The sequence below is a fragment of the Lacerta agilis genome, chromosome 3 (assembly GCF_009819535.1).
Source record: "Lacerta agilis isolate rLacAgi1 chromosome 3, rLacAgi1.pri, whole genome shotgun sequence".
In the NCBI taxonomy this organism is placed as follows: Eukaryota; Metazoa; Chordata; class Lepidosauria; order Squamata; family Lacertidae; genus Lacerta; species Lacerta agilis.
The window spans coordinates 37,692,626-37,836,804 of NC_046314.1; the positions used below are offsets into that span (position 1 = coordinate 37,692,626).

General features: G+C 41.1%; 2 protein-coding genes across 4 annotated transcripts; both read left to right on the forward strand.

Moving 5' to 3' along the window:
- The first annotated feature begins 15,907 nt into the window (after positions 1–15,907).
- Positions 15,908–18,315, forward strand: LOC117044696 (nuclear receptor subfamily 0 group B member 2-like). The gene is made up of 2 exons (XM_033145507.1): positions 15,908–16,741; positions 17,878–18,315. Exons 1-2 carry the CDS (start codon positions 16,165–16,167, stop codon positions 18,129–18,131), a joined length of 831 nt encoding a protein of 276 aa, XP_033001398.1. The 5' UTR covers positions 15,908–16,164; the 3' UTR covers positions 18,132–18,315.
- A 5,792-nt stretch (positions 18,316–24,107) lies between these two features.
- Positions 24,108–66,830, forward strand: BCKDHB (branched chain keto acid dehydrogenase E1 subunit beta). 3 transcript variants are annotated; one of them, XM_033143293.1, is made up of 10 exons: positions 24,108–24,231; positions 27,355–27,432; positions 28,696–28,764; positions 32,977–33,110; positions 34,080–34,235; positions 36,411–36,519; positions 41,517–41,614; positions 42,476–42,586; positions 46,482–46,568; positions 51,364–51,580. In XM_033143293.1, exons 2-10 carry the CDS (start codon positions 27,369–27,371, stop codon positions 51,376–51,378), a joined length of 843 nt encoding a protein of 280 aa, XP_032999184.1. In that variant the 5' UTR covers positions 24,108–24,231; positions 27,355–27,368; the 3' UTR covers positions 51,379–51,580. The 3 variants fall into 3 exon arrangements, with proteins under 3 accessions (XP_032999184.1, XP_032999182.1, XP_032999183.1); XM_033143291.1 differs by lacking the exon at positions 51,364–51,580 and adding an exon at positions 66,682–66,830 and having other exon boundaries at positions 24,109–24,231; XM_033143292.1 differs by lacking the exons at positions 24,108–24,231; positions 51,364–51,580 and adding exons at positions 24,591–24,609; positions 66,682–66,830.
- Positions 66,831–144,179: the final 77,349 nt, after the last annotated feature.

Here is a 144,179-nt window from a genome sequence, read left to right on the forward strand (position 1 = left end):
AACTCATATCCCCTTCCTAACACTCATGACGTACAAACAAAGAGTAAAATTAGCACCCTCAATGAATACAGGGTTTATGATTGTAAAATGCAGGCTGAGCCTGATCATGTTCATACACACTTCCAAGATAGTTTTTTATGTGCTTGTTAACCTGTCTTCACAAGTTGTATGGAAATTAAATTAGAATGGGAAACTTACTACAGCCTGAATGTCACCGAGGGGGCAAGTGAAGTGGGGATTCTCCCCCTACCCCCAAGCGAAGGAAATGCTCCCAGCGAAAACAAAAACCACTAAGGAGTGATTAGCAAGAGAGCTGCAGTAGGAGTTCTCTGCGCTCTCCTGGGAATTGTTGAAATCTTAAGATAACATCTGACTCTTCACCTCAATTCCTCAGCACTTGACTGGCAAAACTCCCAGTGCTGAAATCATGAGACGCCAACTCTAATCAGATGAGCCGTTAAAATATGGGTGGCTCTCATGTTGGAAGAGATGACTAAGGAAGAGGTGGCTAGGCAGCAATCCATGTACCTGTAGGTCTTCCTTTGGAGTAGGTGTGCATAGGATTGCACAAATTTAATGCTCATGCACTGAATGTTATCAGCTCTTTCACAAAAGAGCTTCACAGCTTATTGAAGATAGCTTCAATAAGTTAACCTTGGGTGCAACATTGGCATACGCTAAAGGAATTGCCTGGACACACCTGTTCAACAGATGTGTGCTGCTTTTAAAGATGCAAATCGCTAGCTCAGTTAAAAGAAAGGTTGGTTCGGGATGACTCACCCTAACAGGTGGTATGGGGGATGTTAACAGGAGTGGCTGAAGTTTCTTTCCCTGTTGCTCTGCTCTTCACCCATAGCAGCTTTTAACTAGGGCCAGTCGGCAGATGTACCTAGCACTGTCTGAAAATGTACAAGGGAAAGACATGGGATACACAGTAGCTTAACAGTAGATCTTTTTATGCAGAAGATCCCAGGTTCATTCCCTGGCATGTCTGGTTCAAAGGCTTAGGTTACCGGTGACGGGAAAGACCTCTGCTTGAGATCTTACAAATCTCGACTGCAATCAGCATGGACTAAATTGGGTTAGAAGCATGCACAGGCCATGGTCACATTTATTAATTCCAGGGTCAAAAGAAGCTGGAGACTGCAAGGTAGCTTCCTGTTATATCTGCATTGGGAAGCTGCTTAATGGTTTCCAAGAATATGAAACCATGTTTTAAAGTTGCCTTCTAGAGCCTGGCTTCTTTGCAAGCTATTTACCATAGTTCCACTATGGATTTAATGGAAAGCTATGAGTAACATTGGCTTCCTGGCTTGTTTACTTGCTTGTGTGAAGGGAGGAGAAATGAAATATACTCGGAGTCAAGTGTGAATTTCATGCTCTTTATTCAGCTCATAGTAGTGAGGAATACAGCTTCCCCAAAATGTTTGTTTTATATACACTATTTACACAATGGGCCCCACGTGATTGGCTAATTCCGGGATACTCCTGTATGCCAATCGGGTTGCGGATTCACTTCCACCTGGAGCTGGATTGGGTGGCTCCTGCGGACCAATCAGACTGCTGCAATCTCAATCCTATTGTTCTAGGACCAATCAGGCTGCTGCATTTTGGATCCTATTCAACTCAGTACATAACAAGAAAACAGCCATAGATGAGATGGCAGGATCATTCCTGGCTGTTTAATCTTCTTTACCAGGTTGCAATGTGACAGCATCCTCTAGAGGACAAGAATGATAATACAATAGGGTTGTGTGTGTATTAAACACCCAAAGTGCTGTATTTTACCTTTTCAACGGATAGGGAAGGTGGTCTGGCTGAGTATTCTCATTCCAATATTAATTATTGCAGTTCATCTAGGTACTCTGTCAACATGTGACTTAGGACTGTTTACAGACTGATGTTACTGCTGGATGCAGACATGTTTGAAGTCATGTAGCAGGGTCGGGGAACTTGTGACCTTCCAGATGCTATTGAACTTCTCATCGCAAGAGCTCTGATAGGCATGGCTGATGGGCAGGGATCATGGGCGTACCCAAGGGGGGCAGCAGGGGGCAGCTGCCCCCCCAGAAGCCAGCTGCCCCCCCAGAAGCAAAAATGATTGGCATCATGCTGAGGAAGAAGCGGGGTGGGAGGAGAGGAGCGGAGAAGAAGGGGAGTGCTTTGCATACAAAACTATGCTGTCATCAAATTGCAGCACCTGAATCGAGACTCACTTACCTTAATCGTTTATTAAGCATGCTTATTTGAATTAATGAAAAATGCAAATGTTTCCCATATGTTGCCAAGGTGAGTTGATGGAAGCCCTGATATATCTTTAGAACACCAAATATGGCACCGCCATGAGAGGGACACCTGCAGAACATTCCAGGGATGATGGCAGCTGTAGTCCAATAACATGGGGTTGGACTGGATGACTCTTGTGGTCCCTTCCAACTCTACAATTCTACGATTCTAACAACCCTGGATGGCTTTATGTCCTTTCAATACAAATGACAACGGCAAGTCTTTGACTTGCATTTATTTATGCAGCGCAATGGCCACAAACTAGTATGTCATGCACTGAAGAGAGGCAAAAGCAGATCTTGGTGTCTTTTGCTGACCTCAGATGTTCATGTGAAAATGGCCACTGGATCTAAAAGCCACATACTTTGAGAGAAGAAGGTGTGTCTTCAGCCTAGCCCTGCAGCTGCCTGCTTTCCTAGGAATCTCAAGGGTTGAAGAAGAAGCACTTGTAGCCAGATCCCACCCTGGCAATATGGTTCAGGGCATGGGAGGAGGAGGAGGAACAGACATACTTTGGGGATAGGCATAGGCAGTAGATGTATGTTGCAGCATGCAGCAAAGCAAGAGGTTGAAATCGGAGCAGGGAGGTGACAGCAGAGAGGGAAGGAACACTGCACACAATTCACTTTGACTTTAGGTTGGGGTGCGGAGAAGTTTCAAATGCCTGCTGATTAATTGAATTTAACAACAAAGGCTGTGACGTCCGTGCAACTTAATTGTCTAAGTAACACTGCTTGCCAATATACTGTTGCTTCACTCATATTCTTGCTTGTATTTTGTTCAAGTGTTGCAGCCTCAGAGGTGTTTTCCCCTTCTTTTTTAAAGATCTGTGATAAACATGAAACCTCATCAACCCACATGCATTTGTGCAATGAGAGTTCAGGGAGAGGATCTCAACAAGATTCCACAGCAAATCAAACAGACACGATTTGGGCACATCCAAATACCAGCTAACATTGGAGACACTGGAGAAATCTGAGTGATTCCACTCAGTGGCGGAGCAAGCCAATCAGGCGCCTGGAGCGGCACGCGTGCCCTGCGCTCATGGGCAGGGCCAGCCGCCCATAGGGCGACGCGAGCCGGGGCAGGACTGCCTGCCTCCTCCCACTCAGCCACCCTACAGCTGAGGGGGAGGCGTTGGGTGGAGCATTTGGGGCAGTGCAGAGCCTGCGGGCGCCCAAGCCACTGCATCAATCCCAGGAGAGACACGTGGCTCGGGCGCTCTGCAGGCCCCACAGTGAGTGCCACCTGGAATTTTGTCATCCCCTCAGTGGTGACACCCCGGGTGACCCACCCCCACCACACCCCCTTCCTCCACCCCTGATTCCACTCTGGCTCAAGGCACAGTCAAGCCCAACGATGACCAATTTCCATCAATGCCTATGAGGCATAAGGGCAGGTAGATGGGCCCCTCCCTAAGGCAACCCAGATGGGTCGGGCTACAATAACAATAACAATAACAATAACAATAACAATAACAATAACAATAACAAACTTCCATCCTTTCAACCTGGCTAGCAATGGGAGGTAGTTGGCAGTGCCCCTCCACCTGCCAGAGGCCCTGACATCTAAGCTACCTGACAGCTGTGATCAGCCAAGTTAGAGACTATCCTCCAAGTGGGAAATGGTGTGGAGTAAGTAAACAAAAGAGGGGCTCAACAGTTGCTCCATTGCCTTGATCATTTAGGGTTGCCCAATATTATATGGTAATGCCCTCATGCAAATCTTTGGTGTCACTGTACAGCATAGCTGTCAAGTTTCGGATTTGAAAATAAGGGATCAGCAGTCTCACCTATCCCAGGGACAGTCACATGTCAGTGGTGGGTGGAGCCAGAAGCAAAAGTGGGCAGAGCAGCAATGTAAACTCCAAGCAGGCTCAGGCTTGGAGCGGAGCAAATAGGAGGGCAGCCAGCAAAGAGGAGGGCAGTATGTGCTCCGCGCAATGGAGCCCCATTGTCTTCTTGTCTGATCCCATCAAAACAGGACAGGAAGCAGCAGCTGCTCAAAGGCAGCCGGGCTCCGCCCGCCAGCTAACCCTATTGGCCGGCTGAGGGGCTTGGTGGCAACGGATAGGGGCTGATGCAGGGGGAGGAATACACCCCTCTGTAAGCAGGGGAAACGGCTCCCACTTGCTTTGAGGGCTGAGGCTTTTCTCTCCAAGTAGGCGAGGTCTTCCCACCCAGTCCCTGGCCAGCAGGGGAGGAGCTGCTTCCATTAAAAATGGGAAATTTAAGGGAAATAAAAAATAAGGGAGAGCAGCGGGAAACTGCTTAAAATAAGGGAGAATCCCGGGGAAAACGGGATACTTGACAGCACTGGCTGTACAGTTCTGGTTGCCTCACCTCACAAAGGAGGTGAGATATTGCAAGCAAATGCCACAAGCAGTGTACAGTTGTTTTGGGTGGGTCCCCTGGTCTATGAGGTTCCAGATTGCTGTCCCTTTGTTGAGCTCTGGCAGCGCCTCTGTTTATGTGACCAATAATCTAGGTGACCATTGTCTGTTTCCCTAAGGTTATTTTAATCATTTAATGAGAGATTGCTGTCTCATATAAATTGGATTGAAGTATAAGGTTGTCCTTGTCCAGTATAAATGTTTGTTTATAACACTGACAAATAGTCCTACCGATCAGAAATGCGGCACACAATTAAATATGCATTTGCCATGTTTGCTCTGTACCTTAGCGCAGAGATCTGTTAAAGGGTTCCCAGAATGCATTTCCTCACTCTTAGTTTCTGAGAATTCTATTTCTGATGAAACCTTTGTTTTGAGAATTGCTGTGGAACTGCTGCCAGCATATTTGTCACAGTAAATATTAATAAAAACATAGTGATATATCACTATAGAGTGTGCAGATATGCTCTACTTGTTTCTGCTAACAGAACTGAAAAAACAGAAAAGATATAAATTATCTGTGCTTCCTACCACTATATATAGCCTTTCTGAAAGCCATTTTTAAACATTCCTGCTCTTCCTTTTTCCTGACTTTTCCCCTTTGGTCTCCTTGTTCTTGTAAAATTGAGGCACTGCCAATTAGTAGTGATTAACAGATGAGCTTTGTTATAATATTTTACCCTTATTGCCCAGAAAGAGTTACTGAGCTGGGCATGTTAATGATGAAATCTTCCTTAGGCTAATCTTCCTGCAAAATAAAACAAACAAACCAGAAAATCCTGCTGTGTGTAATGGCACCATTTTTATTTATTTATGAAGCCATGTTCTGGTTGGTTTATGAATTTTATGAGGTGTGAAGGAGCTCCCAGGCTATACTTAAATACTATACTACGAAATGGGCCTGTTCTGCTTTTTCAATTATTCATGGGCAAATGCATGATCAGACTTGAAGTAGGAGCAAATATTGCATACCACAAAAGCTAATGAAAGCAATCTCATTCTGCCTTGAGAACTGGAGTTTTGATTTGATCATGGTGATGGTTTTAGGTCTCTCTGGTTCCTGTTTATCATTCTTATTTATTGTTTGTTAAATTTTGCTATCATGAAAACACTCAGGGCTGATTATCACTTTAGCTGAGTGCAAAATAGATGCTTTACACCTCAAGTGGCTAGAATGATGCACGTGTCTATTTTTAAAACTAGAGGCACTATGTCGTAGTGGTTCTGTTCCTACCTTGAGCAGCAGATTCCAGAAGGTGGCTCTGGGGGAATACTGCCTGACTCCATGACATATTATGCTTTGTGGTGTTGGCATATTTAAACTGAGTAACTGTGCAACAAAAGGCATTCTGAGGAGACTGCAAAGTATAATTAGGAGTTGTTTTAATTAAAGAAAAATAACAGAAGTTACATTAACTACAAGAACATTACAGAAACACGACGCATCCAGTGACCCACCACCCAGGGTACTGAGAGAGGTATGCAGACCTCCTTATATACTGTATCCGATTGCTGATACGCCTTAAATCAATACAAACTTAACATCACTTGCTGTACTGCCCCACAGCTGTATAACTAGGTCAGTTCTTTTCTTTCTTTCTTTTAAAGAGATACACATTTCTGTGGAACAGTAATGAACCTTAAACTGTAACCACTCAACATGTGGTCCCCCATGTTGTTTAACATCCACATGGACCTGCTATGTGAGATCAACCAGAAGTTTGGGGTGAGGTGTCACCTGCGTAGATCAAGTCCAATAATAGAAGCCAAATCCTAGGGGCTGGAGCCCTTTTCCACAACCCCTCCCTCCCTGCTCCGCAAAGTTGATATTTTATTCAAGTTGGCACCCCTGAGTTCAATTGCATTTTTTCACATGCATCATATTCATGTCTAACTCTGTTCAGTTGTGAAGGAGAGTACAGCCTGGATCTCACTGCTACTTTGTTGCTGTACGGCTGAGATGAGGAAAAAAAATTCTCTCTCAAGAGCTGTACAGTCGCACCTTGATTGCTGAATGGAATCCATTCCGGAAGTCCATTCGACTTCCAAAAATGTTCGACAACCAAGGCGTGGCTTCCGATTGGCTGAAGGAGCTTCCTGCATGCAATCGGAAACCACGGAAGCCTTGTCGGACGTTCGGGTTCCAAAGAACATTCACAAACCAGAACACTTACTTCTGGGTTTGCAGCGTTCGGGAGCCAAAACCTTTGAGTTGCAAGGCGTCTGGGATCCAAGGAATGACTGTATTGCCTTGAGAGTAACCTTGGGGGCCGAAATAATGAGGACGATGATGATACTAGGCAGGACATTTCCCCCCCCTCTCCTCTTTTCCCTGCCCCTTGTCACTAACCCATGATTTTTACCCGGCGAGCAACCATCAGCATAAATACTATTAGTTCTTGCTTGTTTTGTTCCTCACAAATAGTTAAAAAAGCTAATGCTGTTGTGACATGCATCATTTGCTGTTTGACATCTGCTATTTCTGCAAACACCTAATTCCAAAACTGTAGTATAACAGGACATGACCAGGCCATAGGTATATATCAGGAGTGGGGATCCTTTGACCTTCCAGATGCAACTCTCATCAGCCACAGCAGGTATAGCCGATGGTCAGGGATGATGGGAGATGTAGTTCAGTAGCACCTGGAGGGCCAAAGCTTCCCCACACATGGTCTACATGTATCTTGCTGGTTGCAATTTCTCCAAGGATTCTTGACTCGCAATTGTTTAAGAATAGCAGCAATAAAATAACACTTCAGCCTGTCTTCCTGAATTGTACTGTGGAAATGAATAAACCCCGACGAGTGGATTTTTGTGAGTTCTGTTCAGTTAAGGTATCCAAAACAAATCCGTGGATTCAGAATTATTTCATTCTAAGTACATGTCTTTTGTCCCAAGCAAGATTCCCCACATCTCCCCATCCTGTTAACGAAACACTGAAAAAAGAAAAAGCTTTGGCGATGGGAAGGCTGCAGCTTTTCTTCCCAGAGAGCACATAATTGTGGTAGCAACAGCCTTTCCACCCTCTTCAGCCAGCAAACTTACAAGAGGATGATTAAAAATGGAGAAGCAGGGGGCGAGGGGAAGGATTGAGCAACTTAGCATTCTGCATCCAGCTGAGGGCACCCTCATGCTGCTTGTGACAATGTTAAGGCCCAGAAATCTATCAGTAAGCAAAGTATCACTCTTTGCAGAGTCAGGGGATTGCCCTTGCCGTCTGTAATTTCTGGTACTGCCTCAGCTACTCAACTGGTTTATATAATCACCAGCTCATTAGCATTATCCCTCTCAATTGCAAAACCACTATATTTTAAAAGCCTGACACCTTAGCTGGTCTTTGGCAGCGGCGTAGCTAGCCGCTGTGGTGCCAGGGGCAGCACGCGTGTCCTGCAGCCGGGGGCTGGGCAAGCCACCCATGGGGATGGGGTGCACTGCATGGAGCCTCTCTGTCGCCTCCCTCTCAGCTATAGGGCGTTGGAGGGAGAGGTGGAGGGCAGATGCAAGTCCCACACTGCCATTTCAGGCAGTGCCGAGCCTGCAAGCGCTCAAGACACCACGTCACTCCCAGGAGAGACGCGTGGCTCAGGCACATTGCAGGCCCCGCAGTAAGTGCTGCCCCCCGTGGTGTAGCGCCCAGTGCCAGCTGCATTTCATTGCTTTTCTTTACTGAACTAAAAGGTTTTGTGAGCCTTTAAAAAAAACACAACTCTCACCTTTTTGTAAATGGCGTTTCTGTGCGCTCTGGTTTCTGTCACGGTGTTCCGTTGTGCCAGAAGCAGTTTAGTCATGCTGGCCACATGACCCGGAAAGCTGTCTGTGGACAAATGCTGGCTCCCTCGGCCTGAAGCGAGATGAGCGCCACAACCCCATAGTCGAATGTAACTGGACTTAACAGTCCAGGGGTCCTTCACCCTTTTGTAGTGCTTCAATAATTCTACTCCTACATATGTCTACTCAGAGGTAGGCCTCACTGAACTCCACAGGGCTTGCGCCCTGATCCTGATATGAGTGTATAGGACTGCAGACTAAACTGGTTAGTCTTAAAGGAGCTACACAGAACTGTTGGCAAGGGACCTAGTGGGAAACAATATGCGTCTGAATACTAGTTGCTGGAAATCACAGAAGGCAAAACATTCTTGCACTCAGTGATTGCCTGCAGGCTTCCCATAGACATCTGGTTGTTCCATGTGAGAGAAGTATGCTGGACTAGATGGGCCGTTGGTCTGATGATCCCATGCTGTTATATCCTCATAGTAAAGTCTGTCTCCAAAGGGGCACCCTCTGTACACAGAAGGGAAGTATCGGCAGGCTTGAGAGAACCCTAAGGTTGAATATGCTAAGTGGGGATGCAATGCAGACTGACAGTTGCATGGGGGGTGGGAACCAAACCTGGGAGCCTATAACAGAGAATCCTCAGAGAACCTTTCACCCTGAAACATTTTGTTCCAGCTGTCAACTGTCTATCATAATTAGGGAGATTCTCACAACTCGTTAGGAGGCTGAGCAATGGTGCAACGGAAAGGCTTTCCCACCATCTGGCCATCCGGGGAATTAGCTCTCTGTGCACTTAGATGCCTATCTGTAGAGCATCTCCAGTTATTGCTATAATCCAGGGATGGCAAGAGTGTGGTCCTCCAGATGCTGCAGGTCATCAGCCACAGTCAGCAAGGAAATGATCTGGGACCATGTGAGTTGCCATCTTCTATACTCCCTGGTGAAGTCAGCATCATAAAGTTAGGAATCAATTATTAGGAATTAAAGCTGTCTGGAGATTGTACAACTGTCTGCAGCAAAACCCCTCAATTCTCTGCTACGCTCTTGTCTCATTCGTGCTTTGCTTCTGCTACCTGCTGGCCAGTTTTACAACTGTGGTTGGTGAGGTCCTGCCATAAAACTGGATTTCCTAGAAAATAATTTGCATCGCCTAGAGCTGCTTCTGGAGACATCAGTGATGTTTTTTCCTCACTTGCATTGGCAAGTGCTGCAGCCTACCATTCAACTATTTGTTCCTTCGGTGCTGTATGCTGATATATAGACTAATTTCCCTAGTAAGCATTGCCAAGGTGAGGAATTGCCTCCGAGCCTGGGAGTCAGTTGACTGTTTTGGAGTTCTTCATTTAATTCCAGGTGTGCAGTAAGGAAGTAAACCCTGCACATTCTTTAGAAACACCTTCTCCTTTACAATCACTTCACAAGTTGCAGGATTGAGGGCTGGTACTGAGAGCAGGTGATTGCAAGGCTCAGATTCAGCTGTGCCATCACAGAAGTTGGGAGTAATCAATTCAGACAGATCTAAAATTCTGAAATGCTAAAATTGTGTATTCTTGTGAATCACATTTTATATCCCAAGCTAGTCTGCTACTCACAAGTGCTGTGGTAGATGCTGTCCTACTATCATTGGAGCCCAACAACAGCTGGAGGGCCACAGATTCTTCATCCTTGGTCTAAGGCCAGTTCTGAAAGCATTGCCCCTGATAAAACCAGACTCTCAGAAGGTGCATTGAAACACAATCTGTTATCTGCAAATCACACCCAGCATCTTGTAACGGTGGGTGTCAATCTGAACATTTTCCAGGGTTTATGACTATGGATCATAGCACCACTGCAATTGGAATGACTTGATGTAAAAAAAGACACACCCCCCATGAACTGTGTTGACCCTGAGCTCCCTCAGAAGATGGTGGACTCTCCTTCACGGAAGGTTGTTGTTGTTTTTTAAGTGAGAATACAGCTATTTTTAATAATTCAAAGAGCAGTTTATTATGTCTATTATACATAGTTGCACAATTTGAGGCTGGTTAAATACAATCAGTTTTCAAAAATTTATTGGAATAGTTTCCAGATTAGAACATGCAAGTGTTCATGAAAATATTTGGCATTTTTTGTTTGAAATTCTGAATAGGCACTTACATGAGGGAGTTAAGTTCTCTCAGCCATAGGCCATCTGTCATTGATGCTTTAGCTGAGATTCCTGCATTGCAGGGGATTGGACTAGATGACCCTCAGGGTCAAACTGGGCAAGGTAAACAAAATAACCAACAGACAGGAAGTTGTAAGAAATAAATGAAGAAAGGTGCTAGGACATGCACTCATCCAAGAACACCCTTCCCCTCTCCATAAGGCTACATTAGTCCAAAGCAGCATTTAAACCTCAGGTTTTCAATCATGGGATAACTTACATGCTCCAAAGGAACCCCCTTTCCACCCTATGCTCTCAGGAACCAGATTCACACTTTGCTGAACCCATGGAGCAAGGAATGGCTGAGAAAGATGCTGTAGCCTTGCTGGTAAAGGATAGTAACAGGGAGACATTAATCCTTACGCAGAAGGAACAGAACTCTGATCCCTGATGGGTTCCACTTACATCCAGGAAGGTAGAAGAAGAAGAAGAGTTTGGATTTGATATCCCGCTTTATCACTACCCGAAGGAGTCTCAAAACGGCTAACAATCTCCTTTCCCTTCCTCCCCCACAACAAACACTCTGGGGCTGAGAGACTTCAAAGAAGTGTGACTAGCCCAAGGTCACCCAGCAGCTGCATGTGGAGGAATGGAGACGTGAACCCGGTTCACCAGATTACGAGTCTACCGTTCTTAACCACTACACCACACTGGTACACCTTTCTCTTCACTCCTTCTCTTCATTCTTGGCAGATCACTATGCCTGCTCTCCAGGCTTTGGGTAGTTAGGGATCCTTTGAAAACAAGCTGTGCATGAAATGTATGATCTGATGCCCGCTGATTGCTGTCTGAAGCAGCACCCATATCTGTCATCTCCTTTATTTCATGTCCTCCCCCCCCCAATCTTTCTTTATTCCTCTGGTGTGTAAACTTCTTAATTGGGCATCAAGTTAAGGGTGGAAAGACTTATTCATAACAGAGGCATGTTTGGACCCCAGTAAAAGATCCCCAAACCCTCTCAGAAGTGTATGGTAGGTAATGGGCATGTGGTGGACACACATGTCGGTTCAGACACACACATGGTAGCAGTTGCCTCAGTGGGAAACAATGGAAGCAATGGGCCTGTGGGAAACGGAGCCATTGGAAACTGCTGAGAGAGGAAGCAGGTGTTTTGCAGCTCTCATGAGCCTGAAGTGCAGAGGGAGCTTCCTTTTACGTTTGAGGTTACCCAATAACAATATTACAGAATATATACAAGGTGTGTGGTGGAAATGGCTTCAAGTTGGCCATATCAGTGCTGTTGCTATGCAAATAAACTTTTATGGCTTTGATTAACAGAAACCCCCCCCCCCCGGCTTCTCATATGTACTTCCAACAATTATGTGACACTTAGGGCTTACCAACATCACAACGATGGGTTTTAAAGCCCACCAAGTGTTGCATGTGCCATTTTCTCTCTACCACCAGCAATGCCCGTCTGGTTGCACTCCAGTTAAATATTAAACATTCCACACTCAGGTTATCTGCATCCCTTATCACTTGTTTCCTAGCTGATAATGTTTAATCACTGAAGTGTTGTAGTAAATCCATAAAGTTTATAGATAACATGGTTTTGTGTCCTTGGATTGTTTTACAGTTTTCTACAGGTCATTGGATTCAACTTTGAGGCTTGTCAGCTGACCAGAAGGATGGTTCTTTGGCCCCCATAGCCATTTGTACTTAGAAGATGGCAGATTGAGACTTACTCAGTGGAAGTAAGTACTATACTCCCACGTACTATAGGCCTGAGGTATCTGTCGTATTCTAACCTACTATCTGCAAATATACAGCAATATAACAAACTACCTTTCCTTAATTAACCCCAAGATGGGTCTGGGTGTGTGACTGCAACTTTTTATAATGTTGATTTATAGGTGGGCTTTGTTTGTTTGTTTGTTTGTTTATAGAGGCCCATTAGCACAACACTTTGGATATTTAGGGGTTTGGGTCTCATTTGATTCCCTGGGTCTAAGGTTTGAACCACACTTGTTTTCACCATGGTGCTTTCAGACACCCTCCTGGCAGATGTTCCCAGTGCTTCCCCCCCCCTAAAAAAATGTTTAAGGCCACTCTCATGTCCCTGCTCATATTGAAATACTGCCCCTCAATGAGGCCAAACTTAGATTCACAAAATGTTTGTTTGTTTTTAAATTGGGGGCATCCAGTGCTTTTCCCCCCTGGGGGGACGCAGGGGGAAACTTACCCCTGCGCCCACCAGGAAAAAAGCACTGGGTGCTCTCAATTTATTTATTTTTAAAACAACCTTGAGGGTTCTTTGCTTTTTCTTTGGTTGGAAAGGTTGCCTGGCTTTATGAGGGGGGAAGTTGGCCTGATTTTCTTTCCTGTGTTTTATTTGATTTGGGGAGCATAGGCATTTTGCCTTCTTTGAAGGAGGGGAGTTCTGAACATTACTAGCCTTTTTTCTGTGAAACTTGATTCACAAGTGTGCCCCCAGCCTTAAAAAAAAAAAGATCCAGTGGCCCTGGCCTCAGTTCTCCACAGGTGACATGGCAAGTTGCCTAGAAGGAAGAGTCCCAGAAGTCATATGCTGATGCCTTATCATGACCAATAAAAACGTGGCCTTTCCTGGAGTTTTTGACTCTCTGCCACACTGTAGCAACAAGGTCACAGAGTTTAAACTTTTAATGTGGAATTGTTTTGTTTAGTAGTAATTATTATTATTATTATTATTATTATTATTATTAATGATTTATACCTCACCTATCTGGCTGGGTTTCCCCAGCCAGAATAGGATTCTGATGCCACATGGGGCAGAAAGCAGGGCCGTAGCTTTCCCCCTGGACACCTGAAATATGTGTATGCTTATGCTCAATATTTTAGAAACGGGACCTAAGAACTGCCATGTTATTTTAAGCAGGCATACTTCTATGCTCCACTGAGACTAATTCCCAGGTAACAGGGCACAGGACTGATGCCTCAATGAGCTGGAGACCGGCTTGTGCTTGTGTGAGCTGGAGACCGGCTTGTCAGTCCATCTAAGACTGAGAACTAAGCCCTCCCATGGATGTATCAGTGGCAGAAACATAGACACATTGCTTTCATCGTTAATGTCCTTTGTCACTCCTGCTGAGCAATCCATTTACCTTTTTGTGGTTACTTGGTGGCTTGTAAATCCAAGTGTTAAATTGATGTGATGATAAAAGCTTTACATGTAGCAAGATCTAGAAGACATTGTAATTTATGGCTGCAGTCTTGAAGTTGAAATGCCTTTGTTTGTTGGTTAATCATTCTAATCTCAAACACTACAAAAACCAGGGAGTATCCCTGATTCAACAGTTCAGTGCATTAACCACTAGGCTGGAGGGCAAAAACATTGCTATTCCCACTTTCAGAGGATCTAAAATGAGCCTGCAATTTCAACATGTGTTTAATTTGAAGCTCATAGGGGCTTAGAACCTATTAAAGCAGGTGTGTTTCACCTCCTTATTTGGAGAGCAGCAAACTATCGTCCCGGATCTGTTCTCACCCCAGCATTTGCAACTTGGTTGGAGAGCAGAGCATGTGCACTCCAAGTATAGCTGCAGACTGTCTCTACACATTGTTAATATTGTACAACTTAGGGCAAGGACAAAAATGTGAATTGCAAAAGGGAATGAATAATGAAAACAGGAGCCTGGTGTTCTGAGTGCCGGCTGAGTTTCTCTCTCTACACAATTTATCACCAGCTGCATCCCTTTCGTTGCAACAACAAACAAATGCTGTAGCTAGGCGCACACAGACACCTGTGGTCGGGCATTATTGCCTCCTATGGCCCAGAGGGCTTCCCATTGAGGTTCGGTCAGACAAGCAAAGGGCTCGGGCAGCTCCTTGAAGCGAAGCTCCTGGGTTTCTTTGGTTTTCCCAGTGTAGGTGGGTTGCTTTGCGCTGTGTGAGCCATCATTCATGTCCAGAACTTGACCCAAGAGAGAGACGACATTGTGAGGAGGAGTTGGAAATGATGCAACAATATGATGCAATGGCATCAATGTCACGAGCAGGTAGGAATTAGGTGAGGCGACAAAGCTCACCAATAGTGATTCGGTTCCAAAACAGGGGTGGGTGGGTGTCTAGCCCTAATCCTATGGTGACAGAAGGATGGCATGAAATGCTAGATGGGGCTAATATGGTAATCAGGATTAATAGGAATTCCCACAGCCTAGACAAAGCAAAAATTGGGTATCGGCATTAGCCACAACTATCTCAGGCTGATTTTTGCCTGTGCGTTACAGAGAGATGCGAGAGAGATGTGTTGATGGCTTTCACTGAGCAGATCTCATCTGTGGATGAGTGCATTTTCCTGAAATATTAATTCCAGACAAAAGGCCTTAAGAGAACAGTTTCTGCTTGCTTATACAGTGGTACCTCTGGTTAAGTACTTAATTTGTTCCGGAGGTCCGTCCTTAACCTGAAACTGATCTTAACCTGAAGCACCACTTTAGCTAATGGGGCCTCCCGCTGCCACTGCACCACCAGAGCACAATTTCTATTCTTATCCTAAAACAAAGTTCTTAACCTGAAGCGTTATTTCTGGGTTAGTGGAGTTTGTAACCTGAAGCGTCTGTAATCTGAGGTACCACTGTACACCTCCCCTGCCACATTTCTGATGTGCTGCTATTGGGAGTAGGGAAAATCACCCACTTCCATGCAGCAGAACCAGGTGTAGAAATGGCGAGAGGCTCAACTTAAAATTCTCCCATTGCAGTAACTAGCGTGTTCCCACTGCTGTGTTCATGGAATTTTCCGGAGCATGCATTGACACTGCTTCTTCTTCCCAGTGTCCATCTGTTCAGGTAATGAGAAGAGGAGGTGTAGTAAGGTGAACTGATTTTCTGTGCATGAGGGATCATTGCAAGACATGCTGCTGGTTCCAGAAAATAACAAGACAGTTTATTTTTTTATTAATTATTTGTTTACAATTATATCCCACCTTTTGTCCAAGGAGCTTAAGTGGCAGTATCCCCAGCCATCCCTGTTTTATCTGCACCACAACCCAGTGAGGTAGGTTAAACTAAGAGGCCCAGGGTTGCCCAGTGAGTCCGTGGAGGAGTGGGAATAGAACCTACTGCCCCAATTTCTTACTGTAATGGCAGAATGGAAGTCAGCAGGCTCACTATTAAGACAGGGCCATGGTTGTGACCTTATAATACAAAGTGTGTGACTGCAATAATAGCCATTGTTTTCACATATGAAGTGCTTGGTGTTGGGGCAGGAAAACAATTGCCCTGATGCTGAGGTGATTCATGATCATAAACGTCATGCTCGCTCCCCCCCCCCTTGCTCATTCATTCACACCATTTCTGCCTTTGTCAGGGTTTGTTTAGCCACACCTTGGTTGGCTGTGGATGAAAACAGTCAGGAGCAAATAAAGTTCAAGGGAACTGCTGCTGGGGTCACTATTTACTGTTTGGCTTCCTGTGTATAAAAACCACGCCGTGCCTAACCTTGTTGTCAGGAATACTCGTTTCTGTTTTCTCATTATATTTCTGCATTGATCAGTTCTCCAAACGGCAGAAGATCCCAGGGCTGAGCACTCTCTTAGGAAGCTGCTATGGCTGCTCGAGGGCCGTTTGAGATGGGTGGCAAATGTTGCAGCGGCTCCGTTTCTCCCCACAGCATCCTCTACCAAATCCTTAACAACGAAGAGCGATGGAAGACCGAAGGGAAACCGCAGCATTTCTCCCTTCCCTTTCTGTTTCCAAATATTGGGTGCCCCTGTGAGGTAAACCGAAGAGTCATCCTGAAAATGCCGGGCGTCACCTGCAACAGAGCATCGGAAGTGCTTCTGAAAACTATCACTTTCATAAGAAAGCTGCCTTCTTTTTTTCAGTTTCCCCTGGAGGACCAGATCCTCTTGATACGACAGGGCTGGGCACCCCTCTTCCTACTGGGTCTGGCTCAAGAGCGGGTGGACTTTGAACTCTTGGAGACCTCAGTCCCCAGCCTCTTGAAAGCAGTCCTCCTTAATCAGTCTCCGGCAGGTGAATACAAACAGGTGGAGGACTCTCCTTTGGGAGCATCACTAGCAGAAGTTCAGAAGATTAAGGATTTCCTGGGGAAGTTCTGGAATGCAGACATTTGTGCAAAAGAATATGCCTATCTTAAAGGAATTGTTCTATTTAATCCTGGTAAGTCTCGTCCAGGTATTTGCAAAGGCTGCAGTCCTGCCCTCAGTCCTTTGAGCATGGATCCTATTAATACCCAAGGGACTTACTTAACAGCTTCAGTGCTAATAACAGGATTGCACCCTAAAACTGCACAGCTCAGGGTGCAGAAATAAATTTAAAAGTTGCTTAAGAGGGAGGAACCGCATTTTTAATTGGGTTTTTAAATGTTTTCAAAAATCATTTTTAAAAAAACCTTTCTGACTATCAAACTACAATATACTTTTTTTACAATATACATGCAGGTGTTTGTGGGTGTATGGGGGCTAATATATGCAAATTTACTTTACCGCTTAAAACTTTAGGCTCTAGTCTAATGTGAGAGGATGTATGCAGGGGCGATACTGAGCAATGCACAATGTAAATGTGATATTACATTACTATAAGTCAGAGGTTGGGAATCAGTGGTCTTCCTGATGTGGATTGCAACTCACATCAGCCCCATCCAACGTAGACAATTGTAAGGGATGATGGGAGCTGTAGTCCAACAATTTATGAAGGGACACAGGTTCGTATTTCCAGCTGGAAGTGCTGCTGCAATGTAGGGAGTCAATTGCTACAAAAATGTGGAATGAGCAACAATAAACCCTTCGAAAGAGATCTTAAGAGGATGGAGTCATTAGTGTCAATAGCATTGGGCACTAAATATAATTAAAGGCTCATTCATGAAACATTACTGTCAGCTTTTGAGTAAACGCTTAACTCCAGTGGTAACCAGTTGAAAAACTTTATGGTATTCCATATTTAGAAAGAAGTTGCCACCTGCTCAATATCGTCCACCTTATTTATTTTTAATCCAGCTTTTTGGAGTCAATCCCCCACAAGGCTGTTTTCAATACTGTATATCAAAACACAAGTTATATAAATCAAAATATCTAACCCATAGCAGAAGCCACCATAAAACAAACAGCAGGAATCCAAAATGAGGGACTACTAAAAAAGAGAAACACTGAACCCAGCATAAGATAAAAATGGACCACACCCCCAGTGAACATGCAATAAATGGCATTGCCATAGCTCTTCACACTTTCCTGCTCCCAGAACCAACACAACGAGAAGATGCATTTATTCCCCTGATTTCCTTATTTCTAATTTTACAGACCTCCACGACTTAAAATGCCACCATTATGTCCAGGCCCTTCAACAGGAAGCTCAGCACACTCTGCTAGAGTTTGTCTCAATGACTCATAGCAGAAGCAGGAGGAGATACGCTTGGATGGTGGAATTGCTTGGTTTTCTGAAGACCTTTAATCCAGATACCATTGGAGAACTCTTCTTCAAACCCATCCTGGGTGATGTCGACTTAAACACTTTACTTCTGGAAACACTTTACACCAAACAGGACCTTATTTAACCTCTGATGGGACATCACAGAAGACCAGGACTATCATCAAAAGGGGCAAGTTCCCCAGAACAATAGGAAAACTTGCTTTCTGTGCATTGGAATCTGTCTCCACCCCTGTGGAGAACCTCACCACACTGTAGGACTCTCCTCTGTTTTGCCCATTTCCTGTTTCTTTGGTGATCTGCATTAATATATATATATATATATATATTACACCAGTCTTATCCACTAGATAACGACTTTCCTCCCTCTTATTGTTGCATTACACTTGTTTTCATTAATGCTTTGCCACCCATGTATTTCCAGATATTGAATGGTTCAGCACAGGACAAAACAGCCCAGACGTCACTGTGATGTAAAATAAAGTATGTTTTATTTAAGTTTGTTCTTAATATAAGCAGACAGTGATGTTTGCATTTGCTGTTGATTTTGAAATTAGGTGGTTCAGCTAGTTTTGTTGTCAATACTTTAGCTACTACACAGTTATGGTCACTTTAAATGGTACAGTATATCCTGTGCAATGTATGGATTCTTGTCACTTTACAAATATGGCTGTGTGAGCTTTGAGTCCCTGCCTCCCATCCAAGCCTAAACCAATCACTCTATAAAACACCTTTCTCCAGTTAACACGTAATACATGGCACATGCATTCTTTAGACAAGTATAGGGCCTCCATCTAGGGCTTCCTCCAGAACCACTGCCACTGTCTCTCACCTGGTGCTACAACTGCTGTTGCCTCAGATTCCCAGTGATCCTGCCCTCACTTAGCTGTAGCTCTCTCTTAAAGGCTGCTTCTGGAGTCTTTTCCTTGCAGACCTTTTTCCCAGTTCCTTACTGACCTGTGACCTCCATGTTTGTGAGCATGGGTATGCAAGTCCTCGCTGAGCAGCATTAGGTTTTAAGTTGTTTCTACATGCCGGTTTGTCTTTTAATTGCTAATTAAGTAGATTTTATGACAGTACATTCAGGGTTTTGATGTTTTGAAAGGGATGTTGCTGCTACTTTACAATGCACTTAGTATAACCTGAGCATTATGTGTGCACTTTGAATTCCTCCTCGATATAATTTGCTCTTTGTTTTTCACATACCAACACCAGTGTGCAAGTTTTCGGCTAAACGATTCCTTGCCTTCGTTCACACATTTAAACAATGCAGAATGATGGTTGCAAAATTGCTGTTTGGTTTCTTTTAATGCGTTCTAATTGAGATAAGACTGGATTTAAATATTCAGGAAAGCTAAATGCATATTGAAACAAATTGTCAGTGTATACTATTCCACCAAAAACAGGGAGGACTTGTCCACTCCACTAGTAACAAGACAAAAGCATGTAGTAGTCATAGTAGCAGCAGTAATAATAATAATAATAATAATAATAATAATAATAATAATAATAATAATAATTATTATTATTATTATTTTATTTGTACCCTGCCCATCTGACTGAATTGCCCCAGCCACTCTGGGCAGCTTCCAACAATATACAAGCATAATAAAACATCACCTAAAACTTCCCTATATAGGGAGGGCTGCCTTCAGACGTCTTCTAAAAGTTGTATTGTTATTTATCTCCTTGATATCTGATGCAAAGGAGGGTGCCACTACTGAGAAGGCCCTCTGACTGGTTCCCTGTAACTTCACTTCTTGCAGTGAAATTTACTATTCCACCCGTAATAGTTAGAAGGGGCGGGGCAGGGGGTGCTCTCCTATCAATGACTTTCAAGATATTGACTACCTGTATAAAAGGTAGAAGTTGCTAAGATGGAGCTGTGGGCCACCCAGATGTATAACGCACTCCTATGTATGTTTATGTGGAAGTAAGCGACTAAACAACAACAACAAAAAGGCCCAATGAATTTGTCTGAAGAAGAAGAAGAAGAAGAAGAAGAAGAAGAAGAAGAAGAAGAAGAAGAAGAGTTTGGATTTGATATCCCTCTTTATCACTACCCTAAGGAGTCTCAAAGCGGCTAACAATCTACTTTCCCTTCCTCCCCCACAACAAACACTCTGTGAGGTGAGTGAGGCTGAGAGACTTCAAAGAAATGTGACTAGCCCAAGGTCACCCAGCAACTGCATGTGGAGGAGCAGAGACACGAACCCAGTTCACCAGATTAGGAGTCTACCGCTCTTAACCACTACACCACACTGGCTTGCAAGGATTGCAACCTGAATGGGTGAAGGGTTTGCATCATTTTCAGGTTGGCTCAGTACGGAATACCATTATGCCGGAATACCAATCGGTAAAGGAAGGAAGCTGGAATCCTTCAATGCATAAGCAGCTGGGTGAATGGTAGAGCAGAAGGGAGTGAGTCCAACAGCAGGTGGAGCCAAAACCAATGACAGGAAGAGCGAAGTAATTGTAGTTTTGCCCCCTTTGTCCCCACCATGTATGTGGGGTTAGGACTGCAGTCTTAGAAAGCAACCTCACGGCTTTTACTTCCTCACACACATTCTCTCTTATTGTGAAAATTAACATAATTTGATTCTCATTCTGCAAGGATGAAGAACAAGTGGAACCAGGTTTTCTAAGGGTGGAGAAACAAGCAACTAAAATAGTGGTGCTCAATTTGACCTTTCTGTGAACAGAACAGGGGTTGTTTGCTGCAAATTTCAGCAAGAAGTCCATTCAGTAGAGAAAATGTAGAATACACATGGGTTGGGAAGTTTGGAAGTAAACAGGGTGGGCTTAAAGCTTTAGAAGGAACTGTAAAATATTTTCTAGAAATTCTGCAGAGGATGGAAAGCAAATGCAAGCTTTGGTCTGCTGCTCCAGGGGCACAATTAAATCCAAGGTAATGCACCTATTAAGGAAGATTTATTTAAAACTATTCAAGATCTTGAACTTAAACATAAAAAACTGGTTCAGCTAGTATATTCCAAACTAGAGCAGCATAGATGGGAACTCGATGCTGCGGAATCTCATTATGTGGCCAAGTCACTCCACTTTGTGGGGAAAAAAAGTTCAATAAAGGGGAAAATAGATGCCCTAAACTCTTAGCAAATGCTCTAAAGGAAGAGAAAGAGAAGCAACCACATTTGTTTTCTTTGAGATAAACTGACGGCTCAGAACCCTAGGATGGTAAAAATAATAAACAAACGATTCTGACACTGTTACTTGAACCTGTATCAGTCAAAGTAACTGTTACACAGGGCTTTTTTCAGGGGGGAACTCAGTTCTGGCACCTCTCAGCTGAGTTCCAGCATCTCTCAGGTTGGTGCCATTGCCATTCTAAGAGGTAAAGGGAGGTGTTCATGGTGAGTTCTGGCACCTCTTTTTCTAGAAAAATAGCACTGCTGTTACAGAACAATATGAATCAATATTTGGATAATCAATATTTGAAACCACTTAAAGAAGAACACCAAAAGTTATCAAATACACCATTTACCAAAGAAGAAATCAGTTATCAACACTGACAAGCTAAAGCATGGCAAGACACCAGGCCCAGACTGCTTTGGCAGTCTTTTTTATCAGAGGGTTGCCATATTTCAAAAAGTGAAAATCTGGACACAAAAGTTGTTGAGGGTTTTCCTGGACATTAAACCCTATCCCACCTAGACACTGTTTACAATTTCAAGAGTGCCTAATACCTTATTTGAATATTTTGTTTAAAAGTATCTGGAATGGGGGAAGAATCTCAGATACTTGGAATACCTCTAGATATTGTGATTCCTAAACCCAGGTAGGATTTGAAGGAAATGTGATCCTATCACCTGATCACCCTGTTGAGTCAAGATTTATTTCTTTATTTCTTTTCTTTTTGTCACTCATGCTCTTGACAATCCCCCTGGCTATAGCATTAAGATATAATTTATTTATTAAAGGATAGCAGGCAGAGGGCAAAGAACATATGTGGACAATATTATTTGTATGAAGCGTAATCCCAAAGGGACTATCACTGCATTGAGGACTGAATCATCAGTTTTTGAGAAAGAAGCTGGACTATGTTCTAACTGGGATAAATTGTTTTTGTATTGTAATGTCAATTCAAATACACAACTGGAACTTTTAAAAGTTAACACCCTGATACGTTGTAAGGATTTCCATTACTTAAGGATGCAGATCCCTTGAAATTTAAATACATTGCATTATTTAAATTTTATTCCTTTCGTCAAAAAGATTATGTGTAATCTGGGCAGATGGAAGAAGCTTAATATATCTATTTTGGACTGAATTGCACCAGTAAATATGATATTTCTTACATTTCTACATCTGTTCCAAGTGCCTCCTCTGTCTCTCCATCCTACCTCTGGCAAAGAATGATTAATAATCTTGTATTTCAGAGGAAGAGACCAAGATTAGCTCTGAAAAATTTCTATAGGAGGCCAGATGAAGGATGGGGACGTCCGCATTTGATGCTATATCGCAAAGCATTTCAAATAAGATAACACTGCTTTATTATTAACAAAGTTGACAAAGATGGATTTTACATGGGCAGAAGTGATGGGTATTGCCATTTTACAAATGGACTCCTACAGTGCTGCATTTAATTCATAATCCATATACTCTGTCCTATCCTCTTCCTACAGCTGCTTCTACCATCCCTGATCATTGGTAATTGAGGCTGATGGGAGCTTAGAGTTCAGCCACATCTGGAGGACTACAGGGTCCCCACCCTTGCTTAGTGTGCCCTAGTACATCACTAGATAACTAAAGCAAGGTTTCTACTTACTGTATTGCTGTTCCTTATTTTTCTATGCCATCTTGTGGGTTGTCAGAGAATTGCAACATGAATGATGCACTTTGCAGACTACATTGCAACGGGCATTCAAGCGAAACGTCTGAAGATGTAAGTAAGATGCTGTAGCATTAGTGGCTGGTGTCCGTCGAGACTGGTAGGGTGAAAGGCAGGGAGACCAACTGTAGGTAGAGCCAGAGACAATGGATTTCTAATTCCCCCCTCCTCCCTGCTGAGTTCTACATATGCAACCCTGGAACTAAGAAGGCGGAAGCTGACAGGCAGCGCCACGCACGCTATGAACTGGTTGAGAGGCAGGCAAGTGGGGGATGGCAGAGGGAAATTGAGGTTGACGGTTGAGGGAAATTGTTTGGTCCGGTTCGTGGCGGTGTGGCTGTGGACTGAAGGAGTACAGAGTGCATCACGGGCCACCCCTATGCTGCTCTTCTCCCACACCCACCTTGTTTCAGCAGGCACAATGGTTCCATGGATGGAATGTTCTGCAGGTGTCCCTCTCATGGCGGTGCCATATTTGGTGTTCTAAAGATATATCAGGGCTTCCATCAACTCACCTTGGCAACATATGGAAAACATTTGCATTTTTCATTAATTCAAATAAGCATGTTTAAGAAACGATTAACGTAAGTGAGACTCGATTCAGGTGCTGCAATTTGATGACAGAATAGTTTTGTATGCAAAGCATAGGCTCTGTCACTCACCCTTCCACCTTGCACTAGCAGGGGATTTCTAACATGTTTCACAACTAACAAATAAATGAATACAATCTCCCTCAAGAAATAAGACCTGACTTGAGAAAGTTTATGAACATCGACTTTGCTTCTATCTTTATTTGGGTGTGTGTGTCCTGAATGTGTCCATGGTGGTGGTGGTTGTTTTTATCTTTGCAGGTGAGAGAGCACAAAATGGCAGGAAGTGCCGCTTCCGAACAACTCTGCAGTTTTAAAAGTCAAATCGCTGCCAAGATTCCCTTTATCTCACACGCGCACCTCTCAATTTCCTCTTTTCCTTTGCACCTAATACAAACCAATCCTCTGCGCATGCGTCTTACAACGCCATTCCCCCCCCCCCCCGCTAACTTCCAGACCAGTGTCTCGCTCGGTCTTTTTAACACAACCCCACCGCCCCAGCAAGGGAGGGTTCTGATTGGCCCGTCCCCGCTCGCAAAGCTGCCAATGAGAATGTCCGGTGTGGTCCCCGCCTGCGCTCTCAGGGTCGGCGTAGCGAGACCACGAGCGCGCGCGTGCGCGTTCCTCGTCAGCGGCCGACATGGCGTTCGCTGGGCTCGCGCTGCGCGGCGCTGCTGCGGCGTCGGCGTCGAGACCTCGGCCGCGGCTACGTTTCGCGACGGGACTTCTGAGTCGCAGGCACGCGGCGCATTTCACTTTTCAGCCGGACCCAGAGCCCACCCAATATGGTGAGAGCTTCCGTCCTCCTCACTCGCTCCTGAGGAGAAGCGAGCCGACCTCGCTTTCCCGTTCACGCGCCCGGCGGAATAAGGCGGCGCAAAGCTGAGGCGGTAGAATGGACTGCACCATTTCAGGAGGGGGAAAAAAAAGACATTTTCACACACCCCACCGGATGCCGTTACTCTAAAACCGAGCACCAGGCGATAGGACCCTTTTCTAGGTTCCGCGCCTTTTATTTCTGAATAATCTTTTACGTGCAGCCGAATGTTAAAAAGGCACCTCCCACCCCCTTCGCCCCCTTAAGTGGTGCAGTCTGTTCTCCCTTCTCCTTCCCGCTTGGTTCCTATGTCCTATGGAGACTCAGCCTCATGTTGCTGCTGGGGAGGGTGAAGGCTTGTAGTTACAGGGCGATCGCTTTGTGAATGGGGGGCAGAAATAAATCAAACTTTTTTTTATCCCCCCCCCCTTGGTGGTGGTGCTTGCGTTATTAAAATTTAGGTTGCCCACCTCATTGTGTTACTGCAAGGCAGCCAGGTGCCAAAGAGGACATAAGGACACTGGCACGTTTTTAAAGCAGTTATGGCAGGAATTGAGAGGTGTAGCTGGCACCTAGCTGGTAGTTTGCTGTAGTTCTTTGCATCTGGTCACATTCACTTAATGTTGGCATAGGGTTTTTCTCCTTCAACCCCTTGAACGTGGAGCTCCCAAAACAGAGCGTCTTGTACATATTGGTGCTAGGGAGTGAGAGATGTTACTGATGAACACACACTCCTCCTGTGGGTAGGAATGACAGTAAAAATCATGAAAACCGCCTGCCGTACACACAGGCGTACAGTGGTACCTTGGTTTACGAATAGTCCTGTTTACGAACTATTTGGTTTACAAACTCCACAAAACTGGAAGTAGTGTCCCGGTTTGCAAATTTTACCTCGGTATAAGAACGAAATCTGAACGGTGGAAGGCCACTGGCAGCGGGAGGCCTCATTAGGGAAAGCGTGCCTCGGTTTAAGAACGGTTTCGGTTTAAGAACGGACTTCCGGAACGGATTAAGTTCGTAAACCGAGGTACCACTGTATATGTAAACGATGGTACTACTAGAACTCTGTGACACCAGCCTGCCATGATTTATCTGCACAGATTTTTAAAACGCAAAAGTTTACATATGCTGAAATGAATTCTTGGAGATGTGGCCTGTGCTGTTTTATAGTTCGTACATGAGGTCACTTAGTGAAGAGGAATTGTGTCAGTCAGGCTTCAGAACTATAATAATTTTGTACTTTAGGGTGCAGAGATAGACAGTTACACCTGTTAAGTAATTCCACTTCCTTGCTTCCTAAATACCATTGAATAGCTGGTGGTGGAAGAATGCTAAAAGGATAGCTTATTATGAGTGCATGCAGAATGTCTACATTCACATGAACAAAGGCAAACAATTGGGTACTTCTCTAGAAGAGCTGTTGTAGGGCATGGTATCTACCGTACGTGTAGTATTTCAGTGCAGGAAAATGATTCCAGTGATTTCTGCTATAAATTACTCTGATGGCCTATTATCTTCATGGGTTTGCTAGTTTATTATGAGTTCCAGCAATGGTTCATCTTATACTGGGGCTTGATCTCAGTACTGACCCCTATGTGATATAACTATGCTGTGCACAAGGCTTGACTATTTCTGTGTACGGCTAGGTGAGAAAATGAAGGGATGGAGACATTTCATTATTCCAAATACCTGCTTTATCTGTTTCTTATTATTTCAATAAGAAACAGGAATAGCTCATTTCAATACAATATTTTTTTCTAGTATTTTTTCTAGTTGATACTAATAGGATTTACAATCTGGTTTTCCATAAGGTCCCAGCGTGGAGTATATACATTTTAATGTTATAATTAAAATAATTAGATTACAATTTCAATTGAAACATTGCAAAACCAGCTCAAACCAGTAACATCCAAATATTACAATACTGCAGAGGGGAACTAGTGTTATGTATTATTCAGGCATCCCCTATTCCTCATCTTAAGCGGTTACTGAAGAGTACAATGATTAAAAAACATAATCCTATCCATGTTTACTTAGAGGTAATCCTATTTAATTAATTGTATCTTACTCCAGTGTAAGTGGGGTTAGGATTGCAACCTTGGTATCTAGGCAAAGGTGTTGAACAAAACTGAGCCTCCCAAAGATTATTCATGGTGAATGTGTCTTAAAATTTAATTATTCAGCTTTTGGATGCCTACTGTAGCAGAAGCTACCGTATATACTTGAGTATAAGCCTAGTTTTTCAGCACACTTTTTGTGCTTTAAAAGCTGCCCTCGGCTTATACTCAAGTCAACCATTCCTTAAGAGGTGTACAAGAACGGTGGTACTTTACTCTCCCCAGGCAGCTTGTTCCATTCCTGAAGTGCTCACATAAATGCAAACTTTAGACCCCAGAAGGCAGAAAGCCTATCAGTTAGGGAAGTATTAAAACCCCACAGGTGCTCACTTTCCCTGGCTCCTGCTTAAACAGGACAGGATCCCAGCCTTCTATGTATAACACAAGGGAACATTGCGCTGTGAGTTAAACCACAGAGCCCTAGGGCTTGCTGATCAGAAGAATGGCGGTTCGAAACCCTGCGACGGGGTGAGCTCCACAGCAGCAAAGGAGGAAGAGGAAGGAGCAGCCCAAAGGGCTGCTCGTTCCTCCTCTACCACAGTGGCAAAGGTGAACCGGCTTATACTTGAGTCAATAAGCTTTCCCACATTTTTGTAGGGAAATTAGGTGCCTCGGCTTATATTTGGGTCGACTTATACTCGAGTATATACGGTATTTAATGTACAAGAAAGACAATTAACTATTGATGACTGGTGAACATTTCATACTTGATGTGTTTCATTTGGCCTTATGAAGCGCTCAACTACAGTCAATAGCACAGAAAGTGATAGCTAACAAGGAATCTTAACCCTTATTGCATGGACCCTTTATGAAGTTATAGGTAGTGAAATGAACAGTGAATAGCTGAAGGCACTTAGGTCATGGCAAATGTTGTAGTTTGGAAATATATCATGCTGTCTCTGTTGATTGGAACCCAATATTTCAAGTATTTGGTATTTAACTGTTGTGTTGTTTAACTTATTGGTCTCTTTGCACAGGCCAGACACAGAAAATGAACCTTTTCCAGTCTATTACAAGTGCCTTGGATAATGCCTTGTCCAAAGATCCAACAGCAGGTATAGTTTTATATCTAAAATTATGTCTGTGGAGGTTCTTTTGTTAGAAACCCTTTTTATTGAATGCACACTCTTAAACTAAATCTGAATTAATGTAAAATTTGTATGTAAATACGAATTAATTTGAGATTCGTGTAGCACAAGAACATAGTAGAATTCTAAAAAAATTAAGCATTGACTTTGATCTGTTAGAAACTATTCAGAATCACAATCTACACTAATAAAATGCAAGTGTCTCTGCGTCCAGTCCCTGTGTCCGTGGGATTGCGCTACTGTGCATGTGCCCCACGGGCAGCCGTTGGGACTTGGAACGCAGAGACACTTCAGGAAAGGTTGGCGCGAGGAGAAGGTGGGAGGGAAGGAGGAAGGAAGGAAGGGGGGAGCCGGCTGGCTGTCAGTAAGCAAGGAGGCGGCAAGCCAGCCAGGGAATGCCCGGACGTGAGAGCGGGAAGGGGCGGGGCGAGGACGAGGACGAGAGCGAGGGGGCGTGCCTGTGAGGCTGGGCGCATGCGCGGAAGAGACCGGGCTGAGAGCGTTGATGTCGCCCCCCCCCCACCCCAGCAACATCGCCGCTTGCTTCTCGCAGCCCCGCCCGCGGCTCGAGATTGTGCAGCCGAGCGTGACACAGTGTCCTAGCGCCCGTTAATTTAACGGGCATAATACCCACTAGTTCGATAGGACCAGCCATAACCTCACAAAGTAAGCAATAGGCCTGTGGATTTGGTGGTAGCTATACATCCTGCTAGGACACGGGTGGCACTGTTGTCTAAATCACAGAGCCTACGGCTTGCCGATCAGAAGGTCAGCGGTTCGAATCCCTGTGGCGGGGTGAGCTCCCGTTGCTCGGTCCCAGCTCCTGCCAACCTAGCAGTTCGAAAGCACATCTAAGTGCAAGTAGATAAATAGGTACTGCTCTGGCAGGAAGGTAAACGGCATTTCCGTGTGCTGTTCTGGTTTGCTAGAAGTGGCTTAGTCATGCTGGCCTCATGACCTGGAAGCTGTACGCCGGCTCCCTTGGCCAGTAAAGTGAGATGAGCACCGCAACCCCAGAGTCGTTCGTGACTGGACCTAATGGTCAGGAGTCCCTTTACCTTTACCTTTACTGTGCAGCCAGAGTTTTGATTATATTGAATAATATAATGCAAAGTATGCAAAGGTTCAGGTTGAACTTGAGATTCCTTTTAATTTCTAATCATTACTAGCTAACAATCATTTTGTATTCTTGAGGAATTATTTACTTAATTCCTTATTGTACACTTGCAGTAATATTTGGTGAAGATGTATCCTTTGGTGGAGTCTTTAGGTGCACTCTTGGCTTGAGAGACAAATATGGTGAGTTTACAACTTATATGATACATTTGCCAGATTGTTGTTTCTCTTCCTGTTTACATCAACTATTATATCACACACACACACACACACACAGTACATAAAGAGAGAGAGGTTACATGTTTGATTCCACTTGAGAAATTGTTATTTCCTTCTTGTAAAGGTGATCAGAGAAGCCAATGCAGGCAGCTATTTCCAAAGTTTAAAAATGAGCTAACAGCACATTCCTATAATGTCTATTCAGAAGTAAGCCTGGTGGAGGTAAGAAGGATTTACTTCTAGGAAAGTGGGTACTGTATAGAATTACAGCCTAGTTCACCTTGGTTTAGAAGGTTACTAAAATTGAATGATTTTTAAGGCTCTTTGACAGCTATGCAGGATGTGCAGAACTATTAATATGCTGCACCAAGGAATCCCATATTTAGCATTTTAAAACATAGCAAATTTTCATTTAATGTCAAGGTTTGTTAGAACAGTGCATTCATTTGTGCTAAACTGTGCTTCTGACACGAGATGGTTTTATTTGGGGTCCGTGGTATATGCTGATAGAGCTCAGCAATTCAATTTGCCCAACAAGGGGAAAGATTGCAGTTGCAAGGAACAACATTTTACATGTTGATATATCAAGAACTACTATATAACATTTTGCAAATGAAACAAGTAGATTAAGATTTGTTATTAATGATGTCTGGCTTGTGGTGGTTTTGTATGCTGTGGTATGTGGAGAAATATAGATCTGCACACTTCTGTTTTAAACTGGCTTTAGATTTACCAGTGAAATGCTCTGTTTGGGAAACTTAATCTGGTTGCTGCTAGTGAGAACATGGCTAATAGTGTGCATTCCACTGCATTTTGGCAGGGGGTTCTGGGACGGCACAACTCCTTCCACACTGGTAGAGCCCAGTGGAACCTCTCCCAATCCTAACCCCTGCCAGCAATGTGGATTAGTGGTTAGGGTTGCTCTGATCACAAATATATTGCAACTGCAACATTAATAAACAGTTACTAGTGTAGGTGTTACTTTCCTTACCCTTTTCTTTAAACACACAAGTTTCTTTGTCTGCATATTAGTACTATATATTGTAACAATGGCCCCTTTTAACACCAGATATATTTGTAACTATGCTTGCATAAAGCTAAAGTATTCATATGGTAACATTTCATAAATATATCAAACTATGTTTTTAGGTGTCCACTTACACATGATACATTAAATGTTTTTGTTGTTGTTGTTCAGTCGTTCAGTCGTGTCCGACTCTTCGTGACCCCATGGACCAGAGTACGCCAGGCACGCCTATCCTTCACTGCCTCTCGCAGTTTGGCCAAACTCATGTTAGTAGCTTCAAGAACACTGTCCAACCATCTCATCCTCTGTCGTCCCCTTCTCCTTGTGCCCTCCATCTTTCCCAACATCAGGGTCTTTTCTAGGGATTCTTCTCTTCTCATGAGGTGGCCAAAGTACTGGAGCCTCAACTTCAGGATCTGTCCTTCTAGTGAGTACTCAGGGCTGATTTCTTTGAGAATGGATAGGTTTGACTCTCAAGAGTCTCCTCCAGCACCATAATTCAAAAGCATCAATTCTACGGCGATCAGCCTTCTTTATGGTCCAGCTCTCACTTCCGTACATTACTACTGGGAAAACCATAGCTTTAACTATACGGACTTTTGTCGGCAAGGTGATGTCTTTGCTTTTTAAGATGCTGTCTAGGTTTGTCATTGCTTTTCTCCCAAGAAGCAGGCGTCTTCTGATTTCGTGACTGCTGTCACCATCTGCAGTGATCATGGAACCCAAGAAAGTGAAATCTCTCACTGCCTCCATTTCTTCCCCTTCTATTTGCCAGGAGGTGATGGGACCAGTGGCCATGATCTTAGTTTTTTTGATGTTGAGCTTCAGACCATATTTTGCGCTCTCTTCTTTCACCCTCATTAAAAGGTTCTTCAATTCTTCCTCACTTTCTGCCATCAAGGTAGTATCATCAGCATATCTGAGGTTGTTGATATTTTTTCCGGCAATCTTAATTCCGGTTGGAGATTCATCCAGTCCAGCCTTTCGCATGATGAATTCTGCATATAAGTTAAATAAGCAGGGAGACAATATACAGCCTTGTCGTACTCCTTTCCCAATTTTGAACCAATCAGTTGTTCCATATCCAGTTCTAACTGTAGCTTCTTGTCCCACATAGAGATTTCTCAGGAGGCAAATGAGGTGATCCGGCACTCCCATTTCTTTAAGAACTTGCCATAGTTTGCTGTGGTCGACACAGTCAAATGCTTTTGCATAATCAATGAAGCAGAAGTAGATGTTTTTCTGGAACTCTCTGGCTTTCTCCATAATCCAGCGCATGTTTGCAATTTGGTCTCTGGTTCCTCTGCCCCTTCGAAATCCAGCTTGCACTTCTGGGAGTTCTCGGTCCACATACTGCTTAAGCCTGCCTTGTAGAATTTTAAGCATAACCTTGCTAGCGTGTGAAATGAGTGCAATTGTGCGGTAGTTGGAGCATTCTTTGGCACTGCCCTTCTTTGGGATTGGGATGTAGACTGATCTTCTCCAATCCTCTGGCCACTGCTGAGTTTTCCAAACTTGCTGGCATATTGAGTGCAGCACCTTAACAGCATCCTCTTTTAAAATTTTAAATAGTTCAGCTGGAATATCATCACTTCCACTGGCCTTGTTGTTAGCAAGGCTTTCTAAGGCCCATTTGACTTCACTCTCCAGGATGTCTGGCTCAAGGTCAGCAACCACATTTCCTGGGGTGTATGAGACCTCCATATCTTTCTGGTATAATTCCTCTGTGTATTCTTGCCACCTCTTCTTGATGTCTTCTGCTTCTGTTAGGTCCTTTCCACTTTTGTCCTTAATTGTGGTAATCTTTGTACGAAAAGTTCCTTTCATATCTCCAATTTTCTTGAATAAATCTCTGGTTTTTCCCATTCTGTTATTTTCCTCTATTTCTTTGCATTGCTCGTTTAGAAAGGCCCTCTTGTCTCTCCTTGCTATTCTTTGGAAATCTGCATTCAATTTCCTGTATCTTTCACGATCTCCTTCGCATTTTGCTTGTCTTCTCTCCCCCGCTATTTGTAAGGCCTCATTGGTCAGCCACTTTGCTTTCTTGCATTTCTTTTTCATTGGGATGGTTTTCGTTGCTGTCTCCTGTATAATGTTACGAGCCTCCATCCACAGTTCTTCAGGTACTCTATCCACCAAATCTAAATCCTTGAACCTGTTCTTCACTTCAACTGTGTATTCATAAGGAATTTGATTTAGATTGAATCTTACTGGCCCAGTGGTTTTTCCTACTTTCTTCAGTTTAAGCTGGAATTTTGCTATAAGAAGCTGATGATCTGAGCCACAGTCAGCTCCAGGTCTTGTTTTTGCTGAGTGTATAGAGCTTCTCCATCTTTGGCTGCAGAGAATATAATCAATCTGATTTCGATGTTGCCCATCTGGTGATGTCCATGTGTAGAGTCGTCTCTTGTGTTGTTGGAAAAGAGTGTTTGTGATGACCAGCTTGTTCTCTTGACAGAACTCTATTAGCCTTTGCCCTGCTTCATTTTGATCTCCAAGGCCAAACTTGCCAGTTGTTCCTTTTATCTCTTGACTTCCTACTTTAGCATTCCAATCCCCTATAATGAGAAGAACATCCTTCTTTGGTGTCATTTCTATAAGGTGTTGTAAGTCTTCATAGAATTGATCAATTTCGGTTTCTTCAGCACTGGTAGTTGGTGCATAAACTTGGATTACTGTGATGTTAAAAGGACTGCCTTGGATTCGTATCGAGATCATTCTATCATTTTTGAAGTTGCATCCCAGTACAGCTTTCGCCACTCTTTTGTTGACTATGAGGGCCACTCCATTTCTTTTACGGGATTCCTGCCCACAGTAGTAGATATGATAGTCATCCGAACTGAATTCGCCCATTCCTGTAAATTTAGCTTGGGTTTGATAAGAAACCACACCAAATCAAATATTGAACATATTTCAAAACAAACAAAAGTTACTGGAGAAAAGCTCTGTGGCTTCAGACTTTCCCATCATTGTTCTTTGCCATCACTACTTCGGATTTAGAAGCTATTAGTAAAAAAAGTTATTTTCACTTTGTAGGCTCCTGAATTCCACTAAGTAGCTTGTACTCTGAGAAGTATCTTTTGCATCTGTGCATCTACCCTATATTCTTATTTTAAAAGGTTTATTAAGAGAAACTCTTATTTTTGTAGGTAAAGACAGAGTGTTCAATACTCCTTTATGCGAACAAGGAATTGTAGGATTTGGCATTGGAGTTGCAGTAACTGGTGCTACAGCCATTGCAGAAATTCAGTTTGCTGACTATATCTATCCTGCCTTTGATCAGGTTGGTGCATAATCTAAGATGCTGAAAATAAGAAAACAGTTTATTGTTATTTTTCCTTAAAGTAATGAAAAGCTGAACAGAAATGGGATTGGACATGAGAGAGGCTGAAGCAGAATGTCAATATGACTAGACTAGGTGGGGATGCTGATAAGGTTTTGGCACTTTGCATGTTACATGAAGCACCAAAATTGTATGTGTCAATGCAGTGGTGCCTGTGCTTGCTCTTCATCCTTCTAACATGCAGTAAAAAGAAGAAAAAGAAAAAGAAAATTTACAGCTCTTCTGTGGGCAGATAGTATCCTTGTATCTCCTTAGAGGGGAAAAGTATGAGTCCCCTAGCACAGTGTTTTTCAACCTTTTTTGGGCAAAGGCACACTTGTTTCATGAAAAAAATCACGAGGCACACCACCATTAGAAAATGTTAAAAAATTTAACTCTGTGCCTATATTGACTATATATAAAGTAATTTTCCCACGGCACACCAGGCAACATCTCGCGGCACACTAGTGTGCCGCGGAACAGTGGTTGAAAAACACTGCCCTAGCAGACATTTCAAAAAGTGGTGGAAAATAGAGGTGTGAATGCAATTTTGGTGCTACTTCTTGCTGCTGCTTGTAATGTGAGGCAGCCCTCAGTGAAAAAGTATTGGAGCTAGGCTAAAAACTGAACATTTGTATTTAGCTTTGACTTCAGCTGTTGCATACTTGATAAAATGTACTTTGTTACAGAAATAATAAAGAGCAACACATAAGGGTAATTTGTAGGAATCAGATACTAGAAATCTGTGTTACATCTGTAGCTGGCTCAAGGAAATGTGTTCTAAAGCAAAGAAAATGATGTAAAAATGTATTAGTATTTGTTTTTAAAATTTGGGGTGTCTGTGCAATGGAACATGATCGATCAAAATGCATAGTATGTGTGTGCCTGAGTACATTCAAGATTAAATAAATAAATGTATCTTCCCCTCAGATTGTTAATGAGGCAGCAAAGTATCGGTATCGCTCTGGAAATCTCTTTGATTGTGGAAGCCTCACTATAAGAGCCCCTTGGGGTTGTGTGGGTCATGGTGCATTATATCACTCTCAAAGCCCTGAAGCCTTTTTTGCTCATTGTCCAGGACTAAAGGTATGGTAATTGGATAAATGGATTTTATTATAGTTGGTGTGGATTTACCATTACAGTAGCTATTCCTCATGGGAGGCTCTCTGTGACTTAAGCAATTGCCATGTTAACCTTGTGAATTAATCTGGTGATGTTTGTAGATGGACTCTGTAGATCTGTAGATTCCCCTTTCTGTTAACATGTTTTGACATGTTAACTAATTTTTCACATGGTTCCTTTATGGATAAGGATCACTATCTACTAATGTGGTAGCAGAGTACTGTGAGGACTTCACCACCCCAAAATTAAATGCTAAAATTAAATGAAAATCAAACATTTGAATTGAGCTTGAGTCTTCATTGAAGAAGGAAGTGCTACACTATCATATATGCATTAAAAAGATGCAGCTCACCATGAATGGAATTGTGTATTGCAGTTATTGCTGGAATGTATCACTTCAGACTGAAAGTAGGGGATCAGTTCTTCGTATGATTCAGCTGTTTATACTTCCCACAAAAACAAACATAGTTTAGAGAAGAACTTACAAAATCTCTTGGGAAATCTTTAGGAACTATCAACTGGGAACCTTTTGCCAGCATGGCTGCTTGAGTAGAGTCTGTTTAATAGTGATGATTAGAACTGCCTTTAATAAACTCCAGTTACAGGTAGGTAGCCGTGTTGGTCTGCCATAGTCAAAACAAAATAAAAAATAAAAAAATTCCTTCCAGTAGCACCTTAGAGACCAACTAAGTTTGTTCTTGGTATGAGCTTTCATACCAAGAACAAACTTAGTTGGTCTCTAAGATGCTACTGGAAGGATTTTTTTTTAATAAACTCGTAACAGATCAAATACCAGTGTACTTGAATCAAACAGAATTATCAGAAGACAATATACGGTACTGTCAGTCAAATGGTACTGCTTTTGAACAAGTGCCACAATCAGAATTTCAGTTGATAGGGCAGACTGCATTGGCCTGAGTTTAGCTTCTGATGTGCCTTAGTGTTTTGCCCTCAATTTATTGGGGCAAGTAGCAGATAGTGTATAGGTACAGCAGTGTCACTGGATAATATTTTGAGGATTATATTCAACCTGTTCTAAAAGCAATGCAAGATAGGTATACAGTGATGTTTCAATACTGCACTTCTGAGGCTCTTTTTGTAAGTTTGTTCAATCTTGGTTTGTTCCATGGTAGTTTGTGCCACACCAGTTTTAATTGTATATACCTGATAACTACTCTGAACCATAGCTGTCAACCCTCCCTGCTGTTCCCCCTGCTATATACATAGCTGTCAACCCTCCCTACTGTTTCCCAATGCTATAATAAGGGAATTTCCTGCAAAAAAGGGGAAAGGTTGACAGCTATGCTCTGAACTTTGACCAGATGTAGATTTTTTTATTCTATAATGTGCTCATACATTCAGAAAAAAAAATGCATTGGATGCAGTGGTTACAGTAGAGAGCTGTAGGCTCTTTCAGGTATTTCTGAGCTAGTTTTGATAATTGAATAATGGTAGTTATTAAACTTTGAATAGAAATCTATATATATAAAACGCAAGTGTCTCTGCGTCCAGTCCGTGTGTCTCTGGGTTTGCGCTACTGCGCATGTGCCCCAGGGACACAGGGATTGGATGGAGAGACATCGGCCGGGGGCAGTTGAAGCGGGGCGGTTGAAGTGGAACGTCGGCGCTCCAGAGGCCAGGGGAGGCCGAGAAGGGAGGCCACGCTGCCGCTCTCGCCGCTGCACCTTCCCGCGCTCGGCTCCACCACCAGCCGGGCTTCCCGCCGCCCACTTGGCCTCCAGGGGACTGCTTTAGCGGGAGGTGGGGGGGGTGGAGAGGCAAGAAGCGGTTTCTCCACTTTAGCGGAGAAGCCGCTGTTTGCCCCCCCGCCCCCCACCCCCCTGCCAAAGCCTGCTTTAGCGGGAGGTCGGGGGGTGGTGGAGAGGCAAGAAGCGGTTTCTCCACTTTAGCGGAGAAGCCGCTGCTTGCCCGCCCCGCCCCCCGCCCCCCTGCCAAAGCCTGCTTTAGCAGGAGGTCGGGGGTGGTGGACATATGTTCTAGCGCCCATTATTTTAACGGACTGAAACCACTAGTAGTAGTATAAGAAGGTGATAGGTATGCTACGTTGCTTCTGTAATTAGCCTCTTAATAAGCGAAGTATTTTGTTTTGTAGATTTTCTTATTCTATCTTTTTTCCAGGTTGTTGTTCCAAGAGGTCCTGTAGAAGCCAAAGGACTATTGCTATCATGCATAGAAGATAAAAACCCTTGTATATTCTTTGAACCTAAAATACTGTACAGAGCAGCAGGTAAAGGCTTTTATGCACAACATAAAAATAAGTGAATGAAGATGATGTTCTGTATAGGCATATAAGGAAGCATGGTCTATTTGAGCAGCCAGCTTAAATTTCTCATGTTCTTATTTAGTTTATCTAATATTTGCTTGGATATGAAGAAATAGAATACACCTTTGGCTTTAGGTAGTCTTCCTGCTAGCATTGGATTTTTTTAATGTTTGTTTTTACTCTAGTGTAATGCACCATAAAATCTAATGCTCCATCGAATCTAATGTGCACCTCAGTTTTCAGAACCTTGAAACCCCAAAAAGTATTTGCTAGCAAATGTAAATGTGCCATTGAATATAATGCGCACCTTAATTTTCACACTGTAATTTGGCCAAAGAATGTGAGCATTAGATTTGAGTAAATACGGTAATAAACAAAAGAGTTGCTGAATTTTTCACGCCTTCATGATGAAAGGGTAAAATAGTATTTCCTGTTGTTGAAAATATTGATGTGCCAAAAATAAGAGAGAGAAGGAAATAAGCTGTTTGTCTTTTCATTAGGTGCATAATTTATAGTATTGGTGAAAAAATACACTTTTGTACCTTTGAACAAGGTTTTTAGTTTTTTTAATTTTAGCAAGACTTGTCAATGTGCATTGTCTTGTAAAGATATTGATGCAGGAGGAAGCAATGCAAAGTACTATGGTGAATATAAAAGTCAGTTATTTTGATAATAGCAACATTTTAAATCTGTTTTAAGACTATTTTAAAATATATTTAAAATATAAGGTATCTGAAGAAGTGTGCATGCACACGAAAGCTCATACCAAGAACAAACTCAGTTGGTCTCTAAGGTGCTACTGGAAAGAATTTTCTATTTTGTTTAAAATATAAGAATTGTTTTAAACAAAACATAAATTTTATATTGAGGTGTTTGGTTTCTTTATTTTTAAACTGTATTTGCTAGTGAATCAAGAGCACATATGTAGTGGCAATTCATAGGAAAAAATGAGTCACCTTGACATCATCAGGTTTAAGTATCTTGTGGAGAGATTATTCTTATGGCTTATGACCTTTTCAGTTTCATTTAATTCTATCATATATGACATGAGTGGTGCAGAAATGATTTGCATCAGTGGTTGTTATAGTGACATGGCAGGTAAGATGGGAAAAACTAGCTTGTTTTTAATCAGTGTTGAAAATGCCCTGTCACAAAGACATGTTTTTTTATTGCAATTAATTGTAAATAAAATCAAACACTTGCTCTGCCAAATGCATGACTTCGGATTTATGAATATTCATAGAATGTTAGAATTGGAGGAAGCTTTGCAGGTGAGAAATAATCATGCTAATAACAATTAACAATAATAAAAGGAGCCCAGGGCAGTAAAGAGCAAAGCTGAAAAACAATACAATTAAAAAAACCCCATAATCTAAAGCATCTGAAAACCTTTTTTTTAAAAAGCAGTCTCATATCCTCACAGCTAATAATTACAAGTTTGATGTGGACAACATCTTTCAGTTATAAAATGCTTGAGTGAACAGGAACATTTTGAACTTCCTCTTGAATGTTAATAATGAGGGAGATAGGCACACATCACCGAGGAGGGCATTCTGCGACCGAAGCCGCCATTAGTTCTGTGCAAAGGGTGATTAACTTAACAGTGCTGGGTTGAAAGGGACATTAAATGCTAATTAACTTGTCATTTCTGATATATCAACACAAGTTACTCACTCCATAGCTGCAGGATGTTCGTAAGGGGTTTTTGACCAATCATAACTTATAGCCAGGCGACTAATCTGTCACTTGTGGGGAAAGGGGGCAATGTTTCCCAGGAAATGCAAATTTAGACTTAATCCAGTTACTGGTGGAATATGTTTGCCAGAGGATGTCCTCAGAGCCAAATAAGAGCATATGCTTGCATTAGATATGGCAAAGGTTCTGAGGGCTAATGAGGCTTGTGGTCTATTAAATTAAGCCTTTTCTTGCACAGGCACTGCACAGTTATTTCCGTGGGAGAAGATTTGGTTTAAACCACAGTAGTTTTTTTCTGATTCCTTTGTCGTGGCACTGCACTCATACCTCAGAGAAAAGCCAACGTAGTCACATCATTCCAGGGCATGTGCAAAGTTCCAGCTGAGCCAAGCATTTTGGTAATGCTAGATAACTGGTTCCATTGATTTTTATTGTTAATAAAGTTCTAATTTCCAGCTGAAATTAGACCCCATGTTACAATATCTATTTAAAAATCACAGGATTGTCATTTATGCAAATGTTGGCCTTTGCAGTGGGAGACTTGGGTTCCAGCAATTATAGCTACATGAAATTAATTGGATGGCTTTTGGTGAATCATACACTCAACCTAGCTTACCTAAGACCAGAGGTTCTCAAAATTTCTAGCTCAGGGCCCCCTTGAGATGGCTGAAAGTAACTGAGGCCCACAAGTCACAAAATGGTGGCAGATGGAGGCAGAGTGTTGCATAAACCAGAAATTATTTGTTTAGTCATTTAGTTGTGTCTGACTCTTCGGGACCCCATGGACCTGAGCATGCCAGGCACTCCTGTCTTCCACTGCCTCCTGCAGTTTGGTCAGACTCATGTTGGTAGCTTCGAGAACACTGTCCAACCATCTCGTCCTCTGTTGTCCCCTTCTCCTTGTGCCCTCCATCTTTCCCAACATCAGGATCTTTTCCAGGGAGCCTTCTCACGCGGTGGCCAAAGTATTGGAGCCTCAGCTTCAGGATCTGTCCTTCCAGTGAGCACTCAGGGCTGATTTCCTTCAGAATGGATAGGTTTGATCTTCTTGAAGTCCATGGGACTCTCAAGAGTTTCCTCCAGCACCATAATTCAAAAGCATCAATTCTTCGTCGATCAGCTTTCTTTATGGTCCAGCTCTCACTTCCATACATCACCAACCAGAAATTACTGATATCGTTTTCTATAAGCTTCTGTCTAACCCATATTTGAAACTATTATATCCTGTACCACAATGTTTTCCTTATGACAACGAGCACCACACAGCAGCTCTTCTCAAGCTAAGTAATGAATATTTGCTTTGGAGGTATTGTGACTCAGCCCACCCTTTTTAGGCAGAATATGCTGATCCAAAATGATGAAGATTATAAATAATAAATAAATAAATAAGCAAGCAAATAAACAATTTTACCACTTTTACCCTGAGTGCTTCTTACTTTTGGCATTTCCTGTAATTCCTTCTTCTATTCTTCTTTCATACTTGTACCATTCTGCTCCCCACCTTCAAATTGCCGGTTTCTGGAAGTAAGCGTTGATTATGCTGTATTGAACTTGTTTGTAGATCTTGACATCACAACAACAACTTGTGGTCATGGGGAAGGGGACGTACGCAGGCCTGCGACCTGCTGTGGCTTGTTCATGTGATGTCTGTATGTGGCAACTATCTACAAACTTTTTAACTTATCTCTGCAGTCATGTGGCTTAGAAATTTGCTTCTTCTATTGTTAAATGAAAGTACAGATACTTAGGAAACTGAATTCTGTGGTCATTCTGAAATTTTCTGTAATCCCATGAAGGTAGAGCCTACATGATGGTAACAGAATTTATGATTTAATCAGTGTACTTATCCCTTCAAGGAAAAGAAGCTGGTACAGCCAATTTAGAGCAGGTGATAACTTGTAGTTGCTGGACTATAGCATTTCAGAGTTGCTGCCAAATATGAGGTTTTGAAGAAGCAGTGTGTAAAAGGGCCTTATTGTCCAAAGGGAAAAATTCTTCTGCAGCTTTAATAGAAGCATACAAGGAAAGATTGACAATTATTTTCAGAATAATTTACTATATAGCTGTGTGTTATTCTGTGGGTTGCTAGAGTGACTAAAATTAAACCTGGAAACTATAATTGAAAATGCCCAGGCTGGAATAATTACTTCACCAGTATTATATAACTTAGAGCAGATGTCATTGTTAGTGGGAAAACAGTGTGAAAGAGCATTTACATCTAAAATTACCAGCATTCACATATGAGCACTGATATATTTAGGCTCTCTTTTGATTCCTTTGGTCTTTAACTGTATTGAGTTAAGCTAATGAGGTAAATGGGAATCATTTGAAGCTAGAGAAAGTAGCTTATTTTATTTTAGCAGAAGGTTTGGCTGAGAATGGTCAATAATATTGAATGACGCAACACATTTCAATAAAAATGTGAATGTCACAGACTCCTGGCTGTTCTTTGCAGCAATAGAAAGCTGCTGCTGAGGACTGGGGGGCCCCTCAGGAATGGATGTGATTTGGCAGGAGGCTGCAGATGGGGAGGAGGGCATTGGGAAAAATCACCATTTGGATCCAAGCCTGTATCTTTCAGTGCAATTTCCAATCCATAGCTGTTCCTTAGAAATTACAGTGTTGCTTTAACCTGTAAAGAAACTACAAATGAAAGCATACAACAATGTGTTGTTTTTGCTTTTGCTTCTGATAATTGTTTCAAATTGTTAAAAGAATGTATACTGGAAAGTGTACTGTAAATTTTGTTGTTGAGCAATTCATGTTTTTTGGTAGAGAGTCATATAGCAGCATTATGCTAGTGGCTCATTACTTGATGAGTTTTGTTAAGTCTTGTTTTCTAAACTTTTAATATACCATGTATCAGGGAAGCAGAGACCTCCCTTTGCTGTTGGGGATGCCTTGCCACCGTGCAGCCCATATTTCCTGGAACTTTTTGCAGCTTCAGCCTCACCTGTTCAGTTTACATTCTTCAGTGCTTTGTCAGCACTTCTTTATTTTAGTGTTTTGTCATATGCACCTGCTATTAATTAATTAATTTCAAGAGATTTATGTATTGCTTGATTGTAATAAAACCTCAAAGTGGTTATGTAACTCTGGTCATTGGATCTTGACTATGGGAAAGCAGTTTTCTTTCGTACTCCCAAGGTATGTTCAACTAACACAAAACCATGAGTAACATAATGCGAATTCTGAATCATTAGTATTTGGCATGTAACTGTTTAGCAGTTTGGGAATCTAACCTACATTGCTTTGCATTTATTCAGTGGAGCAAGTCCCTGTGGAGCCATACTACATTCCACTCTCTCAAGCAGAAGTGCTTCAGAATGGAAGTGATGTTACACTGGTCGCCTGGGGTACTCAGGCAAGTAAGACTCTGATGGATTTTTAAAGAGAAATTATGCTATATTATTTCCTGAAAAAATGTTCTTTGAAATGCCCCCCAGATGAAGTGGACTACAACTCCCATGATCCCTGGCCAGTGGCTATGCAGACAAGGGATCACAGTAATCTAGAATGCCTGGAGTGCACTGCTGTGGGTACTACTGTTCTAAGTAGAGGTGTTGGGAATTGCACAAACACTTACAAAGTGGTGAAAAATAAAGTACATGTCATCCAGATTTAATGGCACATTACTAACTCCCACCCCTTGCTGGTGGGGCTTGGTGGAGCCCCTGCCACATCCATAGCCCTGCTGCTCATTTCAGGGACAGCAGAAATCGGGAGTGGGGAAAAGGAAGGCAGGACGATTGTGCCCAATGCTGTTGTGTGATGGCTGTGGGACTAGCCTGGTGTCCTGAACTTGGTCAGATCCAACCCCTCCTCACACTTGGAACGCCCTGTTTTAGGCCTTTTTGTTGGCTTCTGCCCATGTGTTCAGTGACTGGCAGGTTGAGCGAACAGTTAGTCATGACTTAAGTCCCATTGATTTCAGTGGGATCTTAGGGCAGCTAACTATGGCTCCAATCCACAGTCTTTATCTAACAAGTAAAACTTAAATACTTCAGTGCATTGTGGAAACCTTTAAATTAAACGCATATACTGTAGCATCAATTCCGTTTTTATTTTTGAAAAAAAAAAAAATTCTGATTGAGGCTGTCATGTTAAGGTAAGTGCAGTATGCATGTTGTGAAATATTCAGAAGCACTCTCTAAGTGTTGCTGAAATGAAATTTCAGTAGCTTGCATATCTAATAAAATATTGCATGTTTTCACCCAATATTTAGGTTCATGTTATTAAAGAGGTAGCAGTTATGGCTCAAGAAAAGCTTGGTGTGTCCTGTGAAGTAATTGATCTGAAGACTATTCTGCCTTGGGATGCAGAGACTATATGCAAGGTACGTACTTATGGCACATTAGTGCATTCAAGCATTTCAGTTATTTTCTCATATCGTAGGTCTTTGTGGAATGACCACCACTAGAGGCCTCTATTAGTTCAAGTTAAAACTGAGTTTTGGCGCTGTTTTACTGACTACTATACTGCGACGACAGAATTTTAGCTTGTTCCAAAATAATTTGAAAGTCTAATCTATACTGTTCAGTCATATGAGATTGTGTAAAATATTGTGGTATGTTAGCTTTCTTAGGTAGAGATTGGTAGTTAGAAGGCTACCTGGAAAACATGATGGTTAAACTCAGGGGAGTGGCACCTGTATTCACAGTACTGACTTGAAGAGAAATCTATAATCTATTTTCTTAAAAATATTATGTATATTTTTTTCTTTAGAACTTTCAAAAGAGTTTTCTTCTTCTTTAGAACTTTTAGGATAAATGGCTAATAACAGAGTGTGTTGGGAGAGGGGTACTGCCTCTGGTGGGGGACATGTCATGCTCCTTCTGGGGTAGTTTGTCCACCTTTGGTGCCCACCCTCCACTTGTGCTTCCTAGAAGTGGCAGCATGGAACAGTGCGTACACCCTGGGGAAAAACTTTAATTGGCCTGCTAAACCAGGTAAAGGTAGGTGATGGGCTAAGTTTTAAAATGCATCCTTATCTTGTCATTCCTTCCTTCTTCTGAATCTCTGAACATTTGGAGAATGAGTGTGACCTTGTCAAATGTGGGACACACCCTCCCTCATTTGTGCGATGAGTAAAGTTTCATTTATTCATTATATTTTACTTTAAAATGTATGTGTTGCCTCTCCAAATGCTTGAGAATGCATAAGAAGAAAATATTTAATAAAAATTATTTCAAGCAACAACAATAAAGAAATACAGTGTTGGGAGCTTTGCATTGGTGCAGCATAGAAGCAGAGAAGTACAGTGGTACCTCTGGTTACATACTTAATTCATTCTGGAGGTCTTAACCTGAAAGTGTTCTTAACCTGAAGCACCACTTTAGTTAATGGGGCCTCCTGCTGCCGCTGCGCCGCCAGAGCACGATTTCTGTTCTTATCCTGAAGCAAAGTTCTTAACCTGAAGCGTTATTTCTGGGTTAGCGGAGTTTGTAACCAGAAGCGTATGTAACCTGAAGCGTATGTAACCCGAGGTACCACTGTATAGCTTTGTCTCCTTCACTTCCAGATTTTCTGACTGCTTTGCCCAAGTACAGGACTGTGTATTTCTGCTACTAATTGTCGGACCTCTCTCCCGCTGCTGCTATGCACTTCTAAAGAGTAATTAAACATGTGGTGTTTTTTCTTTTTTAAATACTTTTGTACCGCACACGTATTGCACATTTCTCAAGTGAGGAATGTTGACAACAGCAGCTGCATGTGCCCTAGTTGTCAGTAAATAATTAAATTGTCATCATTAAATTTGCTAATTCAGATGGTTTTTCATGCATTTTTTTTGGTTATTTCCCCTTTTTAAAGCTTCCTCTATCCACATTGGTAGATTTCTCTTTTTGTAAAGGTTCTCGAGGTCCTGTAACAAGTTAAATCAGGACCACTTGTTTTAATGGCACCACAATTAAACTCAAGATTCCTAATGACATTCTGGGAAATTCGAAGAGAGAACTTAGTGAAATTTGGACTTTTGTACTCGGAACCAAGAATGTTCTAGCAAAAAAAGGTTGATATCCTGCAGCAACATACAAGGAGGACTACAAAGCAATGAAAATGGAGCACAAAGAATACAATTTTAAAATAAAATGTCAGCCTTTACTAATCAGATTCTCTTCAGATATTTTGGACTACAACTCCAATGTTAACTGCAAGAGCTGATTGCACCAGAATTAATTACTTTAAAAGACTGTCCTCCATGCCTTGCAAGCGCTTGACAGCCCTGTGCTGTGCAGAATTGGAGAACAGCCAATGTTGGAAATCTAACACCCAACGTTATTTGAACTCTTATTATTTCCATAAACTAGAGGAGATTATATCCACAGACAAACACCAATTAAGGGATTGGTGCCATCGGACAGAATCACTATGTGCTCTGCAAGTAATTAAATCCTCTAAATTGTCTCCTTGGTTCCCCCTTCTAAAAACGGTCCATTTTAGAGCCAGTTACCTGTCAAATCTCCAGTCAGCCACACTTAGATTCGCTTTTAGTGAGCTGCGTTTTCAGGCTATGCCCTCCACTGTCCTAGACAGACGATATAACAGGGTACTATCCGAAGACGGACTCTATATGTGGGCAACTGCAGGTGGAAGACATCTTGCAATATTTTCTATGTTGCCTACTATACATTGAACTCACCATCCGTACAGGAAAAATGTCTCTTCCTGGCAGAGAAGATCCTATGGCTTCTTAGCGATGTAAACACTTCAGTGAGTCCTGTTTGCTTTGGCGGCTAAAAAGATCGGAAAGAAGACCCTGGGCAATATAGCAGTGAACTTTAAGGGAGATGCAGAGATCTAAATACAGACAATTATTTGTGGCACGACACCCCTTTTGCTTGTATTTATTTTTGATTCAGATTTGTCATGGCTAATGGCTAGTACAATAAAACTATTTGGATTGGATTGGACTACAACTCCCATCAATCTAGGTAACATAGCCAGTGATTGGGGATGATGGAAAGCTGATATATGTGATGGGAACCACCAGAAAGCAGTAGATTTCTGCCATGTGTGCACAGCAGAATTAATGTGTATGTCTCACATTAGACATAATGCTGCAGTCTATACCAAGTTTCCAGGCAGTAAGCCCCACTGAATTCATAGGATTGTACTGTTAATGTAGGGCATATTGTCTTGACGGATGGCCCTCATAGAGCCAAGCAATTCTCTAGAAATCACTTGGGTTTGAATGTAGGACTGTTAAGGGTTATCCTCTTGTATTCAGCATCTAAAGAATTTTGGCTTGCATTTAAACTAACGATATCACGTCAGTGCTTTGTATTTGGAGACAACACTTTCAGTTTATGTATAGCTCTGTCATGCTCCCCTCCACCCTAACTAATCCTTGATACAGGGTAGATTTATGTTGTATGTTCCTCTGTAGCTTTAGCAAATGGAAAGGAATCCAGGAACCGTTGGTTTTCCTGACTGTCTTTTTGTCTAATGACAGTAAAAGCCAATGTTTGCCATTGAAACGGTCTACCTCGGGAGCTTGTGGACTCTCCTTCATTGGAGGTTTTTAAGTAGAGGTTGGATGGCCATCTATCATGGATGCTTTTGTTGAGATTCCTGCATCACGGGGGGGGGGGGGGCTGTGCAAGATGAACCTCGGGGTCCCTTCCAACTCGACAATTCTATCATTCTGTCACTGAGCTGGAACACAGCAGTTAATAGATACAGCAGTTAATAGATACAGCTTTTATGGTAGTTTGATAAACCCAGCAAAATCTGTGGTGTTTCTGTGAAAACTTTTGTTGCTTTCTGAGGAAATCCCAGCCTTATACCTGCTGCTGTCATGTTCCTTAATCATGAACGAAAAAGGCAATGAGAATGTCAGTTCTTGGCTGCAAAGAGATCATTTGCTTCTGAACTAGTAAAATGTTGGACACGCATAACTATGATAACTGCAGTCTTTTAAAAAAGTAATTTGGAACTTTTAACTTGTTCATTGATTTACTGGTGTTAATATAAAATTAAGACTTGATCCATCGCATGGGTGAATCTGCAGGGTTTTCCACTCTGTATTGCATTAAATTCTTGTAGCAATTACTGTTGTTACATTTCTTAGAAAATTTTAACTGTTTCTGGATGAACTTGGGATATTTTAGAGCAACAATTTAGCTTTTAAGAATATTTCTGCAAATATGTTTATTAAAACATGAAATTGCATGTTCTATTTATACTATGTATCTGGAAGATCATTGTTTTAAATTATTTTATCTTTGCAGTCAGTGGCAAAGACTGGACGGTTGCTGATTAGCCACGAAGCCCCTATTACAGGAGGTTTTGCATCAGAAATTAGTTCAACGGTTCAGGTAATCTGTTTTTAAGTACCAGAAGATTATTTTCTAGAAGGATATTTATAGTGTTAAGAATGACATATTCAAAAATATAATTAAGAAGTTACAGTTCTCTTGTGCATATTAATTTTCCATCTTTTTGGGAGTTGAGTGCTGCCTTGTGGTTGAAGGGAGAATTGTTGTTAAAACAGGGAAATCTCAGTGTTCCAAGCCCTCATTCTCGTTGTTGTGGTTGCATCTCAGTACTATTGCTTCTTTGTTGGCTTTCAGGCTTGTGTTTTCTGCTTTATTTCCTCATTTGTGTTTTCTGTAGTGCCCATGTATCTCCTTGATTCCTCTAGTTTTCCTTTGTCTTTATTAAAGACAAATCTTTATGGAGTTTTGCTTGAGGATTAATTTTGTAGTGGTTGTAGCGAAACAGCAACATAAGTACACTTACAACTAAGTGGAGACTTGTAAAACTCTAAAACTGTCATGTATAGTATGGCTAAACATTTGGAAGAAATGGGTACTGATGTGTAAAAATGGGGTTCTCTTGAGTCTTGACTTGTTATGGGTATGCAGGGAAGTTTAAAATTATTTCAGAAAGCAGAAGACTGTTCCACACAATGGGTTTTCCACAGCTGATTTTATTTTACAATGGTGATTATCTGTTGTTTATCATTTTCAAAACTCAAGATAAAACTTTCCTATCCTGAGAAATTCTGATTTTGTTCATATTTGAAAATAGAGTATATTATTTAAACAGAGCAATTTATGACAAAAAGCTTGTTTTGAAAATATTGGTTTCATGATTCTTTTTACATAACCTGGAAACACATTGTTTACATAGCCTTTTTAATTTGGTACAGAATTTGATGCACTTGTATTTCTACTCTCTATTACTTTATTCATTTCCCTCCTTTCAGTAAAATTTACATATGCATTTTATAAAAAATGACAACTGCAAAAGTGGGCAAAACCTTTATAATTGGATATAAAAGCCTTTCTTCCCCTTCCTTTGTTGTCATTGTTATTTTTCATAAATTCCATATGTAAAATCAGATTTTCTGTTGTGTGCTTTTTGAAATATATTGTAGGAGAATGTTACTTTAGGCACACAAAAGATTCAGCTTTATTATTAATTTCTAACACATATTCACGTCATAGTGAATGTGTTTTTTTTAGTGTTTGACACACCTGTATCATGGAAAGAAAGTAAAAATCCAACACCCCCCCCCCAATCAATATTTTGCTGGATGAAATGCATAGCAGGAATGCCAAAAATCTCAGGATTGGAGTTGGCTTTTACTTTTGCACATGGAAGTAATAAAACTTATATAAAGGGAGTCTAATTGCAGTAGAAAAAATCTATTTCCATATCATTCATCCTAACTATGCGGCTAGAAGAAACTGAATAACAATATGCAGGTTACTATAAGAGTGTTATCATGCATCGCTTGGGGAGTACTTCTGGATCTGTTACTGTCGCTTGAGGCTCAAGTGTCCTCGATTCCACGGACTTCCTTCTATAATTTGCACCCCTATCTGGACAGGAAGAGCCTAACTTCTGTTGCCTACACTCTGGTAACTCTAGGATAAATTACTGCAATGCATTAACACATGTGGCTGGGTGCCTTTGAAGACTGTTCAGAAACTACAGCTGGTCCTGAATTCAGCGGGCAGATTGCTGACTGGTGCAAGGTGGTCTGAGCATATAAACCCAATTCTGGCATAACTGCACTGGCCACCAGTTGGTTTCCAGTCTTAATTCAAAGAGCTGGTTTTGACCTATGCTGTTCAGGATCCTAATAACTCAAGACTGTCTCTCCCCACATGAACCAACCCAAAACTTGGCGCTCATCATCCAAGGCCCTTCATCCTGTGCTCCCTCTGAGGGAGGTGCAGAGAGTGTCAACATACCGTATTTTTCGCTCCATAAGACGCACTTTTTTCCTCCTAAAAAGTAAGGGGAAATACCTGTGCGTCTTATGGAGCGAATGGTGGTCCCTGGAGCTGAATTGCCCAGGGGCCAAAAGCAGATTGTGCTTTTTATTTTACAAAGAGAAAAGGGAGTGTTGAAAGGACCCGCTCAGCAGCTGATCAGCAAGAGATCGGGAGAGAGATAAGAGTCCCGGCTCCCTTTCAGCCCCGCCCTCCTTTGTTGAATGTGCTGCAGAGGGAGGTTGTTTGTTTCCCCAGGACATGTGACTGGCTGATTAGATTATCTGTCTGGAAACAGTAGAAATGTCTCCCTTTCCTTAAGATTTTTCAGAAATGTGAGTTAAACCCCATAAAAATGGGGCTTTTCCTCTTTGCTTTTCCCCCTTTGCAAAAGGAGCTTTGCTTTTCCCCCTTTGCAAAAAAAGCTGCAAAAACTTTAGCTGATCCTCAAAAAAAAAAAAAAAAAAAACAACAACCCTAGGGCTTTTCCCTTTGCAAAAAAAGCTGCAAAACTTTTAGCTGATCCTCAAAAAAGGCCTTTTGCCTTTGCAAAAACAGCAGCAAAACCTTTAGCTGATCCTCAAAAAAAAAAAAACCCCCAAAACCCCCAGGGCTTTTCCCTTTGCAAAAAAGCTGCAAAACTTTTAGCTGATCCTCAAAAACAAAACAAAAAACAAAACAAAACAGGGCTTTTAGAGGAGGAAAATATTTTTTTTTCTTGTTTCCTCCTCTAAAAATGAGGTGCGCCCTATGGTCCGGAGCGTCCTATGTAGCGAAAAATACGGTACCTTTACAGTGGTGGCTCCCTGCTTATGAAACTCTTTCCCCAGGGAGGCAATCCTGGCATCATCATTCCTTACATTTAGGCACCAGACCTTTGCTTTTTTAATTTATCTGACGTCTCCCTCAGTAGGTAAGATACTTTAGTACTGCCTTTTCCCTCTGTTTTTAATATATGTAAGTTAAATAATAATTACTGTTAATAATTTTGCATCCTATGGCAGTGTACACACACAACAGCATGGTGTCAGCATGGATCTTAAATAAACGAGAGAGTCACATTGCAATCCTGGGCATGTTAACTTTAAAGTAAGTCATGCTGATTTCAGCAGAGCTTGCTCCTAGAAAAGTAGGTATAGATTGAAGCCTGAGTTATCAAACTTATCTTTTGCATTGATGTAATCCTGAAGGAAGATTTAAAATCTTTTAATGCATATCCTAGCGTTTAATGAAGATGGTGTATGGATTGCCTGCTAGTGGTGACTTATTCCTGGAACTATAAATGTAGTTTTATTTAAATAGACCTTGTTCTGTTAAAATGAAAATGGAACAGAGATGAATTACACTTGCCACACTGATGCTCATCTTTAATTTTGAGAGCCATAAGTTCTGTGTGTAGTGAATTGAGCTCCAGGAATTTCCAGCAGGGACCAATAGTATGATTTGTGAAACTATTGAGCCTACCTTTTACTTTTCTTGCCTGCCAGAGTCAATTCATGTGAGTGTTGCCTGGAAAGTGTGGCTTTTATATAATGAGCCTTCTGTCACTACACAGGTTGTAACAAAAGTAGAAATTAACATTTTAAAAAAAGTTTGCTTTCCTGATCCAAAGCTTTATCTAAGTGGATGCAGGGAAACAATTTGTTTGCACAATTATCTGGTAGGTTGCATCAGCAGAAACATCCGTAAGCTGTTAGAGCTTCAAATGCAAAAGCTCAGAGCAAGTCAGCATTGTATCTTTTTTGTCTATGTGAACAGCCCTACTCTTTCCTTTTATACACTCTCATGGAGAAAAGTAATGTCTGAACTAGTGGAATGCAATTAGTAATGAAACATACTTCCAGGTTTCCTGGTTATCTTCCCTGGTGTATTAGCAGTAAGACATCACTTAGTACAAAGTTTACTGGGGGTGGAAGGATGTTGCCTGGGCATAATATTTTATGTCAAGACTTTGCTGGTCATGATGTTGCTTTTAACAAATTATGAAAGCGTTTGATAACCTCTCACCCTTAAAGTGTTTCTAAAAGAGTGGCTGTTGGTGGTATTTACCTGTCATAGAGTTAGACATCTGTTTTATGCTAGCATGATAAGGTGATAGTTATTGCTAATCATCAGAGGTTCCCAGCTCCTTTTATTTAGTATTATTTATATAAAGCATTTGCACCCTGTTTTTCAACCAAAAAGGCTTCCTGAGCGGCTTACATGAAATCAGAACAAGACCCTCCCTAACTGCAGACTTAGATTCAAACAAACAAACAAACAAACAAACAAACAAACAAACAACATACAAATGAAAAGGGACAAGGAGGGAAGAAGAAAATAAAACTCAAAATCCAGGCACCAATTTCTAGACAGCTGTTCGTATCTTGACCAGCATCTTGCATACTTTAGGGTTGCCATATTTCAAAAAACTTGTTGAGCTTTTTGTTTAGGGCCCCAGAATTGTTGGGCTTTTGGGGGGAAACCTTTCCACAAAATAGTTACTTTAAGCTTTTTCACCTGATTCTGCTGCTTTTTCCAGCACATTGCCATACATCTGGGTTTTCCCTGACATTTTGTCAATTTGTCAAAATTCCATCAGACGCCATTTTTACACCCAAAGGCCAGGACATGTCAGGAATTTTCCTGGCGTATGGCAAGCTTAGCATAATTCAGAGACTGGAGGTGCCTGATGAAATGGCTGCCTCTAGATGAGACTTGAGGGAAAAGAGGCCTGATGCAGCTGGCCTGCCACAGCAGAGCCAATGGATTGAGCTCTGCTACTCAGCAGACCTGGAGCTGCTTGAAACACATTAAATTTCCTAAAATCTCATTCTCTAAAACATGGCCAGATACTCGGGATTTGCCATTCAGCTAATTTTCTGTTTTGCTCTTTAATGTTCTGAAGTTCAGCTGGCAATAATCACAACTTCTAAAAGATTGTCACAGTTCCATAGATCACAGTATTAGATAGTGTCCTTGAGTTGTTGGACAAAATTAATGAACTGTAAAGCAATAAAAGAGGCCTGTGGAATGGAATAGAAGCCAAATGGAAAAGAAAAGGAAGAAAGGTGAAAAGGGTGGCCTGGGGGATGATGATAAGCAAGAAGAATCGAGCTATATAAAAAGAAAGCATTGATAACACGGGCTCTGATTCAGATGACTACAGAAAGGCGTTTTGTTAAAAAAAAGCATTTTGTTAAAATTCCCTTGTGTCGAACTACAGTTAGCATGGCAAGATGCATCTATTTAAAAAAATAAAATTCTGACAACTACCTTCCCTGAGATTTACTTTCTCTGTTTTGATTATGCATGGAGTAAGACAGTCGTTGTGGGTCCACATGAGGGTTTTTGTGTGTCATGTTAGCATAAAGTCCGCATAATGATGTGAACCACCCACCCACTCCTCTTCTACCATTAGTATTGGGATACAGATTATTATTGGCTATTGAATAGATCAATAGAGTGTAACTTGTAAAATGTGGGCCATTTTTACTGAAAATTTATTTCCATTTTGGGATGTTCAGTTTTCTGTAGATATTTATCTGCTTCAGGCCAAATGATTGTCATAGTAGTACATTTATATTTACTGACTGTGATTTATAACTCAGTATATGCCTGCCAAAGCAGAACTGGAATAAATATGGAACTTTTGTTTTAATGAGTTTCTTTCCTTTAGTGGGTTTAGCACATGCCTCTGTTCTACTGTTAATGTTCACTCTCCTAAAATGTGTTTTGGGTTATACTTGTTATTTAGTATATAGTTGCAGCTGCAAAAATATATTTGTAATTCAAACCAATATGGTTGGAAATATGGGCCTAAACATAAATTTAACCTAGATACATTATAACACGCTTGCTTGAAATACCATTAATTCAAAGCATAATGGGAAAAGGACCAGAATAACTCTTAAATAATGAGGGGTTCTGATGCACAAAGTGAACCTTTGGAAAGTTTTTGTAGAATTTTTCTGAAACTTAGAAAGTTTTAAAAAATATTATATTTTGTTAGAATTTAACCAATAAAAGGAACTTCATTGAAAAAAGCATAATATCAGACTATGCAACTTATGTTTTATGAACTGGCATAGTTTTCTTTTTATCTCCAAAGATACTTTAAAGTTTGGATTCATCAGCATTTTGAACAAGTTTTTAAACTGAATGATAATTTGGCATCAGAGAGACATACGGATTATTTAGTGTACATTTATGTTCTATTTAGTTAGAGAAGATTTTATATAGTATAGTGCATTGCATCAATAATCTGTAGTTCAGTTCTAGTGTTTTTTTAATCACTTACTTGGCTTCTGACTGGTTACATGTATGACTTTTATTTAATACAGTACAGATTGAATGTGACAGGACATAGCTGTGAAAATGTTCAATAAAATGCCTAAAGTCTTGCACATTCAACATGCCCCAGTTCCAAAAATTAAGGCTTGAAAGCATTTTATTTTGTTTGGCATTGTAAATAAAAACCCACAGAAATGGCTTTAAATACGAAATTGTAGGAGTTACTGTTAAATATGAAAATTGTAGGAGTTACTGTTAAAAGGTATCATCTCATACTATATACTTATTCTATAAAGAAAAACGAGAGCTCTCAGTTTACACAATATGCCAGTTGTTTTGTAGAGAATCTATTCATAGATAGCTTCTGAGCAGGGCATTCTTATCTACACATAAATGCTGCATAGTAATGCTACATGGACTTCTTTCCCAGTTTTGGCAAATTCATTGATGACAGATTCTACCAAAATGTTTGCAAATGCTGTTCACTGTTCCTCACAAAGAGTTCCTTTAGAGGGCAACAAGATTTTTTTTTTTATAATATTATATTTAAGTGTATACCTTCCAGACATTAAACATATATATAGAAATAGACTGCAGTCTTTTTTGTGAGGTGGAGAATAAACCACTGCATTTATCTTACCAGAATAAAAGTTGATGGAGGATTAATTTTAGAAAGGGTTGACTCACAGGAAAGTCTTTATTCCAAAGTAGTTGCCAAATTTTAATGTTTCAAACACACACTTGCACAATATGAAAGTAGTTAATGCTTTTATTAATTTTTATAACTACGTAAGGGCATCCTAGAGTGTGGAAGCGTTGCTTGGTATAATTTCAGTAGGTAATTTGCAGTTCACAGAAAAGATGCATTTCATTGACAAAGATTTATTTCATTTGCTCACAAGGGGGAATGACAAATGTGAATAATGATTTTTCTCTTCAATTACTCACCTAGAGCAGCAATCCATGCACACACACACACACACACACACGCACACATGTAATTTGTAAGTAGCTGGAAACATAGAATGTACCACATGCAAAACATAACACTGAATTATTAGGAAGCTTTAGTTAACTCTGAAGACATAAATAGGAGCTATTCCATTTTTTAAACAAAGTGATACTATGTAATAACACATTATAGCAGGGTTAGCCTATATGACACTCTAGAGTTGTTACTGGACTGGTCCCTGACCATTGATCATATTGCCTCAGGCTTATAGGAGTTGTAGTCCAGGGGTAGGCAACCTAAGGCCCGTGGGTCAGATGCGGCCCAATCGCCTTCTCAATCCGGCCCATGGACGGTCCGGGATCAGCGTGTGTTTACATAAGTAGAATATGTGTTTTTATTTAAAATGCATCTCTGGGTTAATTGTGGGGCCTGCCTGGTGTTTTTACACGAGTAGAATGGGTGCTTTTATTCAAAATGCATCTCTGGGTTATTTGTGGGGCATAGGAATTCGTCCCCCCCCCTATAGTCCAGCCCACCACATGGTCTGAGGGATGGTGGAGCGGCCCATGCCTGGGAAAGGTTGCTAACTTCTGTTGTAGTCCAACAACACCACATTGACTACACCTGCATTACAACAATAGTGGCACCATCAACCAATGGTCTGGTTTGCATGTCACTAACCATAGTTAAGCTTAATGTTTAAGTTTAATAGAGAATATGCAGCATGCCGGTGCATAAGGTGATAATCACAGTTGCATTGTCTCTCCCTACTGTGCAGTTGGGACCTAGGCTTAGTGTTATATCCAAACTTAGGCTCATGGTTTGTTGGGTGGTAAGCAAAGACATCACCTTGCTGACAAAGGTCTGTATAATTAAAGCTGTGGTTTTCCCAGTAGTGATGTATGGAAGTGAGAGCTGGACCATAAAGAAGGCTGATCGCCGAAGAATTGATGCTTTTGAATTATGGTGCTGGAGGAGACTCTTGAGAGTTCCATGGACTGCTAGAAGATCAAACCTATTCATCCTGAAGGAAATCAGCCCTGAGTGCTCACTGGAAGGACAGATCCTGAAGCCGAGGCTCCAATACTTTGGCCACCTCATGAGAAGAGAAGACTCCCTAGAAAAGACCCTGATGTTGGGAAAGATGGAGGGCACAAGGAGAAGGGGACGACAGAGGATGAGATGGTTGGACAGTGTTTTGGAAGCTACCAACATGAGTCTGACAAACTGCGGGAGGCAGTGGAAGACAGGAGTGCCTGGCGTGCTCTGGTCCATGGGGTCATGAACTGAACTGAACACGACTAAACGACTAAACAACAACAAGCAAAGACCAAACCTTACAGCTATAGCTCATGATTTATTTGGGGAAAACAAGCCATGAAGCCAGATTGGCTTAGCATTAAGTCCAAATCTATGACAGTGTGGCAGGTTCAGGAATCGGGGAGGAATGAAGTGACCACAACTATCACCCTGTGCACCAGCACACTTTGTGTTCACCATTAAACCAAAGTTAAACTTAACCACATGTTTAAAGTGACACACAAGCACTGCCAGTGACACAGATTTAAACCTGGCTATTTTTTGCAAGTTTACCTCAGTGGATTCCATGAGCTGGTGTAATATTTTTGAATATTCACAGAGACGAAGCATCCTCATCCAGTGTGGACAAGCAGTACAAGTTCTTTGAGGTCAAAGGTCAAGTGACTGAAACAGTAGCCTGATTTGTGCCACCAGCTTAGTGTGAACGAGGAAACATACAGCTTCCCAGAAATGAAGTTGCAGCTACTTTGCTCTTCCTCTGGTCATTCTGCTGTGCTGAACTAAACTATTGTTTGGCTTAGCATGCCATCTAAACTAGGGCTGTGGTTTATCTCTCTCCTAACAAACCATGAGTTGTAACCACAAGCTGGCAGGGAAGACACAATGATCATAAACTCCTGTTCGAGAATTTGTATGTTTGCTTGTTTGTACTAAGCCATGGGTTGTCTTAGCATGGTGTGTGAAGTGTTTCTGAGATGCTTCTGTCAGTATCAAATAGCAAATATGTCTTCATCATTAGACTGCAGTTTCGTTTTCAGAAACCACATCCTTTTCTCATTCAACTTGGTCAACAACCACAGTGATAAGTGAATTGTGAAATAATCATATCTGCTGCTGGTAATACTTGCTACCTAATGGTTTATTTACTTTATATCACAATGCATAATTTTGTGGGTAGTTTTATGGATACTTAAACTAATTACAGCTTTTGATTAGCTTCTTGCACTTGGAGAAAGTGCATTGTTTGAGCAGCAATGATAATTTCAGTGGTAACAAAATTTGCATTGATTAAGGTCTGACAGGCTGCATTTCTCCAGGTGCTATACACTTGGATTCCTGGCAAATTAATGCAGAAAGGCTAATTTAGCAGGGGAAAAGAAAAGTATTTCGGACTTCTGTTTTCAAGTATATACAATTCTAAACTTATTTAGAATGCAGCGAGGAAATTGAAAATAAATCTGGACCTGAATACTTCAGTTTGTACACCTGAAATGATACAGTGCTATTTTTTTCAAGTGAAATGATGTTGGTCTAAAACAGCACAAGATAAATTTCTCAGCTACAGTATTATTTCCTAGGACATTATAACAGATAAAAGTTTTTTTCATAGACTGAAGAAAATAATGATAAATGTTCTTAAAACTAATTTATGTGAGCTAGGTCTATTGAAAAAGGAAAATTGTGGAATGTGCAGATTTCCCAAAGGTGTGTAGATGATAGAAAGTGAGAGACCACATACAAAGCGTTTTAAAATGCACAAATAATTTTTTAACACATTATAAACATGCAGTTATCATGCATCTGAAAATGTGATTTATAGAGTTGGGGAACCTCTAGATCTGTATGAGAGGTGGTGAGAGGGGCTGCAATGGGGAGCGGGGATTGAACTTCCCATTCTTCTATTGTGGAAATATCCACTTGATATGAGTTTTGTTGTACAGGTCTGTGTCAAACTCATTGGATTTATAAGGCTCAGGGATGATATTTCTGCTGACTTTATGTGACTCGTTAGTTTGCTGTACCCTGAGGGTTTGTGGGATAACATACTTTCAATGAGTGTGTGGGGAAATTAAATTAATAATCAGAATAAAATAAAAATTGAAAGCTTATGTTTCAGCTTTGCTGTAGGTGTTAGAAGTTGGTTTAAAGTAAGAACAAATTTCTCCATTACTACTTAAATAAATTTCCCCGTTTTGATAAAGGGGGAAACACTACGAGAAACCTCTGTAGATTCATAGAACTGCAGAGTTGGAAGGGATCCCAACAATAATCTATTCCAATCCGCTGCGTTGCAGGAATCTCAGCTAAATTCATACATGAGAGATTTCCATGTAGCATGATTCCGACATGTAGACAGCAAAGTCAAAATGATATATTTTGATTAGCCTGATGCCTCAGGAAGCTTGTTGATGTACTTCGCAGCAAGCAAATTTGTCACCAATAGGCACCTTAATTAACTACAGTATTCCCTGATGCTTTTTGTTTGTATACACATATTTCTCTTAGGAATTGAATGTTTCCTAAATAATTGCATATTTAGATATACTTATGAGATTTTAAAAATATGCTGTGTGTTGAACTGAACTGGCTGAGACAAACAACATCAGTTTTGCTTGTGTGCATGCATATGCTAAGCATTTAGATACTCTATGTCATTTTACACTTTTGGAGTATAAAACCTATAGCCTGTGTTAAGGACAAAGTAGCAATATTTAGGTTAACTTGCAGTGAGCTAAAGGAAATATTTAATGAAAATATTTATTGTGTCAGAGTCTGCATTTCAGGGACAGAGATTAAACTACATTTTGTGAGAATAGTAGATTAAAGTAAATATTATGTACAATAAGGTTAAAACTGCTTAATTTATTCTTTTACAAATAAAGGCCCCATACCTTCTAGCATAGTTTATTTCAAGCTTTTAACAAGGTTTATTTAAGACACATGTGCAACAATTCCTACATAGCTAGGGTTTTAACATGAATAGTTTTTTCCCTTAGTCCTCAAGATTGTGGTTTTGCCTGACAGTTTCTATTTAATCTTGAATGATGAATTTTATAGTTTGCTGAAGTATGCATGCAACTTTCCTTTAAAAATATTAGTTGATTTAATTAGATTTGTTTGCTTTTTGCAGCACTTTGAATCTTCCTTAAAATGTATTCTTAAACTGTTAGTTTTTAAGTACTTCCTACATTACTTGTAATCAGTTTCAATCTAGTAGTGAATATTAGATGATTGCATCCTTGTGTCAGTTTTGCTGAACACAGCATTAAGGAATTGTTTTATTTGATTTTCTAATGCTGTTTCACATCCTCTTCACCAACATGGATTGTGCATGAAGAGTTGATCACAGTTCAGAATTGTAAAGCCTTTTGAAAATCAGAACACTGAGTTAGATTCACTGTGCTCTCATCTCAGCATGACTAAGTCTGAATCCAACCGGTCAAGTCTTGGTCAGTCCTAAACATGTTATGCTAATGGTCAGGTCTGCCAATACAGTGCTCTGGCACCAGTCAAACTTAGATACATACTTTAGGGTAATATTAAACAAGTTCAGTGAAGCAGAGAAGAATGTTCTGTGTGCTTGGTATAGAAAACTTATTAGAGGCAATATAAATCAAGTTAAGTAAACATTTTTTTTACGATCATCTCTGTGCTAATATTCAGGTACGTTTTAAAGAGACGTTTCAGCTGTGCAAGTGTTATTTTTGTACTTTGTTTCATACTGAAACCTTTTGGCGGACAGGAATTTCTAGGTTTTATATATGACAGGTTTTTGGCACTGAAATGTTTAGCTCCTAAGTAGGCCACTTTGATCTAGATCATGCCACCTTAATATGACATTGCTTATTGATTTACTGCGCTGTCATAAATTTAGGATTGTGGGTGCCAATAGAACAACAATTTATAGTTGTATCACAATTTGAACTATTTCACTATTGATTCCCCCCCCCCCCCAATAAAACGTTTGCTGTTAGCAAGTTCAGTCTTCCTTCCTTTCTCTTGTTGCTTTCTGAAACATCTGCAGTGATTGCATCCTTCCTGTAGAAAAGTGGTTAAAACTAAATAATTGCATATGTTGCTGCATATCTTTAAAATACTTGAGCAAAAGGTTCAGATCACTTAGAAGCTGTCAGGAACTGACTGTACTTGCCAATGTATTTGCTTTTGACCTAAATATCCACTTAATTTCCAAAGGTTTGGAAACTGTACCTAAAGCTTTGTTTAAGCGTTTCAAAAAGCATTTTGCTCCAGAAGTTGGCTATTCGAGACTGAATTCAGATGTTCACCTCCGTGTGTTTAGTCAGATTGATTTTAACTGTAATGAAATGTATATAATAGGGCACCAGATTTCAGCCTGGGATTTTATTTTTTTTGTCATAAATTAAAGAAAAAGAGAACCCCAGATTTCAGCGCTGAACAAAACTGCAACTCAGCGCTAACAGGTTTTCCTCATTGCTAGAGGTTCCTGTTCATTGCATTCTTCTAAAATAGTATAATAGCTAAGGATACATCGGCATTTCATTTGGTGGGATATGCAAAACTTAATTTATTGTGCACGTAGCTAACTATTTTCACATGTTCAAGTAAATACTATAAAATGATACCACAATTTCTTTTGGAATTTAAAAGCTTTTACATTTTAAATAATCATGTGTAAAGTGTTAGACATCATGAAATCAAATGCCATGTAACACATATACTATTGGTATAAATAGCCCCTACTGAGTTGATAGAGTGATCACTTATTTTCTTAACAATAATTTTCTTCTATATCTGAAACTCAAAAAAAGTGATCAAAGCTTAACAATTATATTTTCCTGCATTGTAGAACAGATGTGTTTAGATGGAAACTAACTTGCTAAAGAATCATGACATTGACATTAGAAGCTCATGTTTTCAGAGACTGAAAATTTGATGAAGCATTGAGGCTAATAATATGAACAAAAATCTGGTTTTCATGAATAAATGTTTATAGTAAGAACACAGGATTCCACAAGAAAAATAATAATTAATGCAAAGAAATCTCTCCGAATACAGATTTAAATAACTCTCAAAGTAGCTTTGTTTTTTCCATTTCCACTTGCCATATCAGTTAAAAGTACAGCTATATTTTATAAATAAATACAATTTGGTATGAAATATATAAAGATGCAAGCTTTCAGAAATATATCCTTCATAATATGCAGTGCATCTTACACAAATGTAAAGAAAAGTTAAACAATAGATCAAAGAAATGTGTACAAGTAACTTCAGTGAGATCTGTTTTAAAATGTTACTGCAGGCATTCAGATGTACCTGAAAGTTAATCTTTTTGAACTTTTAGTTTTACTTTAAATAGTCACCTTAATTCAAGTCGGAAATTTTATAATTTATTGCAGCAGGACAGCTGAAGTATAGCATCAGTACAATCCAAAAGGAATACAAGAAACAGCTTGTGTATATGAGAGTCCAAGGACAACTCAGATGGTGATCTTGAAAAAAGAAAATAATTTGAAAGTTCCATGCTTTTATTGGAAAGCTGAAATGTATGAATCCTAAAGTATTTGAAGATTGGCCACTCATCCAAACACAGCCAAACTTTTACTGTTCAGTATTGTCACACAAAGGAGCTATCTACAAGCCCAAGTTTCTGCAATTAATTTCTGGAAGGCCCCTTGGGTGGCTAGCACTGAATGGTGTGTTGTTTTAAAAAGGCTAGTATCAGATTTCATTTAAGAAATGTGTGTGTTTGAATGCCATAAGTCTGCTTGTGTAAAAAGATAGATCTCACTACAAACACACTTGGTTTGAAAATGCATTTCAACATAGATAAAATCTTTATGCAACTGTCCATAGGGTGGTATTAAATTGGTCGTTCTATTGTAACATGTTTGTAAACTGTCAGGATTAAATATGACCTCTTCATCCTAACATTTTTCATATTGAATAGATTATCTACACACATAGAGCATGAGAAATTGATAGTTTGGCATACTTTTTCTTGGGGATTTTTTTTCCAGCTGCAACTCATCAGAACTCAATTCTGGCATTTCTCAGGTGGGCGCCATTTCCATTATACAAGGACAAGGCAAGCGTTCTTAGTGAGTTCTGGCCCCTCTTTTTCTAGAAAAATAGCACTGCCTTTTTCTTACGCGTATTTAAAACAGGTGGCTGAGTGGCACTGGCAAATCATACTACATCAGCTAATAAGTGGAAGTCTTTTCCTTCCATAATAAATTATAATAATAATAAATTTTTATTTGTACCCCGCCCTCCCTGGCCGGAGTTGGGCTCAGAGCGGCTAACATCATATAAATAATACAATACACATAAAAACAAGCAATCAATCGATTAAAATGCATCCCAAAATTAATTCAAATAATGTACCCGTTCTCCTAAACTCCTGTGACATGCAGGTGTTCTAAATTATTGAGGAAATGAGAACAGGAAGATAAGTGTTATAGGACGTAGGAGGATAGGATGTAGGAGGGAGGGAGGGAGGGAGTGTTGCTGCATTTGCAGCAACCAGCTTTGTTGTAGTTAATAACATGTCACTTCAGGTTCCCTAAGTGATGGTAAGTTGCATGAGGCTACCCAGTGATCTTATGGTAGAAGCAATATTTCCTGGATCTTTTGGATTTTCTGGATCACAGCTCAATTTCTTAGATAGCAATCCTTAATCCCACTTGCCTGGGGATAACCCCATTAATTTCACTGGGACTTGATTCTATGTAGACATGGTTAGGATTGTGCTATTGCTACTAATTTTCATCAGTGATCCAACTGTCATTGTTAGTATGACATCTCAATTTAAAAACATCATTAGCAGAACAAATCCTGAAGCATTGGATCCCAAGTTATATTGGAAAGAACTGGCTCAGAGTGTTAACATATGGCAGTGCTGCATTCTATCCGCAAATATTAATACTTCAGATTTTAATACATTCTGTTTTCATCATAACATTTAAAATTACAAGTAGCAATTTTCTTTCTAATTTCATTTCACTTTGTCAGCAGAACTGCGGCTTTACCGAGGGTTTCACATTGAGGATTTCACAGTACAAGAAAATGAAATGCTAAAACAAGCATTTCCACTCCCCCCCCCAAAAAACCCTTATTGAATAGATTTATGGTCTGCAGGGTGAAAGTAATTAGTTAAAGAAAATCTACAACACAGTACATAATGTTAGAAGCTCTTTTTTATATATGAAAGGAAAAAAGTGTTGGTAAAAATATCTAGGAAAAATGTAACCCAGAATTCATCTGTAATACATTGGATTAATGCTAAGCAGATATGGCAATAACTTAAACAGATTAAGAAAAAACCCAACGTGGAAATGCAAAAAAGAAAGAAAGAAAAAGAAGAAGGAAGAGGAAGAGGAAAAGGAAGAGGAAAAGGAAAAATCTCTTCTGTACAAAGTTCAAAGGAAGTGCTCACCTTGTGTGATTTATCATAAGGCCATGTTTCACATGAAGGTTGGAAATATGATGTGCTGATCCTTACAAGTCAACTGTGCTGACCCTCAAAGGGATCAGAGTATATGGTGCAACCTACACCAAAGAAATGGTGCAATTTATAAACCCATGTACCATGGTACTTCCATTTCCCCAGTATTACTTTAAGTCAGGGGTCAGCAAACTTTTTCAGCAGGGGGCTGGTCCACTGTCCCTCAGACCTTGTGGGGGGCTAGACTATATTTTGGGGGGGGGGGAAATGAATGAATTCCTATGCCCCACAAATTACCCAGAGATGCATTTTAAATAAAAGCACACATTCTACTCATGTAAAGACACGCTGATTCCCGGACCGTCCACAGGTCGGATTTTTTTTTTTTTTTAACAAGAATTTATTGACTTTTTTCTTATTACAACATAAACCCATACCCACACCTACATTTATACAAATACAAATCTACTACATACTTAAAACAAATACAAACATTGCCAAGTTTTTTCCTCTTCTTTAAACTTCTCTTCAGAAAAAAAAAATAATTTCTAATTCCAAATCTTGACCAGACTTCCCCTGCCTTTTCACCTTTGGTTATTCCTCCTTGATCTACTTTTTTAACCGCTTCTTTTAAAAATTAAACACAATTTTATATATAAAATACAATAGTCATCTTACTCAACCTAATCTATAATTCATCTTATACTAGTTTTATTAATAATACCTCATTATGATCATACTTCATCCTAGATTCTCATAGATTATTCTTATCTTATTCCTTACTTACACTTCTATCCTATAGTCTGCTGCTAGTAACAGAAAACTTCAGATATCTCCTTTCTCAATTAAAAACAGAAAATCTAAATATACCGCCGATCTTCACACTCCAATTTCAAGTTACCAAATCCAACCGTTTTAAAATTACTTAATGCTTCACCCCACTCCTCCTCTATCCATTGTCTTTCTCCTGATGGTGTCAGAGCCAAATTTCCAGTTATCTTCTTTTCCCAAGTAGCCACAGGTCCAGGCACAGTTCAGAACGCTCCTTGCAACGAACTTCAGGGTATCCAGCTCACATCCTCCCGGCTGCTCCGTTTCTTTAAACCAATCCAGTTCTTCTTGAAAATATCTTAATTCTTTGTCCCATGCCCTCGAGCTCACACCTCGGGGGCTGGATATAACAAAACTTGTCGCCGTCTTGGGGTTGCCACCCCCAAAGACCAAATCTTTTTTCCGGAGTCGCCCTGTCGTTTCTCTCCATCTTCCTGTCAACCCTCTCAGTTCCTTGCAGAAGTTTTCTTCCAAAGTGTCAAAGTACACAAAAGCCTCCTCTGTGGGAAATTCATTTCCTTTCAGACTCCCACACAAGACTCTCACTTTCCGATAAAGAAGCTCCAGCCTCAGCTCAAGGAGCCTTTGTTCATCCGTCAGAGTAGAGTTCAAAACAAGTTTACAGACAAAGCCCAGCATAGCAGAAGGGGGGGTAGGAGTGAGTATCGTATTACAGTTCCTGTCTCTCTGTCCTTCCTTTTGTGAGGGTTGTTTTCCACCTCGGTTAGAACCTTTCGTCGCCATTTTTCCTGAAGCCAGGATGCAAAGACCGAAACTTTTAAACGGAGATATCTTTCACCACTTTACTCCCCAAAGGGAAATTGTAACAGTGTCACTCTTCAAAATTTAGATACTTTGTAATCAATTCAATAGCAACAGTCACTCAAGCTGGTTAGCTTCTTCTAACCAAAGGGAGGGAGGCAGGCTGCCTTTCTTCTTCCCCCGGATCGCTCCAAACAGCATATTATTTAGTCCGATCTTGTACTTACGACCTCCGGGTTCTTCGAGGCTGTACATCCCAGGTAGAACTTCAACGCTCATCTCGGGATTAATCGCCGCATTGTCACCCCGGTTGGGGCATGTCCCCTACAGCCCGGCTCCGTGGTCCCTTCACCCCCACTCCCCCTTTACAGGGGGCGCGGGGGAAGGGTTCGGAGCCACAGCGGGCTCAGCCGGGGAGCCCAGGGTGCGGGACGCTCTTCCCGCACCCCAACCGGAGCCCCGCTATGCGGTTGCGGGGCTCCTAACCCCCGGGGTGGACTGGGCGCTTCGCAGCCGAAGCAGCCCACGACCACCCGCTATGGCGTCGTCAGCCGGAAGTCCTCCACAGGTCGGATTTAGAAGGCGATTGGGCCGGATCCGGCCCCCAGGCCTTAGTTTGCCTACTCATGCTTTTAGTGATGTGCTGATAGAATAAATCTTTTGTGTAAACAACCCCTAAGAGCATACCTTACAAGAGAGTTCACCTAAGAGATCAGCTGATATGACACCCTAAGTGTAGACCCAATATCAGCACCTGGCACCTTTAAGCAACTGCTGGGGCCCTAGCACCTTAGCTACACCCACTGGTGTGGATGCATGCTTGTGCCCCTCACAGCAGGCGCCTGCAGTACAGCATGGAAAATTTAAAGTCATGGCTTCCAACTTCACAGTTGCTACTGCCAGAGAAGTCTGCCCGAGGGACATTATCATAGGAAGGCCCTCCTCAACTCTAGAATTGTCCCTGGTGCTATAGCAATGAAAAAGGGCACATTTGGTGTTAGGGATTTAATGGTTTGGGATTTAGATACACTGTGCTAAAGAAAAGATACAAAGCAGAGATCTTTGTGAGTTTGGTTTTCATTTGCCATTTTCTTCTTTAATATGTTTGTTGTGCATTATGCTACTTAGAGAACTTGACTGCTACTACACCCAGTACATTGAACAATGTTGTTCACAGCTAGATGTTTGTGTTTCTAGTTTTATTACTTCCAGGCAATAAAATGCTTTGCGATTATTTTTCAATCAGTTGTAATCAACTCATCTCCTGTGTCCCCAAACCCAGCTCATTCAAATGTTCACTTAGTAACATGATCATCTCATGGGACTCTTCCACCTCAGAATGCATATGGCAATTGCTTTTTTTGAAGGCATTTATGTGTGAAAATCTTCCTGTAAGTGGAAAATGGAAAGCTTATTGGCCAGGAAGAAAGCTCAGCTAGCAGTTTAGTTTATTCATGTATTTGAATTCTTTATTTAAATAATGTAATGTATTTTTTTTTACCGATTTTGTTCATTCTTCCATAAAATCTTGAGGACTTACGGTTTCTTAGATGATGGGAGCAGCATGGGTTTGAATAGCTGACACATTTAAAACTAATACTAAACATGTCAGTGGTAACTGATGAATTTTGATAAGTTTTTTTGAACTATGAGATTTAAAGTGCTGGTGTTGACCAATAAAACCTAACATTTTAATTTATTTTTTTCACTTTTTCTTTCTTTTGTCTGTGTTCTATTGGTTCTTCTCTGAATAGAATATTGAAGTTTAAGACATCACTGAGATAGTGAATTTATTTTGGGCAAGAGTTCATGAGACTTCTTCCTTGCCTTGGCGTTGTTTCCTTTTAGATTTTTAAAAAACAACCCTATTCCTTTTTAACTTGAGAGTTTTAAAACATTTTCATTAGTGACAGCTGGGAGATGCAAACAAGTATTGACACTGGGGTTGACAAAAATGATGTCTTGCTTTTTACTATTTTTCAAGGCACAGAGATTATTCTGCTCTTCTGGTGCATAAATTGGAAGTGAGAGGAAAAAGTGAGAAGGCCAAATCTGTTCCATTGACTGATAATAGCTGGTTTTTAGACTGATTTATACCTGAGTGTCCCTTAGACATTTTCGCACCTGTTAATCGCTAAGAAGTTGTTGCGTATCTGGGAAACATTTAAATGATCCAGCCATGTGTGCAGGGGGAAATCACATGCGTCTTTTTCAGTAACATGAATCCTTGAGAAGAGTTGAGCTTTGAGAAGGACTCTCACGGCCTGGCTATAAACATCTTGCAGTTTCTTCATGCTGGTACTGGTACTGAGATAACTTGCCTCTTTTCTTAGTGCAAGATCAGGAGTCATAGTCCTGAACTCTCGCCAAAAACTCTGGGCTACCGGTAGTACTTTCAGAACTGTCCAGGGTCCTGAACCTGCCTTCTCCAGAACATTACCAGCTAAGCCAGTGTTTTTCAACCACTGTTCCGCGGCACACTAGTGTGCCGCGAGATGTTGCCTGGTGTGCTGTGGGAAAAATTGAAAAATTACTTTATATATAGTCAATATAGGCACAGAGTTAATTTTTTAACATTTTCTAATGGTGGTGTGCCTCGTGATTTTTTTCATGAAACAAGTGTGCCTTTGCCCAAAAAAGGTTGAAAAACACTGAGCTAAGCACCTTAACTTGTGACCTGTCACCTAACTTGTGACCTGTAACTTGAAATTGGAGTGTGAAGATCGGCGGTATATTTAGATTTTCTGTTTTTAATTGAGAAAGGATGGGATGATGGAATTCCTAGAGGATCAGGACAACCCTTAATTGTGTTCTTTGAATTCCAAGACTGTCATCCAAGCATAGTTTAATAAGTATTAAAATGTCAAGAATGTCCTTTAAAACTTTTGGCATTATTCACTTTCTTCTATCTTCATTAACAGGAGGAATGTTTCTTGAACCTAGAAGCGCCTATTTCAAGAGTGTGTGGTTATGACACTCCATTTCCTCACATATTTGAGCCATTCTATATCCCAGACAAATGGAAATGCTATGATGCACTTCGGAAAATGATTAATTATTGATCATGCAGGTAAGTGGGGTGTGTGTGTGGAGAATATATATTTAGATAGTTTGGAATTAGTTTTAAAATGTTCAGATAAAATTCTAAGATTTTTTTAAACTGCATAATCACTTGCCTGCAATCCCAAACATATGTTCTAGGGAGCAAATATAATTTAATTCAGCAGGATGAATTCTTATTAAACATATATATAATTGTGCTCCCGTTGAGCAAAGTCACCATATAAATCTGAGTGGTATGGTAGCAGATATTTTTACATGCTCAGGGTTGCTACAGTTTGGCAAGGTATTAGACAACCATTGATTGATGGATGCTTAAAACTTATACCTTGCTATAAGATGTAGATAGAAACAATTTGTTTTCAAAAGTAACTTATCAAGGATTTCTGATTACAGTATTGTTGTTCTGTGATGGCAGTGCATCATAGATGTACAGGTTTTATCTTGAGGACATACCTTTCTCACACAAGTTTCCTAGTGTTGTTTTTTTTTGTAGTTTTCATGATATAAGACTAAGTGGTTGTTTAGACCTGCACAGAGAGAAAACTAAAACAAGCACTGCAAGCCACACTGTCCTACAGTTTTCATGGTCTGACTGCACACTTTAGAACCATTTTTAGGGCTATTTTTAAAGGTTGTTGATATCAGTCTGTCTCGAGAGACAATGGAGGTGACGACTTCTGGGATGAAGACAAACCTCTGCATTAGCAGCACCCAAATGACCTCCCTGGGGCACAAGCCAGGGTGGTGTATATGGAGGTTCTGGATGACAAGATACCCAACCCCCCTTTCAGCCTCACTGATGTATTCCAAAGGAAATCAGAGCAATGCATTTGAAGGGTTGTGGGACACTATGAAGTGGCATAAGAGAGAGCACAGAGCACTGCAGCGGGAAGGTTAAATTAACGAAAATCTTGCCCTGCTGTTTTACTCCTGTGGGAACCTCTGCTGGATCTTGGTTCCTTCTGCAAAGGGAAGGAGACTCCCATTCATAGAGGGCTGGTTAGGATCCAAGCCACATTTTTGTATACTTGCAAAATTTGATTGATATCTTTAACATTTTTAGTTTCAGTTAGTACTAGGTAAGTACCTAACTGCCTGATATAATACATTCCTATTCAGTTAATTGGTGCAATGATTTTTATCTTAATTACCTATTTGTTTGACCTTTACTGCTGCTAGAGCTTTGGGGAGTGGGAAGTAAGTTTAAAAATATACAGACCAAATTAGCAACTTCTCCGCCTCCCCAATTCCCATTAAAAGCTTTTTCTTTCATTCCAAGTGCCAGTGCAAATAAAAAGGGGTTTATAATGTTTCAGAAATATGCTCATAACACAGGAAATTCCGTACTTGTGGGAGGCTACTAATAATTACTCTTTCTTTGTCTTTTCTATATCCAAATTGAGTAAAATAACCAAGACCTTACTGGATATATGAGACTTCAGGGCCACTTCAGACATGAAATTTCATACATGAAGGTTGCCTGTGTAAATAGAAGCAAACATTTCTAGATCATGTGCTTTATTTGCAGTCTAACCACAGTATTTCCCTTTGCAATCATAACAGGACACTAAAGTAAGGTTATGTGATGATGTTATGTCTTGCCAGAAAAAAATACCATTAAACATGGTATAACAATCAAGGCAACCAAATTATAAGACTAGTATTATGTTTATGCCATTTCCACATGCATGCTGTGTTCCATAGTAGTAGCAATAAATAATGGGCCATGCAAGCCTAGCACAGTACAAAATTATTTTTAAATTTATCTGACAAAAAGCTTACAATTCAGTAAATAATGCAACGTTAGTGAGAGAGAGAGAGAAGTAAAAGGGAGTGAAAGTAACAGAAAGGACTGACTTCCAAAGAGCATAGATACTTTCTGAAAGAGGTCTTTTAAATGTATTTCTTTAAAGTCTAAATGGAATTAGAGTATATTTCAACAGATGGAGCATTTTAAATGGAATGATGAAAGGAAATGCATGGAATGCAAAAACATAAGAAGAGTTCTGCAGGATCAGACCAAATTCCCATTTAGTCCACTGACGATCCAGATGCTCATAGGAAGGCTGTGAATAGGATATGAGTACAACAGCATTCTCCAGCTGTTCTGCCTGTTTCTGTTCTGCTGGATCAGACATATTAACTAGTAGCCATTGATAGCTTTATCATCCATGAATCTCTAAAAAGTGCATAGGATTGTAACCTTCAGTGCTTAAAAGTGTGCATATTGAAATTCTGCATAAACATTTTCTACTTTGTAATACGTTCTCTTTTTTATACTCAGAAACAACCTCTGTTAGACATTCTCTGCTTCTACAAAGGTGAGAAGAACAAGAAGAAAAAGCAGTTGCTCTTGGTGGAACTATTAGCATAAAATTGAGAACTTTCAAAAATTGTAGAGGAGAACTAAGTGAGATTACTTTCTCAAATGCATTGATTTGGATACTCATCTTGGCTATTCATCAAAAGCTCAACATTTCTGCCAGCTGTGCATTCAAGAATGGGCAGGTGATTGCCGTAAAACATTGGCTGTGATTCTCTTTCCCCGCTCCTCATTTTGAATGTGACAAAACTGCTAAAATGTTTTACCCTATAAATGATGTATTGGGTTCCACACAATGAAGATAGAACGTTGTGTCCAACATTGCTGTTCCACTAGCACAAAAGACTTCTGTTTGTGCAACATAATTTATTCCTCCTTTCCCCTTCAGCTTCCTGTGCACCCTCAAAATCTCCAGAAGGTTGGGGGTCCTTTGGCACAGATTTGCAGAAAGATGAGAGGAAGTGGAATTCTCATAGCGGCCCATTGCCCACACATCATTAGATACAGCCTACTAATCAGGAAGCATTTGGTATGCTTTTTTGTGTGCCTTATTAGATAGATCTGTTTACTTTGATTTCACAACAGACCTATTTGTGTTTCAACTAAAACTGGCAGTGGTTTTACACTTGGACATTTTATTTTATTTATTTTTAGATATCATTATATCAGTGGCATAAACTGTCAGTTCTTTGAAAAAGCCAGGTGTCCTAAAGTTAGAATCAAAAGCTACTCTTTGATCCAAAATTAAAAACAAACATAATTCTCAAATCAGTTTGCTTGCTCAAGGCTTTTGTTAAAAAATGTGGGTTGGCACAACTGATGAAGAAGCATCTGCTGCCATGGAGTTATGAAAATATATAATTAACACCAGTAATTTCACAGAAATACTCCTGTGAGTCTGAGACTCATTAGGTATTTCTGGGTAATATCTAAGTTATACTTGGAAGTTATACTCATTGAAATGAGTGAGTTTAAGTTACTTGAGTCGTTTATTTCAGTGGGTCTACACTTGAGTATGAAAGTTAGATATTGCATTATGATTTTATTTTGAATGCAAAGCAAAAATGTTAACCTTGTATATAATAACTGTATCATTAGAGAAAATTGTGCATTTTTCTAAAAGGATTTATCTCAGCACCCCAAAGCATTGTATTTACTTTCTAACACATTGTGTAGACCAAGATAACCTTTTACATTTTTAATGCATTTTAAAACAGGAATAGATTCATAACATGGATGGTTGGAATTCTTCAGTTTCTGTGCTGCTCTCACAACCTTGTCTAGATGGCAGTGTGCACCTATTGAACCTGTATTTGTAGATAAATGCCTTTAAATGTGTTTACCATACAAAAACAGATACTTGTAAATGTGAAAATTGTACATGCCTTTTGCCAAAATGCAGCACATGACAACGAAATCCTCAGTAAAAAAGTCACAAATGAAATGTATCTTCATTAATATCGGGCACATGATACCCTAGACCTCTAAGCATTTTGAAAGGTAACATTTTTATGTAAGTTACCGGTAACATAAGGAATGTTTATGTTAACTCTGTTTTAACATTAGCTTTTAAAATAAAATGTATGTAAGATTGTTTGTGCTAGTTTGTGTTTTTTCATTTACAAATTGTATTACAGGCCTACAGTTTGAAAGATAAAAACATAGTTTGCTGCAAGTAATAATCTATTCTGATTCCTGAAAGCAGGCCAGGATAGAAAGAAGTATGCGACTGTACGAATGCATATATTTATTCTGAAATTAGAATTGGTTTGGCTATGCCTGCTTACCTAATCAAATTTAGTTACTGGTAGAAATGCAGTTTCTTGAGGCATCTGTTGCTTTTTGCATTTGTTACATTTTACGAAACAAATGTTTAAGGAGAAAGAAAGAAAAGGCTAACCTTTCAGTGCATATATGCATATACATTCATGTTCCTTTTAGCTTATCAAGTCTGCAACTCGAAAGCAGCATACCAAAGGAAAAGAAGTCAGAAATACTCCATTGCAAAATAAATTTCTTGGCATTTAGTGAATGTGCAAGTTCTTCCCTTGCAGGCAGGGTATTGGCTTTGTCGCTAAAGCCTTGGCTACAAACAGATATCTTGAGTAAATCTCTGCCTCCATTGTAGTTTCCATATGATTTCTATAAGTCATGGCATGGATCCAAAGAACAGTTTAACTTTTCGTGAGCCTAAGGTTTAGGGTTAGTTCTTTTCTTATTTTAAATAGCTGTTCCTCATGTTGTGTGGCATTTGAAACTGAAGGGGATTTTTAAAATATTGCTGAATCTGGGAGGGAGGAATCAGATATTTAAAGCAAAATAGTGAAAGATAAATGAAACTTAAGGCCAGGATCCAAGCAACTGGGTATGTCCTTGGTTTGAATCTCAGTTACCCCTATTTAGCAGGCAGCAACACTTTGGTTTTCTGTTCATGACCTCATTCCTGCAGAAGTGTTTCTTATAGAACACCCACCTGTTCTACTATGAAGCACCTTTGGTGCTAGTGTGAATGAATATGGATAGTATGACAAAGTATTATATTTATCGAGGTGATTAAGCTAAGATTTGATATTGTTCCCACCCACCTGTTTATTTTTTGAGAAGTATCAAGATCTTCCATCTTCTAAACTTGCCAAGATAATTATTAATTTTCACAAGCCTCCTGAGGAATCTAATCTTGCTTCTAAATATTGCATGCATTGATTTACTGTAATGCTGCTAGATGAGCACAGGTAGCACTTGATTCTTTCTGTCACGGTCGCACCATTCCTGTGTGATACTTAGGTCTGATGCTAATTTTTAAAACAAGATCACACATTAATTTCATTAACTACTTCTCCCACAAATTTATCCCCTTGCCTTCTAGTGTATTAATTTTTATCCTCTGCATTCCAATTCCCACCCCCCCAATAAACCAAGATCAGCAGACAATTTGCTCACCAATGCTTGTATAATTGAAAAGTGGTTCTGCTTGCTGCTTTTATTATTAAGTGCTGAAGTACTGTTCCTAGCTGTGGTGCTTGTTCTACCATGAGGCTTGTGTCAGCACTTGGGACTGGTCACTGAAGACTGCCAGTCTGGTTGCTGATAGCATCACTATATAATAGCCCTGCCAGAAATTTATACTCTAGGACCATTCACTCAAAACAATGTGAACTGAAGAAAAGAGTTAGGGGGGCATTTATGGTGGAAGTTACTTGTAGGAAGTCCAGGAACTATAAAAACCCAAGAAAAAGAACCAGATTTTTAAAAAAACCAACTCACTATTTTGCAGCAGCAAAATAGGTGGGTGTGGGGAAATAGAATTCTGCAGGCCATAAAATATCTCTTGGTGCATGTTTATTTTGATGTGAATGTGATTAACTACTTGCATTTGATATGTCAGGAGTTGAAAATCAATTGTATCTGGCTATAAATGGCAATGAGAAATCCTCAAACTGATTGGATAATTAATTGAATATGCATCGATTGTACAATTGGCTGTTCAATCATATGTGCAAATACAATTTTAAAAGAAATTGCAATGGATACTGATTAAAGATTCATAATCTTTACTCATTTTTCAAAGCGAGATGCAAATTCACATTCCTAGATGTAAAAACCTTGAACCAACCCATAATTTCTATCTGGGAAGTCTTTGAAGGATTGGATTTCTGCACCAGTGGGGTGACTTGTCTTTCTGCCTTAAGGAGCTCTGAGGAAGAAGTCATGCTGCCAGCAAATCCCATCATTTCTGGGCTACCTCTTTATATTTCAAGGGTCTGTTTGTTTCAGAGTCTCACCTATAACATAAGGATCACAAAATCATGAGGGACCCCAGCCTTTCCTCAAAATTCTAGGTCTGGTGCAACCCCTGGTTCATTAGAAGCTTGTGGCTGCCATCCCTGCTTCTGTTTGCATTGAGGGTTATGGGCTTTGTCTTCCTACTTCTCCAGAAGACTCCGTGAAGGTGATGTGAATGGCAGGGAGGTAACAAGGAAGAATTCAGGCAGAACTTAGGTTTTCGGAAGAACTGCAAGCCCTGTGATGCTTAGCTAGCCCATGTTTGGGAGCATCCAAGATCTCCCTGTGCCTCCATGTGTGTCTCCAATTTACAATATGATGCTTTTCTTTAAAAAATTCCAGAGCCCTGCTGGATAACCTATTTATTAATTAATGGAATTGCCAGTGGGTGTATCTTAATGTTTTAATTCATTTTTAAAGCAAAACATGAAGGTGAAGTATTTAAATAAGTACAAAACAATTTACCAAATATAAATCCTCACCCCATTCCCCCTCCTGTTTTTTCTTGTAGATTCATTTGAGATCAGTTCATTGATTTAAATGCTTTTGTGTGCTAATCCAGGTAGATGGGCATGGCTCCTCCCACACCTCTGGCTATAGACCAGATCAGCAGCCTACTTGAACTTGCAATCCATATCAAGGTGCACTTGATACACAAAGACATGACTAACCGATGGCTGCTTGCTTGTACCAGCTTCAGTGATCCCCTCCATTCACCTCTCCTTGCCAATCTAGCCTGGAGGGAAGAGGACAGGGATGAAAACAGAATACAAATGGTGCCTTGATGTCTACTTAACTTTCAGCAGGCCAATAAATGCATTTACTCGACCATGTGTGTGTAATACACAAAGACAGCAAAAATGCTTTCATATATTCCATTATTTAATGCTCCTCGACGGCCCTTTTCCTAGTTAAGATTTTGTACAGTAACTCAGCCTTAAAAGGCGCTTCTGTTGCTCCGCAACAAGGAAGCAGCAAAATACAGACAGGTTTGTGAGTCATTTTCAAGTTCCAAATTATCAAATAGAGGTCTGATCAGTACCATGACTTTCAGCAGACAATGTTTTTATTCAGAAAAGGAAGTGAAGTTAGGCGTAACTTTAAATAACCCATATCGGAGGTAACCTCTCAAATTATATAGAATTTGACATAATTAAACAGTTATTTTGTCGTACTACAATTTACTGCATTGCCTTTTATGTCTACAACTTTGATGTTCATCATGGATTTGAATGGTTTATTTCAGTGAAAGTTGGACTGCGTTTTCAACATGCAGAATGCAATTACCTTTTTCCAGAAACCATGCAAAATGTTCTTGCTTCTCAATTTGATTACTCTTGGAGAAATATCTGTGGCACTTAATCTGGGCACTGGCATGGTTAAGCAGCAGAGAAGAACCCACAGTATTGCTACCTGTAATAAGAAAATGTAATTTTTTAATGCCAACGGTATACCCAAAAGCAGGCAATAAAAATAAATGCAAAGTTACAGTGAGTTGTGCTGCCACAATATGTAATCTTCAGTGAAAGAAAACAACTTAAGTTTCTTCAGACCACCCATAAAACATAAATAAACCTAGACTTATTCTATGTGTATTTCAACTGCTTTATATAAGAAAAGGAGTAATATAGACATCATTAAAAAAAATTAAGAAGGAATACGCATTTGCTGAAATTTGATCTGGTGAGATGTTACAATGCACACACATGTTAAATTAAGTTGTGCTCAGGAGAGGAAAGATCCCTATTGGGCCAATTATTAAAATCAATAAATTTAGGTAGCAATCTTAACCCCACTTTCTTGGGAATAAACCCCATTGAAATAAAAAAGACTTGACTGGAGATGGTTATGACTTCTCTGTTATATAACCCATGTTAAGGAAACCATTGTATGCTACAAGTTCAAAATGTTATCCTTACACCCATTTTCAACGGGCTCCAGAAAAAATGCAATGGAAATGAAAATATGCAAATATAATATTGGAGATTAAAATCATTTAAAATGTAAGTGCTCTGCTGGATTTGATCCCAACCCCATCTAGCACAGCATCCAGTTTCTCATAGGAAGCCCATCAGCACAATATAAAGGCAGAAACTTTCTACCATTGTTGCTCTCCAGCAACTGATACCTTCTGGCTGTGTGCACACCACACATTCAGGGCACATAATCCCCCCCCCCCAAATCCTGGAAAATAGTTTGCTCAGTTTGCTAGGAATTGTAGCTCTGTGATAAAGTAAACAACAGCTCCCCCCCCCACTTGTGGAATGCTCTCCCCAGGGAGGCTTGCCTGGCGCCATTCCTCATGGAGACAGTGCCTATCCAATATGTAGCAGGAGAAAATTCCAAAGGGTAGGTGCCAAGTTCCAATATCTTACTGAATGGCTCTCCTGATAGGATAGTATCTGCAGGAGGTCTTCTTCCGTAGAGTGCAGTGATCAATTGGGTGTATATGGTATCTGGTTCCAGTACTAGCACCTGGAATTTAGCTGAATAACAGGCATTACAAATACCTAATACCCAGATCTCCCACTGATTATTCGTGAGAAACTGATAGTACCGCATTTTTTCGTCTATAAGATGCCCCCATGTATAAGATGCCCCCTATTTTTGGAGGCTCCGATTTAAGAAAATGGGGGGAGATACTATCTGTGTATAAGTTGAGCCCAGATTTTGAACATTATTTTAGAGTAAAAAACATAGTCTTGTACATGGAAAAGTACAGTACTTCTATCCCTCATCCCACCCATACATCACAGAGGACACTTGCTCCATCTGGCTCTTGGGCATTGCAAGCCCCCTTTACAGAGGTAAGAAAATGATTTCTCCTGTATATCTCACTGGTCTATTTTTTCTTTTTGGTGATACCAAGGGTCTTTTATCGATGTTTTATTTCAAGGAGACCATTGCGTTGGTGGCTCTTTAAATTAGCTGTAATCCTCATTGATTTACAATAACATAAAATAAAATAAAAATGAGAGTTCACTAACAGAAGTTAAGATGTAGAGAAATAAAAGGTAGATAATTGACCACGGAAGTAGATAAATGATACTAAAAATAAAACATAATTAAGAACAATGTAATTAAAATAGAACAAGCTTGGATAATCTCCCTAGATAATGGAACAAAAATAGCTGGTGACTCTTCACCTTAAGTATTGTTTCTTTGTTTACAAAATAAAACAGGCAGTGGGGATTTTTTTTTTGGGGGGGAGAGATAGAAATAGTATACTGCTGCTAGACTAATTAGCACAAGAGCGTTCCTCAGGTGGGGGTAAGGATCTACATCAACGTTTGGGTGCCAGATGCCATTTTGAATCAAGATGGTGCCTGAAGCATGACTTGGGCATGCTGCCCAAACTCAGCACGGGGGTTCTTGAGGTAAGGCAGGGTCTTTGTTGGCATTTGGATGCCAGACACAGTTTTGAATCAAGATTGTGGACTGGAATGTGACTTCACCCATTTTTGGGCGTGGCAGGTCCAATCTCACAAATTACATTATCCATTTAAGAAACATAATTTTTTTGGTTTCTAAAATGCCCAGGCAGTGGCAGGCACTCCCCACTAATATCTTAATAAATGAAATCCAAAAGGCCTACAGAAAAGAAATATTTTTGCAATCAATGTTGGTGGCAGCCTAATTTTTCTATATGCTTTATCTGAGACTATGCCATTGGAAATTTTACTTGAAAAGATGGACATTGGCAGGAACAAGTAAGTGAGCAAATTTGCCAAGTAAAGTAGTCAAGTTTCACCATCTGATACAGCAAAAGCTCTGGCTTCCTCCAAGTGTAGCCAGTTAACAAAGATTGATTTCCTAAGCACCAAACTGGCTACATTTTCTACATTTAGCTCTAAATCTTCTGCAACCATCATTTCCAGTATTTTCTCCATGGTTGCTCTGCTGAAACAATTGCACACCAGTTTCTTTGAAAGACACAACTAATGATTAATGGGCTTCAAAGCAGGCAAACCAGAGAAATGCACTCTAACCTACTATTACTACTATTATTAATTTCATTTCTATACCACTTTACATTTTAAAGAATCTTAAAGCAGTTTAGAACCTACATTAAAACATCAAATAAAACAACATGGAATAAAACATTACTGAAGAAAGCCAAGTGTACGTTCAAAGCAACACGATTAACAGGAAACTAAAATGTCTTGAAGATTTCAGAATAAAACATTGCTAAAGGAAGTCAAATATAAAATCCACATTTAAAACAACATAATTAGCAAACAAATAAAATATAAGCATAGAACGTATCTACTGCTGCTGTTGCCAATCCTACCAATGATGGTTCATGGCAGGTGGCAGCTGTGGAAGCTCAGGCTCGATTACCTGGGTCTGCACTAAGAGAACTCATTGTAGTTATTTTATTTTGGGCTACACCCTAAGACTAACCTTTGTGGCTGGTATGGCAACCTTCTAAGGAAGGGAATTTCTCTGGCCATGGTGACAGGTACTGCAATTCTATGTTTTTATCCTATAGGGACATCAGGTGCTCACTGTGTTTATTTCTTTAGCTGTGTAGATGAACTCGGTCCCTCACCTCTGCTGCACACATACATGCAGTGAAGATTGCAACGACTAGCCAACCCTGAAGTGCTGGAGATTTCAACAGAGCTTCTGCCATGTTAATGAGAAAGGACCACATTTGCTTATAGATCTTTCATGCGAACAGGAACCCTGGAATGATCAAGCTTCCTGGCAGTAGCAGAGAACCCTGTGAACGTAACAGCTGTACATGCATCCAATCCTTTCTCACTAATTTCTGTCGGAGGCAATTGTGAAGTGGTTGATTAAGAAGTGCAGGGTCCTTTCATGATAGTTACAGCCACAGAGGCTTCTAAGATTATACAGCCTTTAAGATCGTCCAATAATTTTATAATTATACAATAATTATAATCAGGGAGATTTGCATTGATTCAAATTAAAATGGCAATTAGCTTTTCAGCTAGATCTACTTTTTCCTGTGCATGGGCACAGTGTTCCAGTGTCTTCTTTCAGAGTGATTTTAGGTGTGTTTTCCTTGAAGCGCCATCATACACGAGAGAACTTGTACACCATTCTCTTGAAACAGAAGCACCTTGCGTTCCCAGTGTTCCTAAATGCTCGGCTTTGGAGCATGCAGAACAACAACTCAGTATTTTCCCCATGCACTGCTCCTCAGTGTCTTGACTTACCTTCTTTCGTTCTGATTGGCTCCACTCAGCACAAAGGGTGAGAAGACTTCTTCTCAGTGGATCCCCCACCATTACTGCCTCTACATTCCCCACCCCCAATCAGTCTTCATAATTGAAGAAAGTCATACACTGTCCTAAACTACAGCCAAATTTGATGTAAAGTGACTGTGGCAGTGTTACAGGAGTTAGTATTTCAGTCATGTATTGTGGTGTTCCCTCTCTTTTTGGAGGAGATACTATTTTTATTCCCTTTCTGAACTGTATAATTAGGACTGGGAACGGACAGGCCATACTGTGCAAAGGAAATTTTAGCAGAGCTTCTCGCGTCAGAAAAAAACAGAGTTATGAGGCTTTGTCTGACAAACATTTCTGAGGTGCGGATTCCAGAATGCGTAAGGAACAGACAAGGCACAGATGGTGGTGCTTGGGGGGGGGGGGAGGCATGTTCAGGACTCTTTGCTATGGAAAAACCTTGTTTCCATCTGTAAACAACAGCAGCAAAGATTTCTGGTTTCACAAAAGGACCAGATGTCTATATGTATGGTGAGATGCAGGTGGGGAATGGAAGGTGCTTAAAAATGTACTATTAAAAATAATAATCCACTATTAAAAGAATCTGCTTCCATTTTAATGCTGACTTTGTGAAGCAAAGGAAGGAACACTGGAATTATTTTCCAGTCTCTTTAATTCCCTTACAGTTGTTCTGTGTGCGGAGATTCAAGTTGTGTCCTTCAATTTATGGAAGAGCTTCTGAGAATCTTCTCTACCAATGAAAGAGAAAGGGAGGGGATTTTTTGCCAATTCCACTGTTCCCTTGCAGCCTACAAACCTGCTCTAGAGAAGAGGGTTCAGGAACCCTCTGGAGAAATGCTGAAGATGGTGCAAAGAGGTTTCAGGGCAGGAGGGAATCAGTGAAAATGGCCTTCCCTTCTGGCACTTCCTGTGTCACTGGAGGCTTCTGCTAGATCCAAGACTCTTCCATGTATGGAAGAGCATCATTGGATACAACTTACTATTGGATCATTTGCATAGAAAATTAGACTAGTGTCCATCTGTAAAAATTATCTCTGTATTTAGTCATGGTATCATGGGATAACAGGAAAACAGATATTATAAAACCGTCTCCCACTCTCCCCAATCTTGCACTACATCAACACCCTACATTTAAGGCCCTCTTACACCACTTTAATGGTTCTGGGAGCTGAAGATTGTTTCAGGATGCTGGGACTTGTAAGTCTGTGATGCCAGCACCCTTAACAAGTTTCTGCTCCCAAGATTCTTTGGAGGAAGCCATGTGGGATCAATCCATCAACTTCTGATGGATGATTTAGAAGGTTGATGGATTGATGTTGATGGCTGATGGATTGCTTTAACAAGCCATGATTGTTAAAGTATAAGAGTGCTTTAAATGTATGGTGGGGTTGTGACCATACCTGATAATGTGGTTTTGTTAGATGTTGTTGGGCTGCAATTCCCAAAAGCCCCAGCTGCTTAAGATGATGGGAGTTGTGGTCCAACAATATCTGGAAGATACCACATTGGTTACCCCTGTACTAAGCATTACACATGTTGATGCCTCTCAACATCTGCTCTTATCATCTGAACCATCCTTCAGACCATAAACGAGACACTTCTAACACCATCAATGTTTACCTCCTCATTTTTCTGAACACAACTTTTTTGACTACTAAAAGGAAACACTCAAATGTCATTTGAGTTATTATCCTTCCAAGGGGAAGGATCATAAACATTCTTTTCCTGAGGAACCTATACTTTGCTCTTTCATAGACACTTGTTCAGATCAAAGAGATATTTCAGCGTTAGAAGTTCTGCACCTTAAAGGCAGTTTTGTGGTATGTATCAAACAGTTTTAAATTTCCTATATTCAGCTGTGATATTCTCAGGGTTGTTTTTAAAAAATTAAGATGAGAAGGAAAAAATCTTCAGAAAGTTTGAAGTATATTCAGCCCATTGATATTAATTCACACAAGTGTATATAAGGAAATCTATTTGGCAGGACAAGAAAAATACATTTCTCAAGCTGGAGTATCTGTATATTTATTATGGATCCAATTTATTATGGATCCAAACTTGTTTTTTTAAGCCTGGGGTGGCAAGCCTCTGGGATATATATGTCCCCTGAAGACATTTTTCAGTGCCCCATGGGGCAACATCTAGAGGGCCACACCAGTGTACCTGCAGGATGCATGCTTTGTGCATAAAGTGGAGAAGTGCTAAGTCTTTATCCTATGTATTCAATTAATTCTGACAGTGTTTCACTGCTTGTATAATTTATTGGGCCATTTCAGTGCCTGTGATACATGCAAACACCCTTCCTTTTTCAGGCATGTTCCTGAAAAGGGGATTATTTTTTAATTTATTTTTAGACTGTTCTCATCACTACTGCATCCAAGGTAACATGATCCTTGAAAATTACTGTTGCTGAGACAATCCCTCTGCTTGAAGGTAAGCGAGAAAATAAACAAGTTTATCTGTCCAAATGCATACCTTGCAGTAAACAGGAAGGACAAGTGAGACGCTGTATTTATCTCTTGGACATTGTTGTCCGTAGGCCGCTTCGAATGAAGAACCACAGGCAGACAGTAGTAGGAAGAAAATTGAATGGTTTATTCAGGCTCCTGATATACTTAAGGAATGTGGTACAAAGGTTTATAATAACCTGTGTTTCCTATCAGCAGGTACCACTGGGAAGCACCAGAAAGGGAATAAAGTGGAGTCAATATTATAACATAAAAGGGAAAACTTTCAGCAGCCACAGGAGTGCCTCCTGATGAGTGAATTTTCAGCAGCACTGTGGAATGAGACAAACATGTTTAACTAGTTAAAATGAAGGCAAAGATGCAGGACGCATTGCCTTGACTCTTAATCAGCTTCATGATATTGTCATGTAGCTGGATCTGATTGGCTACAATAAGTCATTATGCTCCCTGTGTGCTCCCAATTCAGCTGTATGTTTTCCAAGAAGAAAAACCAGATACAGAACAAGGAACAGATTAGATACAGAATAAGTAAATAACTGAGTAAAGGAAAGGGTGGGTAGGAATAATAATAATAATAATAATAATAATAATAATAATAATAATAATAATAATTTATTTATACCCCGCCCATCTGGCTGGGTTTCCCCAGCCACTCTGGGCGGCTTCCAACAAAAGATTAAAAATACATTAAAACATCAGTCATTAAAAACTTCCCTAAACAGAGCTGCCTTCAGATGTCTTCTAAAGGTTGTGTAGTTCTTTATCTCTTTGACATCTGATGGGAGGGTGTTCCACAGGGCGGGCGCCACTACTGAGAAGGCCCTCTGCCTGGTTCCCTGCCTCTCCTGCAAAATATTCATTGCAGTCTTAATAGAAATGCAGAGAAAACCCGAATAAATTATTATTCTTATTTATTAAATTTGTATACTGACCTTCATCTGTAGATCTCAGGTGGTTCACAACATAAAATTACAATATAAAAACCACAAAATACATAATAAAAATAAGAACAATTTATCTCTCTCTCTCTGCTAGCTATAATACCACATCAAGCGAACATAACATGCTCTACACAGGGCTGCCTTTGGAAGACTGTACAGAAACTGCAAATGGTTCAGAGTATGGTAGCAGCCTGTTGATAGCAAGAGGATGCTCATAACGCCTGTGCTGAAAGATGTACATTGGCTGATGTTTAGTTTTGTGGCACATTAAATCAATCAGGTCCAGGGTATCTCAAATGATGCTTCCAGTCCTGAGTGTGAACAATGACAGATGCTAGGTTGGCTGGCATTGTAGCAGTGACATCTGTGCTGCGAATCAGCTTTGGTTGCCTGGATGGAGGACCTTTATTGGGAGGAGGAGGGGTGAGTGCAACCCTCCTCCTCCTCCTCAGTATCTCACCAGTGTTTGATACCATCCACAGGAGGTAGATATAGTGCACATTGTTTTGGAGTGGTTCTAGAAGATAGCATTGAAAGAGTATTTATTGGGTCTCTAGTTCTTGAGCTATGGGATACCACGGAGCACAGCATAGCCTTCAATGCTGTTTGGCATTGGGAGTGGCCGTTTGGGGTGACGTGTCACCAGTTCTCCGATGAAATCAATTCTATTTCCTTGTAACATCTGAATTGGGAATAGCTGAGCGGGCCCTGAATGGTGTTTGGATGCAGTGGTGGGCTCGATAAGAGGTAATAAACGGATTCTGAACCCTGGTGATGCCCAGGTATGTGAAGTTTGGTTCCAAAGGAGTCATCCTTTCGATGGGGTTGCACTCTCCCTGAAGGAGCAGGTGTGTAGGACTCCTAGATCCAGCTCTGTCACTGGAGATGCAGGTGTCCTTGGTAGCTTACAGTGTCCTTTACCAGTTTAGACTGGTCATTCTTGGATCCAGGATAGTTTGGCCACAGTTGCCCATGCATTGGTAAACTCAAGGTGGACTCACTGCAAAGTGCTCTATGAGGAATTGCCCTTGAGGTTTGTCTGGAGGCTGCAGTTCACGGTGGGTGGGTTGCTTGTGGGTGAAAACTACCACCAGCATATAACACTTCGCTTGTTTGTAGGATCCGCACCAGCTGCCACTCTGCTTCTGGGCCAATTCATGCTTTTGGTCCTAACATATGAGGTGCTTTGCAACTCAGGACCAGGTTACTTGAGAGATTGCCTTATCCCTTATATCCCTAATAAGTCACTGTGTTATGTATGGGAGTTTTCCTTTAAATTCTCTAAAATATTGGAAGCAAGAAGTAAGCCAGAGCAGGGCCTTTAGTGTGGTTGCCCCTGTTCAACAGCATCCTCATTGAACCCAGGCACCTACTGTTCGTACTTTTCTGCAAACAGCTGAAGAATGTTTTTTTCTATAAGCATCTGCAGGTAGATAAAAAGGTGTTCATTTTGTATTGTTTTTAAAGCTTTCTTTGGATTTTTTGGGTACTGCTTTAAAGCTATTTTTAGCTGTTTCTATGAACAGATGTTTGTAAATCGCCTTAATTCATACATTAAACATCAACAGCTCTCTCGTTAGAGGGGTTCAGCAGATCCACAAGGCTTTTGTTTTAAGGTCAGTCATCTGGGACTATATTAGTTTAACAAGCACTTGGGGGGAGCATTTTATTGGAACCTGATGATATAAATGGACTTGTAATTACTGTTTATACTGGTTTTTAATTTTAAAGATTTTCTGTTTTTGTTAGGTGCTCTGGGGCTTTTAAGAGCTTGAGGTGGCACATCATTAACTTGCCTGTTCACTTTTCATGTTTATGGTAAAAGAGTTCTTGCAAAAGTGAATTACATTTCCTCCTAATTCCTTAGAGCTTTCTGTTTCTTTACCTACTGTTCGGTGCTCCATTCTTTACAAAGTGTCTCTTTGACTAAGGAACATTTATTGTTTTCGTTCCTCTTCATGGTTTCACTGGTTTCTAGGGCATTGACATGTTCAAGAATAGGTTCTTAAGTACATTTCAGCCTTCCTCACAGAGTTACGGTACAATTCATGGGAACCTTAAGAAACAACAGTTCTGGGTCCCTCTAGGGATGGATGGTTTGAAAGGGTATGGGATGTTGCCTTGTCCAAGCATTTAACCCATCACAGGAGGGTTATAAGAGGCTATGAAATGAGACCATTTTGATGCTGCATGGTCTCCCCAGAAGGGGATTGTCAAAGAAAAACACCAGACAGCTTGCACAGGGCCAATTCCTTTACTAACAGGTAGTCCAAAGTATAATGCTGTTCCTCTCAGCTTAGCAGTTACGTACAGGAGCAGCATAAAGTAATACTGTCCCAACAGAGAGTTTATAGCAAAATGTCTTCATTTCCAGCTACATGTCTTTCTTGCAGCGTTCCAACACAGATTAGGTTCTAGCCAAGGGGCGGGAGGCTGAGGCAAACTTGCTACAAACACAAGGGTATTTATATACAGTGGCACCTTGGGTTAAGAACTTAATTTGTTCTGGAGGTCTGTTCTTAACCTGAAACTGTTCTTAACCTGAGGTACCACTTTAGCTAATGGGGCCTCCTGCTGCCGCCGTGCCGTCGTCGTACGATTTCTGTTCTCATCCTGAAGCAAAGTTCTTAACCCGAGGTACTATTTCTGGGTTAGCGGAGTCTGTAACCTGAAGCGTCTGTAACCCGAGGTACCACTGTATTAGATTGTGCTGAGTCATTGTCTGACTTCCTCTCACAAGTTTGCTGACTCCCACTTAACCAGCTGCAGGTCCACTACAAACACACCTAAATTACGGTAACCATTTCTTGTCCTTTCCCCATGTGTGCACAAACTCTTACGCACTAACAGCTCTGTCTACACAGTGTTTCATAGGGCAGCTTTCACATATAGGCTCTGCCTGCAATCAGGAACCTTTTCAGATGTCAGGATGTGTAGGTGCCAGTGCTAAGATGGAATGACACAGTGGTGCTGGGAACGGTGTTTCTCTCCATGCATTCCCCAAACATGTGGGTGGAGAATAAGTGACAGGGGCTGCATGGGGGTAAGGATTTCAACCCGTGTCTTCTCATTGTGCATTGTGTACCTTTCACCAAAAGGCGCACACTCCGTTCCCCTTCATTGCAAAATGTCCAGTTATTAATGTTCATTTGAACAGACCAAACCAGAATCACAACTGCATTGCCCTCGTTTCATAGAAGTAATTGTCTCTCCTGTCCTGTTTCTGCCCACGTGGTAAACCCCATGTTTTCTTTGTGTGTGTGTGAGGCAAATTATTTTTGCATAAGACATGCAAGCGACAGTGGCTGATTCAAATTGCCTTTGGACATAGATGGTCTAATGAGGAGATGCTGATGGGTCTCCCCGTTATACAATTAGTGTGTCTCATTCAACAAAGCTCTGTAGGCAGTTGAAAGGAAATGTCTAATTACCTGCTAAGCATTCAACAGGCACCCACATCCAGCATTTATACTAATGAGCACATTCTCAACGTTTATCCATTACACTGTTTGCTCCAATTAAAGGTTAAAGATCCTCCTGAGGGCTATTAGCAAAAGAGAGAGATGACTGATGAAAAACTGCTTTCTTCACACCAAGATATAAAATGAGTATCATAGAGCCGTCATACACTAAATTGTGCTTGTTTCCTGTTTCTTCCTTTGCCGCCGCCTTATCCTCATTTCTAGGATGCTCATGTCAGCTAGGTGTTGAAATGAAATCAAAATAAGATGCAGGACTTGATTTTAGGCTAACTATCTAAAATACATGAAGAGAGAGTGAAATGGAAAGACAGGAGAGATCGGTTTGGCAGAACACAGAGAGGCGAGTTGGTGAAGAGAGGAGCTAGTCTTTCCCATTTGGGGGAAGGTGTGGGGCTACAACACCCCCAGGTCTTTGATTCTCCACCTGATTCTCCCTACTCTGCTGTGGAGCCACAGGGACCCTCCCTGACTTCTGCCACAGGACAAGTTATTGGGTGGTAGCCAACTAACTTCTGCTCTGACTAGAATCACTGAAATTAGTCATTTCCATGAGCATCATTGGATCAACTCTGAGGAAAACTTAGGCCTCGTCTGATCTGTTCATTTAAAGCAGTATCAGTCATGATTTCCCAGAAAGACTCCTTGAAATTGTAGCTTGTTAAGGGTGCAGAGAGTTTTTAGGCAACCCCTGTTACCCTCACAGACATACAATTCCCAGAATTCCCTAGGAAAGAGAAACCACTCTGAAAACTGTGGCTCTGTGCAGAAATGAATTTATGGGAGAGCAAATGGTGCAATTATTATTATTATTTATTAAAAGGTAAAGGTAAAGCACCCCTGGAAAGTTAAGTCCAGTCAAAGGCAACTACAGTGGTACCTCGGGTTACAGACGCTTCAGGTTACATACGCTTCAGGTTACAAACTCCACTAACCCAGAAATAACGCTTCAGGTTAAGAAGTTTGCTTCAGGATAAGAACAGAAATCATGCTCTGGCGGTGCAGCGGCAGCGGGAGGTCCCATTAGCTAAAGTGGTGCTTCAGGTTAAGAACAGTTTCAGGTTAAGAACGGACCTCCAGAACGAATTAAGTACGTAACCAGAGGTACCACTGTATGGGGTTGTGGCGCTCATCTCGCTTTCAGGCCGAGGGAGCCAGCATTTGTCCACAGACAGCTTTCTGGGTCATATGGCTAGCGTGACTAAACCGCTTCTGGCACAATGGGACACTGTGACAGAAGCCAGAGCACATAGTAACGCCGTTTACCTTCCTGCCGCAGCGGTACCTATTTATCTACTTGCACTGGCGTGCTTTCGAACTGCTAGGTTGGCAGGAGCTGGGACAGAGCATGTTTCATGGCTGAGCAGGCCTGTGTGCCCCATGCCACGTAGTGATCACCCAAAGATTTCAGTATGCATCTGGTAGGCTGAAAGGCAAACACTCCAATCGTTAGAAAATTGCACTTCAGCATGGGGAATTGGATTCAATGACTCAACCGTCATTCAATATCATTACTTCTCTCTGTGTTTGTTTAATTTTTTACACCCAAGGCCTCATTGTGGGTTTGCAATGAGTGAATAAAGGTGGTCAGGGCATTTAATGAATCCCATTTATCCCACTGAGTGGCCTTGCATTTGTGACACCGCAGGGAAGGAACGCCCAGTTCTTTCCCATTGAAGCTGTATGTGTGTGGCAAAGCAGCTTTTCAAAGGGCCCTGCCTGGGTACCATTGAGAAGTGACTTTGGAAAATTCAGCCCTGTCGAGTGAGGAAAATCGTCTGTTTTGGCTGTTCCAGTGGGCAGGATGATGTCATCAGGAAAGAAGGTTACATTTGAAACTTAGCTGTGACAGCAGTAAAATGCCTATAAATATATTTAAGGTTTTACTGGGCTGGCTGGTTTTGAAATCTCGCCTGAGGAATTTTGCAAACACTTGCCATTGTTTTATATACATTCTGCACAGTAGTTTTGAGGCTTGAGCACAAAAGTAGGCTACCGTCAAGTAAGTTCACAGGCCTGGCACAAAGGGCTCTGTTTTCATGTGACCTCATAAACAGTAATCAGTGGAATGCATTTATGAGCAGAGGAATACGTAAAAGGTAATAAAGTGACTAAATGTTTATATAAAGCTGGGGAAAATGAAGCAGGTTACTTTTAAATAAACCAGATGGTGTCATAAAAAATACATTCAGAATAATAACTGGTATAGTTTATTTCTTATTTTTTTTAAATGAAGCAAGCAAATACGAGCCGTACAGTACTTCATATTTGATCATATCTGCATTTAAAACGAGGTATTATTTATTTACTACCTTGGGAACCACCCCACATTTTATAAAAAAAAACACCTTTAGTTTCATGCATACTTATCTTGCGGTTTTAAAGTTTGACTTAATAGGCTTTCTTCTCTCCTCTCAGATGCGACCATTTATTATGACATGGGACGGGATGTGACCTCAGGCATGCAGGAGGGATGGAAGCTGGTTGGTGTGGGGAGGATGTGTGGCAGGAAAATGGATTAAGCAAAACTTGCCTACTGCTTCTGTGCTCTGGATTCCCTTCACCCCAAACACGTCTGTCCTTAAAAAGGTGGGGAGCAGCGTTCTAATATGTGTGTAACACACAGGTAGTCCCACGAGGAAATATCTATTATTTCTCCTCCTATGGAAGAAGCCGTGGCTGAGCAAGATGCAGTAAAGCCACACAAGAAATTTGCATCTGGGAGTATTCATTTACATGTTTATCTAATCATCATCTATCCCAACACTAATAATTTAGTTTGGTCCCAACAAACAATAACAATGATTGCTATTGTTATTAATTATAATTATAGTGTTATTTTTTCAAGCTCGTCTCTTGTGCGTACTTATTTACGTGACAGATATAGAAGGGTCTCTAAAGAGAATGACACAACCAATTCGTCAATCCCTGCACTTCCTTTTGCATCTATATTTGGATTTCAAATAGCAATCGCCACTTTAGCACAGTATAAATGTATCTGAATGTTGTGCTATTGACTCACCAGCTAGTTGTTAACCTGCCTGATGATGACAAGAGCATCAGAAATGCAGCCCTTTGTGGAAAGCCATCAGGAGGAGGGCTTTCCACAAAAGGAAACTGCATAGAGCAGCACTACAACTATGCAATCTCTCCTGCAGAAAAGTCATGGCCCTTGTGCAGGAGAAGTATGATCCATGGCAAAGCAGGCCAAGTGTCTTTACTATTACAATATGGGACTCTAGTGCAGTCATAGGATTATACAGCTATAGAACTGGAAGGGACCCCATGCAGAAATCACAGGTTAAAAAAATCCCTGGCAGAGGACAACACAACCTCTGCTTAAAAACTCTGGTGAAGGAGGTATCTGTCTGTGCCCCATGCCCTTTTAATGACAATAAGTTGAAGAGAACAATTCATATTACAAAGTTTTAGACTTTGTATGAAGTCTCTTATCTTGGCACATTCCACAAGGCTTGGTCAGGATCTGAGCTGTTTTTCCAGATGTGATGCTTGCCTAGCAGGGCTTTATCTTGAATCTGTAGAGCATGTATTGAATCATAGGCCATTATTCATTACAGGTAAATGCATTGGTTCTTCAAGTCACGCGACAACTTAGGAACCTGCCTTACATCAGGTCAGATTGTGTGTCCCTCTAGCTCAGGGTTCTTTGCTCTGATTGGCAGCATGCTGAGCATGTGCTCATCAACCGGCTATTGTCCTCCTCACATCCTTGGCTATGTGGTGGGCCTGCAATAATCTTTGGCTGTGATTCTGTTTACACCGTTAGCAACTGCTTCCAAGGGTATGCTGCATGTTCGGTAAAGGCTGCTCTGTGCTTCCTCACTCATGCCAACTGGAATTGGGAATGAGAAGTGTGGCTTCCTGTGTGGTCCATCGATGCCTGGGAGTGAAAATCCAAATATCTGCCACTTATCTTGATCACATCTTGGAACAGGAGGCTGTTGGCCCTGCTCTGAGCATGGATGTCTTTCTGCAACTCAAGAGGCCAACTGAGAGGTAACACATGTTGCTATGGGCTTTGGGGGCAGGGTAACCGAAGAAAAGGGTTTTCCCCCTCTTCTATCAGACAGGTGCTATTAGTTTGATGGGAACCACTGAGGGGAATTTTTCTGGGTGGTCCTGATGGCTGGGTATTTTGTTTATCTGCAACACACTGCTGTGGTGCTGGGGACAGTGTTTAAACTATTATATGCAACATAGGTTCCATACTCAAAATATTCCCATGTTTAGGACTACCATGTGCACTAACACAGGGCCAGGGAACTCTTTTCAGCCTAACTCCTGCATTCCCTCAAGGACACATGTCTGTGGGCTGCATCCCAGTGGTGGTGGGGTCAAAAGCAAAACTAGTGTGCGGCAACAAATGATATATGCACAATAGCCGTACGAAAGCTAGACATTTATACTACCTCCGCTGCTACAATATTTGTGCACCCAGGCAAGAGGCTTCATCACAATTCAAGGACACTTTCAGATAGGCAAAAACACTTAAGAGGTGTGCAAAACAGAGCCAGTGAAGGATATGGCCTGGGGAACGAGGACATGGTCTGGTGAAGCATCTCAAGGACCAGATTGAACCCAGGAGGAGGAAGAGGGGGTTGTAGTCAGCTTCCAGGTCTGAAGTTTCCCACCTCTGCAACACAGCATGAGAAGCCTTTTCTCTTTCGATTTCTTAGTCTTCCTATTCATCACACCGACAGCCCCCATCTCCACCCCGGCTGTCTTTGAGAAAATGTGCTTTCCCTCCTTTCCCATTTCTGTTAATGCTGTGTGAAGTTCAGCTGCCAGGTGGGCCTGTCATAAGTAGCTATCTAGAAATGATCTTTTTCTCTGTTGTGTTTTCCATCCATTTAATTCCTTATTTAAGAAAGGAAAGAGCAACCATATGTTCTCTAGGCTCCAAGGACAATAAATCTATCTAGTTAGTTCCAGGTGTTGCTGAGAGAATGCTCCTATTTATTAGGATGTGGCAAAAGTCAAGAGATTGTTTTCTTTCTTTCTTTACTCTTGTGGTTGGTAGCTGCTTGTGTTTTATGGCACATGATAGTGGCAAGCATCAAACTGAAACGCAACTAGCAGTGCCACGACAGTAACGCATGTTCTAGGAGTTCTAGAAACAGATCCTAAGTATGCATGCGTTTTTTTAAAAAAGCTTTGTACTTTGTCAGAAGGAGTCTGCTTTCATTAGAAAACATTAAGGGAAACATTTGTGATAAAGTTTGGATTGCTGTTTTATTTTTTATCCTCATGGCAATCTGTGAGGGAAGTTAGGATTACAGAAAGGGTATGAGCAGCCGAGGGCCACCCAGGGAGTTTCAGGGCTAGTGGAGACCTGAATGGATCTGTCCCTAAGCCAAGACTAACACTTATCCACACCACACTGGCTCTCGCTGCCTATATAAAAATGATAAAGTAATATTGGCATGGCTAGAAATCTGGGGTGCTTGCTCAGAGCTGTGATGATATGTTGCCTTCAGTGAAACAGCTCTGAGCATGCCCAGAACAGATATATGGATCTGATAGGCTACAAGAAGCTTTTGGGTCTGCCATATCAGCAGATCATCTACTGTTCTAACCCCTGACTGGTTTGCCTTCAAAGTTCAAATCGAAGGCCATGGCTTCCCCCCACAACCTGAGCTCACCACAGCTCAGCTCCGCCACCTCTCAGGTGGTCACCATTGCCATTCTAAGAGAATGAGGGAGGTGTTCATGGTGAGTTCTGGCACCTCTTTTTCTAGAAAAATAGCACTGGTGCTGCCACAGAGAAAACCCTCTTCTGAGCCACCATTCCCTGCAATTCTAAAGGTGGTAGGATTTCCAAGACCCCCCTCTGCAGATCTTAACACCTGAGAGGGTGTGTAGGAATGGAAATAGCCTTTCAGATATTTGAGGCCTAAATCATTTAGACACAGAACTTAGTTATGTCTGAGTGGATTTGGGAGTTTCTTGTTTGATTCATGTGGAAAGAGACAATAAGGTTCTTGTCAAGCTTCCTGACTGGTGAGTCCTATAAGCCATCCACAACAGTAGCTGATATACACCCACATAAACACACACATATATTCAGGTTTTTAATGGCTTGTTTTCCTTGAGAATAATGAGTTTATACCAGTTATTTTTGGTGATATTTCAGACCAAAATACCGCTCACACTAGCAACAAAAGTTCTTGTGGTCAACGCCACAGTGAGCTTTAAATCTTATGGAGTCACTGGTGCAGTCTTCTCTTGAAAAAACAAAGTAAAATGAAGTATTTTCTAGGTTTGTTATTTCCAAAAACCCCACTCTGGGTGTGGGCAGTGCTTAAAGGAGTCTGTTCAGGCTATACTTTTATGAGTAGCTTGGAATTAAAATCCCTTCTATAAACATCTACTTAACTCATAACATTTCCATGTCATAATTACACATGCCACTACTTCTATTCATTCCATTTTGTTTTGCTTTTATGATGGTACTGTAGAAGCATGCTCTAATATGAATATTAAACCCAGAGGAACTTAACAAAGCATTTCCTAACAAGCTTATCCAGCTTAATTCTACAAAAACAGCAAGTCTTAAGGGAACAGCCATTGTGTTTTTGGAATCGCTGCAATAATCACTGCCTAGCGCAGAAGCTCCAAAACTGTGGTCGTGAGCTTCATTCAGGGGGTCCGTGGCATGTCTGCAGTAGATATTCACATTGATTTTTAATTGTGTTTTTATGACTTATTTTATTTCTTATACTGTATTTTATTGTTTTAATACATTCTGGATTCTATGGAATGCATATTGTAATACAACAACATCCAACATAAGAAATAAAAGAAGCAATAAAATACAGTGAAAAGCCACACAGCATCGAATGCAGCACATTACAATTGCTACACGAGACAGAAGAATCATTAACCGGTCCATCAAGATCTTCAGCATTTTTCAGGTGTTCCATGGGGTGGGGGGAGGTTTGGAAACCACTGTGCTGTAAGATTATGAAGGTATGCCATTGTTTCAGTTGGCATATTGTGTGGTGAAAGAGTTGTGGTATAGGGTATTACAGTACTGTAGCTGCCATTCAGGATGCGGGTGGCACTGTGGTCTAAACCACAGAGCCTAGGGCTTGCCGATCAGAAGGTTGGCGGTTCGAATCCCTGCGATGGGGTGAGCTCCTGTTGCTTGGTCCCTGCTCCTGCCAACCTAGAAGTTTGAAAGCACGTCAAAGTGCAAGTAGATGAATAGGTACCGCTCCGATGAGAAGGTAAACAGCATTTCCGTGCTGTTCTGGTTCGCCAGAAGTGGCTTAGTCATGCTGGCCACATGACCCGGAAACTGTCTGAGGACAAACGCCGGCTCCCTCGGCCAGTAAAGTGAGATGAGCACTGCAACCCCAGAGTTGTCTGCGACTGGACCTAATGGTCAAGGGTCCCTTTACCTTTACTTTTTAGCTGCCATTTTAAATGACACAACAGTTGCTAATTGGTGAAATCTGTGACAATGTTTTCCCAATGCTTCCTTTACCTTTCCTCATACCTCTTAGCACATTCCATACCAATTTGGAGCACCATAATTCAGTTTAGGTACTTTCATGTGATGGATATAACCTTTACTCAAACATTCCTGTTTGCTAGGGATTAGAGGGCTGAAGAACACAGTTGCTTACAACCCTGAGATAACTGTTTTAATAATTTTTTTTACAGAATTGTTTTATTATTAGTATTTATGCGCTTGCCTCATTGGGTTCCTTTGGGAGGAAGTTCAGGATATAAGTTGACCAAGTAAGAAGTAATAAAAACAATTTTTTTCTTGATTTATGGCTTGCTTTATCCCAAGTCATTTATTTATTTATTTTAAGCTAATGGTGGCAGTCCTCCAAGCAATTTTTTTTCCTCCTGGTTCCCCACTGAATTTGGCGGTTGCAGTCAAGAACAAATTTGTAAAAATAGACTTAGTGCTGCAGTGGGCAAAGAGGTTTAAAGCATAGTAGCTTGAAGGGGATGCAAACCACCCCTCTCCCATCATCAGATCAATCACTTAAAGAGCAAGGGTGGGCAACAACTTCCCCCCCAGCTGTTTTGCATGTGCATTTTGTGTGCATGAGAAAGTATGGGGAGACCACACTCACCAAACAGCCCCTGGAGGGTTGGTAAATAGTGAATCGTGACCCTTGAGCCAAAATCATATTGGCCACCCCAGTTTTAATCAAAGGGACATGTAGGATTGCGAACCAGTTTTGCTCATAAATGGTTCACAATCTGACTGAGGCAAAATTTCCAATGAGAACAAGGAAAGGTGAACAAAAATGCATGCGGAATTAAAATAACAGATAAAGATGAAGGAGGCTCGGTTCTTTTCTCACATACTATCAGTGAAATCTCTGTTTTTTGTTTCCCTGGGTTCAGAGCTGGATTAAACCATTAAGCAAAATAAGCACATGCTTAGGGCATCAAGAGAAGAAGAAAATTTCCATTGCCAGATTTACCATGGACTTTGCAATTCGAAAAAGTAGGAGAAAAACCCCCCAAATATAAATAAAGTGGAAACATACAAAAATAAAACTATTTTCCACCTTCCTGAAGGATTTGTTTCATTTTTTAAAATAATATTTTATTTCATGGTTTATTATTGTCTATGTTTTGAATGAGATATATATGGGGGCACCCAAATCTTTTAAGTGCTTAGAGCGTCTAAAGGCCATAATCCGGCCCTGCCTGAGATCTGTTTTATGTTGCTGTATATTATATTGCTGTAAGGCAGAACTTTACAACTGATTGTCAGAAGAACAATACAGAGAGCTAGACTGGTGTTCAGCGATGTGAGTAAAAGGCATCCCAAGAGCAAGCTTTTAAAAGATAGGAGTTTAATACTTAGAGCAGGGATGCTGAACCTCTGGCCCTCCAGAGCTTGTTGGACTCCAGCTCCCATCAGCCCTAGACAGCATGGCCAATGGCCAGGAATCCTGTAACACAAAAATGGGATCATGGGAATTGTGGTCCAACAACCGCTGGAGGGCCACAGTTTCCCACTCATGGTATATAGGACTTTGTTGTTGCTTAGGGAAGCTGATGTCATGAGCAGGGTCTGGCTACAATTTATATATATTTTCAGATCTCAAACCCAAGCAGCCTTTACTTTCCTTCCTTGGTTTAAGCTTTGGGGCTTTTCTATTTTCCACATCTGTATTTTCTGTGAAACCCTTTCCCATAATCAGTTCGCATTTGTTTCCATGCACTCAGCCTACTTTTGTTCTGGTGTTTGAAACTCCCGCATCCTTTTCATCACGCTAATCCAACATAAACAGTTCCCTTTCAGAGCATACAGTACCCTGCTATTTGTTTTAAGGCTGAGACACGGCAATGAAGTTCTTGTTTCTCATCCACTTTTCAGTGTACACCATGATCCTGAAGCTGATTGGTCGTCAGAGAAAGGATTCAAGGTTGTGCACAAGGTTTAATCTCACATATCAAATTGGTCCAAGCGGGCTGACCTTTCAAGAATACAGAGCAGCAGGTTAGATAAAGGAATCATGACCACAATCGCAGAACAACCTAGACCATGTTCCAATAAAGTATTTTAAAATGTCTTTTTATTTAGCCTGAATTTACTGTTCTTGGAAAAGAGCCTTTTCTCCATTCAATGAAGAAACCAGGTCCAGCAGGCTTGGGTGTGTGTGTGTGGAGTAGACAGAAACATTAACCTTTTGCAAGAAATTGCGATGATGCTCTTAAGGCCCTGGTTGATAGCAGTTACCTCATATGTAATTCATACCAACCCCCATCAGCCCCACAGCCATTCATCAGAGATAGCAGGAGCTGTGGTCCAGCAACATCTGAAGGGCACATGGTTGGGGAAGAAGTAAGAGAAATGGGACAGAAATGCTGCTCATTGACTAAAGTACATGTGCTCAGTGTCCAAATCCAAAGTTTGGCCTTCAGCTTATCTGCGCTACTGATTGATACAGCAGAAGGGCATTTTCACAAGTCAATCATGCCACTCTCTGGATTGCAGCCGCTGGCTTAGAGGACTGAAATGGTTTCAGGTGTTTAATTCTGTTTTTAAAAATGAAGCTTAGATCAGGCATTTATTTTTAATGAAATAAGTAGAGAAGTCACACATGCATGGTGTACACATGCATGCAATAATTTGAATTCTCCTTACTGGAACACTTAATATTCACGGCTGAACATAGGAGCCGACACAATTGAGCAGCTTGGTTGCCTGAGGTGATGTGGATGTCGGCTCCATAATGGAGCTCATATACACAAGTCCTTGTCCAAATGTTGGCCTTGCAGATCTATTGTTTGTGAATGTGAGGGGTGGCTCACACATTCATTATTCATTACTCTTTGTTACATTAGTGATAACTTGAATTTGTTAATTTATTGCCATTACAGAGTGAATTATGACATCAGCTAATATTAAGCACCATACTTTTCAGTGGAGATGGTTCATACATTTAGCCCCCCCCCCTCTCACACACACACACTCTCTCTCAAGAAAACTCTTAGTTAAGCAGTGCACATAATAAAATTACCACACCATATAATTAGATTTATTGCCATTAGAAATGAGATAAACATCTAACTGGGTCACATATCTGGAAACGCTTGCAGAAACAAAAGTGTTTTAAGCTGATGTCTAAAATTTGGCACAGATGGGGCCTGCCTGATCTGCATATGCAATGAATTCTGCAATATTGGTGTGATCTCACTGAATGCTCCATTCCTAGTCACTGTCAAATGAACATCACGAAGCATAGAAATGCCTCTCCAGCTGATCTCAATGGCATATGGAGAGAGGTGGTCCCTTAGAGAGTCTGGACCCAAGTTGTTTAGGACTTTATATATAACTCCAGCACTTTAAATTTGGCCTGCTCATATTTCACAGCTCACAAAGTAGATAATACATCTCTGGCCAATGCAGCTGATAGAGTACAATCTCCCTGAATAATCTATTTACTCTGAAAAATTCAAATTCATTTACTAATCATCCACTATGAGCAAGCAGAGAGCAGTGAAGAGTGTATTTTGTGGTCCAATAACGTTATAATTAATGGTAACTATTTATCAAGCACAGTTTGATCTGGCTGAGTTGCTATTAATCACAAATGCCCAAGCTTTTTCTTCCGTGCTCACAGGAACAAGCCATGTCTAGTGAACACCAGCCACTCTGAGGGAACCGCAAAAGTACAAGCAGTGTGAGGGGCACAGACTGTTAGAGATGCCACGAGCATGCTGCTGCTGTGGTGACTAAACCACAGCCTGGGTGCAAGGCACAAATTATGCTCGACTTATCCAGCACATTGAACATTTCAATAATGCTGCTGGCTCTTAAGGAAGTGTGGGAACTTTGACACTGCACTCAGGTCCTGCTCGTGGGCTTCCCTTAGGCACGTGGCAGGCCACTGTGAGAGCCAGATTCTGGATGAGATGGGTCTTTGGGGTGACTGGAGATTGTGCTTTATTCTTTAGGTAAAGTTACTCTTTTCCTGCTTCCAAGAAGATAAGAACCAATTTTCCTGCATTTTCTACTGCATAGGAGGCTTACTTGTTTCAAGTTAGAACTTGATGTTACAGGAGAAGCGTAGCTATGAACCACCTCATTTCTCCATCTTTTCTTTCCTTTGGTAGCATCAAGTCATACAAATCCTGTGACATGACACTACCATGCTGCAAATTCCTACAAATGGCAGCCCATGAAGGGAATGGGGAATAGGGAAATGTAGTGTGTTGCTATCACATTCCACATTTTGCATTATTAGACGTCACTGGAGGGAGGAATGGAAGGAGATGTGTGACGACTCTTCGAGAGGCATAGGTTCCCCATCGCTGCTGTAGGCCTAAGTCCTCTCCTCTAGGGGTTGTCTTCTTAGATCCATTGCAACCACCGCTATCACCGGAGCTCTTGAATGCACACTTAAAAAAAAATGCTGTAAAGTTCATCTTGTTTTGTTTTTATGGTTTGAGGTTGTTTTACCACAAATTGATGGAGGCATAATACTGTATGCAAAGTTCAATATTTCCACATCTGTTTCTGTATCAAAGTCAGATGTCTCCAAGTTGGTATAGTACCACAGAAATTTCATCTGCTGACAGCGTGATTATGCTGTGCCATCATATTAGAACCAGTCTTGCTCTGACATAACATAATATGCCATTCCTCTGAGCCAGTGTTTTCAAATCTTCTTATTTACACAGTAATTTGGAACGTATTTTGGTAATGATGTAGATTTATGAAGACCATAACATGGATGATTCATGCGAAACATAATTTTATTTTTTCATTTTGGGAAAATGCATGGCACAATTTCCAAAACTCCAGCCACTAATATAACGTAATTGACATGGGGAAACTTTCCTATTTCGAGAGGTAACTGTATTTTAAATGGTATGCGCATGAGGAGGGGTGTAGAAGTGGGTAGAGTGGCCAAATCTTGTTTCATTTCTTTGTAATTTTACATATTTTTATCATTACTTCAAGACAGCTTTGACCTTTTATGTATTTATGATAATGCGCAGTGTAAATGACCTTCAGGGGGAAAAAAACATCCATATCTATATGATAAGAAGTTCTGGGGCAAGGGAGGAGGAGAGACAAGTCCTCTTTTAAATAGCACTCTCTCTGAGATCAGGGAGACTTGGCAAATGAAAGAAAAAGAATAATAATCTCCTCTGCATGCCATATAAATGTCAAATCCACACTGGTAATTGCCTTGTGTACCTTCTTCCTGGTGCACCAGAGCAACCCTTCAAAATGAAGTTCATTTTTTTCTGAGAAATCACAAATGGACATAATGCAAAGTTAATACTAAATAGAGATGGAAATGCTGTACTTTGCCAGAAACAAACAAGCAACAATGAAAGAAACCCAGCCAAAAAGAAAAAAAGAAAAAAAGCTCTTGTCTCCACAAATATGGTAGAGGGAGAAAACTGCAAAAAATATGTATGCAATAAACGCAGAAGCCTATGAGAAAAGGAATGAATATAAATGTGATATGTACAGAGTGTTCATCTTCAGGGAGGCAGCCAGCCATCCAGCCATAGCATCTCTCAGGACATCCCATTCCATTTCCCCTTCTCTCTCCCCATCAACTTTCCTTCCCTGATCATTCAACTTCCTGTGGTTAGAAGGTTGATTTCCATAATACTACTACTTGTGTACCTTTTTTGGGCCATCACATTTTACCTTTTAAAATCATTGCTATTTTTAAAAAAACCTTTTGACCTACTCAGCTGTTTTCAGGAAAGCTGGCATAAATTCATTGCTGATGACATGGTGAGAGGGTTTAGAAATTTAGAATTCTAGGTGACACATGACATGGTGCGAATGGGCTTCTATTTCCTCTCCTGTCCCTTGCAGCCCTGCTTTGGAGAATCCCACAACTGCCGTGAGCAGATTTTGGGAGTGTGTGTGGAAGGATACAGGGCTGAGCAAGCCTGTTTATGTATGACTAAGAAAAATTGGGGCAATGCCTTACTAACATTACTATTAGAATGATGTATGAAGGCTGATCTCCGAAGAATTGATGCTTTTGAATTATGGTGCTGGAGGAGACTCTTGAGAGTCCCATGGACTGCAAGAAGATCAAACCTATCCATTCTGAAGGAAATCAGCCCTGAGTGCTCACTGGAAGGACAGATCCTGAAGTTGAGGCTCCAGTACTTTGGCCACCTCATGAGAAGAGAAGACTCCCTAGAAAAGACCCTGATGTTGGGAAAGATGGAGGGCACAAGGAGAGGATGAGATGGTTGGACAGTGTTCTCGAAGCAACTAACATGAGTTTGGCCAAACTGCGAGAGGCAGTGAAGGATAGGCGTGCCTGGTGTGCTCTGGTCCATGGGGTCACGAAGAATCGGACATGACTGAACGACTGAACAACAACAATGAAAGATATTATGTGGACAGTCAAGCAGAAAATAGCCTTTTAACCTCTGTGTAATTTTCTCAAAAGTAATGCATGTGATCTCTTATGGTCATAATCCACTGGAGGGGGTTTGTTAAGGGTGCTGAGAGCTGTCAGATGAGCCCTTACTCCCCTCACAGAGCTACAATTCCCAGAGTTCTCTGGGAAGAGGGGTTGACTATAAAATCACTCTTGAGAAATGTACATTGCAGATGGCACCTTAGTGGGAATCAGCCTGCAATGTAATGTTGCAGCGTGTCCCTGATCCCTAACAGTGTTTCGGTTTAGGACTCCAGCCGGTATGGGAAGGGAACCTTGGAATCTGCTTGGTGCTAGATCAGAAGGAGGAAAACATAGAATGTTATCCTGATGTACTGTGCTCTGGAATGCTAAACGCTAATGGTGTGGAATTGGCTGCCAGACTCAGAAAACTTTTTTTGTGCTATAGCATGTGCATAGGTTAGTGGGACTGGGGCAGTGCTGCCCATTTCTCTTTCCACATCTCTTTGTATGGGAATTTTTAGCACCCTGGCATGCATTTCTCGCAGACTTCTACCCCAGAATACAGACAAGGACACTTGCCCCAACCTGGTGCCTTCAAACATTTTGGACCACTGGCCATGCAGGTCCTACAATTCCAGTTGGTGGAGTTGTAATCCATATCATCTGGAGAAGACCAGTTTGGGGGAAGGCTGCATTAAAAGTTACCATCTTGAAAAGTCTAATTCCCCCCAAAGGGGGATTCTCATGTGGTCTTGATATTTCACAGTGAAGCATGCTTGCTACTCATGAGGCTGCTGTGAGTAAGAATGTAAAACAAATTAGGTTACTGCTGTAAAACTTGAGTAAATTTGATGTTCAAATTGAGCTTGTGAGTTTGATCACCTTGATATTTGATGAGAATGGGGTGAGGAAAAAAAGTTGCACCCCCAGAATAGCTTATTATTGTTCATGGAAGAGGTGCTGGGATAATTATAATTGATGTCTCATTCTGTAAGAAAACAACAAAGAATCCTGAAAGGCAAACAATTTGATTATTGTGTCATCTTTCATGGCTCTGTCAATATTCTTTTTGGTTTTGAATGTAGTGGTGCAAATTATATTTTTCATATATTCAATTTTTGCAGATGGAATGCAAAATATATGGTTTGCGGTACAGGATTGTGTTGGGTGGTAGTTTTCCACTCCCTCTTCTTCCCATGCACAGGAACGTGTGCAAAATTCTCCAGGCAGGAGAGGAAGGCTTTCACAGCTTCAAATACAGTTCTACTGTTTTTCGTTTTGGTGCTCTGTATCAACCAACTATTTCGCAAATATTCCCTTTTGTTTAAAACCTCCAGATTTATTCTGTGTTTGCAGTAAGTTAAGTGATGAAATTGGGGAAAAAATCAATTAAAATAAGGGGGCCCCATCAAAATGTACAATTAGATAAACTAGATGAACTTTGATTAGTCTAAAATACCTCCTTACCTCCTTCATCATTAACTTCTTGTGCCATATTTGAAACTCGCGCATGAGACTCTTTGTGGCAAAAAGCCATATCTGATATTTTTATGTTGTTGGGTAAGGTCCCTGCTCAGAGATTATGAGCTGTTATTAACATTCTCCAGCAACAATGAATTATTTCTTGCCCACAGTTTTATGTTAAGCAGAAATAGAGATAAGAGCAAAAATGGGGTGTAATATCTTTTATAACACAAGCATTACTTGCGTTGGGTGATTTATCTTCAAGAAGCCCAGGAAATATCATGATGCTTATGAATCTGGACTGCATGTGTTTACAGCTTTAGTTACAAATCAGAGTTTCACATCTCAGATTGATTAACACTTTTGCATTCCTCTTAACTGACTTAATGGCCTTTTTGTCCAAGTGATTACAGCTGAAATGGTAAGATTAATAACTGTACGCAGGCTAGCAATATGGCAAATAATTCCTGAAATCAGGATAAACAATATTGTATGAAGAATGTCTTTTTAAATGACAGATAAAAATATGATGACTCAGATTTCAAATTAACGCTTTTGATGATGATTTCAATCTACTTAAGATCTCCTATAAATGGTGGTGTTCAGTAGCGGGTGAAGTTAATTTTAGACCAGGGGTAGGGAACCTACAGAGTCCCAACTGTTGGACTACAACTCCCATTATTTTTGGAGCTGATGGGAATCCAAGAACACCTGAAGGGCCAAAGGTTCTCCACCTGGTTTTAGACTCTTCACTTAATGGCCTTGCTTCATGTACTTCAAAGTGTGGTATGCCAACCCTGCTGTGTTTCGGAGTGGGCCCTGGATGGTTGCTTCAAAGTCTTGTTCTGGTGACACCACTGGTAGGAGATTTATCTGTAATGGATCTATGACACATGCAAATAGTCGCTTGCCACTACATTTAATAAGTAACGTACATGCATGTGGCCAACTTCCAACCTACATTTTCATATCTAGTGGGACTTGTACAAGAGGAGTTTCTGACAGAATGTGCATGTCATAATAATACTTAGCATTATTAATATCTTAGCTTAGTTAGCATTGCTCAATATTTAACTAGCATTGTTCAGTATCATTATTTGACTATGTTACAGCAGGGCTAGGGAATCTGTGGCTCTCATGGTGTTGTTGGACTACAACTCCCACCATCTCTTATCATTGGCTATGGTGGCTGGAACTAATGGGAATTGAAGTGCAACAGTATCTAGAAGGCCACTGGATTCACAACCCTAATTTGTAGCTCAATCTCATAGTCTCATTCATCTAGAAGTAAATGAATGGAAAAAAATAGACGAACCAGGCATTTTAAGCAGTATTTTGATACCTGTGGCATTGGGCACCTTCCATGGTTCTGCACCAACTATTGTGCCAAGGTTGTTATCAAGCTGAGCAACCTTACCCTCAAAGTGTCTCAAGAAGCAGGTGTCTGGGGGCTCCAAGACAACTTTCTCAGGGGCCTTCAAGGCTAGTGTGCATTCCAAAGTGAAGTATAAGTTGATTGCTATGGGGTATATTTGACTGCATCATTCCTCAATCAACTATTGTGTTTTGCCAGTCAAATGTCACTTGTACTTGTCTAATCCAGAATTCACAAAATGCAGGACAATAATAAATATGTGTACAAACTAACCACTGATTCTGCATCTACAAACCTCACCAGAAAGTCATCCAAAAGCAACAATATTAGGGATCTTGTCTGAGGCAGAATTTTGGACGAGCACTAAGCAACTTTTCACCAGCATGCTTCCCTGAAAAGAAACAGGTTTTTCCCTAGAACATTTCCTTGCACAGACGTTTCCAGGCACCCACACAACTGGACTGGTGGTTTAAACACAGAGTGCATTAACAAGTGATGATGTTTGTGAGAGATCCTGCAGACAGTCCTCTACCCTGCCCCAAGGCAATGGTGAGTTCAATTTTAAAAGTAAAAAACAAAACTCCAGAATTCCAATTGAAGCCTCTGAGGTTTCTGTCATCTTTTGCCATTGCAAAGCATGAGCGGTAGAGTGAAAGAGACAACTGTGTCTTCAGTGCTATGGAAGGAACTGTCTTCTGGCAGGGCCAGAAAACATGGATGGAAAAATGAATGTCAATGTTCTCTTTGTACAGTAGGCTTGTTTCTATGCATCCTCAAACATCCCTCCCTAGCCTTGATCCAGACCAGCAAGACAGATTCCAAAGACACATTCCAGTCAAATAAAAATATGCAAGAAGGGTGCCAAGGAGGGCCAGCAAGAGGTATGGCTAGTGAAAGGGTGTGACCTGGCTAGCATCCTGAGGACTGGACAGAGAGGTCACAAGGGATGTATTTAGCCCCCAGGCCTGAAGTTACCTCTGCTCTAAAGGAAGCAAAGAAGAAGTGATTGATTATGTACCCATTAAATCTGCATGCAGGGAACTAAAAACGCAGTTTCACAGGGGATATTATTCACAGTGGTATTGAAATGTGGTGTCTGTGCAGTGCAACAGAGGCACCATCCATATTCATGTTGTCCAGGGAGTGAAGCTGGCTTTGTCTCTTACTGGCAGGTTAAAAAGGGGGTCTGGCATTTTGCAACATTTTAAAAAAACCTGTCTGATTTTATTTGTATTCATAGGATATAATTACTCTGTTGTCAGTTCCTATGCAATTAGTTCATTCTACACAAGTCTTTCTTTTGTTTGGATTTTGATTATGACATCTGATTATGACATTTGACCTAAAAATTCAATCTTTGAATCCTGAAATGTAAATCTGGCAACAAAATTGTGAAATTGGCAAACGTTATTTAATGAATGGAGTTAATTGTAACGGTTGCTAAATTCATCTTAAAATCTTGTACAAAGTATTAGATTGTGCCATAGTCTGAATGTTGCTGCCTGCTGGTTGTTGGATAATGCCAATTGTGGATTCCTGCTATCAAAAGTGAATATGAAATATTTATGAAGTATTCACTAAGTACTTGCACAGAGAGCCAGCATGGTGTAGTGGTTAAGAGCAGTGGACTCGTAATCTGGTGAACCGAGTTCGCTTCCCCGCTCCTCCACATGCAGCTGCTGGCTGACCTTGGGTTAGTCACACTTCTCTGAAGTCTGTCAGCCTCACTCACCTCACAGAGTGTTTGTTGTCGGGGAGGAAGGGAAAGGAGAATGTTAACCGTTTTGAGACTCCTAAGGGGAGTGAACGGCGGGATATCAAATCCAAACTCTTCCTCCTCCTCCTCCGCTGCTGCTTCTTCTTCTTCTTCTTCTTCTTCTTCTTCTTCTTCTTCTTCTTCTGAATATTCATAACCAGATCACAGAGAAAACTATTTTGGGAGAAAATTTGCTTCAGCGTTTGATAATCTTGGTTACACAGTATTTTTTCCTTCATATTTCCATGTCATTGTGGCTCTGTGTAAATGACATTCTCATTTCTCCAAATCTTTGTTGAAACAGAAATCTAGTATCTCCCATAGGTGTCTCTTTTTATCTTCTGGACTCTAAAATGTCAGTGGATTACTGCTGAAATTACACAGTCCAATACAAGCAAAGCAAGCAGCTGAGGAACATCGCAGGTGAACAGGAGTTTGATAAGAGATGACAGAACAGTTTTAAAAATTGAAGCCCAACATGTGATATTCTTCATCTTCTCATGCCTTCAACTGCAAATTAGAAAGTAGGCTGCTGTTTTTGAAACTCTAAACAGAGTTTAAGTTCTCTAGTATATTATCACAACAACAACCCCCCACCCCTGCTTTACAATAAACGCCACTTATTAAGAATGCCCATGGACTATGTAGATTTGATGCATTGCGCCAAAAGGAAATCAAATTTTGTATCTACATCGTCCAAATTGACTAGAGTATTGAGGGATTTGCTCTGAGTCAATTGTAAAGGGGCTTTATTTTGTTTCCCCCCCACAAAACAATGAACACAATGAGCAAGTCTTGTATCATGCGCCTTCTGAGTGCTCGTGACTCACCCTGCCCACAGCTATGTGGGCTTTTTGCAACAGTTATTGGAATCGACAGCAGTATGCACCCACTGAAGATGAGGGCATTCAGAGAATTACTTGCTGGTTGATTTTCTGCTATTGATACTTGAGGATGTAAGAAGAGCCCTGGTTGAATCATGCCAAAGGCTTGTCTTGTCCAGCGTCCTGTTCTCACAGTGGCCAACCAGATGCCTGTGGGCAACCCACAAGCAGGACCTTCCTAAGGAACAGCAGTCCTGTTCACATTGCCAAGAGTCTTCTCCAAAGGCCTGGAGCCGACCCTGTTTGTTGCAGGACTCTACATCATTTATAATCATTACACATTCCCCACTTGCCTTATGTGGTAAGACTTTCCAGCCGCTGTGTTGCCCAGCTGGAAAGTCTTCTTACTTGGGTAAGTGAGCTCGGTACTTGTTTTTTGTAATGATTTGCTTAATTTTTCAAATATGCAAGGAGAACATGAAAGGACACCCTCTCTCTCAGCAGACAGCAGTTGTTAAAGAACCCCAACTCACTTCAAAGACTTTCTCCTAGTTTCAACTTGACTTAGACACTCGGTTGCCAATCCCTATCTCTTCTCTGTTGGTTGTTTAAATAGCGACTAACAAATATAATCATCATCACGATATTTCATCATTGTCACCACACACACTGTCTTGGGGGCCATGTTGGGAATGATGCTCGCTTGGAGACGGCAAACTCCAAGACCCCTGAGCGTCTCCCAGGAGGCTCTCTCTGGCTGGCATCTCCTTTCAGTCCAGAGTGCCTATATCTGTGACCCTTCTCTTATGAGAAGAGCACACAAGTCTTCTAGCATCATGCAGCAAGAAGAAGGAAACATCAATAGATCTAAACTACATTTATTTACAATCTATATACAGAGAATCCATTTCCACATCTGTGTGTTCTCCAAGATCTGGCAGAACAAGAAAACAAACTGTGGCACAGCAGAAGTGAAACCAACTTACAATAACACTCTTAGGCGGAAGTGATAAGACAGTCTTCCGTTCCCACACTCTCTCTCAGACACTCATGTGATTTATACTAATCACACCAGCCAAGCTGAAGCAGCAGAGGATACACAAAATTGTAACAGGCCAAACATATGATGATGATATATTGCTATTGTTATTACTGAAATTTATTTTCTCCTCTTCCTTCCAATGGAATCCAGGGCAGCAAACATCAGAGTGATAGAACCATACAATTACAGATAAACTAAAAGCATAAATGAAACATTTGAAAGCAAGCAAACCATTTTTTTAAATTAAACGTATTTTTTAAAAATTCAGGAGCATCTAAAAACATGTAAAACAGTCACATACTTTCACGGCTAATAATTTCAACGTTGTCAGAAACAGAGGGGGGGTGCCCAGCATTCCTGTTCTGCTACTTCAAGAGACTTCTGCTTACGGAACATATTTTTTCTCTCCTGTTCCTTGCAGTCCCCTGTACACCATCAAATTTAACTCCAGAAGGTTGGGGGACCCTTTGGCACATATTTTGAGGCATGTGGGGGAGAGGAGAGGAAGGGGAAGTCCCAGAATTTTTCAGCCATCAAATACTCAAGTAAGTAGCAATTTTAAAATTTTAAAATTTTAAAATGTTTTAGTTGCTCCTAAAAGTTGATAACGAGGGAGGCCAGCATGCTTCACCAGGGAGGCCATTCCACAAATGGGGAAACACCACTAAGAAGGCTCTGTCATGGACCAACCAGCAGCACCCAACAGGAGTCCCTCTACTGATCATAGGGTCCAAGGTGGTTGATATTGAGGGAGGCACTCTTTTAGACACTCAGGGGTCAAGATATTTAGGCCATTGTGTGCTAGTTAACTCTTTCCCTATCACCACATTGTTGATTAAGACCCCACCCCACTCCCCCAAAGAAGATGCTATTATGGCCTATGGGGCATTTCTTTATTGGGCTAGTATCTTGTTTGTATTTCCTTGTGTTTGATTCCCACCATCCCAGAACCCAAGGAAGCAGATGTGTGGCTCCCAGTAAGTCTCCCATTCAGTCCCAGAGCAGATCTAGACCAGCTTAGCTTCAGTAAGATGGTGACTTCATGTGTCTTCAGACCATGCCCTGCGAGCAAATTCTGTCAATAGCTTTAAGGATGCCTGTGTGATTTTCACCAGGACTGTAGTGTTGGTGAAAAAGCTAATGCTCTATACTCAGCAGGCCTGATCCAGCTTCTCAACTCACTCTCATGGTGGCTCTTTACAGTGAATGGCCATCGTTTATGTTCAATTAATGTCAAAGTAATTAATTAGTTTGAACAGTTGACTTCACCCACATATGCATGCACATTGACAAGCCAGGATAATGCCAGCCACCACCACCACCACCACCACCACCACCACCACTGGCCATATTATTGAACTGGTTGAGGGCATTCTTATAGGGTTTCCAACTTTTGGACCACCCTTATGTTTGTCTCTATGCTGTGAAAAGAGCCGATTGCTACAGAAAATAATGCTAAAGACCAAGGTAGTGCAATTTCCTCTTCCTTCTTAAACAACTATTTGCAAAATAGATCTTCACTTCAGGTACATCTTGCCAGGAAATATTGGAGGAGCAGAAGCCATCGCCATATGCATTTTGCTTTTGTCACATCTTTTAAAGGAGACAAATGATACTGCGCCTTCTGACTGTATACTTTGAGGAAATACAGTAATTGTGACTCTTATTTCAGTCCTTGGATCTTATTATTGATCCAGGACTGCATGTCGTGCATGGTGTGTTACAAGCCAATGTTGGATGAAACTCATATCCCAACAGTTGAGATGAATGGATCTCAGCGAACTGAGAAGAGTTATAGCAAGGAAGATTAAGTTTTTGTCCAACACAATCCAACATAAGGAGGACAGAAATGAGTCAGAAGAGATTACTATGGAGGGAGACTGAGTTTTAGGAAATGTTTGTCTTGGTACCAATCCACAGCAACTGACTCATATGATTTATAACTGTATTGTCCACTGTCATTTTTCTGGCAAGGTTCTCATGAATGTTACAGCTGCCTGACAAGCAGAAATTTAGTAGGTGAAGCTTTCCCCAACCTACAGATGAATTGGGGGAAAAACTTCACTTATTGAATGTCTGTTTGCCATGTTGCTGAAATCGGCAAGGCAGGTTGTGCCCAATTAAATGTTGCCAACCTTACTGTATTGGCATTTGGTCAGAAGAAGTATTAGTACCGGAACATCTTGTTTCTCAACATTCCTGGTGTTGAAGTGCCCTGTATCTTTCAGTCTTCCTCCCAAGAGACCAAGGTGCAGACAGAGTCTTTGCAGATAATTTTTAAAATTCTCTTTTCATGTCAAGGGAGGTATAGCCCTGAGCTCCTTAGAGGAAGGGTGGGATAAAAACCGGCAAGATTGATTAAAAATAAATAAATGAATTCCTGATCTCCAGTGTGAGTTGTATTCCTTACATCAGTATAATGGTAGAATAGTTCAGAAGAGGAATCCTTTCAATTCAATGTCACAATGACATTTCACTTCTATTATTCAGAACCAAGAGCTGTCACAAGCTGATATCAACTCACTCAAACAAGAATATATATTTGCAAACAGGCAAATTTAGCAGGGGATTGGATACTTTCCCCCCTCACTGTATCACTATATCATCTGCAGTATATCTATATCTGTATCTGTCTTAAAAGAATAATCACAAAGAGGCCAAAGACATGGCTAGTTACCCTCCCAGTTAAGGGCCAAAGGCCTGTGCTTTGTGCTATGTACTGTTTAAAACCAAAAGTTATCACAAAGGATTAAAACAGAGGAAAGCAACTACCACAAGCTTAACACTGTAAAGTGAGCGGTCTCCATAACACAGTATGACATGCTATTGCATATATGTCTAGTCTGATTTTTTTTTTTTTAAAAAAAGGCTTCAGATAGGGTTGAACATCAACTAAAATTGAAAGACTGTTGAAATCTTTCATCAGGGGAGGGACAGAATGTTATATCACTGAAATAATTATCCAAAATTGACTTGCATTTTAGGGAATAGTCCCACTGTGAAAATTATCTACTAAAAATATAGGCCTTCTTTGATTGGATGCCAACCTCTTTTAACCTATTCCTGATTTGTTTCTTGGCTTTATCATAATTTATGCTTCTCAAGTCATCTGAAACCAACCCACAGTTTGACATTCACAGTTCTTGCTCCAATTATTTACTGCAATAAAAACATTTTAAGTTCACAAATTAAAAGTAAATAATCGTTTTCTTGCACGAAGGCTCAAATTTTAATTTACACCATATGAGCCCATGCATTTGTTAAATTCCACGGGCATTGTAAATATTTGTTTCCTCACTGCTCAAAATAGCCTTTCATTTGGTTCACAGGCAGTGATGATTGGTGCACATGAGATGAGTGGAACATAAGAGAGGGATTTCTCTTTCTTTTAAAACATTAAAAGGTAAAGGTAAAGGGACCCCTGACTGTTAGGTCCAGTTGGGGACGACTCTGGGGTTGCGGCGCTCATCTCGCTTTACTGGCCGAGGGAGCCTGCATACAGTTGTGTGCGTTAAGAACAAAAATGCATCAAAACACACACACTCCCTGTAAAAATAGGAGTACTTTGAATGCATCATGCACACACACCATAAAAATACAAAGCAAACAAAATGGAAAAGCAAACAAAAGTTTAAAACTTAAGAATATCCCCATGAATTAACAAACATCAAAATGCCATTGCCTTAAGTAACAATCCTAGGCTCCCTAAGAGGATGCTCAGTGGTCCACAAAATGCTACAGAGCTCTCTCTCCACCAGTGGTGAGGGAATTTTGCTGCTGACTGTCTCCCTAAAATGATGGCAGAAAGCATGTTGAAGTTGTGGACCTGTGGATCATATGCTCCCCTCACACCCTCAAATAAGGTCCTAAAACTAATCCAGCTCTGGTACTGACATAACTAATACACTCCTGTTGGCTACGAAAGGAGAGATAAATCCATTGGCTTGCTCCCACCCTGGCTGCTATGAGTGGGCAGGGTGCTCGATATGGTGGCAGCTTCACCATGGAGATCTCTCCGGACCCAGGTATTTTCCACATCAATTGGTCTACCGTACTGCTGCCCAGCATTCCAGTCTGGTGAGATGGTTTTGGAAACCAGCCTTCTAGTTGCTCTTCACCTGCCCAATGTAAGTTTAAAGAGGTGGGTCAAAAATGACTTCCTAAATTATCAGACTTAAATGCATTGAGAAGGGTTTCATGGAGCCAGAAGCAAAGAATGCCTGTGCTTTCTTGCTGCATACTTCATAACTTTTAAATTCATGAATCACACAGCACAGTCATTTGCTTATAGTATTGTCATAGTGAAATAACTTTCAGAATCAGCCTTCAGTATAAACTGTTGCATTTTTTCAGCATAGCTCTGAAACCTCCAACAATGTCAGATCTGCAAGGGAACAGTAACGTTATTCACAGCATGGTGATGGCTTTCAGTTTCTGCAGACGTACTTTTAAATTGTTAAATACACTTACAGTTTTCCTATTCATCAAGAGGCCTGGAAGCTCTCTGGCCTTAAACTCCCTGTTATAGCTGCCATGTTAAATTTAGTCGGGAGCTCTGTAAAGGGAGCAGATTGTCCGCCACAGCCAGGTAAACATGGGAAACAGAAATATTGACACAGGACTTTTACAGGACAATTAAACAAGCAATGAAGGAACTGCAGTTCCTGAAGTCACAGTGAACAGGAAAGTCGGGCTGAGTACCTCATTTTGGCTCATGCCTCATTCCAGCTTCTGTGATTGGCACTTCAGTGCTCTCAGTTCTATGGTAACTACAGTCATTTTGGACTCACAGCTGCCCATGGAGGCGCAGGTTAATTATGTGTCCAGGGCAGCAGTTTATCAGCTCCATCTGGTACGCAGGCTGAGACCCTACCTGCCTGCAGACTATCTCGCCAGAGTGGTGCATGCTTTAGTTATTTCTCGCTTGGTTTACTGCAATGGGCTCTATGTGGGGCTATCTTTGAAGGTGACTTGGAAACTACAACTAATCCAGAATGCGGCAGCTAGACTGGTAACTGGGAGCAGCCGCCGAGACCACATAACACCAGTCTTGAAAGACCTACATTGGCTCCCAGCATGTTTCAAAGCACAATTCAAAGTGTTGGTGCTGACCTTTAAAGCCCTAAATGGCCTCGGTCCAGTATACCTGAAGGAGTGTCTCCACCCCCATCGTTCTGCCCGGACACTGAGGTTCAGTGCTGAGGGCCTTCTGGCTGTTCCCTCACTGCGAGAAGAAGTGTGCATGCACATGAAAGCTCATACCAAGAACAAAAATAGTTGGTCTCTAAGGTGCTAATGGAAGGAATTATTATTATTATTATTTTGTTTTGACTGTGGCAGACCAACACGGCTACCTACCTGTAACTGTGAGAAGCCAAGTTACAGGGAACCAGACAGAGGGCCTTCTCGGTAGTGGCACCCGCCCTGTGGAACACCCTCCCATCAGATGTCAAAGAGAAAAACAACTACCAGAATTTTAGAAGACATCTGAAGGCAGCCCTGTTTAGGGAAGCTTTTAATGTTTAATAGATTATTGTATTTTAATATTCTGTTGGAAGCCACCCAGAGTGGCTGGGGAAACCCAGCCAGATGGGTGGGGTATAAATAATAATAATAATAATAATAATAATAATAATAATAATAATAATAATAATAATCCATCTCAGGGACCTTGTACTGAAGGTATTGCCTTCCCTGCACATTGCAACATCATCAGGCCAGCTCTTGATGTCATGGCTCAGATCCAACCCAAGACAATACTCTCAGATAGGGGTGGGGGAAGAAATTCAGTTCAGATCATATTTAAAAGTGAGCTTACATAATTCACACTGAGAGCCAGTGTGGTGTAGTGGTTAAGAGCGGTAGACTCGTTATCTGGGGAACCGGGTTCGCGTCTCTGCTCCTCCACATGCAGCTGCTGGGTGATCTTGGGCTAGTCACACTTCTCTGAAGTCTCTCAGCCCCACTCACCTCACAGAGTGTTTGTTGTGGGGGAGGAAGGGAAAGGAGAATGTCAGCCGCTTTGAGACTCCTTCAGGTAGTGAAAAGCGGGATATCAAATCCAAACTCCTCCTCCTCCTCCTCCCCTTCTTCTTCTTCTTCTTCTTCTTCTTCTTCTTCCTCAAACATCACATGAATTGAAATGCAGCCATCCTTCAAAATTTGCACTTCTCCAAATTTTGCAATGCAGATCCAGCCCAAGCCCTGTGTAAAAAAGAAGCAGCACATACTAGAGGAAAGTGTGCATAAAAATGCATATATTGGTTAAAAAAATAAATACAAACTACATTATATTAGGGAGTGTTGCTTGAAAAACAAAAACAAACCATACATATTAGGTAAAACTGTGCAAAAATGTGCCCATTAGGAAAAATTCTCACTCCAATGTTGATAAAATAAATCCCAAGTTGATGTGGAAGTGCTGAGAAATGGAAAAATGAGGAACAGAGAGAAACTGAAACTGTCCAGTTCACCCACCCAAGAATTCCTTATTCCAGCCCCTGATGTTTGGTATATTCTCTCTAGAGATTAAAGAAATGCTCCTTCAGCTTGCTCCAGATCCTTTTCTGCATGCATTGGACACTTCCACTCTTTGCTGTCTGCATGAAGTCAAATGCATGTGCACAACCCTTGGTCCTGCCATGGTTGGGGCTTCCTCCCCGCACCCTGGAGTAATGTGCTGTGTGCCTTGGGTTTCTCTACCTTCCCACCCTGGCCTGGACCTACTTCTGCTCTCTCATATCTCCCACTTGGGCCCCACTTGGATCATTTTACTAACAGGGGTAGCAAGAGAGCTTGCAGTCATGACTCTGAGCTCTTTGACTGGCGACATTTAAAATAGTCCTTCCAGTCTTTGAACTCAGAGGTGTGGCCTGAGCAAAGGGCAACCAGGGATACTGACCCTCAAGAAAGCATCTCTCACATCTTGAAGCATTCAGCATATATTCCTTGAATTCTTTACAGGAAAGGAGGAGGAATATCTTCCTCACTATGGATTCAGAATCCTTCTCCAACATTTTTCCTCACATGTATTTTGAGTAGCTTTTCCTATCCCTGCTGGTTTTATGCAAGGAGGCAAACTGTGTTTTGTCTTCTGCTTTTATGGTTTTGTAGTTTCCAGCTTGGGATGGGCTGCCAAAGTACACAGGAGCAAAAGCTGGTGTTGGCTTAAGAATCGATCCAAACCCTTTTTGCCTGGCATTATAAGACTTACAATTCCCAAAAAGGGTTTGAGCATGTATGATATTCAGTTTTATTTCTAGGTAATATGGTGTGTCCCGGCAGTTTGGCTCAAGTCATCTAGACAGGGTATTTTTAGCTAGGCTACGTTCCTTGTCCATGTTGTTATTTGATTCAAATCCATGGGTATGTCTGCACGCCACTTATTTTGGGGCTTGGTGGTGCTCACCCCGTTCGTCCCCCTGTTCACATGAGCAAACACACAAGGATTGCCATGATTCTGCCACCTAGAAGAACTGCTGTTGGGACTGCAGAAATCACTTCCAGGCAGCTCTCTGTGTGTGCATGTGCGCAGTCATATGATCATTGAAATCTGTCCCATATTTTTACAGTATTCTTTCATCTGATCAAAACCATCTTTCCAACATTGCTCTTTCTTACCCCCTGCTATCTTTTATTTAAAACCACAACAGCTGGGGTTGCCAGGGATTGAATCTGATACTTTCTGTGTGCAAAGCATGGGCCAGTGAGCTATGGTGCTGCTCCAGTCCACGTTTATTTGTGAAACTGGAGGCATATCTGTAGCCAAGGAAGGTTCAGCGGTCTCGCCTGTGCAAAGAGAAAATCAGCCAAGGCTGGTTGGCACCCATCTGCGTAGCTAATGGGAACAACTGAGCTCCCATCATGAATTCGGCAGCACCCCATCTAGGCTCCCTGTAGCATGTGCAAGAATTTCCTCAAAAGAAAAAAAAATGTTTCTGCTTTCCCAAGGACACACCCTGTCCTAGTTGTGCTCAGCCAATATTGTGGCCAGTTATGGTGTGATTCTCCTTGAAAGATTTGCTACATCAATTTTCTCCTTGCATTTGCTACAGCTTCTTTCTGCAGTCCTCAATGCCTCATGTGCTTTGCACTGACAATTGTCTTCCCTCAGAAGAAGGAATCATTACAACCTCGGAAAGAGACAGCTTACGATCCGAACACAACACATGTTGAAGGCAAAAGAAGCAAGCAAGCAAGCAAACAAACAAACAAACAGCACGGGCTTTTATTGAGGGGAAGGGTTGGCATATCACCAGATGTTCATAGGACAGGTTGAGTTCATCACAAATGTTGCAAAATATAAATAATTCATTCACTGACAGCCCAGTTCTAACAACTTGGAAGTAAGCTTGATTGATTGAAATGCAACTTGGGATGTAAGAAGGCATCATTTTCTGTTCCACTATGTATTCATCACTTGTAGCACTGTTTCTGTTCCACTGCAGAAAGCTGCACTATTTGTCTTACTGTCTGCAGTAGCAAAATTACCTTCCTTAGATTAATTATGTGAATTAGATTGGCATTAGGTTATTCCACTCCATTCATTCCATTGCAAAGGAAACACAATGCAAATAGGATAAAAAATAATCAATTAAGTATAATTTGGGAACCAAAAGCAGCAGCAACAGCAAGTGCCAATTGTATTTGTTGAATTGATTTCTTTTCTGGACATGGGTTGATTTCTGCTTCCCTATCTGTTCTTGTCAGAATTCTCCAGCATTGTTAAATTGCTAAATGCCAGCAAGCCAATACAGGAATTGTGTTGGGATGAAATATTTAACAGATTTATGAATTAAAACTAACACCTTGACTTATATAATTGTCTCCCATTAGTGCATCCATGGATGGGGGCAGTGCAGATGGCATTCTGCGCTGGCTGAAACTTCTCAACTGGTATCAAGTGCATCACCACACAGGATAAATGACTCAAAATTAGAAGTTTTAATCTAAGAACTCTTTGCCGGTCGATCTCATCTTATGGTAGCTTATGAAAAGGCATGCAGCTTGTCACTACATTCGTAACTTTGTGGCAATGCATCACGGAGAACTATTTCTCCCACCCAAACTAATAATCAGTTTGTGAAACTAGATGGCTTCTTTCAAATTTATCCCCCCTAGTGGAATGGAAGATGCTGTTCCTTCCAGGTGTTTTATCCCATATTTGCTTGTTGAGAATGAGAAAAAGAAAAGCTTCCAATCTTTAAGTAGGAACTATCAATTAGAGGCACTGATCTTCAGATAACAAATAGTATTTGAGCATGAAAACTAGTTGTTTACAAGGGAACACAATCCGGGTCTGGAATATCCATTTGTTTTAGGCATTTGTCCATTCAGGATTCCAATCATGTGGGGGGGGGGGGAAGAGGCGGTGAATGCCTTCTGGCCCCACCTCCTCTGCAGCATCATAGTCACTGGATTGATTTATTGTCCTCCTGCCCCATGTACTGAAGCCTGAACTCCTGTAGTGGCTCCTCATAGCATTGAGGGCAAATGTCTGACTGGGACTGAAGAACTGAAGAAACCCGAACATTTGCAATTAACTTGCTTGATGGCATATGAGTAATTGTTAAGAGATTGTCTGTCCCAGCTGAAATCAGGAGGAATGATATTTGTTTTCTCTCTCCCTACTTTACTTTCCAGTTGTTTTTTTTTGGGAGGTTAAAGAATAGGCACATTATCCATTATGACATGTAATATTCTCACTGGAAAAGAAAGTCTGAATGGCTAATAATGAAATAAAAGATACTGAAACCTTATAGGCAGAACACCTCCTCTCACCCGCTCACGTTTGTATCTGTTCCAAGACTAAGCAGAAGATTTTTGTGGTGTTTTAATGTGATCTTTCCTCAGACAGATAGAAAGCCTTCATATATCATTCAGTGTGAGTGTGGATTTTTATTCAGCATATTGTCACTTCCCTCCTTCCCTTCATTTTTCACAGAGCTTTATGGATGACTCACCCAATTCGTATAGCTGGTGATGGTGGAGGAGGGAGGGAGCTATACCACTGCTGCTGCTTGGAGAAAATGTTCTGTAGAAATGAAAACAGAAAATAACGTTGGGTGACAAAGAAACGAATCAAATGCACTGCCACCGCAGCAATGAGATTAATATTAAACCCCAAATGGAATCTGGATACCATAATGACCACCTTCCAGTGGTGTAGCGGGGTGCTGGTGGTGGTGGCCCCAGGCACAAAATCCTGAGGGGGATGCAATCAGACCAGTGGCGTAGCAATGGGGGGGGGAAGGTGCGCTACCAGTGCCACGTCTCCGGGGGGGACAAGGCATGCGGTCTGCTGGTGCCGCCGCTCCAACGCCGTATGGATGTTGCCAGGATCCTCTGCTCGGAGCTGCAGCCGCATGTAGAGGATCCTCCGTTCGCAGCTGCAGCTGCGAGCAGAGGATTCTGGCACTGTCTGTACGGCGCTGGAGCGGCACCACTGGCAACCTGCTACATAGCACGCATGTGCGGTGTCACTGCCTACGATGCATGTGTTGTACGTAGCGACGCTGCACATGTGTGCTACGTAGCGACGCCCCACCCCCGGGTGAACGTCATGTTTGCTGCTCCGGGTGCCCGAGCGGCTTCCTATGCCACTGAAGCAGGCGCCCCCATGAGAGGCTCCCTTCTGAGCTCCTGCCACCTTCCAGAGCTGCAGGAAGGCAAGCTGTGCCTGGGCTTGGCCCTCACCCTTCTCATGGTCACCCATGCAGTGGCCGAGAGGCGAGGGCTCAGCAATCCAGGGTATTAAGACGTGCTAAGTTCCTGCGGTCCGGAAGTACCAATTGCTCCCAAGAAAATGTCTGTTGGAGTGCAATCTTACTTTTTTCTACTGGTCCCACTTCTGCGCCTTTAACAGCAACCTGACATGCAGAAATTCAACTGGTGAAGCTCTTGATGGCACTGGAAGGACATGTTTTTGCAAGTGATTTCCCCAAATGTAATGCATTTTAATGTTATTTCCACCAATATATTCATTTATAGGCAAACTTTATCTCAGTATATGCATTTGTGTGCACATGTCTTCACTGAAAAACTGCACCGCAAAATGTGGTAACATGTGTTTCAGATTGTGCATTGTTTTGGAAAGTAAAATTTTTATCATTATATTCTTATTTATTAGATTTATATACCACCCTTCATCACAAGATCCCAGTGCCAATCACAGAATAAAATACAAGACAATAACAAGTAAATGATTAAAACAAAATAGCAAAAAAAAAACCTTCCCTTCCCACAGACACATTTAAAAGGCTGTAGAATATTAACCAGCCAAAGGTAGGTTCTCCTTTAAATGAGAACTGAATCCAATTTCTTTCCCATCCTTATTTGTAATGGATTCAGGACCTGTTTTTTATTATTTAAATATAACCCTGCATTTCCATTATTTTTTATTTTTTTACCCTTTAAGTGATAAAATGTGTAATTCTAAATTAAAACATGAGCTCTTGTGCGAAATGCCAAATACAGCAAAAGAAATGTTTCCACTGTCTTTCCCACTAATATCTTCTTCTTCTTCTTTGGCGATCACTCATAGCCGAGTAAGATTGTCTTCCATAAACACGGTCGTAAGTGGCTGTGGAGGCCAATTCTGGATCCACAGGTCCTTCCACAGTAGGGACATAGGTTTCCGGGCGGGAGTTGTTCACTGTGAGGGTTTGCCAAGCGTGCCTTCCTCTTAACACATTTCTCCCTTTCGTCCTGAGTTTGAGCGTTTTCAAAGTCCATGACACCTTTGGTAAAGACTGTTCTCCAATTGGAGCGCTCACAGGCCAGTGTTTCCCAATTGTCGGTGTTTATACTACTTTTTTTTTTAGATTTGGCTTGGGACAGTCTTTAAACCTCTTTTGTTGACCACCAGCATTACGCTTTCCATTTTTAAGTTTGGAATAGAGTAGTTGCTTTGGAAGATGATAATCAGGCATCTGAACAACATGACCAGTCCAATGAAGTTGATGTGAAGAATCACTGCTTTGACACTGGTGATCTTTGCTTCTTCCAGTACGCTGGCATTAGTTTGCCTCTCTTCATACCCCCGCTGAAAGGCAAGGTATGCCAGATATGCCCTGTAGACTCTTGTGTTTTTCTTTAATGAAAAAAATATATCCTAATATTGTTTAAACCAATGCAGGTTTTCCATGGAGAAGTGCTGGGCAGAGCGTGGGTAAATGCACCGTTCGATGTTTGCATTGGTACAGGTTTAATTCAAACACGCTATAATATAGCACAGCCAATGTGGCAGTAGCTAAATGGAAAGGCAGCGGGAAGGAGAGTACACAGGGGAGGTTTCCTAAAACAATCTAGGCTGTAAAAATAGCAGCCATAAAAACCAGCCTTCAGCTAAGGTAAATGTGCTTCCCAGTGTGGCATGCAGATATATATGCAAAATCAAAGGCATTTCAAGAGCCTCAGCCCTATAACACGTCTTACCCTAATATATATAATCTCCTGCTATTAAACCTCTCAGCAGACTCTCACGGTAGCTTATAGGTTGTAAAATATCTGTTCGCAAGAACAGCTCCCTCACTAAGCATTCAAATCCTCAAAGCCTGTGCAAATAAATTGCAGGCATTTGAAGTGTATGAACTGATTCAGCGAGACTTGCCTGGCAAAGCCACCCACAAAGCAGGTGTTACCATAGAGAAGACCCTGCTCCCCAAAGCCCTCCACCTAACCTTTGAGCTCCCAAGTTCAACACAAGTGCCGTAGAAATGGCCGCTCACCAGGTCTGGCAGTGGGTGGCGTTTGTCTCCCGGTGGGCAGCTTCCCCATCCTCCTGAAGCCACGCTGTTTTGCTGGCCGTTGCTCTGCTCCCCTCGCCACCGCAGTGCCTGCTGGGTTTCTGCCAGATTCAAATTTTGGCCTATCCACAGTGGCTGGGGTGTGTGTGGCAACCAGAGTGGACCGAGGGAGAGCAGGCTTCACTTGGCTCTGCTGCAGAAGCTTAAAAGGGGTTCCGAGCCGACGCTGGCAGTGCAGTCGGCGGCCACAGAGCATCAACCTTACTGCTGACAACACACTCCCAAACTCCAGATAACCCCACTTAGCAGCTTTATATGTATACTGAGAGCCAGTGTGGTATAGTGGTTAAGAGTGGTAGACTCGTAATCTGGGGGACCAGGTTCGTGTCTCCGCTCCTCCACATGCAACTGCTGGGTGACCTTGGGCTAGTCACACTTCTCTGAAGTCTCTCAGCCCCACTCACCTCACAGAGTGTTCTGGGGGAGGAAGGGAAAGGAGAATGTTAGCTGCTTTCAGACTCCTTCGGGTAGTGAAAAGCGGGATATCAAATCCAAACTACTACTCCTCCTCCTCCTCCTCCTCCTCCTCCTCCTCCTCCTCTTCTTCTTCTTCTTCTCCTTCTTCTTCCACTAAACAACATGGGATATAAAATTGAACCCTGAAGGTCCCCACACTGAAGGCCTTAAGGTGCAAAATAACACTCCCCAAGCATCACCCATTGAAGACAGCCATCCAAGTAGGACCAGAACCACTGCAAAGCAGTGCCACCCACCTCCAAGACACATTGCCTCTCCGAGCGGATATTGTGATTGATGGTATCTGAAGAAGTGTGCATGCACACGAAAGCTCATACCAATAACAAACTTAGTTGGTCTCTAAGGTGCTACTGGAAGGAATTTTTTTTTTAAAATAAGGATTCCTATAAGCACATTCGCCTCCAATTAAGAGTGCACACCACTGTATGTACAGAACATTCATTTCTATATCGGCACCATTCACTTCAGCCTTTTCAATCGTCTATCAGTTGATGCAGGGGATGAGCTACCTGAATGTTCCCTGTAACTGGAAGGGACTAAGTGATAAATCTCCAAAGCATGTTAAGATTCTATCCTCTACCTACATTCTGAAGTGGCAGAGTCCCAGGAAGATTGTACCATGTGCTTTTGCTGAACATTTGAATTGGCTCACAAGGGCGTGAGATGAAGAATGTGGATAGCAGGAGAAATAGCTTGCTTGTAAATTTGTCGTGGTGCTTGGGCCAGAGAAAACATAAGGAGGAGAGTGGAAGGAAGTAGAAAATTGAAATAGGAGACATTTTCACAGATATTTTCACAAGTTCACTCAATTCAGGAGGCTCTGGATTGTGCCAGGATAACTGATTGTTTTTGAAGGCTTAGAGACAAAATAAAGAGAAAGGCTACAGAGGAGCTGCCATTACTTATACAAGGAAATTATTAAAAGTGTGAAGGGTCAATTGGAGAAATAGTTGAAAATTGACTAATTTAATGAGGGAATGGCATGAGGTTGTTGGGCACGCCTCGTTACTTCTGTTCCATTAAGCTGTCAAAAATGCCTTTGGAGGGAGTAATCCGTACAGAAGAGAAGACGGGAGTGGATCACATCATGTCCCAGATATGGTGTAGCTGTTCTCTGAGCTTTAATTCACAAGGACCCTTAGCATGGTTTTCAAACATGCAGAAGTACATTCTTGCAGAAGTGACAAGTGCCAAATGAACGAGATTCTGCCTTGGAATCATTGGGTTTCTTCCAGTAGGTGGTTAATTTATGTCACCAGTCGCCAAACCTTGCAAGCATTGGGTTCTAGTTCCAAGGACATAGTTGTCATTGCTATTTCTTAGCAGTGTCTTCTGAGATTCAAGAAGGACCCAGCTGCATATTATTCTTCATTGGTTCTTAGCATTCAAGCAGGTTCCAAGGCGGAAGTGGGCTTCAGCTACAGACAGGCAAATCTCTCTCTTGTGGTTTCTCCTGGTTTCTCATTTTTCCAATCTTCAATTCAGTTCCCCTCATTTCCACATCTGTTTGGGAATATTTTTGTTTCATGAAAATTCACCAGCATTTTATGTCACCTAATATATACATAACACCTAATATACACATTTTTGCATGCAGTATCGCCCAAGGTACACATTTTCACAAAGTAACCTAAAGCAGAGCCCTGTTTGCTTTGAATACTGTGTGCACCACAACTACCACCACTCCCTTTCCTTGCCCCCCAAAGGCCCAAGAAAGATCACCTGCCATTGGTCAGTGGGATGCAGCAACTATGAGCAAACTACTATTTGCATACTTGGGATTCTGAAATGTGCAGTCCCAATCCCATCCCTGATAGGAAAAAAAACATGTTCTGCCTGGACTTGCAGAGTGGACGTTGCTGCTTTCCCCTTCCCTGCCCTCTGCCAGGTAAGCTTTAAAGGTGCTTGTGGCAAAGGAGGAGGCAAGTAGCAAAGACAGGTACCATATTTTTGTGAGTGTTCACTTTCCCCGCTAACCTGCCTGTCTCACTTATTCCTAAAGCACCTGGCCCTTGCAATTAGCATAACTACTAGACTTTTTTCGCTCTGTTGGCTTTGCCTGAACTGTTCTCGGAAAACAGTCGATGCTTAGGAAGTTCTGATTTTCAATGACAAAATGAACCGTGCATGCTGATTGACAGCATATGTCTGGAAACAAAGTTGCATTTATTGCCAAGAGAAAGAGACTGGGAAAGAGAGAGGTTTCTTCTTCTTCTAACAATGGAAAATATGTGTGAGATATACATTTTGTGGGGCCATACAAAATATTCTTTGTCAATGAGAGTTAATTGTATATGCTTATGGCCCATGCCAACCCACTTTCTTTCTTCAAATGTCTAATTACTGCCAGCCCCTTTCCATTACTAATATTCCTACCTAGCCTCCATTTAAGAAACCCTCTTCCATTATGTCAAAGTGTCAAAGAGAGAATTCTAAGCAGGCTAGAGAAAAGAAATGCAATAGCCTTTTGTTTTTTCTATTTTGTTTTCTTTTAATTGAGATTTATAATATTAACAGTAGAATATCTTTAATCTTTTACTCCTCCACAACCTCTTTTGAAATCTGGGTTATTGTTTAATCGGGCTCTGTAGGAACACAAAGGACATGGCTGAGAATCTGACCTGTAGGGTTATTTCCATTATTTCAGACCTAGCTTACTAGTTACTTGGCTGCTGCATCTTCCTCCTACACTCACCCAACTTTCCTCTGGGTTTGGTTTCTTAAATGAACAGTTTGACCCAGGGAAGTATTAAAACAATCATTTTGTTATGCCCTGGGGCTTTTCAGTCATAATGAGTGCGGCTGAAATAGACACCACAGAGGAGGCTGGAACTTAAATGATCTTAACGTATAAGCCTATACATCTATAATGCAGGAAAATCAAGGAAGAACTGACTGCTAAAGGAAGGATTGCTGATCCCTTTGGGGTAAGAAAAATGCTGTGAAAAGGGATTGAAAAGCTACTCGTGTGGAAAGCCTTGTTTTGTAGCCAGAGGTGACTGAGATAAATGATCACTGTGGGTTAATGCTGTCGATTGAATAAACTTTCTGGGAGGAAACTTTATTTATTACATTAATATCCCACCTTCCTACCACGCGGAGTTCTCCGGGAGAGTAAAACCCCACCCAAAGCAGGCCATGCTCTACCCATCCAGTCTAGGCAACCACCCACTAACAGTGAATTAAGCTTCAGTTTATTGACTCTCATCAAGCCTATTATCAAGGTCAGACATTGGTCTAGCACACCCGCCTCTTATCTACAGGCACAAAAAAGATTGGTGCACAGGTAACCTACCCCTCATCATGGAACTCCTAGACCTGACCCCTTGCAAGTTTCTAGCTGTCTGCAGTTGTTGACCAAGCATTACGCTTTCATCTTAACAGCAAGGATGAAGGAAAAGGTGGAGGAACCATGCTAGCCCTTGTTTGGGAGTGAAATCCTGAAGCTAAGACAGGGGGATGACTTCCCATTTAGTAGAATTGCGATGGCCAATGACATTGGACCTGTCAGCACATTTGCAAACTGGAGACATTGTTGTGATGCCACATACATGCTGCAATGCTCTACTGGCATGCATGTGGTATCATGCATGCTCTCCTACCTGTAACTGCCCCATAACCCCCCACTGCTTTTAAAATGCTTTGTGTTAGCTAATGGAACAGTGGGGAGGCAGGGAGATGAAACCTTGTGGGTGCCAGGGAAAGCCTCTGAGGGTGTGTTCGTAGATACCCTAATGACGCCCCTTGCGGTAGAGGACTTTTTTTTGGCCTCTATGTTTAGAAGATAAGTAATACTAAAAAAACCAGCAACACAATATAATGGACCAAGTATAGAAGCTTCTAAGCTTCCCAGAACACTGTTCAGTTCCCTGAATTAAGAACAGAATTTGATGAGCTGGTGGATCTTGGAAACTGTGACTCAGAAACACCTGAAGGAAGATTCCATCCTCTTTCTTCCAGGGATTACAGATTGGGAACAATCAGGGCTGCGCAGTTGCATTTAAACAAACACAAACCATCCAAATTCAGGTTTAAGGGAAGCCAAACTCTGCAATGTGAATAAAAAAATCAGATTAATCTCTTTGTATACTTCTTTAGCATCATTTATTTTGTTTCCCTTGCTTGCTACAAGCTTGCACGACTGTAGCAAGAGTTTAGGCTCCTTCCTCTTGGGGATCCTTTGTATGAGTCTTATTATATTATTTGACAGTTTTACTGTTCTTGAGGAAACAGTAGGGATGAGGGAGAAATTAATTCAGTTTGCATTCGGGTGCAAACATATCCAATTCACACTTCACGTACCAATGCGCAAATTGAAACACAGCTCCCCTTTGAAATTTGCATTTCTCTGAATATTGTGATGGCATTTTGCCACTCAAAATATGTACAAAAAAGGGGGAAAGCTTATATTAGGAGGAAGTGTGCACAAAAACACATGTATTAGCAATAACAATGTCACACATAGATATATAAGGGAAAATGCACACAAACGTGCATACAGTTTTTCACGTGGACTTCTTTGTTTTGAAAAGAACTTTGCAAATGGATTAAGAAATGTAGTGAACTGAATTTAAGACTGGTAAAGTGAGAAACTGAGAGAAAGCAAAACTGACAGATTTATCCAGGGAACAGGGGAGGGGGTCTCTAAATGCTGCTCTCAGGTCCAAGTGAAATGTTCACAAGATACATAGTCCACAGTTACACACCTAGGTTCCCCCTCCACCGACTTAATTACAAGCAGTGGGGTGTGACCCCCCCCCCCGCAGCATGATCAGAAACTTCCCTTGAGGTAGGAACCTTCTTTTAAAAGTCCCCGTTATCTCTTAGCCACATGCATGGGGGGAGAGTTTCATTCTAATTGTGCTGGGGAGGGAAGAGATAAGCTTCTCCTCTCTCTGTACTATTTATTTATTTTTCAGTAGTAATTTATAAGAGTATTTAGAAACCAGCTCATGAAAAATATCATGGAAGGGTACAATAAAATAATCAACACAGATTTATAAATGCCTAAAATACAGAAGACATGGCCAACATTGAATCAAATTAGTGCACAGCTACAGGCCACATATCTAGCAAGTTGCAGCTGACAATGTGGTACCACTGATATGTATTTTAATGCTCATGAAGTATACAATTAAAACAGTTCAATTTTTCTACCACCACTCCATTCTTCATGCCCAGCTCTGTTGTGATCTAATGCAGAGAGTCCAGGATGCTTGAGAATTCATGGTGGGGGTGGAGGGAGAGGGGAGATGCCTTCATCTGCTGGGAACATTTATGCCCGTAAATATCAATTAAAGAGCACAACATTCACATTGTATCGTCTTCGCCCAAATCCAGAACCTCCAGAGCATGTGGGCATAATGTTATGTGAGATGAATGAACATATTCGCAATTTGATTGTACAGCTTTATATAGTAAGTGCCATAATAATATAGCATTACAATATATTACATAGTGTATGCTCTCAAATGCAGCAGCCCAGTGATCCACCCAGGGTGGAGAATGTGAAACAGATACATTTTCAAGGGAAAGAATGCATGTTGGTGACCTGATGTTTATCAGTGACCCAAACTCTCAAAACCAAATCCTTCCTATCATGTCATCGAATTAGATGGATGGCTTCGTATTTATGGACTGTGAGTGATTTCTATTGAGACATAAAGGAGATTGTGGGACAGCTTTATTTTGTCTTAGGGTTAGAAGTTAATACATACCACACACACACACACACACACACACACACACACACATTTCTTGTACATCTTTCTTTCTTTCTTTCTTTCTTTGAACTTTAGAGCTCTGGTGACAGTCAAAAAGCAAGTCATATTTGTTCAGAAAGGGGGAAATGGTGGGGAATAAGTTGGGTTCATTACTGACTCTTAATTTTCTCTTCTTCCTTTTGACTAACAGCAGGCAAAACATAAACATGTTACAGGCCAGACTAAAAATATAAGATTTATTGAGAGTGTAGCCAAGCCACTGAATGGCAGGAACACACTAAGAGTCATTTGCAGCAGTTGCTTAAAAGCATGGAATTCCCTTGTCTGTGGCAGGTATCAAAGTCCAAGCCTGAGTATTTTTTGGCTAATACCTTGTTTGGTCTTTTTTCTAAGAAAAGGCATAGGAGGAGTGAGAAAAGGCATAGGAGGAGTGAGAGTGTTTGGAAACGCAATTGAAATAATTGGCCTGAACATCCCATCCTCTCTGTCCCTTGCTGGTTAAAAAGGTCCACTACTGGTGTCTGCAAAATCCTGAAACAAGCTGTTTTTTGTTGGAACCAGCCCTAAATACAACAGTGTGACTTGGGGAGGTTTGATTTGAGAAAAATCCATGTTTTCCCCCAGACCCTAATGTCAGAGTGCATGAAATTCGGTTTCCACAAAGGAAAACCTGATATGTCAGAATTATTATGTGAAAAAATATGCTTCATTTGCTTGATCATTTCATGAAATATGGAAATGTTCCCTGGGTGATTCTGCAAAACAGTACAGCAGATGTTGAAGTCATGCTTACTAAGTGTCCTGTGCTCTTGTATATTCAGAAACAGCTGCCATACCTGCTCATATTAGATGGATGCGAGAAAAGCTTTCCACGTAGCGTAAAAACACTGCTTGTTGACATATGGTCTGATCCTGTGCAGTGCCACTCTGTGAAATAAGCACATAGGCTTAAGCATGGAGGATTTTGTGGTGGCCATTATAGTGTTGCGAGGCAATGGCAGATGTTACTTTGTCCTGTTCTGGTTCTGAACATGAGCAGCAGTGCAGCAATCTGGGGGGTGGGGGGTGGGGTGTCATCGCAGCACCACGGACAGCTCCTAATGAACAACTTGATCTGACATCATCTGGGACCAGGCTGAAGACTTTTATGCATCGACACCTGAAACCCATTTTCAGGCTCTGCCCCCTTCCTTGAAAAATGGCAGTCCTTCAAGGGGCAGGCTTCTAGCCTGGAGCCCAGCACCCCATTGTCCTTCTAGGTGTTTGTGCCAGGCACATTGCCTACCTCGTGCACTAGCTCTATAGAGTGTGATGCCCTTGGAGGCAAGTATTCTGGCATCTCACCGACGTGGTTTCAGGGACTGCACTCTCTCATCCAGGTTCAGGGGTTGTGTGGGATGGTTCCTTAGGCTTGTGCTAGCCAATGTGATGTTCAGTGTCAGGGACAAAACAAATGGTATCTGCAAGCCATCCTAGAAACGGGAACCAAGGTGTTACATTTATGGCACAATATTAACCTTATCTACTCAGAAGTATGCCCTAGCCACTAGTCGATTCAGTGGGGCTTTCCTCCTGGTAAGTACAGCCTGGATGGCAGCCTTAGTTCCAAATGATTGCTGTACTTAAGAACACTTGAATCCTGACTCCCCATGACGCTTCCATCAATGAAAAGGAGTGTGCTTTTATGTTTCAAAATAATGGTGGGGAAAAATGGGGCTTATGTCCTCTTATTTTACTTTTGCATCATTCCCTTTGCTATGCCCTGCTCACAGAGTTTGCTTCAAGTCTTCAGACTGTTTGTATAAGCACCTTGTTAAAACATGATAAAGTTGGTTCCCAGTCAGCCATTTCTGAACAATTTGTTTTCAGTTGGTTATGATGACGGAAAATCAAAATATTTCCTGACCAGGAGGGTGGTTAGTTCATCATACCACCAAAACATTACATTTCAAAGTTAGATCAACTGTGTTCCTAATTAATCTGAATGGCCTTTCCTCAAATAGTCTGCAGTGTTGTTTGCTCTGTGGTTTAAGGAAGCTGGCAACTGGGTCATTATTGGATTACCCCCCCCCCCCACGTTCACTTTTAATTAACATTTGGAGGAAATCTGATAACAGTGGAAGAAAAAGCTGCCATTATATGAGCTACTGAACTGCTTAGTTTCTTATCTATAATAGCTGTGTTTGGGTTGTTTGGGTTCAGTTTGTGTGTGTGTGTGTGTGTGTGTGTGAGTGTGTGTGTCCAAATTTCCCCCACTATGGTAAAATAGGGGAAAGGGGAATTTGTCCTTTGATTAAATGTAGGCAGTTTCATTGTCAACAAAAACATTATTTTGTGATTTTTTTTAAAAAGTATCTAATTTATATTCATTCACAGTATTTTACAGCCCATTCAAAAGCAAAGAAAAAAATGAAATAAGAAAACTTGTGCTAAGTGAACCACTTTGCCTCTAAGGTAACTTAGCCTGGTGGGTGCCAACTTTCTAGGGAAGTACTTGAAGGACTGAGGGTAACACTATTCAGTTTTTGAAGGCCAGATTTTTTTTCATTGTTGTTAAAAAGAAAATAAGACTATCATGGCGTGAGCCCTTTGTGCAACATAAGGAAAGGTTCAGTGGATATGAAACTTGGTCAGAGCTGCAATTGAAGGTCTCATGTGCCCATGGACATATAATGTGATGCTATGCTATGGCACATAGAGCTCTGGGACATTGTGTTACAGAATCACATAGCAGCCTGCAGACTTGTACCACTAGATTCCAGCCTTTGGCCACAAACCAGGTTGGGGCATAAGTGCCGAGTCCTTTATGTATTTCTTCCTCAACAGCTAGCTCCACTTCCAGTAGGGTAGTTGCCTGGCCATTTGAGAGGAACTCCTTTCCATTAAAAGGTAAAGGTAAAGGGATGCCTGACCATTAGGTTCAGTCGTGTCTGACTCTGGGGTTGCGGCGCTCATCTCGTGTTACTGGCTGAGGGAGCTGGCGTACAGCTTCCGGGTCATGTGACAAGCATGACAAAGCTGCTTCTGGTGAACCAGAGTAGCACACGGAAATGCCGTTTACCTTCCCGCTGGAGCGGTACCTATTTATCTACTTGCACTTTGATGTGCTTTTGAACTGCTAGGTGGGCAGGAGCTGGGACCAAGAAACGGGAGCTCACCCCATCGCGAGGATTCGAACCGCCGACCTTCTGATCAGCAAGCCCTAGGCTCTGTGGTTTAACCCACAGTGCCACCTGTGTCCCTCCTTTCCACTAGCAGCCCTTTAAAAAATTGTATTGGGAGTGACATCTGTGGATCTGCAGAACCCTCCTCAAACGACTTTCTGACAGGAGTAACTGTCAATCAGGGTGACAGGGAAACTATCTTGAGTGTCACCCCCCCCCCCCCCAACAGCATGCTATAAAAACAACTCTTGCACCAGGCATCTCAACTTCATTTTATATTCTGGAGAGAACTTCTGATAGATAAGCAGTCTCAACTTACTCTATGCCTTGAGATTGTATCCAAAATCCCCGAGGATTGTGCCAGCCAAGAAAGATGCTGGGTTCCTGATGAAAGATGTGCCTAGGGAGCTATCTGAAGCTCCCACAGTGTGGAAAGAAATAGGAAGGGGCCTCCATGTTCACTCTGTTTTTCTCCTTCAAGAATTAAACTTGGATAACAAGATCCTGTGACTGGATCTCCAAACATGACATCTTCCCTCTGCCAAAAATGGGGAGAGAAGTGAGACCCTGCCAGCCAATTTGTTACCAGGCCATGTAATAAATCAGTGTTTTAGTGTAACAGCGCCTGCACTTTGGAACTCCCTGCATCTTGACACCAGGCAGGAGGAGTCTCCGCAGTACTTTCTTCAGGGCCTGCTTAAAACATTTTTGTTCAGGCAAGTCTATCCAGACGCCTATATATTTGTGTGTTTTAATCTCTTTTTAGTCTACTGTTGATTTTAATTACTGTATTTACTCGAATGTACTGCAAGAAGATCAAACCTATCCATTCTCAAGGAAATCAGCCCTGGGTGCTCCCTGGAAGGACAGATCCTGAAGTTGAGGCTCCAGTACTTTGGCCACCTCATGAGAAGAGAAGGCTCCCTAGAAAAGACCCTGATGTTGGGAAAGATGGAGGGCACAAGGAGAAGGGGACGACAGAGGACGAGATGGTTGGAAAGTGTTCTCGAAGCTACTAACATGAGTTTGGCCAAACTGCGAGAGGCAGTGAAGGATAGGCATGCCTGGCGTGCTCTGGTCCATGGGGTCACGAAGAGTCGGACACGACTGAACGACTGAACAACAAAAAGGTACACACATGTTGGGCAAATTGTTTCGTGAAAATTAGGTGCACATTAGATTTGATGGTGCATTTACATTAGCCAGCAAATACTTATTTGGCTTCAACGTTTTGAAAATTGAGGTGCTCTTTCGATTTGATGGGACATTAGATTCACGTAAATACAGTAACTTTCGTGTATAATTACTTGCTTTTAACAGTTTTTATTGATAATTTTAGTATTTCTTGTAAACTACTTAGAGGTTTTCTTGTAGTCAAGTGGTATATAAATATTGTTAAATAAGTGAATTAAGAAGAGAACGGCTGAAATTAAAACAGGTGGGTTTTTATATTAAAAAAACACTGGTCCTGGTAGACTTTGAAGACCCAATATCACTGTCGAGAGGGACCCCTGCTCCCATGGATAGAGGCAGTGTGAAGGGCAATATCCAAGACATATTCCTCTGTCCCCCACATCTCTTGGCATATTGGCTGCTCATTTGTATATGAGTTGTATCTTTTTTGATCTGAGCAGGATACTGTTTGTCATGTCCTGATTTGCCAGGTGCCATCCCAAGGCAAAGTGAATCGCAAACAAATTCAACACAGGATGAATAAAGCCCTTCGTCTTATCAAAGGATTTTAAAAAAGTGACCTTTACTCTCAGATGTGGACAACTCTTGTCATTTCAATTCCAGCAATTATCTTAATGTGCCAAGGGAAGCTGAGTCTCAACGTGAAACAAACATTCTCCAGTACACATTAATAGCCTGTTAAGTCACACTTCCCTTCCGCCACCGGTGACTCAAACAGAACACACAATATTGCATATTTTTAATTGTCTAAGTGAAACGAGATTGTGTGCATCCTCTTCAGTGTAATCCATCAAACATTTATTGTTGCAATAAAACGGAGAGCAGGAGAGAGAGAGAGAGGAAGAAGGGATTAATGGTCCATATGCACCAACAAATTCTTCCTCTCCTGAATTCTTAATGCTATGTTATACTGCACATGTTTATGTCATATTTATGTCAATGTGTCTTGTCAACTTCATAATGCACACGGCTGCCACATTTATGCTGGTTCTCTGTTCACCATGTATGGTTTTACTTGAATTGTTCACACACATGAGAAACAGCCACCATTTTGTATATTACTGTAAAAGATTTCAATATGGGTTCAGCAGTGAGGTGCAGTACTTTAGTTTCTCCCCAAGGCAAATGAATCAGATAACCTGCTTGCTAGGAAGGAGCAGAAGGCTATCGGCTCTCCAAATGACTATAAAACAGTCTGAGAGATCTTTTACAATATCATTCAGGAAGTAGATACACCTTCTGGACAGCAAAGTGCTTATTCTGTGCCCCAAAAAAGGGATGCCTGCTTGGCAGTGCCATCACCCTATGAAGTCTGAGGAACAGCAGCACACTTTCTCTTTGGTGGCCGCCAAGTTGTGCCCTGTTGTTGTATACATTCCACTAGTGGCTCAAGAAACAACTTTTTCCACCTGTCATTGGGGGCAGAAGATGAGAATCAGATTAATTTCCTCGCTCTGTAGTGCCTTTTTGTTTTGTTAAAGCAAAGTAACATTGCTTTTTAAAAACACATATGACGTTTTCAACTACAGTCATGCCTTGGCTGTCAAATGCCTTGGCTCCCGAACAAATTGGCTCCCGAACAACTGAAACCCAGAAGTGAGTGTTCCGGTTTCCGAACAATTTTCGGAAGCCAAACATCTGGTGTGGCTTCCGTGGCTTCTGATTGGCTGCAGGATGCTCCAGCAGCCAATCGGAAGCTGTGCCTTGGTTTTCGAACAGTTCTGGGAGTTGAACGGGCTCCCGGAACTCATTCTGTTTGAGAACCAAGGTACTACTGTATTTTTAAAATCTCCCCTTGCTATGTTTTAAGAACAACAACAACAACAACAACAACAACAACAACAACAACAAGACATCCAGAGCTCTGCAGGCAGCATTTGGGACAGCTTCACTTCTTGGAAAGTCCATTGGGCTAGAGAAACACAGAGATACAGGAAAGGTAGACCTGTGTTGTCATAGAATCAATAGAGCAACAGAATGACACAAAGCTTTTGTGGACCCATGATCTAACTGGAGGAGTGGGGGAGATTCTTGCATTTGGAATTGGCAGAAGGGAAAGCACACTGAAATGTCCAAATTTGCCTTAATATTTGGCTCTCACAAAGAGCCAATGCACACCCCCATGTAATTATTAATATAAATAAATGAATCCACATGCTTTTAGGTGTCCATTTGAAAAAAGTAATAATATGTGAAGCGATTTTCAGTGCACCAGTGCATACTTTAAAGACTGCATCTGTTCAAAGGCCCAGAAATGTGCATCCAACAAATCATTAAAATGCAATGAGTATTAAATCTCTTTGGCGAGAAAGTGACAGAGCTTTCCCATTTGGAGATCTTCCTGGGAGGCAATATAATTTCCCCATTCCTTTTGAAATGGGAGAAAGGTTCCTTTCTGGGCCCTGGTATGATCTTCCTTCATCTCCAAATGCCTGGTGTGATTGGAAAAAAGTGTAAAGCATGCATAACTTTCAAATGATGCATATGAATGAAGTGCTAAAGCAGGCTTCTGCTTTACTCTGGCTACTCATTCCCTAACAGGTGCCAAAAAGAGCTGGGGAGCTCATATTTGAGTAAGCTGGAAAAAAAAATCTCTTCCAAGACAAGTAGACCTCACTTTGTATTTATTATTTCCCTATGCTAGTCCACCTCTTTAGTCAACATGTAATAGCCAAGTCTAACAGTCTGCATTTTGACATATTTACAGAGAAGATTGGCAGCCAAATCAACCTTGCTATCTCCCCATCCCAAGATGGAATGACAAAAAAAACTCATCAAACAGAGGCCATTAGTTTTATCTGGGAAGGAGAAGGCCAGGATCTTACACATTTTGCAAATATAGTCAGCTCCGGTTTATAAGTAATTCCCGACAAGCAAGCAACACATAATTTGCCTGAAATATGTCCGTGTATATAGTGGGTGACTAAACTAAATTCTCATATAAATCTATGCTGTCTTTTCTAAAACCTTTTCAGTAAATGCAATGTCCTTGCTAGGAGAGGCCAAATTCATCAAAACCGAGCCCAAAATCCATGTAGTTTTTATTAGCAGGCTTCTGCACAGTTTTATGTCCCATGAATTTCAATGGGAAAGACTTCAACTCATGCTTAACTCTCCTGTTGAAATTAATGGGGCTTAGAAGTGTGCAGCTTGTGGCCTATGTGGTCACAGGCCAAAGAAGGACACTGCCTGCCATTCATCTTCCTCCCTCTGCTTCCCACCTTCAACCACACTTGCTGCTGCAACTTCTTGCTCTCTGCCTCCAGCCAGGCCTCTGATACACTACAGGGATTACATCTGGTCACTGAAAGCCAACAGGAAATTTATTAGCACTGCCAGGAAGTCTGCTGGCTGGCCCGAAAATGATTTGTTTTCAGAAATTCTACAAAATGTTCCTTTTGCGATTTTTTTTTTTTGCTGTTGAATATTCTTCAGATATTGTTTCGGTGCCCAGATAGTCGCTGACATATTGCTTCACTGTCCCTAGCAGAAATAAGCTTCAGAGAGAGAGAGAGAATGCTTATCTAGAATGTGTTCCTTTCAGCAAGAAGGATCACTGGAGAGCTACAGCAGTTTTTCATGCTTGGATTTACTGTATTCCAAAAATGGAAGGTGAGCATGGCAGAGGCACATAACACTCCTGTCCGCAGCAAATCCTGCCAAAATCAGAGCCCCAAAATCAGAGGTCCTTTCCCAAGCTCTAAGCTGGCCCTCTGCTCTTTCTTAATTCACACATGCAGCTTCACACACTTTTTTTTTGGAGTAGGAGAAACACACTACAAAATTCAGAGAGGTGTGAATTTCAAAGGATTGGAGCACTTTTTCAGGAAGGGTGAATTTGGCAAATCTGCATAAAAATACAAACCAAATTAATTCCCACACCATCCCTATGCCTTTAGAGGAGAAGAAGAAGAAGAAGAAGAAGAAGAAGAAGAAGAAGAAGAAGAAGAAGAAGAACTTCCAAACTTTTAAAAGTCTGGTGGCCTGAAAGTTCTTTCTTATTTACAGCTGCAGGGCAGAATGAAGCGTGAACATTTTAAAACAATAACTTAAAGAAGCATTATTTAAATTGAGTATATTTCCTTAGCTTCAGCATCGCCTAGCTAATGTTGTTTAAGAACTGCTTAAGGTTTAATTTCTCCTGCAACATGCTTTCTTTTTCATCTCACTGTTCATCATGGGTCAAAGTCTAAGTGCACATTTCAGCTGGATTGCACAGTTCAGGAGAAGCCTTCCCTTCATACCATCTCTGGCAATTTCCAGGTGCTGGGTGTCTGGCAGGCTCTGACGTGGCTCATGGTTTGAACCTGAAGGCTTGTGGCTTTGGGCATACGGCACCTTGATGAAAACATCTCTAAGCATTCATTCAGAAGTGGTGGAAACCATTCTCATTGGCTCCAGCCATACTCTAATGACTACAACATAATTTCCTCTATTCTGGAACCAGCCTGTGAAAGCCGGTTTGCTTATATTGCTGCATAATCTCCCATAATCTCCACTTGAAGAAAGGAAAAAGAACACATCAGCAAACAGTATAATACAATTCTAAATGATTAATTTCTGATTCTGAGCTGTAACAGGAAGGAGGTTGAAAAGGACAAGGACTGCGGCTGTGTGTGTGGGTGGACAAATATTATCTAGCACCTGCCCATGGGATGTCTTTGCAATCAAACAGCATTAATCCTTGCTGTTGTGATTATAATCTAGTTTGAAAAAAAATAACAGTAGTGTTGGAGGGGCATCTTCAGTAGTAGAATGAATAATGGTCAGCTTCAGCTGTATACCTGCAGCTGGTCATTTCCTTCCAAATGTCAGAGTTCCTCTTCTTTCATGGGTGTCATCATCTGAAAGGTTCCAACAGCAGTGCTTTAACATATTGCAGTGCTTTCTAATGGACATTAGGCTGACATTGTTTTCCCCCTCCAAATATTATAAATAATCAAATGCCAGAATCATTCATTTTTATAGATGCAATGCCATTTTTTAAATGATTGGCATGACGTAGGTTTTCTGGAATTATCCTTTGGGGCAGACCATGCAAAGTCATTAAAATTGGCTGTGCGTGCAACTCCTTGGCCTTACTCTGTACTCTGCTAAAAGATCACACTAATTAATGGATACCCCTAAGCCATTTGGTTACTGTATTCTGGCAGACATGTGTATGAAACCGCACAGACCAACAGAAGCCTAGGCAGGCAAAGTGATTAATTAAACACTTCATTGCAGGGATCACCAACCTATTTAGGCCTGTGGATATTTTTGGATTTTTGAGGAGGTGCTGTCCCTCACAGAGAGACAGAAAGAGGGAAAACGTGCGCACACAGATTTAACTTTTCTAAACGACCTTTATCAAAAGTGGTTATAGTAGAATTAATCAAAGTCTGTTATATTTATTTAATAAATTAATATAAATATGTTATGTGGGTCACATCTTCTAAAACATATTATTATTATTATCATGCCTTTCCCACAGATAAAACAGAACAAGCTAAAAACATATAAAAGGTGTAATTAAACACTAATAGAAATAAAATAGTATAAAAAATCCATTAAACACAGGCAAAGCAAGCCCTTCAACCACCTTTGGCAGACTTATTGAAGCCCAGGCCAGTTAAAACACAAATAGTGTAATGTTAATTGGAGTGTGATGGACGGACCTTGGGTCCGCCTCCTGAAGACCCAGAAGCGATCAGACCCAGGTGGTGTGTCATCCATTCTGGAGGCAGTTAAAAGTTAGAGCCTGACAGTTAATCTGTCAGATGGAGCTTAGAAAGTGCCTAGGCAGGGCTTAGGCAGGGCAAACCAGATGATTACCCTGAGGGGAAATTAAAGACCCTAGAAGGGGCTGGGAGTGCTTTACCTGCTTAGTAGTAGAACAAAATAGCCATTCTAGGAGGCAACAGTTTATTCAGAAGCAGGTTAAAGTGAGAGATTTAAGTAAGGTTCTTAATTATCTCTGTAAAAAGTTTTGACTGAAACACAATGCTGTTCCTTATCAGAGTCATCATTAAGCTGGAACCCTCAGTGAGTGTGTTTAGATACCTCTCAAGTGTTACTGACAAGGAAATGTCTAAATCTTAAAATGCCCAAATCCAGTCATGTTAACTAGCTCCCTTCTTTCTTGAGGGAGGTTGCCACATGGAGTTCAAATAGCATTAGGTAAAGCACAAAATGTGATGTAACAGAGCTTACAAATGTTACTTTGGTTACTACAGAATTCCCCAAACCACGCAATACATAGCCTCAGGCCCAGTATGGGTGTAAAATGTGGCCCCTTGGCACCTCCCTTTGGCCCTCGGGACTCTTCCAAGGCCATTTCCCTCCCTAGGCCATTCTTCTCCCCAGGCTTCTCTCCTTACCAGCACTGCACATCCTCAAGTGCTTTTCTGTGGTTGGAATGAACTGTGGCCATTTTATTTATTTATTTATTTATTTATTTAATAACATCTATACGCTGCTTGATTGTCAAAGAACCTCAAAGCCTCTTGCTTGCTTCGGAAGATGTTCTTAGAGGGTGTGTGGGTCCGTGTAGAAAGCTCTGACTTTGTGTGACTAGAATACAGCCTGCTGCACAGAACTAAGAATCACATTCATTGCTCTGCCAACTTTTGCCTTTGACTCCGCCCACCACAGCCATGTGACCCTTGAAAGGGTCTCCCCCCCCGCCCGCCCGCAGGAGTGTAGTCCTTGGGAAGTTGTGAGAGTCAGAGGGTGTGAGTCATTTGCACTGTAGCATATGGAGAGGTGAGTTTTAAGTCAGGTTCTTGGTAACTCCTCCCTCCCTGCATGTCAATTAGCATTACGTTGGAGGTGGGGGGACTTCCATTGGTGGAGGAGACACTAACAGGAATTGCATGCTCCTCTCCTGCCTGGAATGAGTTGCTGCAAATTCAGATGGGGCACAAGCTTCTGCCCTTTCTCTTTTGCATTATTATTATTATTATTATTATTATTATTATTATTATTATTATTATTATTATTAAAAGCTAGCTCTGTGGTATTACAGCTTAATGTGCTTGACCACACATTTCTTCCTTATCTCTGTCTTTCTCTGACTCATCTCACATATAGAGATGGTTTTCTGTTGAATAGCAAAGTATTTCAAGGAAGGGGGCTAAAATGTTTAAAATAACTTTCTGTTTCACACACACACACACACACACACACACACACAAACACAAACATAGTATGCTCCTTTTTTAGGCAGCCTTTATATGATTTGCCATTGACTAGAATCTTCCCAATTTCCATTTCCATTTCTCCATCAAACATTCATGATGAAAAATTGCTTCCTACTGAGTATCCATTAGTTACTGACGCTGAGGCTAATAAGCAAACTGTGAGTGCACTAGATAGCAAATTGAAATGAGTCACAAAATACACTTAGCATGCCTTTCCTGTTGGTGTTGGTGCGTCATTGGTAGAATGCTTGTTCCTTAACAACACACATATAAAGATCAGCAACATGGCCTTAAAAAAAAAAGCACACACACAACGCACAATGGTCAACAGAACCTCCATTAACAAGGCTAACTGATTTGTTTATTCCCAAATGAGTAATCTCAGTACAGGATGAACCATATCAGACATTACATTTATCTAAGACGTTTTCAAGGTCTGCCTACAAATATAGTTGTGTGAATGCAATGGGTATCTTTGCAAATATATGTATCATAAAGTTATGGTCACCTGGAAGTCAGAATCCATTATAGTTCTTTGTTGAATACAATTCAGACCTACAGTAGTAGCTTTGATTTTTATGCAATAGCCTTAAGGTTGCAATCCTGGGCACACTACTGAAAAGCAAGACTGAATGCAAAGTGGATCAATCAAAATGGAGAATGAAGTGGAAAAACCAACTTAGTATTTAAGGCTAGGGATGGGGAAGAAATTTGACTTGGTTCACATTTAAAGGGGAAGCTATGCACCTAATTCATAATTTCCAAAACAATGCATGGACTGAAGCACAATTATTGTTTGAACTTGAGAGTTCTATGAAGATTGCAATGCAATTCAGCAAAGTAATAAGTACAAAAATGCATATACTAGAATAAAACACACACAAAATCTGAAAGTAACTTACAACAATGGGTTGTACTGTGGATAAATTGGCTTGCAAAAAAAGGGTATATTGGGCAGAATTGCATGTAAAAGTGTACATTAGAAGAAAATCCATGCAAAAATGCTGGTTAAGTTTCATGATACTTTTTTTTAAAAAATAAAGAAATGCAAACTCATGTGGAAATGTGAAGAACTGAACTTCTCCACTGGAAAAATAAGAAATGGAGAGGTAGAAAAATTGTCATATTTGCCAATCCCTACTTCGGGTAAATGTGTTGCAGACTGGGCTGTAATTTATTATTTGGAAACTTGGTGATGGATGGAGTCATTTAACCCTAATCATCCCCATCCTAAACACATTTGTCCAGATGTTTGTGGTATTCCCACTGTCACTGAACAGATGATTGACAAGAAGGAAAAGGGGATTCTGCAGGGAACCTCTGACCCCTCTGGACAACATGCTTCAGGCCAGCGGTGCCAGGTAGAGGGGATGGAGGGGGCTTCAGCTCCCCCAATATTTTTGGGCAGGGGGCAGCACTCCCCATATTGAGGGGGCCATCCATCCCCTGCTGGGCACCCTCTGCATGCCCCACCCCCAATCTCCACTTGACTGTCCAGGAGCTGGGCGGGCGCATCCCACCCCACCCAGCACATGCCAGGCGGCATATGATGCATCGCGTGACACGGCACATGATTGCGCCCCCTCAAGGGGCAAGTTGGCGCCCCTGCTTCAGGCTATCTCATATTACATCCTGCACATTTCTGCAAAGCAACTTCTTACGTTTATAGTCATGGCAATCCACTTCAGGAAAGCCTTTTGCCCCATGCAAATTACTGCATTCTCAAGAACGTTATGTATAACTATGCCCCTTTGTAACTTGAATTCAAATCCTATATATTTTCTCTGGATGCAAGCATGCCCATCTTCCCATTATATCAACATAACACCCCGTATACGGATGTAATATGGACTGCATCTCCTTCAGGCTTCAATGTGTTTAGGCTGCAGTCTTAGGAAACTTCTTTTCCTCTTATCTATGTATCCTTAAGAAGCAATGACACCTTTATTGCTTTTTGCAACTCAGAAGCATTATGATTTATCATAGTTCAGTGCTCGGCTCTGGGATGTTTGCTCTTTCGTTTCTTACACCATGCTAATTGCAGGGGGAAGTGGAGCAAAGCACATTTGCTTCCTTTTATCACGGCAGTGGCTAGGTAGAGCCTCTTAATATTCAACAAGGAACAGATGGGTGAAGCAAAATGTACTGATTAGTATCTCATGGAAAAGAAAATCCGTGTGCATGCAGGAAGCCAAACGATGCCTCTGTATGCCCTAAATTTGTGGGAATTCATGAGTGCTAAGAAAATGAAGCATTTTCCATGAATAGAACCTGGATTGAGATTTGAATACGCGTTAAGGAGAAAATGTATAATTTCCAACATCTATTGTAATCAACAAAAAAAGCATGCTGCAATGTCTTTGAATGTACTTTTTACCCCTGTGACCTGAACCGCCTACCCTGTAAAAGAATTGGTTTTCTTTTTCCAACTGGAATTGTAGATTGTAGGAGATGTAGAAAACTCTCCACTCCCACCCCATAGCACCTTAAGAATATTTATTTTATTTAAAAGCAACTATAAGCACTTCAATATCTCTAAGCTGTAGTAGTGGCACAGTGGTGGAACTCTGAGAATCTCTTTGCTCAAAATTGTCCTACTAATCTTCCTACATCAATGGTAGCAGCTTAGAGCCACGTGGAATTGGTTGCATGCCTGTGTGAATGTTATCTTTTATGCTTCTGTCCCACAGGATCTAACAAGTGCCCCTTACCAGCACTATATTTTAATCAGTGGACCAATTAAATGAAATGTACCAATTTCAATCCATGAGTTAAGGGAACACTTTGAAGCAACTTTAGTTTACATGTGTCATTGGGTACATTTGGGCATCACAGTATACCATAAACCATGGCTTACTGTGAATGAGCAGGGTGTGGCACATGATGCCCAATAGCCAGCATGGTGTAGTGGTTACGAGTGGTGGACTCATAATCTGGTGAACCGGGTTTGCTTCCCCGATCCTCCGCATGCAGCTGCTGGGTGACCTTGGGCTAGTCACACTTCTCTGAAGTCTCTCAGCCTCACTCACCTCACAGAGTGTTTGTTGTGGGGGGTGGAAGGGAAAGGAGATTTTTAGCTGCTTTGATAGTCCTTAAGGGGAGTGAAAAGCGGGCTACCAAGTCCAAACTCTTCTTTTTCTTCTCTTCTTCTTCTAGCTCCCATTGGCTCCCACAACTCCATTGTTGAAAGTTAACATTCATTGGGGTTATTATTTTTAAAAAGTTTATGGCAAGTAACAATGCTCCTGAACTCCTTGCCTCTGCTTATGGTAATAATGGGCAGCCAGTTTTATGTATTTTTAATAGGATATACATGCCCTGTATATGTTTAAGTACTGGTGCCTGTTGTTGTTGTTGTTGTTACATAGGGTCATATTATTTTTTATATATGGTCATACGTCGATACAAAAATGCTAGGAGATGTGAAAACAAAAGAAAAATGCTCCGCAAAGAGTTTTCGCTCTTATAAACGTTAATGTACATTGTTCTAAATGAAGAATCTGGTTTGTTCTAATTTTAGTTAACATTTAGTTAACATCTGAAGCATTTTTAACATTTGTTCACCTCTCCCAGAGGGCCACATGATATGCTTACAGCTCTTTGCCAGGAAATTTCATGAGAGACTAGGTCTGCAGCGGAGCCCATTTCTAGCCCACATTTATATACTTCTGTTTCCAACTCATGTGTCCGGCCAGGTCATTGGACAGGAAGATGATGTTGGCTGGAGGTTTCTGGGAGGCATCCTGCTACTGTTTTCATAATAACCCACAACCCTTGCAACACTGCCAGTGGAGTTCCCAGCTGTAAGCAGCTGCAGAATTGGAACAATGTAGGCAACTATGCCGAAAACTAATACATATTTAGCAATTGTACTGGTGATGTTGAAGCTGTGGCCCTTCAGATATTGCTGATACACAGCTCTCATTATTCCTGACCAATGGCTGGGGTGTGATGGGAGTTGTAGTCCAACAATATCTAGAGGGCCACAGGGTCACCATCCATAGGTTACACTGAATTGAGTTGCTCCCTAGTATACATTAAAGCAACTGAAATAAACAAAACACTTTGGTTTAGCTGTTTGCGAGCTGCTGAAATGCCTGTAGCAGTTCTGAAGGGCAGCAACCAATCTCTCTGCAGCAGTCTGAATTTGACAAAGGTAAGCGTAAGATAGTGCTTTTGATTGACTTTTTAGAAATTGTAATGGGACATAGCAGTGAAAGCTGTCTCTCAACAGGGGCCATTTGGGGTTATAGCCAGCACCTTTATTTGAACCTTGGTGATATAACAGGTATATTTTTGATGTAGATGAATTATGCATCTGGTGATCTGCCACTATACTATTCACAAGTGGATATTCACAAGATTACAAAGATATAATGAACAGTACCCACAAAATATGCTGATCCCTAGTGATAACGGAAGACCATTTTTTCTCTGTCTCTCACAAGTTTTGCAAACCACCATTTGTTTCAAAGTGCCCAGTCACTAAACAAGGTAAAGTTTGGGACCAAAGGGTAAAGGGTGGCTAACAATTTGTAAGAACAGCAGCAGCAGCAGCAGCAGCAGCAACAACAACAACAACAACACCCTGAGTAAGCTCTAAGGCATCAGGATAGGGGTCAGGTGGAAGAACTGGGTGTTGCCAGTATACAGGCAAATGCAAGTCTCCATGCTATCTAGCCCAGTGGCCTCGTTGAAAGAATAGGGGATGGAATGAAGACCTTGATGACCTCAGCAGAGAGAGGGATTAATGAACAACTGACTCATCAATATTTTTGGGGGGTGTTGCTTGCAGATAGAAATAGGAGAACAGTTACCTGGACACCTGCCAGATCTTGCAATATTGTCATCAATGCATGTGGCACCTTCATTGTGTAGTTTCTGTCATATGCTGAAGATGTGTCTCTTCGCTGTGTTGACAACTAAGACACATGTTTTCAGGACCTACCCATTTCCTGTGACTGTAAAGTTTTAAAAAATAGATTTTACATTGTTGTAACTTGTCCTGGGACCTGATGGTGAAGGGCAGGTAATAAATTGAAATAATAATAATAATAATAATAATAATAATAATAATAATAATAATACATTGTGATAATACAGTGTGTAGACCCAATAATATGTGTGTTGACCCAATCTTGGGATTAGTAATAGTGAAACTATTCACATCAATGAACTGTAGCAGGGATGCAGAACAATATTAATAGAGACTGAAGCAGTGGGAAAGTTTGCACAATAATTTCCAGTGCTCTGGGGAATATTTTAACAAGTCACATGAATTGACTAGACTAGATGGAAATTCAAGGTCGGAAGAGAACAGCATTTTAGGATAATGAACCTGTGCTACCAAGACCTCTTGTCCTTCTTACATATGGTTTGGGAAAGTGTGATGTCTTGAAGATGACTCATGGAATATGGATTTTGAATAATCTTTAAGTAGTTTCTCACAGACTTAAAATACATTTTCATCAGGAAAAGGGACAAAGAGGCAGATGTAGTCATCATGATTAACTTCTTCTTCTTCTTCTTCTTCTTCTTCTTCTTCTTCTTCTTCTTCTTCTTCTTCTTCTTCTTCTTCATACCACCAAGTTCTACTGGAGCTCATTACACTGTGATGAGCAGACCAACAAGGATGTCGCTGCAGCAGAATAATAATGCTCTGCTTGTTAAAGGGGGGAAAAACATGACAGTTAATAAACCCACATTAAACAGCAGGTTTTGTTCCAATGGCTCTCAACATTCAGTCAAGTATATATATATATATATATTTTAAAAAATCAATTGCTGATTCCTGTTGGGAAAATATATATACAAATGCTGCTTTGAAGGGGATTATGCAGGATTCAACTTGTTTTGTTAATTAATTTTCCCTAGGTAACAGCAGAAAATCACTGGTAGGGAACTTTTAGTAAACTAAGAGCACAGACCATTAAGACTGGATTAAATTTAGATTTTAAATCCACATGATTCTCTGTCTGCCTCCCTTCTCTTCTGCATCATGTTGACTCACAAATCTTTTTTTTTTTAATCCCTTCCAGGAGTGAATAGCCAAGAACAAAAGCAACACCCCCCTTTTTTCCTTGGTTCCTTGTTCTTTACAATGAAATGTATAAATCTACAAAATGAACATGATGTACATATAAAATGACACTAGGTCATTTAGTGCCACTGCACATACTTCAAACTATGACCTTGTAATTAATTAAACCGGCTTGCACCTGATTTTGAGCTGCTGTTATTTGGATTAATTAAGAAAATGAAAACAAACCTTTGAACCAGAAAATGGCATCCTACTGAAAGATTAATAGCATTCACTGAAGATTAATATGGGATGAAAAGTGAAGTTCCTACATGGAACAAAAATGAGGATATTTTCGATCAAAATTCTCCCATATACCAGCTAGTCTTTGTGAATGTACTAACAATGCCATCTTATTACTTGTCTCACTAGCAAATCAGTGGCTCATGAGCTACAGCAACACCGCTAATTCTTTCCCATTGTGGTGGTGTGCCTGGTGTCAGGCAGCTGTAAGCAACTCCCATGGCCAGTTGTCAAGAATGTACAAAGAAATGGAAAAGTTTCTTACCATCCGCTTTTTATTCAATATTTACAGAGAGAGGCTTGGCCATTCCTCTGATTTAGAAGTTGTTGTTTTTTTGTTTCATTTGCTAAACAAAACAAAACAAAACAATACCCCAACCAATTTTCAATGAACGGCTTACAATAAAAACACTTAACTATAATTAATTTACAAGACAACAATATAAAAAATTTCAATGCAGCAGACAATAAAACAATAAAAATTCTATATGTAAAAATATATGAAATAAAATGATTATATGTAAAAAATGTAATAAAATGAAATAATAAATAAATGAAACACACAATAAAATTGCATAAACCTTTTCCCCACGAAGAGAGCAGGATTATACCCTTCTGACAACAATGCACCTGCTAGCAATGCCTTGTGGTAGCCATGAATTCAGCCTCAATGTGAAAGGTGGTCTATGTGTGATGTAAACAGAGTACTAATGGCAGCATGTTTGGGTGTGCAAGAGTCCACAGTCATCAACACCACGTACGGAGAGGACACATTGTGGCTAGTATGTGAATGAGCCTTAAAATCCAACAATGACAGATCATATGGCAGGCAATCTATGGCTGCTGTAGTGTCCAGACAAGAATATTTTGTATCTGCTATTTGGGCTGGAAATGGCTAGAAACTCACGAAGTTGCATAATTCCTCGGAAATGGTTTTTCTTTCATATTTAAAATCCCAAATGTGTATGTGTGGCAGCCTCCTTGCAAAGCTAGACAGGAAGTCTGGGGAAGCCCAACATACCTCTCCACACCTGTTAGCTGCTCATCTGAGGTTCAGTCCCCTAATAAAAAGACCAGTGTCTGCTCAACTTTTCAAAATTGTATTTATCCAGACAAATATTGATTCTGTGTTTTGACAGGCTACCTGGAAGGGCGGAAATGAAGTAATCTGCAAATCCGAGTTGACCTGAGAATGTTTGATTGCTCGATTAACAGGCGTCTCAAAGGCATTCAAGCAAAGTTAAAGTTATCACCAGTATTCCTGCATGCGCTCAACTACATTTTTCCAAAGCAGAACTTTATAAGATGCCAAATGTAAAGCTATGACTCAAATCCTAAAATACTAATAGCTGCTCTCATACACATCAAAGGAAACATATAACCCAGGAAACCTTTGGCTTCCCAAACATTTTCTATAATTTCAGACACAAATATGACATTTATAGTTTGGCCAAACAAGTATTTCCTAATTAGTAAAGTCAATTACCATTACGTATTCCCCACCCCCACCCCTCCTGCAAAACCTGGCATTACTGCAAAAAGAAAGGCAGTGTGCAACAGTTATTCCATATCCTGAAACTTCCTGGCACCATGCACATTTCTTTATATGGGGCTGTTGACTGTTTGCTACATGGCAATGCTATTAGTCACCATCACATGAGGTTCCATTTTCAGAAGTGGTCTAGAGTTAAAGAATTCATTCTGCTTCCTAAAGAAAACCCCTCACTGTCCCCTTACTGACCTAAATCTGTGCATTGCTATCACCCTGCAACATTAGCCCAAGTTTACTGACAACTGTGGCATTTTCCTTTGAGATGTCACACTGTATATACCTACCTACATTACAGCCAAGTACAGCTCGGGTGAAAAAGTTATGAGAGCATGTGCGTTTATTCAGCTGGTGGGAAACTGAAAACAGGA

What these genes read in the sequence shown, in the direction of transcription:
- LOC117044696 (XM_033145507.1), top strand. Translation starts at nt 16,165, where the DNA reads ATGGCTGCTCGAGGGCCGTTTGAGATGGGTGGCAAATGTTGCAGCGGC. An exon ending in AATTGTTCTATTTAATCCTG is followed by an intron (nt 16,742 to 17,877) that starts GTAAGTCTCGTC and finishes CTAATTTTACAG; the next exon opens with ACCTCCACGACTTAAAATGC.
- BCKDHB (XM_033143291.1), top strand. Translation starts at nt 27,369, where the DNA reads ATGAACCTTTTCCAGTCTATTACAAGTGCCTTGGATAATGCCTTGTCC. An exon ending in TGGCTTGAGAGACAAATATG is followed by an intron (nt 28,765 to 32,976) that starts GTGAGTTTACAA and finishes TTATTTTTGTAG; the next exon opens with GTAAAGACAGAGTGTTCAAT. An exon ending in AAATTAGTTCAACGGTTCAG is followed by an intron (nt 46,569 to 66,681) that starts GTAATCTGTTTT and finishes CTTCATTAACAG; the next exon opens with GAGGAATGTTTCTTGAACCT.